The following is a 132,910-nucleotide window of genomic DNA, read 5'->3' as shown; positions in this document are numbered from 1 at the left end:
AGAAGTTACGTATTGCTGAGGGATCGTCAAGCCCTTGGAGTTATTAATGAGCACTTCGTATTTTTCACACTCACTATTGTTCGCCTAAATGAATTTTCTGTTAAACGATAATTCCGGCTAACCAAAATTTTCGTACTGATGATCTGAATGATTATATCGGCTGAGCGACTTGTCGAACAAATACCCATTTCTGCCAAATACCCTTCGGCCATGTGGCTTCGCTTACCAGTATATGGCACTTTCTCGAGATTTCGAAGAATTTCTTCTGGAGGATTCTTGGAGATCTCTAAGTATTTTCCATAAAGAAGAATTCCTTTTAATTTAAGAGAACTGTCTAATTTGAGGAAATTAAAAACCAATGAGATTTAGAAATATTCATAAAAATTCAAAAAAAAAACCTAATGAAATACAATTTCAAGAAGTGCATAAACCTGTTGAGTAATTCTTAAGAGTTTCCAGAGAAATCGTAAATTTCCGTATTAATTGAGAAAATTTCTCACTGAACTTCCATGAACTGTCCGTAGGCTTTCTGAAGTGGTTTACAAAAAATCAGTCGAAATTAGAAGATTTTCCATTGAAACATTCAAACGTTCCTTAGAAATCAGCTATACACATATAGTATCGATGGATGTTTTCATGCTATTCTCCATTTAATTTCCAGTTTTGATCTGAATGAAAAATTGACAATCGTTTGTCATTGGGGACGGGGCCCAGTGCACACCAATATCCTTCCCAAAAAATTTGTTTCTATTCAAGTTTTATTAAAGGATTGGAAAACATCAAGCACGAAAAAGTTGCATCAAGATGTCAAAGTTCGATTGTGATCAATGTTTCATAAATTGCAATGCAGTACGTTTTGAATTTGAAACAAACAAGAAACTACTTATGTTGCAAACACGAAACAAAATCATAAGTTGCTTATTTTCTACACTTTCTTAATTTGTTTGTTTAATTAAGTTGCAGATAGTTGATGTGTCTTCAGTTTTAATTCAGCATCGTTCAATCTTTGAAACTCACATTTTTTCCGTGATGGTGCAATCAAGAACAGGAAATCCGAGTACAAAACTTCATAATCGTATGGTTTTTATGGTGAGTCAACATGCAGTCCCTTCGAAGTGTGAATGGTGCTGTGGTAGAGAAGGACTTCAATCACAAGATCCATAATCAACCAGTTTTATATTTTCATTTTATTTTTTTCCGCTGTAGTATTTTGCACATATTGAATTTTATGCAATCGAAGGATGTTTCGTAGGCTCCACCTCTTGCGCTTTTTAGATTTCAAGAGAGTTATATTTGATGGCACATACGCAAAGATTGTTTTCCGAAAGTTGCAACACAGTGAAATTTCAAGTGAACAATGTTGTGCTGCTTTGGGGAACATAATACGGAGTTAATACCACGGACCCCTATGGTAAGACCGCCGAAACCGCGTGCTATGTAACTCATCATTTTATAGCCCCAATTACTGGCTGGTATAATTTATTGCGTCAAATTGCGTACTTTCTGTCAAGTTCAAATTTAATAAACAAATTGATAATTTACTTTCTGATCTCAAATATTGGAACAGTTCAACGGTAGGTCATTCGTACAGAACAAATAAATTGATATTTTGATTTTCGACGTTCAGACCTCGTGTTATTGGCTCAAAAAAAGTAAAAAGTACATAACCTGGAAAAAAGCCCTGTCTCACGGTTTACCCTCTCTTTCTGTCTCTGCCACAATTATAAGTTGTTATATCGGGCTGCTCGGCATGCCAACCAGCTCGATTATTATTACGTATCCACTATTTTTCCTGAAGAGATAATTCACTGCAGACAATGCGATAGTCAATGAATCTGAATGGAAAAGCGTTTCCGATGAGAGGCCTTTGACGAGTGCTCGACGAAAATGCTGACGAGCTGTTTGAATCTATCGACCACCGAGGGAAAAATATGTCGAAGCGCTTGCTCCAGCGATTTTACAGCCACACTCTCTTGAATAAGCTGTTAGGTATTTTCCTTCGGGCAATCGGTTTTCTTCCCTCCGATTTGGACCAATTATATGCGCACTGAAGCGAGTTCTTCCAATGGTTCCAATTCAACACGAGAGAGCTTTACGATGTTGGGCCTAGATTTACACCGCACTTACCTCACGCGAGATGCTGTGGTAAAACAAACAATGTTGCTGGTTTGAAGTGATAATCCCACTATGGGCAAACCTAAGTGGACAAAAAAATCAAATTAGTTTATTCTGCCTTCTTCAAGCATCTTGAGTGGTGTTGGAAAAAATCTCAAAATCTTCAAGCCCTCGTGGGCGATTAAAATCAAGTGCAAGTTGGTAAACTTTGAATTCATCTTCAAAACATCATGCATCATCAGTGATTGGTGATTTGAAAATGCTTTCTCTTTTCGTTGTTTATAGTATATACAAATTCTTACAAAGAAAGTCTCTAGGTAAATTTATAATATGTTGAAGTTCATTATGATTGAGTTATTTATTTGTTCTGTAAGTTTCTAACTTCTGGACAGCTTGAAATTACTTGTCTCTTTATCCACTCTTTGACTTAACTAGAAACAACAATTCGATATTACCACATTTGTTTTGACCTCCTGCAGTCGCCAAAAAGTGCAACAGGTGCAGGAAAACAGCCAGTTTTTCCAAACCATCGCCTTCATCGTGAGGCCATTCAGAAATGTAACTTCAAATCTCGAATATCGCCGATTAAGTCTGCTGCCCATGGTAACGTAGAGAGGAGGGTTGCGGTGATGACAAATACACGAAATAGCCTAAAAACCATACTTCTTTAGAAGGTGACAAAAAAAAAAAAAGAACTGCTCAAATTAAGTATCATACATTTTTTTTTTACGAATTTTCTTTATTAGTTACTACCTAGTGGTAAATTCTAATCCACTGACTTGGATTGCAGTAAGTTGAAATCTTTACTTTCATTTTCCCTATTGCAAATAGTGGTGTGAATTAATGTTCCATTCACGGAGAAAGAGATGTGTTTCTCATGACGCAAATCAAAGGTCTATTTGATAAGTTCTGAGAAAAATAAAATAAAATTCTTCTCTCAATATATTTCCATTAAACATTAAATATCGATTGTCGTTTAGTTTCTTTTGAATGATCATTGATAATTATGACCTTTACTCGCAAATAAGAATATATTTTAGGTACATAATGATATCGTTTATTGTATGTTTAAATTTTCTTTTTTCCATCATTGTAGAAATTATTACTAAGATTATATCACTTGACCTGATCACTCTAGCAAATTAAATGCCTCTTACCGTTACTTCGGCAATTATCAAAGTAAAATTTCGTGCACTACCATCAATCATTCCAGCTGGAGGTCCCAAACACTTACTCACATGATATTAAGTTCAAACTGGTTTTACAATTAACTTCATCTTATCAATTTAACCATAATCGCACATTAATCGCTTGCTGCTAAAGCTTCCTTCGTACTGTCTTAATTAATGGCAATGTAATGAGATTTGGAAGGTGTAGAGTTCCTGTTTATGCTCTTCAAAACCCACGGATGGAACATTACGATCATCCGCCCTGCAAGTGTGCAAAATAAGAGCTCAACCGCAGTTAACCTAATGATTGAAGTTGTAGTTCTTCATACGCGATGCTCGATCGATCGATCTTAACATGCTGGTAGTTAGTACTGTACACCAATGGATCGAGATGTCTGCACGATGAAAAATATACTTTTCTGAAATTGATTTGTTACCGCATAATTGTTTCAGATGCAAAGCGTCCATCTCATTGGGAAAAAAGCCGCCCTGCAGAGTTGATTGATATGATTTTTCGCCTTATGTAAACCTACGTCTAACAACTGATAAACTTATTATTTAAGAAGTGACTAATGACATTATTTTTCTTAGATTTGATTGGTATTTAGCTTTCAATCGATGAGGTTTTATATTTCATAATAGAAATCAAAATAAATATCACTTTTTATCAATAAAGTTCAAAATAAAGAAAAATATTCGAGTAGTTTGTTAAACGCGTTTTTTTATTCATATATAATTGACAGCTTCGATGGGCATTGAGGTCAGCAAGGCGAAATTCTATTTTTGAAAGCATTATCTCACATTTGTTTTATCGGTTTGATTTGAAATCGACTTTTCAAATCAGAAGAAGCTTGAACAATTGAATTGATTGGGGTGATTAAAAGGGGCCGCTCGTTGGTCCCTGAATTATGTTTGAAAAAAGAAGTCTATAAATTGAATTCGTGTCCATAAGTGGCGATGACCTCCAAACAGTGAAATGAGTATGAACTGTTCGGAAGACGCCCGATTGATAGAGACAGGCCCTCGAGTAATTCATGCTAGCAGTGTTAAACATGTGGTAGAAATGACACAGATTTCTTTTCATCGACAATTTTACGCTTATTTTATAGCTTTGAAGCTTATTTATATACTCAGGTTGGCTACATGCTGTTCCTTTACAACTAAGTCGGGTTGGCATTTGCAAATTAGTGCTGCATCAGTTTCCTGAACATTAAGCCATTAAGTCCGAACATATACAGTGTTTGCGGCCTTTTACAAAGTTGTGGTTGTCTGCGACTATTTTCCCCATTTCTTTTATTCCAATATTTGTACTAAGTGACAAACCTACTGAATTTCGTCACATTTTATCTTCTTCTTCTTCTTATTGGCATTATAACTTATTGACACTGGGACAGAGCAAGCTTCGCAATGGCCTTAGTGTTCATTAAGCGCTTTCCCACAGTTATTAACTGCGAGGTTTCGGCCAAGTTACTACATTTTTATACGCTTCATATATCATGAGGCTAACACGATGATACTGTCACAACTGGGAAGAGACGGTACCTAATCCAAAAGTACCCCTAGACCGACATCGGGAATCAAACCCAGTCACCCCTCAGCATGGTCTTGTTAGGTCACTTCCTTGATCACTTGAGTCGAAATGGTTTATTTTGGCAGAGAAATGGTCTTTTGGCCACAAAATGTCATGTGGCCAAAAAATATCAGTTTGACTGAACACGTTTTTGTGGTTTGATCTAATGGGTCGGGAAGGGTCGTCATTGGCCTGAAACCAATTGGGCCGGAAAAGTCATTTCACAGAATGGATCATTTTGGCCGAAATAAACTGATTCGGTCGAATATGTTATTTGGGCCAAATATGTTATTTGACGTCTTACTTCTCACTTCTTCAATCATCATTTCTCACTTCTCTAGTAAAGTGAGATTTTTTGTTTAATCCAGGACTTTTTTTAAATATATTTCCTAACAGCTCATTCGTCCCTTTGGGCATAACGGTCATGAGCGCGTCACGATGTGACAACTATTATATCCTTACAGAGTACATGAGTCGCACCTTTTTCTTATTAGATTTTTTTGTGTTCCTATTGGAATTCTGACTTGTTTTGCTGTCCGGCTTCTACTATTATCGATGTAGCAGCGATGAGCATATATGATGATGAGTTGTTTGCTGTTGTAGTGTGAATCCTTTGATAGTTCATCCAGATTCAGTCCGTGTTCATTGCCGTGGTCGATTGTCATTATACCGGGTGTCGGTTAGAGGTGTACCTCAGAGAAATACATCGTCATCCACCCGATGATCACGATGAACACGATCACGATCCCCAAAGCGACGCTCACCATGCAGCTTCCAGCGGCATGACAAAGGGTTGTGGGGGGGGGCGTCAATCGAACCCATGACCATCCGATTATTAAAAGTGAGAAATAAGAAGTTAGAAATGATGAGTGATAAGAAAGCCGTCTTCCTTTTTACTTCACTCTTCTCTATTTTGGACAGTAAGAAGTAGTGAAGTGATTAGTGGTAGAAAGTTGAAGTGAGACGTCTCTACTTCAATTAATAATTTCTAACTTCACTGTAGAAAGTGGTGGTAGTGCAAAGTGGTTCCGGGGTTCTACCAAATCGTGTCAAGCGCCAATAAAATTACCCATTTTCTTGCACAAGTTTTCGTGTGGCAGCAGGTCCAGTTGGATCACAAATCGTATCGGAATATCCTTCCACCCCTATAGCTGAGAATACCGCAACAACAAATGCACGAATGAATTTATATGCGACTATCCATTTCTGTTTTCATTCTACAAACAAAATATCACGAAGTCAGGACAAAGGCGCTTGGTGCGGTTTCGCTGAACCCTGACCAAATGAGAAGTGAGACGTCTCACTACTCATTTCACACACACATTTTTCACAGTGAGAAGTGAGAAGTAAGAAATGATTAGTGCGAAAGTGAGAGAAAAAGACGTCTCACTTGTCACTCCTCATTTCTCATTTCTCACTGTAAAAATGAGAAGTACGTTGTGTATCACTTATTATTTCGCACTACTCACTTTTAACAGTGATAAATGAGAAGTGAGATGTTTCACTTCTCACTCCTCATTTCTCAGTTATCACCTCTCACTGTGAAAAGTGGGAAGTGCGAAGTAAGAAGCGAGACGTCTCTCTTCGCAGTGAGAAGAGAGAAATGATGATTGAAAAGTGAGGCATCAAATGACCTATCTGGCCAAATGACATATTCGGCTGAATGACTTGTTATATTTGAGACCATGCAAACTAAGTATCGCAATTATAATATAGACAGGATCCAATCGTTTATCAGATATGACCAGTCCCTATGGTCCAGGATACAGATTTACGCGGAAAGATGCATATTACGCCAATTTATATATATATATATATATATATATATATATATATATATATATATATATATATATATATATATATATATATATATATTTTATATATATATATATATATATATATATATATATTTTTTATATATATATTTTCAGAAAAACTGTTGTTCTACAAAATTGTTCGAAATAGTGAGGCCATCATTATGGTTCTTCTACTAAAAAATAGGGTGGCCCATCATATAAAAAAAAAATTAGAAATATTAATATATAAAATAACTTACTTCACTCTATCCGATATGCCAAAAATCCGATTATCGCTGGTGTAGTATTTCGCTGCTTTCCATTATCGCTCAACATACGCACTAACAATTTATCGATCAACTAAAATGAATTGAGTTGTAATCGTTTATACGTGGGCAGAATTGTTTGGAAGGATGCGCGATTGTTATTATGTACAAACATTATCAGATAAATCATAATTTGTTTTCATATACGATTCAAGCCACTTTTGTAAGTACAACAACAAGGCATTCGAATCGTATCAATGTACTTCATATCGTACACTGAAGCTTTTGTCATTCATTAATCTCCATCTAGATTGTAATTGTCAAAAGTTTGTTTGCTTTTCAAGAGTTGCTGGAGTAGCGCGAGTGTAAAGCATCGGCCTTCTCAGTTCCACAGCAGGTCAAATGTTCGAGAAAGAGTTGTTACCATTTTTTGAAATATTCTCTGAATCATATAAATGTTTATGAAAACTCGTGATAGTTGTTATTTAGCACGTATATGGCATCCGCGTTAGCAGGTATAGAGCGAATCGGTGCATTATATTCATAATAATGCTTGATCCATTTAGTATTTGACCGTTTCTTTCCAATTACTGCGGCGCTTCTGGTGACCGTACCGAGAAGTAAAATACATCACATTGTAACGGAAGGTTTGTTTAATGTTATGGTGAAAGTTTCATCAGTATTGATGCTCACGTATTGACTGTAAAACTGTCAAACGTTATCGGGAAACACTATTGCTGGATCGCGTGGAACAAAACAACCGTAGACCGTTTCAAGTCGTATAATGTCAGTAAGCATCCAAACAAGACCCTGAAACAGAACCTGGTTGCCAAACATCGCGCAAAATGCTGGTCGAGCAAAGTTCTGACGAAATAAAATTGATGTATTTTGAAGTGGCGATGAAATTAATATTAAAATGGACTTTCAATTCCTGGAAGTTTTCCCCTGCCAAACGGAAGGGTAATGCCCCAAAAAAATTCAAATATGTATATGCAGGCAAGCTTCCCACGAATTGATGGTATGTCAAAGCATCTGCAGTTGTGGAAATAAAACTAAAGTTTTCATCACTGGAGCGATATACAAGGAGGAGTGTCTTCAGAAAATATACAAGGAGGAGTGTCTTCAGAAGCGATTTTGCCATCCATTCAATCACACGACTGTCCGGTGTTGCTTTGGCCTGACTTAACAAGCTGCCATTACAGATGGGATGTAAGGGAATGGTATGAACCGAATACTAATAACGTTATTGAAAAAACTAGCAACCCACCAAAAATGCTAAAATGTTCGTCTCAGCAAAAAATATTAGGCAATTATCAGAGGAAAATTAAGAAATGGTTGCAAAACAATCAGAAAATCATGTTATATGGAGAAGTGGAAAAGGTGAAAAATGGCAGATCAAGTTGACCGTTCTACTGGGCAGAAAATAATGAGTGGTATTGAGAGAAAAGTCCAAGAGTTCTTCTGAAATGCCAATCAATAATTTTCGATATTTTTCCTTCAAAGTTTACTAAATTCCTGTATAATAAAGCCTGAACCACCTTTTTATGTACTTCTTTTTCGGCAAAGAGGGTCTATTTCTGTGCGGCCAAATACTAAGTGGATCAAGGTTTATTTTATGTGTACATGATGTCCTATATCAATAGTAATACGTGTCTGGGTTACTGGGCGTATTATCTTTATATGAATAATCAGAATTGGTTGATGGTGCGAATGGAAGCGAACCCCGTGATAGTAGCAGTGCAGATGGATGTAATGGATGGAAATCTATCAAAAACTTCAGCTTAACTCGGATTCTGGCCTTCGGACTGTCTATTCGTCAGTGTTGAGCCTTGGAAGTCCTCCTATTTCGATGCGGAGCGTAATCTCTCACTGCTTGGCGTACTCGTAGTGATTTGACACCACTTCATGAATGTTCGTTGCGATCGGTGTATTCGATGTTGGTAACAAAAATTCTCGCTAAGAAAAGATCGATGTTACACTATTCTGTCCGATGTTACACCGTCCTTGCCTCAATTCCTACCATCTATGGACAGTCTGACTAATTTCGGCATTGATTCTTTCTTCGCTGTAATCGCAACCACAAAGTAAACTTTCGTGACAGACGGTTTCGTGGACGGTTTCAAATCCAAGACGTGTTTGTTTTTTAAGTGTTACAGCAAACCACTGATCGATGAACGCTTGCACGACAGAAGTTGGATACGTTTCTGGCAGTGTGCTTTTTCCTTGTCCTCAGTAATCTCATTAAAATATTTCCAGATATCAGCCATATTTTTGTAAGGAACCTTATCCTTGGAAAATTTGAAGTGCTTCCGAGCGTATGGAGCTTCACGCTAAACCCGCCCTTTAGACTAGCGGAGCTGTCTTTTGCCTTATCCAGGAGTAGTGGGAAGTCATCCGGATCTGATGCTTAAAAATATCCGACCTCCCGCCAAAGCACCATTTCTAGACCTGATCAACTGGCAGGCAGGACCGTTCCGGACGAGTAGCAATAGATTAATGTTATCCTGGTTTCAAAGATATTGAGGGATGGTCATCTTCTGGAGCAATATTCGTGAAAGGTTGAAACCAAACGTAAGACAATGCTTCCGACATAACGCCTTACACCCCGAATGAGGGAAAACTTCCTACATCTCCGGCCAAGGAGACGTCCTCCGGGTTTCCTAATCGGAAGTTACAGCATTTAGATTTTTCTCAGAAGACATGATGGGGCACCCCCATTGGTAGATCCTTCTCTCCTGGCAAAATTCGGTTACAATGGCGGAGGCTTCTTTTCCACAATTCCCTGTGCTGACTCAAAAAATTAAATCAGAACCATCAGGACTGGCAGAACAAGTGTCGGCCTGCCAATTTATGTCCATTCGTACTGGATCAGATAGAGCTACCAGATAACATGATCAAGCCAGAGTAGAAAATATTCTTCAGGCATACCCGCCTGTCTCACAACTTTGAGGGCCTTCCGATTTTTCTATTGAACCTGTGGAGTAGACTAGTGGAGAAACATAACCTGCCTATGTGCTAAATATCAGAATACCAGATACCAGGAAAAGCTATGGAACCCGGTCAGTACCATTAAATTTGGCGGAGCTCTGTCAGATGAACTTCCCGGCAGTCCCACATCCGGGATTAACGCGTATACCCTGACGGACTTGTCGAACATTATAACCCGAGCCAAACAACCTATTCAATTCCATCAACTCTGTATGGCTTAGACACGCCTGTAACATGAGCAAGCCTTAATATACCAAAATTGGATACCATGCAAAGTATGTATCGTGTTTTAATAGCTGCTGAGTAAAGCATGGGGATAGGAGATTCTTCCACTTCTGGGTGTTCCGGGTGTTCCTCCAAGAGTTTCCGTCCGTACAATCCTCCAGAAATACCTCCAGATAATAATCAAGGAAATCATCCGGATATTCTAACAAGAGTTCGTTCGGATATTCCTCTAGGATCTCATCCAAATTTTCCTCCAGGAATTTTTTCCAAATGTACCTCTCGGAATTCTGCCGGATTTTCCTCCAAGAGTTTCTGAAAATTTCTTTAGGAATTGCTCAGTTTATTACTCCATGAGTTCCTCCAGAAGGATGTTTGGGGGTATTCCATAACACACATTTCTTCTCCATTTTTGCCACACTTGCCAGTTCCTTTTGTTCTTAGTTTACTGCAAATTCTGAAGTAATTGTAAACTGAAAAATGATTAAATAATTTTGACGCTATTGACAATTTTATTCTGGCGGGCTAGATTGGGCGATTTTCTCTCAGAAGGTCATTGACAAACTACTAATCGGTCCAAATCAAATAAATAAATAATCGCAACTGTTCTTGGTCTGAAGCTGAAGCTAAAAAATGTCTTCCATAAATGGTTTTTATCGTTCAACCATGGTGGAGCCCTCTTCGTACTCACCTTCATCTCTATTCAGCCCATGCATCCCTTTCCCCTATATAAGAGTCCTACGTCCATAGTGTTTATAACCCATATCGTCCAGCGTTTCGATACTCCCCACAATTTATGGGCATCGATTCAGCCCAGTCATCGATGGATTTTAGTTTGGGAGAGGCAGAGAGTTTGTTTTCGTTTTGCACAGAACAAGAATTTTTCGGGAAGAGTCGTTTGGCGAAACACATTTTGCCGAAAGTTGTTTGGTCGAATATACCTTTTGGCTGAACATATCATTAAGTCGAAAGTCATTTGGCCGAATGGGTCGTTTGCCGAAAGGGTCATTTGTTTAGGATACTCGTTATCCTTTAAGAAATTCACATCACAAATAAGAAACACTGAGAAGTCTAGTTTTCACGATGGTTGTCGATAATCTGTTCTTTATTAAGTTGCTTTGCTTTACAGCTAACCTATCGGCTTAATCTTAGTACGTTGCTTAACTAGAAGATAGGAACAACCCATTTTCCAATTTGTCCATTCAGAAGAATACTATCCAATACTAATAAGCATGCACAAACGCATTGCTAGTTCAACCTATGCGCTGTTGATTAGGGTCAGCGAAAGAACGGAAAAAGGAATGTTCTTGCGCTTGCATGTTCTCATGAAATTGATGCCACTAGACCGATTGTCAAAGTGGTGCAATGTGTTGTCATTTGATGACTCAGTGTTACATGCATGGGCATGCAAGTGTTCTAGAATGTTGCCACCCATGATGGGTATTGAGCTATAAAATATAAACAATTAGCTGTTGAGCGACATGACCCAGATTTGTTCGGGGGAAAAGACTTTGTGAAGAAATATAGAAATGTACATCCAAGCGATGTAATGTTCGGACCAACATGTAAGCATGTCATAAATAACTTGAAAGCGTCAAAATACTTAATTTATGATATTCTGGAAATTATCATGTTACATTTGGCCGAAATGGTTATTTGGCTGAATAGGTCACTACTCACTTCACGCTTCTCAGTTTTGATAGCGAGTACTTATAAATGAGAAGTGAGTAGTGAAACGTCTCACTTCTCACTTCTCACTGTGAAAAGTGGATAGTGTGAAGGGGTAGTGAGACATCTCTACTACTCATCGCGCGTCTCACTTTTTACAGTGAGAAGAAAAAATGAAGAGAGAAGTGAAGAGACGTCTCTCTTCTCATTCCTTATTTCTCACTTTTCAAATGACCTATTCCGAAAAATGACCCTTTCGGGCAATGACCCTTTCGGCCAAACGACCTTTCTTGGGCCAAATGACCCTTTCGAACAAATGACCCTTTTGGCCTAATGGCCCTTTCGGCAAAATTACCCTTTTCGATCTAATGACCTTTTCAGCCGAATTACCTTTCGGCAGAATTACCTTACGGCCAAATGTCCCTTTCGACCAAAAGACCCTTTCGGCCAAACGACCCTTTTTCTACCAAACGACCCTTTCGGCCAAAATGACCTTTAGGCCAAACGACCTTTCGGCTTAATGACCCATTTGGCCAAACGACCCTTCCGACTAAACAACCCGTTCGGCCAAATGAGACCTAATGGTTTGTTCGGCCTAGTGTCATTCGGCCAATGGCTTTCGGCCGAATGGGCTTCGCCAAACGACCCTTCCCGAATTTTTCACCCCGTCTTCTTCTCTCCCATAAATTTGGCAGATTGGAACACCTAGTAGTGTATTCATATTCGACGTGTGTTCAGCTGCGTCGATCGTCTAAGTGCATTTGCATCCCGTGGAGTGCGAGTTCGATTGCCTCCCTAGTAAATAGAAAACATTTCGCAAAAACGCAAACTTATACACTGTTCCACTGGATGTTGTGTTTGTATCCCGTCCAGAGTGCTGTGCCCTGAAAACTCAGAATACTTTTTAAATTGGATTCCGTGAGGATTGTTCTTAAAAAGTAATAATAATAAATTCAATTTTCACTTCTTAATCCTCGACAGCTCGACAGCCTTCTAGGGAGTTTACATTTTTCCTTTTTCATTTGTTAGGACCTTAGAAATTAATACAAAATGTATTTGAGGGCCTCATAGTATAGTTTGGGCTTAAGGGCGATCCTCTTCGACCCTCCCTTCCACTAACATAGCCCTCCAGGCGCCAGACCTCGTGACGAGGGAAAAACTGGCAATTAACACAAAAAATCACGGTAATAAAAAGATATAACACCTTAATTCACAGACGAGAGAACTTTTTTCTCAGATCCATCGAATGTACTTTTGAGTGGATTCTTTCTCATTATTCTCATAATATTTTTTTTCCAGCAAAGTGATTTGTTACCTTATCTATTGACTAATTTAGTCACGTTAAAAAGTTTAGGAAACTGTTCCACCTTCCATATCCCTGAATCAAATTCATCTCATCTCTAAAGCAAGAAACAAAGTTTGGTATCTTTAAGTATTTCAGCACAAAAGATAAAATGGAAATCTCGCATAACTTTTCAAAAGGACCTAAGTAACATTTTTTCATGAATTAATTTGAAAAGCGCAATCAACAGAACAACATGAAAGCTTTTGATTACAGTACTCAAATTAATTCATGAATTTTTTTTACTTAGGTCCTTTTGAAAAGTTAGGCGAGAAATATTTAATACATGGGACAGTTATGCGTAGAAAGGCAACAGGCATGGTGCGAACTAGTCTGCGTTCTCGATGCAGCATTGTTCACTCGGAAGGTATGATGAGCTTCAAGATTTGAGGTTGGTGTGTTCATCGGATATTTATTCATTCGTTTTCGAACTACTGCCATCCGTATTCAGATCTTTTCATAACTGCGCATCGCATGCGAATCATATTTCCACTGATCTATTCACCTTGCATGCAGTGCCCCAACAACGAATTATGCCATTCTATATAATATTTGAATCTATGACAAAAGGTCGAAATGACAAAAGCTCGAAAGACAAAAGGTCTAAAGGACAAAAGGTCGAAAGGACAAAAGGTCGAAAAGACATAACGTCGAAAGGGACAGAAGGTTGAAAGGACAAAAGGTCGAATGGGTCAAAAGGTTGAAAAGGACAAAAGGACGAAATGGACAAAAGGTTGAAAAGGACAAAAGGCCTAAAGGGACAGAAAGTCGAATCAAGAACCAGAGTCTCTTAATTCTAGAGTATACATGAATGAGACAGTGTGCCATGAGCCATAAATGCTCCTGTAGCATTGATTCAGTGCGACGAGAGAAGCTAGCGTGCATAAAATAACTAAGTGAGCGTGTCTCATGTACGTCTCATGAGTCTCATCTCATGCGCTAGGAATGGATAGCGGGCGTTACTCAGGCGACGATATTATTGATTAAAAATTTCCCGCCCAAGCTGTTTTACGCACCTCCGCTTTTATTTGCAAAGGTTTGCAATGGCAAACAGCGCATGAGCTGATCGCATTGAAATGTCTGAGGTACACCAGCTTCGTGAGACTCGCATGCGCTAATTTTTTTGTGCGCGTAGCAGTCGTTGCTCAATCTCATCCTTTTTTGAACGCGTGCATGATGTCTGTCAAGAACAAGTTGATATTAGGTTGGGTGTTCGGAAGGAATTCGTGAAACGCATTTAACTTCAAGCAGAAGTAATACTTCACTCAACTCATTAATCGAAGTTGAATGAATGAGCAATTTTAAAAGAAGGAGTAATTGCCATGAAACATCATTAAAAATATCTAAGAAATGAATAAAACTAGTTTTGAGCTAGATTGATGCTCTTTGTTTTATTTTCTTGACCTTTTGTCCGGTTTGACGTTTTTGTCCTTTCGACCTTTTGTCCTGTTTTACATTTTGTCCATTTCGACCTTTTGTCTTTTCGATTATTTGTCCCTTCGACATTTTGTCTTCCGACCGTTTGTCTTTCGACCTTTATGTCCTTTCGATCTTTTATCCCTAACCCATAATATCTTAGTATCTGTTTTGGTAATGTTCTGTGAATGTAAAAATTGTAAGCTATTTGATACAGATACTGTATTGAAACAAAACAGAATTGCATACAATGATTGCATAGCTTCCAAAATTGTACACAAAATTTGCGAGGTTCTAATAAATAACTTTATTACAACTTGTAAGCACGCTGGTTGGTTGGATGTAGTGCGGTCATTGTTCACGTATTTCAAACATTACATCAATTTGGGATTAGCGGCTTCTCAGTCTCTCAAAAATCTATACGACACGTTGGTTTAGTTTCCTACGTTTCGACCCTTGATCTTGGCCTTCCTCGGGGACTTTAACATGCACCGTCTCTCGTGAAGTGATATCAGTATCCGTTGTAGCAGGTGGCAGACATAGCAAGTGTATCAAAATAACAAATATTTATCCACCAGCGCAAATGAGGCGATACACTGGAAGATACAACCAAAAACGCGACAATATTCGCAAAGCTTTATGCGCTTTACGAGAGACGGTGCATGTTTAAATCCCTGAAGAAGGCCAAGACCAAGAGCCGAAACGTAGGAAACTAAACCAACGTGTCGTTTCGATTTTTGTGAGGCTGAAAAGCCGCTAAACCCAAGTTTATTCAGATGATACAGTCGTTTTTCAAGTTAGAAATTATCAAACACTACATCTGAACGAAACTCCGATGAATAGATTACAGTCGCAAATTTACTGCTGGTTCTATGTGTCGCGAATTTTTTGTTGGTTTTGTGGCGCAAGAAGATTGCAAAATAAGCAAAGTCCGAGCTTGAAACAATACATAGTGCTTACTGCAAGTACACATTCAAGCTCGATGGATCTTACCCCCAATAGAACTGAATTTGCCAAAATTTGTCAAGCGGTTTATAATGCCTTACATCATCATACCCATCACATAATGAAAAGGAAGATGCAAACGCGAAAAGTCGACGAAATGGAACTAAGCACCCTAAAAGATTTGCCGGTTCTATCCACATAGAAATCACTCGAAATGAAAAAGAGCTTTGACGAAAGTAAAATGAATCACGATGCTCGACTGCTGCAGTACACCGGGTTGGTGTGCCTATTTAATTGGCCAATTAACACAAATTCGGAGAAAAACACGGCAGAGCTCTTCACATTCGCAAACGGAGGCACCGATGTAAACCGAAAAAAGAGGAAATTACTATTAGTTTTGTTTTATTGTTGTAAGATGCTCTTATTTGCGTAGTGGGTAGATTGCATCATTTTCGAACAGTTTACTAGCGGTAGGCTGGGTTCCGTACTATGATGCGTTCACATTTGATGATCAAATGATTTTGGATTGTGCGATGGCCATCAACGAATCGAAATACTAACCTGGTTGTTGTTTCCGGACATGATGCAATGTTTGTTATTGAGTCTTAAAATGGTTTTTGTAATTACAACCCGGACATTGCAACTTTGGCTTAATTTAATCTAAAAAAAATCCATGCGGTAGTTAGCTATTCTACATTGCAGTTATTCTAGTTACGGTGATAGAATATACAATATATGAACATGAGACTTTTCAGCTTATTCAGACGTTATCAGAATAAAATTTATCATAAAATTACCAATTTAAAAAGTGTACAGGAGCTGAAAAGATGTCAAAAGATGTACGGCTGCAATGGTCTTTGTGATGTGTACGTATTCAACTAAATCTTCAACGTATGTACCATGACTAGAGACCTAGACGTGCTTGCTTCATTCGCATGAAACGGGAATAAAAAAGTGATAACTATAGTTACTTTATTCAGTCATATATGTGAAAAATCATTTCCATATAGTGTATCTCGAATTGAATTTCCCAGTTGCCTGTTATCATCATCCGATTTCCTTCTGCGCTGGTACCAGCGCCCCGAATGACGTCAGTAATCAGAAATGTATTTGCTTTTCTACATTTTATGAATATTATTTTATCAGTTCTACACACTCAGTTTTTAATTCTGCAGCTCGGCAAAAATCCGCACAGCCGTCTACCCAGCAAAATAAAACTGATATCCCGGCAAAAATGACGTTTGTTAACTGATTTTCGGCAAATTATTTGCTGATTTTCAGCAACTTTGACAGAAATCTCGGCAAAAACATGTTTGTTGGGGCACGGCTGTGCGAAACTCGGTAAAAGTTCAACATTTTGCTGAGATCCCGGTAAAAAAATTAAGTGTGTAGATTATCATGCGTATCCCCGACATCAAATGCATCGGTTGATCTTTGCTTACATTTTATCTAATTAAATATTGTGAGAATCGTGCGGAAGAAAATGATAAAATATGTTACCTTATTATTATCTCTATTATGATCTGCAGTGCATCTAATGGAATGATTTTGAACATTTCTTCATCCCACTAAACCATGTTCAAACGTATTGGTAAGCACCGCTTAAGAGGAATTTTCACTGCATTATTAATGGTCAATCATGTTTTCAAACACATTGAATTTGATGTTTGACTAGAGATTAGGCTAGCACTCCACTATAAACCGATACAAGGTTTTATCTCGTGTTTTAAACCCAGCCATTCCAGCCTACAAATTCCATTCAGTTGTTGCATGTATTTCCGCAGTATATTAGGAAAACAAAAATGCACTCGAGTCGAGAAACTCATCCACTGTTCAAAGTGTTGCATGGTTCACGCCCGATTGCTCTCAAAAATCCTCGCCCATGGCGATTGCCATGCAACTTTACAGTTTTCGTCCGAACGGCACAGAGCAAATCCTCCGGCCGGGTTACTTCAAATAGTGTCGCAAAGAAACAGATTGGCAACAAATTGCAGAGGTAACAACAGATGGGTTACGTGTTGACCGCCGACTGACGCTGAATGTCGATATGGTTGTGATAAAACTCCAGTAGCGTTTTTTTTATGTTTTTAGTTAGGTTTGTTTTACTATCTTAGATGGTTGATGTTTGCTTCCAGGGGTTCGCTAATTGCGCTTCAGGGAACAATTTAATTAATATCTGCCTTTGTTTGATTTATATTCTATTGTTTGACCAACACTATTGTTCGATGAAAGCTTGAGCAATTTTAAGTTGAATTTTCCGATATTCGGTAAAAAAATGTTTTCCATTCAGGTATAAGATGAATCGGAGTTCTACCTAGAAGCTGACGGGTAATCAGATCTGAGAAGTTTAACATAAACAAAATAATATAAAACTTCTTTATTCAAATTTTATTGAACTTGTGTGCTTCAGCGGTAGCACAATGGTAGATTTTTATTTAGTCAGAGATTGAATTTGAAAAAAAAAATCATAATTGTTTTGCATAATCAATTTAGGTTAACTTGAAAAAACCTTTAGTTTGCAAATAAGCCAAATACCAAAATTTGGGTCTACGGGTATACAACTAATGAATTGTTGCTATAAAATGGTGGTCTTCTGGACAAATGGTTGGTTTTATAAGGCATGACATGGCTACTTTTACAAGGCATGATTTCACAAAAATATATTGAGTTTGAAGCCCGATTGCATTGCTTAAACGCAAGGGACTCATCGCATAAACAAGTGTAAGTCTGAAAAACATATACCTTGAAAACCTCCAATTGAGGGAGTTAGAAACATAGGGGTGTACATTTTGGTCAAAATGTATATGATAACAGCAAGTAATACTTTGGTTCTCGAGCTTTGCGGCTATTAGTAATTTTTAGAACTTCCATACAATTTGTATGAAGCGTAAAAATACTTAAAAACTTTGAACCCATTTTCTCAAAACCAACTTTTACGTTTGACCCCTTAATCCAATGATTGTTTGAAGCAATAGGCACGACACACTACGTGAGGGGTAGTTTTGGTACCAGGCGTAGTTGATCAATTGAGCTAAACTCCAGGACTAAATAGTTAAGCATACAAGGGTTCTTGGGACTTACATGGACATGTTAGATGACCATGGGTTTGGTTAGGAATCAAGTGCAGAAGATATATGCTGTCATAGTTATTGAGAGCATAAATTCTCGGCCATATTGGATGATCTTCCAGTAACAGCTCATTATCTGTCCATCTGACCACGTTCCGAGTTGTGGGTAGGACAAATAGGAAATTCTGATTTGCGCAACAATTCTGGTATTAGCATTTGTATTGAGCGCTTCGCATGAATTCGTAGGTGTAACAAGCCAAGAATATTGTACGAGGAAAGCATCACTGCCATTCGTTACCGATTTAACTACCTCTTACATGGAAACAAGGCAATCTCCAACAGTCGAGATCTGTCGTGGCTCCGCCTATGTAAATACTGGAGGAGGAAGGATGATTAGTTGGACACCTGTACTTGAAATGTGCAGAGAAGTCTACGACCTCTCACATGAGGTTTTGAAATTGTTAGTGCGAAAGCTATAACAGTAGGAATTGGTTTGGTGTAACGTGAAACACAGAAATAACTAAGACTTACAGAATAGGAAAGGGACGGGCCTGCTATCGAATCCACGACCTTCTGTTCAAAGGCAGAAACGATAGCCACTAGACCACCGAGCTTGTCTACGATTTGAACAACAGCTCTGATGTTGAGAAATAAATGCACACGATACCTAACTGTCGCTGAAAATATTACTGTCCTATGCTGATATGAAATTCATTTCAATATAGGGCAGTCATGCTTGCAATATAATCTAATCTAGAATAAAATCGGGACTTGAAAATTTCTTGCGAATGAAATACGCACGTAATTTGAATTTTTCCTGTATTTTTAAGTCAAATATTTTTTCTCAAGATTGTCTCCCGGAATCTAAATTTGAATCTACTCGCGTTTTCAGGGCACACCACACAATACGGAGGCAACACAGAACTGAATTGTTCGTTTTCTAAAAAATACATACACCCCTACACCTTCTCTTTTTTTCTGATGACCACACCCTCGGCCTATCATCGTCTTCCTCTAATAAAGAATGTGTGATCCAAATTAGGCTGAAATCGTGCCATGGGTTCAGAAATTATGCTATTACATACATCTGCTCCTTGTAGGCTGATCAGATCATTTGGGTGAAAAAACGGGACATGTCAAACTACCTTGTGACAAAATTTTAGATTTGTTGAAATATCAAAAGTATGGAGCTTAATGTGTATGGTCCATGTAAGAAGCTAGAGAAACATTTTAAAGTAAATCATTCATCACCATAACTCACCCGATTGAAGCGATTTGGATAGGAAGAGTGGAATCGCCAACTTCCTATTGTTAACATCTCGTGGATAAAGGGCGGGCTCTTCTCCCCATCTATTGGGTCAATCTGGGAAACGAGGGCTAGATTATAATATTGTATGTACGAATTTTCTTCTGGAAGGAGATTCTCTATAATCCTCCCGTGGATTCGCATAAGTGTCTCTGCTTATGGAACCACCCCACCCATTTTGGCCCTTCATACAGGAGTCTGATGAAATACAAACAGTAGTATAATCATGATCAAATCGTTTGTCAGATATGGCCAGTGCTATCGGCAGGTGCCTTTGCTACAATAGATGGTAGTATCACCATCATCATCATCATTCATCACCATAACCTTCTATTGTATAAAGTTAGTTGTGGAAAAATACTAAACTTCGAATATTTCACTCTTCGAAGGTTCACGGACAAAAGCACGAAGAACAAAAATTACGCATTTTTCAATTTAAAAAAAGTGGAATTTTAAAATATGTTTTAATCATGCATTAATGATTCGATTACTTACCAATATCAAAAACTTTTCCAATTCTGGACAATCTGTATATTTAAAAATTAAATGGTCTTTGCTCGAAAAAGGAAACTTTTGAAAATGTTTATTATTTTAATTTTAATTATTTTCATAAATAATTGTTGACATGATGACAAATATCAAATCTAATTAATCTACAGTCCTTTCTGATAGAAATTGATTTAAATTACGCTACTTTGTTAACAGTTGCCTCACACCTCGGGTATCTTGTTCACTGATTCTGTTCTCATGTTCTTCCAAAAAGGCGGGATTCATGAAATTTCGTAGCAGTGAGTGAAAACAATCTTTACCAATTTAAAGGTTGGGTTACAGCTTGGAGAATTCCGCCGGTATCTCGCCCATTTGAAAATACATGGGAGCAAAATTTGCAGACAAGCTCCTGATCTGTGAACTAGCTTTAACGTACATGACAAGCTAAATCCGACCACATATTCGCGAGATTCCAAACTGTCCTATTCTCGATTCTGTTTTGTGGATTTGTAATTTTTTATGTTATTTTTATAAATACTTTTTTCATGTTAGTTTTTTACAGTAAATGATTCCGAAATATTTAGAATTATTCAGAAAGGCATTGAATAATTACTAATAGTTCGTAAAGAATAATCGAAAATAAACCTAATTTGGAAAATAGAATGCCTGTCCCTGCAATTCATTTTATTGATGTTTAGGTATGACATGATCTGATTTTCAGGAAATACTTTCCTACCAAGTTACCGGTTCCGTTTAATCCACTGATGAAGTTGGCCAAGTTTAAAACCTTCGGAATAAGCAAAATTCATTGAAAAGAAACTTTATGAAAAAAACTCCCGAAGAAACACTTGTTCTCGTTAACTGTTAGAAACTTTAAGAATAGTCTTTCAATGAAAAATACATTACGGCATAGATAGCATTTTTTAAGGGCAAAACTAATAACATAACCCAGTTTTTAACGGGGAAGGGTCGTTTGGCCGAAACCCATTCGGCCGGAAGCCATTTGGCCGAAAGTGTCATTTTGGCTGAAATGGTCGTTTAACCGAAAAGATCATTTGGCCGAAAGGGTCGTTTGGCCGAAAGGGTCATTATGCCGGAAAGGTTATGTGGCCGAAAGGGTCATTTGGCCGAATAGGACTATTCGCTGTCAAAAGTCATTTTTTACGGTGGAAAGTGAAAAAATGAAGAGTGAGTAGTGAGACGTCTCACTTCGCGCTACTCTTTTTTTACATTGAGAAGTGAGAAATGAGGACTGAGAAGTGACACGTCTCACTTCTCACTCCTCATTTCTCACTTCTCGATGTTAGTGAGACGTCTCACTACTCACTTCGCGCTTCTCACTTTTGACAGTGAAATGTCCTATTCGGTCAAATGACCCTTTAGGCCAAATGACCCATTCGGCCTAATGACCCTTTCGGCCAACCGACCCTTTCGGCCAAACGACCCTTTCGGCCAAATTACCTTTTCGGTCAAATGACCCTTTCGGTCAGTGACCAAGTACGAATAAGTATTGAGAAGATGAGATCTTCATGGCAACCTGGGGCTGACGGAATCCCTTCGGTGAGTTTCAAAAAATGCATTGATACTCTTTGTGGACCTCTTGCTTCAATAGGCAATAAATCTATGATCCAGTCAAAGTTCTGGTAGAAAAGTATGATGTTTCCTGTGTTTAAAAAAGGGAATAAACAGGACATCGCAAATTACCGTGGAATAACATCGCTGTATGCTGGGTCCAAGCTGTTAGAAATATTAGTTGGGAATCTTCTTTTCAACGAAGCAAAGAACTACATTTCGGTTGACCAGCATGGGTTCTACTCGGGTCGTCCTACATCAACCAGTCTGACTGAATTCACATCGCTCTGCATCAAAAATATGGACCGAGGTTTCCACGGATCTGAAAACAGCCTTCGACCGTGTTGATCATCGCTTGCTGCTTGCGAAAATGAGACACATGGGTGCTGCTAACTCTTTCATTACTTGGTTGGAGTCATACCTGACAAACCGCAGATTGTCTGTTAAATTAGGCGGAGTTTAATCATGTACTTTCTGTAAAAACTCAGGTGTTTCTCAAGGGAGTAATCTAAGACCGCTTTTCTTTTCCCTGTTTTCTAATAATGTATGTCTTCCCAAGTAACACTTTGTAACATTTATGATTCACTACAAGATTATTTGAATCCTACAACAATAAAACCATAGTCAAGGCATTTTATTCTTTATCGCTAACACCAGAACCTATTGGAGAGTAGTATCTGCTTAGTTGGCCCACTCTTGAAATGGTTTTGAAGGATAAATGCAATGCGGGTTTCAAGATCAGAATATGACAAAGCATGAATACGAATTCGGCATCAAAAACCTTTCGTAATCTATTTGTAAACCATTATAAAAGACAGTTGGCCTCATTTGAAACCTTGTCTAAGCCACTTAATCTTGATGCCTGCGGAAAACTCTAGATCTAGCTTTATGCAAACATTCACATGAAATAATAAAATACGTTCAGTCTCCACAAAATAAATTAAAGTTTATTGTACATAAAACCATAAAACCGAGTTGGCATGTGTACAAAAATACATATAAGAGAGTTAGTTCTGAAAATGTATTGCGAGAGATCGGCTGGTACCTGTGCTGGGAATTTGGTTTCATCAGTACCCGCTAAGCTGCGGTGGACGACGAAGGTCCTTCGTAGCTTAGTAGGGAAAGCAGCTGTCTAGCGAACTGGGGTCATGGGATCAAAGCCCACCGAAGGGGCGGTTACCCTCCAATATCTTTTCCGAACTGAATCTATCACATGTTGTACATATGCATAATCAAGTTTCAGACATAGTAACTGCTTGATGATGGATTATAATTCAGGCGTGGTAAATGCTTTATCAAAACTGGAGAGCAAGCCTATTGCCATAATAAAACCATAATAAATAACATCGAATGCCAAAGAGCTGTATGAATGTTACTTGGGTTGTACTGCTTCAGGATGCAGAATTCTCTTTGCTGATGATCTTAAGATTTTCTTGGTAATCAAATGTATAGAAGATTGTCTGAAACTTCAAAAGCTAGCTGATATGTTTGTGAAATGATGATAAAAATAATCTCGTTGTGAGTGTCCAAAAATGCGCCGTGATATCATTCACACGTAGAAATTCCATCATCACTTGACGCTACTCCCTATGTAACGAAACATTGTAAATGGTTGAGTGTATAAAAGACCTCGGTATTTTATTAGATTCAGCTTTGACATTCAAACGTCACTATTCTAGCATTTTTGCGAAAGCAAACAGTAATCTAGGGTTTTTAATTAGATTTTCCAGTGAATTTCGTGATCCATATACCTTGCGAAGCTTTTTTTACACATTAGTGCGTACGGGATTCGAATATACATCTGTAGTCTGGAGGCCCTATATGGTTAATTGGAAATCTAGATTAGAGGCAGTGCAATCAAAATTTATCAAATATGCACTAAGACGTCTACCATGGAATAATCCTACTGAGCTTCCATCTTACGATGAACGTTGTCGACTATTAGGGATGGAGACGCTTTCTAAGAGACACGACTTGCACCGCGTTTTGTTTGTTAGAAACATACTATTAGGGACGATAGACTCACCTAGCATTTTGAGCCAAATGAATATAAACATTCCTCCCCGTATTTTACGTAGATCTGATCTAAGTTTAAGCATTAGACGCACTGAGTACAGACAGAATGACCCAATTCGTGCTATGTGTAGTTCGTTCAACGGCTTTTATTGTGTATTTGATTACTCAATTCCAAATGAAATGTTTAAAAATCGTGTTTTAAATTCGGATTTGTTGTAACTAGTTTAATGTTAGCTTAAGTATTCATGTACACAATTTGATCAGATGGATTAACAATACAATACAAACAAATGATTCTTTCGGCCAAACGACCCTTTCGGCCAAATGCCTTCCCCGTTTTTAACATCCCACCCTTTCTCTGATGGATTTTGTCCGCTTTCTGTGTATTTACTTTTGGATTTCTGCCTAAAACATTGAGTTCGTTTGAATAATATTCTGGAGCTCTTTAGAAAAATCAATGAAAAACGGGACAAATTGAGGATTACGATTACGACGGAATAGCACAATAAAATCTAAAAAACGGGACTGTCTCGTTAAATACGGTACATGTTGTCAGCCTAGCTCCGTGTGGCTACACATTCCAACTGGAACCTGGCCTTCTTTTCAGCTTAGTATTCTTTTAACAATGATATGGAAACTTCACGTAGAAGTAATACATTCAAATCATTAATTAGTATTCTATTAACATTCTCTCCGTTATTGATTGAAAGCTTATTTATTCCCGCCATTGCATGAATATGTATTGTGTGTGGCAAATACAATGAATACTCTATGCCCAGGTAAATGAGAATGTTTCTCACTCAAAACCATCCTTCTACGCAGGACCGATAGAGTAGAGTGGGGCAAGAGTACGCACTTAGTTTTCAATCGATCATGTAGCTCTTATGAAGCAAGCTTCTGCATATCATATCAATGTCGACAATTCGTATACTCTTCCTGTATGTTACCCAGTGGAAAAAATATTGAAATTATTTTAATTCGTTTTAGTAGAACCGTTATTGCAAGGCATGTGTAAAGCGCACTCTTGCTCCACCGGTGGGGTAAGAGTGCGCATTGGGTAGGGTAAGAGTACGCAATTTTCCAATCATATGTTTCAAGTATTTATTAACAAAAATAAGGGTAAATAACACTTAATTGATGTTTATTGAAAGTATTTTAAAGAATGTTCAAAGATTACGTAACTCTGAAAGGGGGAGGGTGTCCTAAAAATATGAACTTTCACACGAAAAAAACATTGTTTTTTATTATATACAAAAAAAACTACAAAGGTAAAATTATACCAGGCTTCACGAGGCTTGAATAAAGGAATTTTAAGGAAGAATCACTTATTACGTATCGGAGAATTTGACCATTTCATCACCCCTCCCCCCTATCCTACACTTTTTGTATAAATCCTCTAAAAATTCTATTAATCGTCATACATCTCGCAGCCCCTCCCAGCTCAGCGTTGCGTAATTTATGAATGTTACTTTTGATTAAAGGATTATCATTTAGATGAAATTGTGTTTTCAGACTATATTGAGGTGTATAACAATACCAAATACAATTTTATTATTTCGCTTTAGTGCTTTGCTCGCTAAATCCTTTCCTTTCAAAAAAAACTTATCTTTGAAAGGATAACTTGTGATAATTTTCGATTTCTGTTCCATTTTGCTTTGTAGTGGATCTTCACCCTTTGGAAATAGTCTTATATTGGCCGGAGATACGGGTTTGACAACAGAAAATAGTTGGCCAGAATACTTATCAAACTGATGCAGTGCTGCTAGTTTATCCTTTTTTATAACTTCAAAAATTGAAAACGTACTCTTACCGCACGCGCAATCTTGCCTCACTCTTACTCTAATCGAACTCGCCATCCCCGGATTGCCAACCCTACGCCTTTGCCCGCAAGGCTCTGTGCCCTCCATGGATTAATTCAGGAACGCTTTTTCACGCATTGATACAGAAAAGACATTCAGCTAAATGGATCATGCGCTAAGAGTTTTATATTGTATTCTAATTTGATTTTTCATTTTTGTCTGATTGAAGTGTATTGCGCAGAGAGTACAAAAAATTTTGAGTTAATAAATCGCAATACAGTGAGCCCAGGTTAAATAGTTCACCGACCTCCTCAAGTTCCTCCTTGCATCTCATTTTTTCTAAATCAAATTTCATTTCATCAATATTATTGACACACCAAAGTAGCTTAACACCCGTGCACGTGCGCTGATATATTTATACAACACCAACGAACTCTGCCAAATTCTGCTCTTTGTAATACTCACTCTTGAGCGACTGTGTAGTACTACAAAGAAGTTGGCCCGGTAATCGTTATTAGTACATCATCACCATTTTATACTACTTTTTCGGCTCAAGAATCCAACGCATTGTCTCGCATTGGCAATCATGAGATTTGCGCTATGCTACTAGAGACATTAACACATTATATTTACTATATCGATCCACGATCGTATACATTATATTCATTATCTTTACTATATTTATCATATCGATGGTTTTCTATTTCTATTCATTCGTAGCTTGCTTGGATCATGGAGGTTCGGCTTCATTTTTGGGCAGTTGATGCGAAGCACCGCGAAGGATATCAGATATCAGTCAAGATGACAATTCCAACCTGAACTTTCATAGCCTTTTTAAATACCAGCTGAATTTTCATACCTTTTTGGAATTTGACGCTAAAGGTCTCTATCGGCTAAAAACAAACCGTGTAAAAAACCTAAGTCTAAGCTATTATATTCCACATATTCGTTATATCCATTATATAATTGAAAATATCAAATAGATTGTATATATTTTGTCATTTTATTATTTTGCACAATTTAAATGCTTTTTAGAAATGTTTCTATTCTGCAGAGTTGTAATTAACTAATAGACATTTCCTAAATAAGTCGTGTGGGGATGGGAAGGAATTGATTATGCAATCACTCGCCCACTGCAAGCAGAGAACACCTCTGCACTCGCCACGAGTTCATGCGGAATTTTATTGGAATTTTGGGGTTAAGTTCTATGGCAGAGGTTCGTCTTGGTTAACGGATTGCCAATGTGACAGTAATGAAAGGGTGGTATATTCTAATTGAATAACGAAACGAGTGTTTTTTCGTTCATTTCGAATTCTAACAATTATCTGCTAGAACTAGTCAAGTTTTTAGGTATAGGATAGAAGATGGAAATTGTATGAAAGCCCATTTCCAGTTCTAGAGATTGCTACATGAGAACATGAGAAATATATGGAAAGATACAAAGTAGACGGAATGGAACGGGCCTGGGATTAAACCCACGACTTCCTGCGTATAAGGCCGTTATCCGCCTACTAAGAATGAGAAATTCTACTCTTGCAGATTGCCACTACTAACAGTAGTTTGGAAAATTATTTATGTTCTCGCAGTTGATTCAAAGGTATAAGATTGCTAATGTAAATAATTTTAATGACTACAGCGCCACTAGCGTTCTAGTACTTATGCTTCTACCGTCCTCGCTCATCCGGTATTTAAAAAAAATCCATTGTCTTTCCTAGGAGATCCTAAAACATTGTTCGACCCTTTCATCGGAAGTGTCTAAAACTTTTTAAAAAATTACCGTCCTCTAATGATGCTTCTTTCTTAGATATTTGTAATTATTTCATGTGAAATTGACAAATTATTCCTTTTTCACCTTCTTTTTTTCTGAAGGTATTTCTTCCCACCAAGCTACCCAGGGAAATTTTTCATCATTTAATAGACATTTCGCACATTTTATACATATTATCGTTTGCGATTTCTTATGATGGTGGTTTTTATAAAATTCATTATTTATGTTTTTACTCTCATGAAATGTATTTCCTGAACAATTTCTCGCCAATAAATTCAGTTCCAATTGTTGCGCTCAAAATAAGTAACAAAACTGTGTTATTTCCGATCACCAAAAATGATTCCTAGAGAAAAATCTACCTGGATTTTTTTCCGACAGTAAATAGTTTTCAATTGGTGGTGTCTCAGAATTCGTATGTTGCAATAATGCAAAAACATGCATTTGCATACTCTATAGGTAAGCTAAAGTTCTCAGGAAGAAAACTTGAGAATTCTGATGGAGTATATTCAGTGGTTCTGAATATGCAATCTTAAGTTAGCCTTTCGATTGCGAGCAAAGGCAATCCGCAGATGGCGAGTTCGATTCTCGGCCCGGTCCAGGATTTTTTCGGGTGGGCACTATATTACGTCAAATCGTTATTTAGGGCCGTTATTTTCGAACAAGGATTCAGAATACAGAAAATCTCATTTTGGCCAAAAATGCCACATATGCAGTATCTCAAACAAACGGTTCAGTTGGAATGTAGAGCCATCGAAGAAGAAAAAAAAGGGTTGAAGAAGAAGAATATGCGATACTGTAGAACTAGTCAATTTTTGACGTGTGACACCTAGACCTGTGCGCCGAAGTATTTGTGAACGGCGGCGGCGTAAGGCCATTTTTACACCGGCGGCGGCGGCGTCGGCGGCGGCGTGAATCGGCGTGAAGAATTTTGAGCTGAGAAAAAAAAATCACGCAGCACGGCATTTCATGCTTTTTATGAATTTTAGGGTTTTTTTTGTACAATTGCTAGCCTCAGTCAGACTGATGGGGGGAGCATTCTTATAGCTATAGCTTGTATCTCCACAGCAAAAGTTTACATTATATCCCCCACTAGGACATTTCCGTATCACAGCACATGAGTTCATTGGAAAGTACTTCGGATTTCGGATATAAATCCAGAAATTCGTGTGGAAATTCCTCAAGATATCCCTCAGAAAATTAGAGAAAGGAATTCTAAGAATTAATATAAAATTTCCCTAATGAATTCCTTCAGAACTTCCACCAAGAATTACCTTGAAAATTTATTAGGGTATTTCTTCGGAAATTCTTTCCGAAATTTCTTCAAAAGTTCCATCAGGAATTTCCTTCTACTTGAGGGATTTCTTCGGAAATTCCTTTACGGAGTCGTTCGGGAATTTCTTCAGTAATTCATTCGAAACTATTTTTAGGGATTCCTTTAAAAATTAGATACCCATGGAAAATCCTTCAAGAAGTTCTATATGAATACTTACGGACACTGTTTTAGGAATACATTCGAAAATCCATTTGGGAGAAAACCTTTAGAAATTTCTAATAGAAAATCTTCCAGTAATTCCTCAAAACATTTCATCGAAAGCTCTAGGAAGATATTTTTGGTATTCTTTAGAAATTTCCCTCTGGAATTTATTTGAAAAATTTCTTCGGGGCTTCTTTTCTAATTTCTTATAGGTATCCCTTCGGATATTCCTTTAGCAACTCTTCCAGAAATTACTGTAAATTTCCTTTAAAATTACTTTAAGAATTATTTCGGGAATCTCTTCAGAATTTCTATTGGGAAATCTTCGGAAATTTTGTTTGTAAATTCCTTCATTTTTTAAGACGTTTTAAGTGTTTTTTTTTATTTGAAAATAACTTTAACTCTCAAATACCTTTAGAAATTTCTGCAAATTCGAATTCTTTCCGGAACTATTCCTGCAGTAATTTTGTATGGTTTACTGAAGTAATTTTCTAAATACTTCCTGGAGGAAGTTCCAAAAGAATTTCTTAAAATATTACAAATGCCTTTCCGGAGGGGTTTCTGAAGGAATCCCTGGATAAATGTCCAAATTAGTTCTTGGTGGCTTTTCTACAGAAATTTTCGAAGAAATTCCTGAAGAAATTTCCGACTCAGTTGTTGAAGGAATAACCGAAAAAGAGTATGAAATGAGTTTCTGAAGGAATATTCGAAGGAATTCTAAAAGTAATTTACGAAGTAAATTTAAATGTATTTTCCAAACAGCTATTGGAATTTACATAAAATTCCTATAATTCTCCTGGAATTTCTTCAAAAACCCGGACAGTAGTGAAACAAATTCAGTTTTGACTCTAGAATCAAAACTACATCCTAAGAAAAACTCCCAAAATATCGAGATTGCAGGGCTGGTAGCGACCAATGTCGTTCAAAATAGTGACTTTAGTGACCATAATAGTCATTTTCGGTTGAAGTGACAAAAAATTGACTTTTATGTAGCAATGGTACTTATTTAATTATTTCTCAGACATTTTTTTTTTGTGTCTTTATTAAGGAGACTTTCAGTTCTCAGACATAGAATTATTTAGACTCATCAAGTTTATAAGTCTGTGGTCGGAATCTCTATTGTTATGGAAAATAAAGCAACGTTACAAAGAATTTTAGAAACTAACTTTCTTTATAAAACTTGTAAAAATGCATCCCACTTTAGAATATATTCATGAAGGGAACTGTTCCGTTTTCCATTTCACTAAACACATATTCATCTCATCGCAAAACAAACAAATACAGCACAACTTCATTGTAACTTTTCACAAACATGTATGCTCACTGTTTAAAGATCAAAGAATCATTTCAAAATCTATTTTTTTTGTTTATGACATGTCTGAACAAGCAGTTTGTTCGGAATATCATACGGTGTGTGTCAAATTCAAAATCATTAAACATTCTAAACCAAGGATGTTAACGATCATTCAGTAATTTGCGTTCGATCATTTAGTAGTTTGTCAACAACACAGTCCAGAAGCTAAATTTCAAAATATAACGTATGGTGGATTTCTAGTGCGAAGGTTTTTCTACAACTTTGCTATATGGTTTGTTATTAGAATTCAACTAATAACAGAGTTAGAGCGCTAGTTGCAGCAACTTAAACTAAATTATTGGAATTTTGTTATCATTTAGTCTAGGTTACTGAAACTATAGCTATAACTCCGTTACTAGTGGAATTCAAACCACGAACCATTAGGCAGAGTTGTAGAAAATCCTTTGCACTAGAGGTCCACCATACAACGCATTTTGAAATTCAGCATCTGGAATGTGTTATTGACAAACTACTAAATGATCGAACGCAAATAACTGAATGATCGTTAACATCCTTGTTCTAAACATTCACGATTTGAGTATCCAAAATTTATGCATTTTCAGTTTCAGATGTATATCATCTGAATATATTTTTAAAAATTCACAAGTATTGATACGTAATCAATAAACCGCCTTAAATCCCATTACCTTATCAAACACAGATGCAGATTTTAATATTTCGATTCATTTTATTTTATTTTTTGAAAAAACTTATAAAATCAACAAATCCCTGTGCGCATTCTGTTTGCATCACTTATAGTTTATTAACTATGACATGAAACTCTTTCAATAAATTATTGTCTAAAATCCCATAAGAGCACCAACGGTTGGCCAAGTTTCACAGCGAATATTAAGTCACGAAGAAGTTAAGAGCAACTTTCGGACCAAAAGCCACTTAGCGGTCATTTTTTTCCGATCCGTCATTCAAATTCCGCCATGAACTCTAGGAATTGGCCAAAATTAAAATTAGCCAAAAGTTTCAAAATAGTTGAAAATAGTGATTTTAGTGAGTCACTAAAAAGTGACCCGCTACCACGCCTGAGATTGCGGATATTCGAATATTCTCAAGAATTCCTTGGAAACTTATAGCAGGAGCTCCTTCGAAAATTTCTACATATTTTTTTCGTGAATACCTTTAATAGTTCTTTAGGAAATTTATTCAGTAAGTCACCAAGGAACTCATTTCAGTATACCTTCAAAAATTCCGTCAGGAATTCGATCGGGAATTTCTCCAGGAATTCCTTCAAAACATCTCCACAAATGAAACAAATTTTTCTGGAGATTCTTAAAAAAACTCTCCTACAATTATTTCTGACAATGAGCAATTTTCAAAGGAACCTCTAAAGGAATTACCGACATGCTTAAATATCTTAAAGAATTTCTTTGGACATTCCTCCAAGAAATCCTTCGGAATTTTCTCCAGGGATTCCTTCAGAAAATCTTCCGGACGGAGATAAATTAGAAAAAGGACTCTAAGAATTTTCTTGAAGTATTCCTTCAGAACTTCCTCCAGGACTAACTTCAGAAACTACTTCAGGAAAACCAAGCAATTTCTTTGGGAATTGTTTATCAGAATAAATCGAAACCGTTATTTTTAGAGCAATTCTGGCTATTTAAGTACAAGGATGGTGAAGGACATGTTCAATTTGGTGGGTCACGTGCCACATCGTGTTCCAGCTTCAGAAGTCAAGTTACCATTATTGCTTTCTGTAGCCAATAAGATCTTGGGTGATCTAACATTTAACACGCCAATGCGGGAAAAAGTGACAGAGATAGAAGCAAACAAATCTGCTAAAGGTATAACATCTATTTAATTAATGCCTGATAGGTTGCCTTGGTCCGGCAGATGCAAACGATCTGCATACTGTGATTTTTGTGTTGGCCAATCATCGGCGTGAAATACGAAATTCGGCGGCGTCGAGCCAACCGGCGTATGGCGCGCCGCCGACACCTTGATCGGACAGCGCACAGGTCTAGTGACACCTAAGAATTAAAATCATCTAATGAAGGCGTAAAATCACACTCAAACAAAAAATCGATTATCCGCAAAAACCGCGTAAAATCTTACTCCCAATAAGGAAATTCTACAAAATATAATTTAATTTATTGTTATTCATGTTTTGGCTATACATTCAGATTTGGCATAACTCAGTCGCATTCCAAACAATGGCTTGATCTTTGCACATCACTAAAAGTCAGCTGATTAATAAACATTATGGAAAAGAATAAAACATGCTGTATAAATAGATATTCTCCTGAAAAGCTAGAATGAAGGTTTACGTTGATATCAAGGCAAGACCTTTAACAGTTATATGGATTAAATGAACCGTCAACGCTACGTACTGCGAAACACCTGATTTTTATGCAATCTATTGCATTTTACCTACATCTTACTTGTCGTTCTTCATTGTCGGCTTTGTTTTGTTGTTTGCAACCAGACTAACTAAAATTTTCATCAATTTTCTTCTCTGTTTTCCCTTCTTACCAATCTATTCGCAACAGCGAACAAGAAAGCCAAACTCATCACTGGCGGCGGCGGCGGCGGCAACAGCAGCAGCAGCAACGGAAACGGTCTCGTGAGCCCCACGACCAGCAACGGCAGCGCTGCAACCAAGACGGGAGCGATAGTCGATGATCAGTACTACGGCCAGCAACAGCTCTACCAGTCGCGCTCGAACTCCGCTCTCTCGTCGTCCAGTCACGGTCCGAATCTGGTGAACAAACAGCTCGTACTGCCATTCGTCCCGCCGGCCTTCCCGAACGGATCCGCCGACGGTTCCAACCACCTGATCAAACCGTCCGAATATCTTAAGAGCATCAGCGACAAACGGTCCAACGCTGGCTCCCAGAGGTTAGTACGCGAATCGTTAGTCGTTCTAGTTCTTAGTCATTTCGAATCGGTTCGAAGGCGTGTGCGTGTTCAAACGGTTTGATATAGTTCGATAAGATCACATGTTTCCGAAATCAAGCCTTATTTTGTGCATATCGGTTCGAAGGTGAAGTGTTATAAGATACTGATTTGCTCCACTTGTAATTTGAACCACTCGAAGACAACAAGTTATTGACCGGTAATTGCACACGCAGAAGAAAAAAAAGTTACCAACTTTCATCGCAAATTCGGTCACAAATTTAAACTTTTCCCAACGCAGAGCGGCAAATAATAATCTACAGGAAAGAAGAGAAGACAAAACGCCATGAATTTCAGTGATTTCAATCGTGGAAATTGTGAGTGAGAGTGCCTTATCGTGGAGCATTAAACATCGGCGTTGAAATCTGCAAATGTGCGTGTTTGTTAGGGTGTCCCAAACAAAATTCATTGTTTAAGAACGGAGCATTTTTCGACCAAACTACAATTCCATAGGTAAAATGATGCCCCATGATACTTAGAGTTTGTATTATTATTGAGATCGTATGATAAATATGCAGAATCTTTATAAAATGTGACATATACAAATTTGCTTTTATAACAATCGAGTCAATTGTTTGCAAACTGCAGCATAAGCCTCTTCAACAAAGCAAAAAAAGTTCTTTTTTAGAGAAAAAGAAACACGATTTTTTCAATTGTTGTGTGAACATTTCTCAAAACAGTTTCTATTTGTTGTTCGATATTTCTAGCAAGTACACTGTAATTAACTTTTTCTCGCTTAAAAATCATTTTGGAATTGTAAATATTGCATGGTACTGACAAGCACATGTTTAAGAATGAAGCTTTTTCGACTCAAATAATGCCCAAACAGATTGACACATTCTTTGTAAAAAATATGTGAAGAGAAAATCTGAAACGAGATGAGAAATGCATCGAATTACGATTAAGCAAGTTTTGGACACCCTAACAATCCCAACATCTGTTTCTCTCCGTGTCATTTCGGGGAAATTTCCGCAGCCTGTGAAGTGAAATTAACTCCAACAAATTCGAGTTGAGACCCCCGTAGACGGTCTGCTGGATGGTCTGTGCTAGAAAAAAAGAGAAGGGTGAAAACGAGAAAAGTCCAGTGAATGGTACAGTGATGATGGTGTGAGTGTCTGCTTGGTTGGCATTGGATCGAATTATTAGCATCTATTGATAATTTTATTACAATTTCAACCATAATTCTCTACGCGCCATACTCTGTCTCTCTCCTTCCGTACCTCAATGTGTAACCGCTCGCTTACCGCAAGATAGACAGAAGTGAAGTAGTGGACGGAAACCACTGTGGTCGAGTGCGGGATTGGGTATTTCCGAGTGCTTCAACGGTCTATGTCGCATTGGAAGGAAATATACGAAGCATTCACTGGGTCCAGAGTGTATGTGATCAAATTATCCATGGAGCCGTAAGTCAAAGTTTGTCAATTGAGTTTTACGATTGGATCACGAACCATTCTGGAGGAACAATCCGAGGCCGATAACTCCAGTCATCTTTCATGCCATCATTCGTTTCTATCTGATCAACACGAGGTATTTTTATATAAATGAATAAAAAACATGATCCCGTTATCGTTTTAAAATTTGAATAAGTAAAATAGTGAGACAGTTACTTTTCATGATTATTTGATTTTTAATGTGTTTCTGTTTTTCTAAGATTTCCCCGAATGCAATTTTCTCGAATGTAACAATTCCCCAAATGAAACAATTCCCCGAAAAGAAAGTGTCTCCTGCAAATACATTTTTGCAATCGATTGAATGCATCCGAAGAGAGCAGAGTTTATTATTGGATATTATCAGCTCAATATCCTTTGATAGTATTTGATATTCTTGATCCTGCAATTACAATTGAAAGTATTATGGTAAATATTTTCCTTTCTTTGAATTAAACTCATTTCCATTATGTACCCTCTTAAGAAATATAAGACAATGGTGGATGTGAATCAGTTTTATCAAAAACTAGTCCACCCGGCAGACGTTGTCCTGCGTAGTAGGCGAAAATGCGCGTTGTGAACTACCCATGCAAAATTTCCATATAAATCTTAATATTTGTTTTTCACGATTTATTTAACCTAACTTGTGATTTTTGCATGAGGAATTATCATATAAACCCGTCGGAAACTATAACGAACGTAATTGCTGAAGAAATGAAGTAAATCCATCCAGCCGTTTTCGAGTTATGCGGATACGAACACAGACCATTTCATTTTTATATATAAGAAGACTAGTCGACCCGGCAGACGTTGTCCTGCATAGTAGGCGGAAATGCGCGCTGTGAACTACCCATGGGAAATTTCCAGACGAATCTTAATTTTAGTTTTTCACGATTTGAACAACTTTACTAATGATTTTCGCATGAGGAAATATTATATAAACCCATCGGAAACAATAACGAACATATCTGCTGAAGGAATGAAGACAATCCATCCAGCCGTTTTCGGGTTATGCGGATACGAACACAGACCATTCCATTTTTATTATATCTTAGGTTTTGAGCTCTAGTTTATGTAAACAATATAAAAAGAGTCAACATTTCACCAAGCAAAAAATACAAACGCTCAAAAAATAGCATTTTTGACATGCCCTCAAATAATCCGGATTATCTCCGGTATCCAGCGGTCTGAACATGGATTTGAACCAGTTTTCCAAAAGTTGAACATTGTAAGAACCAAAGAAATCGGTTGATTTTTCACAGAGTTATGGTCATTTGAATTTCGATAAAATTTTGCCTGTCCCGATCATTCTGTCCAACCCCTGTAGATGTGGTCCCTTCTTCAGAAATAGGCGTTAGCTCGAGATAAGGCAAAGGTGAATGAGCTTCCCTTTTTAGAAGTAGGCGTTTGCTCAGAATAAGGATGAAAGTAATCTCTTATTTTGATGCAGCCGAATTTGGCCTTAATTTGGCTTTATACCGGGAGATGCTATCATCTGAAGAAGACATTATCTCTTCCCTTCGTCTTCTTCAATGGCTCTTCATTTCATCTGAAAGTTAGGCTATGACTATTTTAATATTATTTCCACAGTTATTAATTGAAAGTTTCCCTATGCCTGCCAGTTGCATGAATATTAGGGCAGTTCAAGTTTCAAAAATGTTCGAAGATTCCAACTCCCATATGTCTTTTAGCATTATTTTGATAATATAGGAGTCCTGGTAAAATTTCAGGCAATTCGGTGGCCATTTAGGGGTGGCGAGAAGTCAATTTATGTTTATATGGAAATTTGTATGAGAAAAACTTAAAATTTATTCAAATCTCCCTACAACTCTTAAATCGTGATGAATTCAAATAAACATCCCCAACCTCCCTTTTTGGAATCTATATAAATGAGACCTCCGGATAACACATTAGTTATGAGTGTATTGAACGGTTCTATTGACATTCTGAATATGGGATAAATGGCTAAAATGGTGTAATTAGCCTCAACGTAGCAGTGGAAATATAAATCAAAATTAATGAGTTACCCACTGGTTGAGCTCAAATAGATTCCAAAAATGGAGGTTGGGGATGTTTATTTGAATTCATCACGATTTAAGAGTTGTAGGGAGATTTGAATAAATTTTAAGTTTTTCCCATACAAATTTCCATATAAACATAAATTGACTTTGCGCCACCCCTAAATGGCCACCGAATTGCCTGAAATTTTGCCAGGACTCCTATATTATCAAAATGATGCTAATAGACATATGGGAGTTGGAATTTTCGAACATTTTTGAAATTTGAACTGCCCTAATGAATATCTTGTGTGGCAGTACAATGGATACACTGTGCTCAAGGAGCCGAAAATTCTAAGGCCAAATTCTATCTAAGGCCCAACCGAGAATCAAACATGCATTCGGGAAATTGTTACATTCGGGGAATTGTCGTACAATCGTATCTACGTATATTGAACAAATTATTATTCAGTCTAGAACTGAAAGTCTCTTCAATTAGGATTTTAACAAAATAAGAGGGTGCAGGGATTGTAGAAATCGCTCTCAATAGATAACGAACAACGATAAATGAGAGGCAAAAAACTCTTCGAACCATAACAAGCAGAGTGTAAAATAATCGAAAAATTTTGGTGAAGTCCACTTTTCTTCATTTGTCAGCTCACTTCCAAACACATTCATAGTCGGCTTTAGACTATCAATATTCGGTTGAATATTAGTCATTGAATATTTCTGCACATTCTACAAATAAGTAAAGTAATTTATCACGTAGAACTGATTCCGATTTGCATCCGCGAGGCACTTTCAACGGTAAACGTCAATATGAACAATGCTAATTATGTTTTTCTGCACATAGTAAGCACACTCAGTGACAGTCGAATGAATTCACTCAGTGACACTCAGTGACAGGACAGTCGAATTTGGATTCAAACCCTGTGAGGGTGTGATGCTGTCGTTTTACGCGTTCTTCTAAAACACGACACCTGAGACCACCACGTTTGAATGAACCCTAATCTTAATTTTCATATCTAATCTCTATCAGAATGGAAATTTTATATCTTTGCATTACACAAAACACATTTCTACTGAAATCATTTGATTTTTTAGCTCTGTTATGCCGAGAAATTAAACATTTTTTTGTTGATTCATACATATCTGTCTTGAAATTCATGTGTTGAAGTAAATTGGTCAATCGCTTAGGGTGGCGATCCTTCGAGTTGCCACTCAGATTTGTGTCAATTACACGGCAGGCAAGGGCGTAGCCAGAGAGGGGCAGGGGGGGCGTCGACCCCCCTTCAATGGTGGAAAGATTGAACGGGTACTGAAATAAATTCCCTTAAACATGTTCCTGTTAAACATAGGTGGTTGAAATTCAAAAGATTCTCAAAAACTTATTAGGGTATCCAGGATCCATAATATATATATATGAAAGTTCAAAACAACTCGAAACATTTCGGGCTCAAGAATTCTCCTTGAAATGTTTGTATTCTGTTTGAAATCCCTTTATTTAATTGTGAAACTCAATAATAACATTAATACTATATTCGATATAGTGGATTCTTTTAATTGTTGCCAGATTATTTTGAGGGTCTTTATATTCTCCACTACTACTAGAATGTATAGTTTTGTATATCATAAACCACTCTTCGGAATATTTTTTGTGATGCTCGTTCTTTATGGCATTATAAATTTACTCTAGGCTGCCAAAATCTCGGAATAACTTTGAAAATGAAAGATTGAACCCAGTGTTCTCTACCAAGCAAAATATTTCAATACTTTTATAAAACCACGCTCAGCCACGCTTAGCCAAGATAACTAAGCCAGGGCCCATCAATTATTCCAAGAAGAAAGACGTTCGTACCGTACGGCCCAGAACCACCCACGACGACTGTCCGTGAAGTGATTGTGAGTTTTTTTTGTGTTGCTGAAAACTCAATAGCTAGCCGACCACCCGAGCAGCACAAGTCAGGCAAATCTGGTTGCAGCAACTTAATTGCGACTAAATCTGGTCACATATGAGTTGCAATAACCTATGTGGAATATGTGTGCTGCTAGGGCATAGTATTGTCGTACTCTCTTGTACTCTCTTCTGTCCTCAGTTGGTCAAGGCTGGATTACAATAGCGCGTTGCGCTGACATCGCGTTGACCCGTTGTTTTGAAAATGGCAATTTCCTTATCGACCAGCACAATAGTGCGTCGTGCGTCGCGCGTTACGCGTTGTTGTACTAAATGCTCTAACCGCGTCACAGCGTCGGTCGCATCGGTTTTGAAAATATTTCAATTTAGCGCGTTGACGCTGACGAAAATCAAGCAAATAACCAGGGTTCGTAATGCACACTCAATCTCAGGAGCACAGGATGCTCCCTCACGAATATTTTCGGGAATAAATCGCTTTTCGGGAAAGAAAAACAGCCTGGAAAGTGATAACAATTTTTCGCTCACTTCGATTGCCGCCAAACGTTGGTTTGCTCTTTTTCTTTCATATTCGAGTCTTGTCGTGGCATCTTCAATGCAAATGGTAGTAGCTTATGTAGAACAAATAACCTATTGCTTTCATACAGATAGCGTGGTGGTGTGGCTAGAGTATTCGCATCCCTGCGGCTATTATTGTTACTATTCTGGGTTCGAATCCTGGCGCGGCCATACAATTTTGTAATCGCTCTGCGATAAAACCAATAAATATCGAGATATCGACACCTAAATTTTCATTGCTAAGATTTTCAAAATTTATTAACAATAGGTCATAAAAAAATTTAAACGGGATTTGAAGTGAATCAAAACGTGGTATTTATCTGGACATCAGATCTAAAGATCCGTACATAATTTATAATTCAACCTAGTTTTAAATCTTATCTAGTGGTTTTCTCAAGACTTTCAGATATTCACTAAAAAAATTGTAAATCACATTTTTATTTTATTTTATCTACTTTGTCGTTTCTTAGTTTTTTCCTTGAGGATTTAATAAACTTGATGCGATATTTTCCTTTTCTCTATTTTCTACAAAAAAAATCCATCTCGATCTCGATCCATAATTTCACTTGTGAGGAATTTCTTATACCTTCAGATATTTAGGAATTTCTACAGGAAGTTTTCCGCGGAATTGTCCTGAATTCTTTCCGGACTTCACTCGGAATTTAATCCAGAATTTCATTCGGAAGGTAATTTAAGAGTTCCTCTAGGAATCTACCAAGAGTTCTTCCAGGAATTTCTTCAGAACAAAACCCAGGAATTTCTTCAGAACAAACCCCGGAAATTCATCCGGTAATTTCTTCAACAACTTATCTGGCAAAACTTTCAGGGTTTCATATGAGAGTTTCTCCTTAATTCCTTCTGGTATTTTTCCGGAAATTCTTTCAGAAATTTCTCCGGAAACTCCTTCAGTAACTTCTCCAAGAATTATTTTGGGACTTCCTTGTAGGAGTTCCTTCGAAAGTATCTTGTGGTAGTTCCTCCGGGAGCTCCTCCATGATTTTTTTTTTCCAAGAATTCCTTCGGGAATCCCTCCTGGAACTTGACTGGGAATTCCTGAAGGATATTTGGCAGGAATATCACGGGAAATGGGATTTCGGAAGTTCCTTTCGGAATTAAACTCCGGGTATTTCACCGGCTGTTCTTATGAAAATTCTTCCCTTAGTTCCACCAGTAGTCCTTTGGAATTAGTTCAGGCTTTCTTTCAGGACTTCATTTAGGCTTTCCTTAGGAATTTATCTACAAATTCATCCAGTTGTTCCTCCAAGAATTTATCTGGGAATTCCTCCAGGAGGTCCTCTGAGCATTCTTCCAGGAGTTCCTCCTGGAATTCTTACGGAAATTCCTTGCGGAGTTCATCCGTGAATTTTAACGAGAGTTCCTCCGGGAACTCCTCTAGGATTTCCTCGGGAAATCTTCCTGTAGTTCTTCAAGAAATTCCTCTAGAAGTTCCACCGGCAGTTTCCCGAGAATTTCTCTGAGAATTTGGAGGAACTGACGGTGAAACTCCCGGAGGAATACTCGTAGAAACTGCCGGTGGATCTCCCGGAGGAATTCCCAAAGGAACTGCCGGAAGAACTCCCCTAAGAACTCCCGGAGGAATTTCAGGAGGAACTTCTGGAAGAATTCCTAGAGGATCTTCCGGAGGAACACCCAGAGAAACTTTTGGAAGAACTTTGGGAGGAATTCCAGGAGGAATTCCCTGAGGAACTTCCAGAGAAAATCTCGGAGAAATATCCTTCTCACTGCACAGTAATTAGCCATTAATTAGGTAATAGTTGTCCGTTGTTTTTTGTTGAGGTTGTTGGTGCTCCCCTAAATGTGAGCTACAATGAGATTACTTATAGTTTATATTCTGGGCCATCCATCGTTCACACCGCGAAAATCGGACGACTGCGATGGGTCGGGCACGTAGCCAGAATGTCGGACAGTAACCCGGTGAAAATGGTTCTCGACAACGATCCGACGGGCACAAGAAGGCGAGGTGCGCAGCGGGCAAGGTGGATCGATCAGGTGGAAGATGACTTGCGGACCCTCCGTAGTCTGCGTGGTTGGCGACGTGTAGCCATGGACCGAGCCGAATGGAGAAGACTCTTATACCGCACAGGCCACTTCGGCCTTAGTCTGAATAAATAATTATATTCTGGGCAATTTCACTTTAACGAATTAGGGCTGATATAATATAGAGCCTAGGAGGAACGCGTATAGGGAATGTAACTCAGCCAACACTGCAGACAATATTCTTCATCAAAGAACAACACATGAAAAGGAAGAAATGGTTTATATTGACGAAATCTTACAAACCGCTATTTAATCTAACAATAGAATTCAACTAACAAAGCAATTTAATTTCACAATCTATCATTGATTTGCTTGTATTATTGCAAACAAATGTAGAATGTATTTAATTTGTTTTTCAACGAATGTCATTAAATCAAATTAAGCCACTTTCAGTATTTTAATCGTACGATTTGATTGGCGGCGATTATATTCCGGGCTAGGAGAATTAGTATGTGCATCCCCGTTTGTTCCATCCCAACCCCTAATATATTGCTTTGAATAATGCATGATCTGTGACAGCCTTGCAAACAGCAGATTTATTTCTAAAAAGTGTTGAACTAAACTGCACTTATTTTCGTATCAATGTTCATAACGATATCTTCAATAATAATCATAACGATATCTTCAAAACTACATATTCTAAATGTCAATCCTGATAGAGTCCAAGAATGGCTGCCGCAATGACCGTTCTGATGATAGACCTCGCGTTTTCTAAGGACAACTGTGAATTATCAGCATAGGGTCATGCGCTAATTCGTCCATGGCTCTAATTCCTTCATATCAAATTCTAATTCTTTTTTTTCTAACTTAATAAATTTTGATTTCTTCGTCGCGTTATCGCCTGTCGAAGAACGCATTGCCAAACTGACGATCTGAACTGTAATAATATTTCACATCAGATAAAACATCATGCAAATTCGAATATTCATTTATTTTCCTCTAGCATAATAAAATACCTTATAAATATATTTTTTCAAATGATCTGTGGCCCGCAGTGCGGCGTAGCTGAATCTTGCTGGTATCACATGACCAATGGACGGCTCTGCCCCATCGATTTTCCGGATGAAAAAAAAAAACAAAAAAGCCTATGATAGTTTTCGAATCATGTTCACGCTTAAAATGGTATGCCCTGTACTTTCCCAAGACCTTTGTTCGCTTGAAAGAATTCTAAAATGCGCGTCACAGTACTTCATTTTTGAACGGCATGTTGCTAACAATGTTTGAGTGAAAGTGTATGTGCGACATTTTCCTAATATTCTAAGATTTCTTTTACTTGAAGTAATATTTCTCTGAAAGCATTATTAATCTGATAGTAAAGTATTGAAGTCATTCCCGTTATTTAGTGGCCTCCCGTTATTTACAAGTGGATTCTAATATGTACACAGGATTTTGTTTTACACGATTTTTTTCGATCGTATTTTTGATCGTGTGACTTCAATTTGCCACCAAACTCTTCGCAACATGTTTCAAAAAATCCAGAATAAATCAAAGAAAAGCACATGGTAATTAATATACGTTAAACATTTAGGATGAGTGGAAAATTGAGAAAATGTAAATCGCGTAAAAACAAATATAGTGAGTAAAGAGCTGTCGAAGTGTCCTATGGGGCCAAATGTCCTATTCGGCCAAATGCCCTATTCGGCCAAATGACTTTAGAGTTCAGATTGTATTTAGTGATATAGCATTTTATACGCAGTATTAGAACTTTCCAAACTCATGCCGTTTATCCTTTTTGCCTTTCTCGTACAACAAAGTTTTGATAGAAGGTCCGGAGACCCATAGTGTTATATACCGATCGACTCAGTTTGACGAATCGAGGTGATGTCTGTACGTGCGTATTTTTTTTTTTCTCCCTAAGCAATGGAGGGGGAATCTGCTCAACAGACATCCTGGGTTGTCCACGAAGTACGGGATTGGGGACCACCTCCAACAGCAAACGAGGGAGGCAGGACTATGCATCCCCGACCCACTAAACCGTTTCCATTGCCGCCAAGCCCATAGTCCCTTCGATACAACCAGAAAGTAATGCTTCAAAAGGGGGCCAGTGCACAACGCAGCCTCGAGGTTGGCTGCGTGTCCTTGCAGCACCGAACATCGTGACTCGCTTTTTTAGAAGAACACCATGGTGCCAGCGCATTGCCGGCTTTCCAGGTGGTTTTACCACGCCCTACGTTTTCGGAATGTGGGAAGGGTCGACTTCGCGCCTGCTTCCCTCTGCACGACTGGTATCAAGAATGATGATGCCGCGTGCACCCCAAATTGACCTCTCTGTGATAGGGTCTATTCGCCAAAACACAGAGGGACTGTTCTTCGCGCGGACACTTGTTCGATAATAGGATCGAGTTCGACCACAGAGCATGACCACCGGTATGACCCATGAAGCCGACTCCGATCCCTTAGACCACCTCTTATGTGCGCCTGAACTAGCCATCCTTGAGTCCACGCGCCACCTTCTGTGTATCTCCGAGACGATTTGGACGACAGCCGATAAAACGGCGTTCCAACCAACTTCATTTTTATACATCCTCCGAACTAGGTTGTCCGGGGTAGTGTCCAGACCACATGTGGCAAGCATGTGGTCACGCATTGTGCGAAAACGTGGGCACACGCACAACACGTGTTCCGCCGTTTCCTCTAAACCTGCGCACACCGGCGAGACCGAGCAAGCCAGCTGCGTTATCTGCACTGTGATTTTGCAGCACGGTTAAACGCAGGGCCCTTCAAACCCACCATGGAGTGCTTGCTGTTCACAGCATTGCTGGAACAAATCAAACAAGTGTGAGGCTTCGTGCAGTATTGTTCCTTGTGTCCCTCCAATCCGCAGCTTCGTTAGAGCTTGCTGCTATCACTGCCTTTTCAGTCCCTTTGCTTTTGCCCCTGTTCCAGGCATTTGAAGCAAACTTATGGTTGCTCGTATATGCCCACAGGGCACACCGACCAATCCACCATGATGCTCTCTAACTTCACTACCTAGGAGGCGTCTGCTGCGAATAGCCGAGCCAATGCTACCTGCGTCCCTGCCGGACCTTTCCGTAGCCGAACGGCTGCGGTGGGCGTCTCCACTTCACACTGTCTATTTGTTTATTTGTTTATTTGTTTATTTGTTTGGAGCAGGGAAAAGCCCGTTTGAGTAGAGCACTTGAGCTCTTTCTCAAATGGGCGCAAAACCTCCTCTTCTTTTCATATCAACAGAAAATACAATGCTTCCAAATGATATACAAATTCAGCTTAATACTATTATTCTTAACTATTATTACTACTTTTATTTACAAACTACAATTATATAATCTGTAACTTTCAATGTGTTGTGTGTCGAGGTGGGGATAATATAAGAAGAAAACTTCTTCGAAGTGCAGAACGAGAAAGATGGAAATCAAAGGCAGTAGAACATCGATTAAAGATACGACACATGCTTACGAAGGGTTCATTATGGGCATAATTTGTTCGGGCACCCCTGATATAAATAAAGGACCTTGAACGAAGCTCTCGAGTAGGAATATGTATATTTAAATTTGATAACAAGGTTGGACAGTCAATTCTAGATTGCAAAAGGTCAGAAACAATAAGTGCTTTTGATACTTCACGGCGTGTACTTAAAAGCTCTAAACCTATCAGTCTGCATCGTTCTTCGTAATGCGGCAAATTAGTCGGGTCGTTCCAGGGAAGGCGACGCAGGGCGAAGCGTACGAATTTGCGCTGGATGGATTCAATACGCGCTATGCTATTTTGGTAGTAAGGGGCCCATACAACACACGAATATTCTAACGAAGACCTCACTAACGAGCAATACAACGATTTGAGACAATGAATACTATCAAAATTTTTTGCTATGCGAAAAATAAAACCTAGTGTTTTGAAGCCTTTGATGATATGAAAGCTATATGATCCTTAAAAGATAGTTTAGAGTCAAGTAACACACCCAGGTCCTTAACGACAGATTCTCTCTTTAGACTTGTAGGACCAATTTTATAATTAAAATCCATTAAGGTGCGCTTACGGGAAAATGAGATTATGGAGCATTTATCAGCATTAAGAACCATGCGGTTTAACTCGCACCACTCAGTGAAAACTTCAAGTTGAGATTGTAAAAATAATGCATCGTGGATGTTGTTGATGACCCAGTATAGCTTAAAATCGTCAGCAAAAGATAGCTTAAAAGATTTTAGTTGCATATTTACATCATTGAGATAAACCAGAAATATCAACGGACCCAAATGACTTCCTTGTGGTATGTACCCCTGAGGTGACTGGAAAATATAGTGATATGGAATCACCAATCTTAATGGCCATTTCTCGGCCGCATAGGTACGAATCGAGCCAACGAAGAAGCGATCCAGAAAATCTGTCGCCGCAGTGCCGTGACGAGGACCTTTCCAGGTCCTTCCACCCCGGTTTTGGAGGTACCTGGCCGGGGTTCAGCATCCCAGCCCAAGATGAATACACAGCTAGGTGTTCCAATCTGCCAAATTCACGATTCAGCCATCTTGGATTTTAGTATGGGAGAGCCAGCCAGTTTGTTTATGTTTTGCACCGAAAATGAATTTTTCACCCCCGCCTTCTTCTCATCCATTAACTTGACAGGTTGAAACACCTAGCTGTGTATTCATCTTGTCCCAGCCCCACTACCCTTGTTCGGGGTAGTAACCCTCCGCATTTTGAGAGCTCCCCAGGAGACCCCAGGGGCTCAACCCCTGGAGACTGTCTCCCTGTTTATGTGTCTGCTTCGTTGGAGCAGTCACCCCTGGCGTGCCCGCGAATACTTGGTTCATCGCCTTCACAAGCCATGGGCCGTCTATAACCTCTACCGGCGTAGCCTGGGAGATGGTTAAGTGACCCACGCTGGCGCTGCGCTCCGAGCTGCCGACTATTGCTTCTGGCCTCCTACGCGGAGATCTGAACAACCCACCTCTTGCGAAGGGGTTGTCGCCTACACTACTACCACTAATTGAAAAATTTACTTGGTTTTCCACTTTGGTCCCACGAAATGCTCGGGAAAAGAAGTCCACCACGCCATAGCACACTGGTTCAGGAGCCCCCAAAACGTGCGTTTTTTAGTTTTCGACCTGAAAACTACATTTTAGAGTCATGATGTCTTCAGAAGAGTTGAAGGATATTTCTTGGGCTTTCTTTTGATAAGAAAATATCAATGATCTATCCACCTTGAAGGGCGGTATGGAATAAAAAATTTACGCAGATGTACAAAAGCAGTGGTTGTTCTCTGCAATGTTATAAAGAATGTGAATTGGAACATCTTTTCTGAAGACACAATATTTAACAAACGGTTTTGTAAGGAATTAGTCGACCCGGCAGACGTTGTCCTGCATAGTAGGCGAGAATGTGCGTACCAAACTGCCCATGCAAAGTTCGCATAGGAATCACAATTTTAGTATTTCACGATTTGCACCACTTTACTCGTAATTTTCTAATGAGAAATATCATATAAACCCGTCGGAAACTATAACGAATGTTTCTGCTGAAGAAATGAAAAAATCCATCCAGTCGTTTTCGAGTTATGCGGATACGAACACAGACCATTTCATTTTTATATATAAGATTAGAACACGTTTTGTATGAATGACCCCCTAAAATCATATTTTGAGCATAACTTTTTTGGAAATGATTTTAGCAATATGGTTTATTCTAGAAAGTTGTGCATAATGACAAAAACATGTTTGTCTAGAAAACTACTTTAATCTATCTTGAAACCTGTCAAAGTTATTAAGGAATCTTTAGAAAAAATAGTCAATTTTCACATCAAAACACCATGAAAAGCGGCAAGAAGCGGCAAGCCAAACAGCCACCATCTGAAAGATTCGGTTTTAAGCTACCGAATGCACAATGTTTTGTTTTGTTCCATCGTGTTCCACTATTGTTTTGAATCAAATTAAAATAGTCCTTAATGTACGTTTTTCAGTACAACTGTTACGTAAACAATGAATTATTGGCAGTGGCTGATTTTCTACCCGCCGCTGCCACATCCAGGCGCTATCGTACATGCGCAAATAGCCAGTATGAGTTAACCACCAGAAATTTATATGGCGAAAGGCATCTAAGGCGTGATTTATCAAAAGTAGGAACTTTTCACGAAAAACTATTTGGTACCAGTTGTGTAGGAAGGTGTTCGCTACTACGCCTACCAAATATTTTTTGATGAAGGTGCTTAATTTTGAGAAATCGAATCTTAGATACCTTTCGCCATATTGATTTCGGAAAATTAACTCTTAGTGTGCCGCTGTAAGCACGCTCAAAGCAGACGATTCATTAAAAAGTGGCTAACATGATTAGTTATTTATTGCATGGTTACAATCTCGACAAATGGCAGCCATTTGTCTTAAATGTGGCTGTTTCGTCTTGATGGAGATTGTTACTATGCAATAAATAACCAATCATGTTAGCCACTTTTTAATTGTTTACATAACAGTTGTACTGAAAAACGTACATTAAGGACTATTTTAAGTTGATTCAAAACAATAGTGGAACACGATGGAACAAAACAAAACATTGTGCATTCGGTAGCTTAAAACCGAATCTTTCAGATGGTGGCTGTTTGGCTTGCCGCTTCTTGCCGCTTTTCATGGTGTTTTGATGTGAAAATTGACTATTTTTTCTAAAGATTCCTTAATAACTTTGACAGGTTTCAAGATAGATCAAAGTAGTCTTCTAGACAAACATGTTTTTTGTCATTATGCACAACTTTCTAGAATAAACCATAGTGCTAAAATCATTTTCAAAAATGTTATGCTTAAAGTATGATTTTTGGTGGTCATTCATACAAAATGGGTTCTAACTCGTTACCAAACTGTTATCCAAATATTGTGTCTTCAGAAAAGTTGCTCCAATTCACATTCTCTATAATATTGCAGAGGACAATCACTGGTTTTATACATATGCGTAAAATTGTTATTGCATACCGCCCTTCAAGGTGGATAGATCATTGATATTTTCTTATCGAAAGAAAGCCAAAGAAATATCCTTCAACTTTTCTGAAGACATCATGACTCTAAAATGTAGTTTTCAGGTCGAAAACTAAAAACGCACGTTTTGGGGGCTTCTGAACCAGTGTGCATAGCCCAGCATGACTTGGTAAAGGACTATTAATGTGGAGGGTGCCCAGGTACCCCACAGGCTCCGTTAAAGGCCTAGCTCATTATTTCACCCCCCTGGCCATGCATCCCCTCGGCATGGGTCGCTTAACGCCTTGGGTTAAGGGTCGGATGGTCCCGTTGGTCGCACCCACTCACTCTAGCTGATGTCAGAAGGACAACAGTGGAAGCGTGAGATTGGAACTTGTGAGGACCAGAGCCTGTGTAGGTCGCTCCTACCCAGATGTCAACTCACCATTTCCCAGCCCTGTGTATGTGTACGTGTGTGTGTGGGTACAAATTTTGTAGACACACTTTTTGGAACTTAGCTTTACCCGATTTACTCGCATCAAGTTGCATTCGACGGGGAATGCGGTCTCATTGTTTGCTATTGAAAATAGGCCCGACCGGAGATTGCATTTCGGAATTATTGGATGATTATTATTTCTTCACAAAGGTCCTCCCTTGGAAAAAGAAACTAAATCGATTTTTTTTTTCAAATTTGGTGGCAATGCATATTAATTGATGCAAAAACATGCGAAATGATAGAAAAATGCAATCTATTCTCCTAAAGGGCTTTTTTGACCTTTCTTATTTGATTTTTCAGTACATTTTACGATGAACGAGAAAAGCATCATCGCCGCTAGGTGGATATATCAGGTTTTTTTTAATTTATTGTTTATAGAATTTTTGAGAAAAGTTTCAAAAGTTTTTTTTTCAAATATCAGTTTTTGGATTTTTCTTCTTCATGGAACATTAGACTGTCAATTGGGTCAATCATTGGCGTAACTACCTCGGATGCCTAGGGGGGGCTATAGCCTTTTTTATATTTTTTCTCGAAATTGACCCTCTTTTTGAAAATTCTCGAACATTTTAACATCTCATCAAGTTATCAGCGGTAATGTGACAAATGCAGTCCAAACACCTAAGGCAATTGTGGATCCATCACACTCATTCATATTATTCTCTTTTCTCAAGCACGTGCACGTGTGCACGTGTGAGCAACAACTCACAGTCTATGTTTAATTGCGCTCGACTAGCGTCAGGCAGTGGATATATTTGCATACTTCATAAATATTCTATCTATCTCAAATGAAAAAAAAAATAGTGCAACTTTCCATGGATTCCGCCGAGAATCTTCCAAGAATTCTGATGAGAATCCTTTAGTGATGCTGACTGGAATGTTCCAGGGACTCCGACGGGAATCTCTAGATATTTCGACATGAATCCTTCAAGAATACCAATGGGAGCCTCCAGGGATCATGAAGGGAATCCACCAGAGATTTCGGAGGGAATGTTTCAGGAATTCCAACGGAAAAATTTCAAGGATTCCGACGAGAATGTACCAGGGATCCTTCACCCTCCAGGAATTTCGACGGGAATATTTCAGGAATTTGAAGGGGAATATTCCAGGGATTTCGTCGAAAACCCTCCAGGAATTCCAATATGATGGTCCCAGGTATTTCATGAGCAATGTTCCAGGGATGAAGACGCATATCGTCGAAGGACTTCGAAGCAAATCGTCGAGCGACTCCGAATTAATCTTTCAGTTATTTCGAAAAGAATCCTCCAGCGATCCTGAAGGGAATCCTCCAAGGATGTTGAAGCAAATCGTTGAGGGATTCCGATGCAAATCATCAAAGGATTTCGAAGCAAATCGTCGAATGGTTCCAAAAAAATCGTTAAGGGACTCTGAACAAAATCTATGAGAAATTCTGAAGCAAACCGTCGATGTATTCCGAAACGAAACGTCGAATGATTTTGAAGCAATTCTTCGCGGGATTCCGAAGCTAATCGTCAGCCGGATTCCTTATCGTCTAGAGATCCCAACGCAGATCATTTGCAAAACGTCGAGAGACTCCGAATTAAATCTTCAAAGGATTACGAAGCAAATCGCCGAAGGATTCTGATTTGTCAAGGAATTCCTAAACCAATCTTAAAACGAATCTGGAGATATTCCGGAGCAAATCAACGAGAGATTCTAAAGCAAATCCTCCATGGAAGGGCATTTTTCACAGATTCCTTAACAATACTGGAAAGAATCCAGTAGGAATTCTTCTGGATTACGATTGGAATACTTCGATGAATCCGAAAAGAATTCTTTTGAGATTGAAGTGAGAATTCTTCCCGCATTCTGATGAGAATCCTTCTCGGATGCTGATGAGAATCTTTCTCTGAATTCAGAAACAAGCTAATTTTTCTTTCACTCATTTCATTAAGTATGATAGAGTGAATATGAGAGCTAACTCTTTAGTCTTCAAACTTTTTCGGTAATTCATTATGCTATATGTTGAAAACTTATATCACTGCTAACTAACTTATCAAATCCTAGGGGGGGCTAATTTTTTTCTAGAGAGGGCTAAGCCCCCCCTAGCCCCCCCTTATTTACGCCAATGGGGTCAATTCAATCTCGTTTCTCTCTAGAAATGTTACAGCAATCACGATTCAACAAAAAGGCTCCATGAGGGGGCATCCATCAAACATGCTATTGTTGGTCGACAGTACATGCGCAGACAAACAGACATAACACTTGAGATTATTCTATCGTCCACTAGTTTTATGTCTGTTTATCTGTAGTACAGGAGCAGTGCCTTTACTCTGCTTTGTTCTTCTCCGAGATAGCTAAGTTGGTTATGACGAGAGGAACGCAAGAATAAAATAGAACTGTGTAATAAAAATCCTTTTCGGCTAGACGATGATGTCATATTAGAAACATAAAGCCATTACTCGTCGATAGAAGCCGCTTTCCGCACGCGGTATTATATGAGCAAATCAAACCACCCTTATTTTGTCCGTGATGGGATATTAGCTTCCACACTGATACTCTTCACTTCTTCTTCATACACAGGAAGGCAGAAGGAAGATCGTGAGACTTATATCGTCACAAATATTGGTCTCCGTTCGCGTTCAAATCAACTTCTATAAAACAAGTCTACATGCCTGCCGCCTCTTATTCTATCGTGGACATGTACATCTAAGTTTGGAAGATGATATTAGCAATTCCATAGAATTGTGAAAAGCGTTTAACTTAATGCACTTCCATCCCATTCATTGATTTTTAAATTTTATTTCGTTTACCTCTCTGCGTTGGATGTGTTTTTACTTTGTCTGTTTTGACAACACCAACAAAGTCCCGTGTAGTAGTTTCAGTCAGTTGAGAAAATATAAATTACATGGTTCAAGAGTTATACGTTTCATGGTGCTGACCGGGTATTCGTTTGCCAGTCTACATACTCTATACACGATACCTCACAACATCTCCCGATTCAAACTGCCCTTTCGGTTTATCGTGTTTAAGATAGATGTAACAACATGTTAAAATAATATACAGGAAAAATTGCCACTAACTTACTATCTACCAAGGGACTCCACGAGGTGTCTGTTGCAACGAAAGCGGTTGGGTGATGCGTTGTAACCACTTGTTATCAAGAAATGTTAGTCAAAAGGTGTTTTGCCTTCATGAGATTTATAGACCTCAAGGCATTGCCCTATTTTTGAAAATTGATCCTTCGAAACATGTATTGATAAACATGTGTTGTTGTTAAATTGGACAGTGTGCAAATGCAATCTTGGATCATGAATAGGCTTTGATATCCAATGGATAATTTAATGAGCCCCCTCTTCATCAAATTTGTTTAATTAACAAAATATTGAAGCGTATTTGAGATTTCGGAAAATTATTGTATAGGTGAAAGTGATCCTATAAGGAGTTAATAAATAAATGCTGACATCTAAATTAGTCCAGATTTTCTCAAATGTTTATGGATTTGTTCTGTGAAAATATGACTGTGTTTCGTCTATGTTATGAAAAATTATTCAAATTTTTCATGTCCACTAAAAAGATCTCCAGACCTTCCCGGATACATAAACTGCGCTGTAAAATTTGTGCGATTGTCAATATATGTTATAGGTAGCAAAAATATGCGAAAACAAAACTACTTAGGTTATTTAGTTGGAGATCAACTCTCCCAAGTGATCAAATCTTTCAATCTTCCCCTAATATATTCGAGACATTTCTGGCAGATGGATGGTTCATTATGGAGAATTCGCCTTGTTCGATTCTCGCCTTGTTTTTCCCAATGAACTATTTTTTAATTGATGTTATTCGATGGCAGTGTGTGTAAAAATACCTTAGAGGCAGCATTCAACAGTGTACAGAGAAGATCCCTGCTACTTGTTTGATCAACCCGATTTATTACGGACACACACTCAATAATATATTGTTTACTTGTCATCATTAAGTACCAACCATTACCGGCCAATAACCATGCAGATACATTCCAAAATTTCCAACTAACTGAAAAGTCTACTTTGATTTCTATGTGTGTCTCAATTAATTGTATCAGAAATTAAATTTGTTTGAATGTTTGTAGGTTTAAAGAGCCGGTTCCCCTCTTTGTAGATACGCATATAAATATCTTTGAACACGCACGCCCGAAAATACTAACTTCTATCAGGCAACCGATCACATGATACTATTTGGACCGTGAAAATTTATAAACATTTATACTGCGCTTTTATCCGATTCTACTCTTTCCTTCTTTCCCTCATTTTGCTTTCTGTGGCTGTAAATGCATTTCCACCGATTTTAATTACATCTCTCCACTTTTTTCTTTCTACCCCCTCAACTCGGTGATTTACGCGTGTGGCCGCGTTTGCGTCCGCTGTCCGATGATGCTGATTTCTCCAACATCGGGCCCGATCTAGATCTTCCGACACCGAAGACTATATGCCATTGAACGCAACCATCACGGTACAGTCGGGACCGGATCCGCCAAAGCCACCTCCGCCGCCACCCGCTCCCCCGATGCTGTTCCCACTCAACGGCGGCGGCACGATCAACAGCAACGGCAGCAAAGCGAACGCCAATAAAGACGGCAGTCAGACCGGAACGAACAAAAGCTCGAACGGCAACGTTCCACTGCCACCCCCGCCGCAGGATTCGACGATACGAAAGCAACAGCAGCCACTGTCGGCCATATCGATTCAAGATTTGAACAGCGTACAGGTATGTATTGATGAGCGATTCCAGATTGAGATGATGAGTTACTTTTTAGCTTATGAGGGGTCGTCTGTAAAAAACCATTGTTCGAATGATTTATGTGATTATTTGTGATTATGATTATCTTTAAACAGACCTATTTCCCAAGATTTGGTGCTTCTTCTTCTCCTTCTGATTGGCATTATATCCCCTACTGGGACATTATAGCCTTGCAGTTCAGTGTTCATTCAGCACTTCTTCAGTTATTAACTACGAGAATTCTAAGCCGAGCCGAGCATCCATTTTTGCATTCGTGTATCAAGAGGCTAACACGATGATACATTTTACTCAGAAAAGTCGAGAAAATTTTCCAATCCCAAAATTTCCTAGAACGGACTGGGAATCAAATCCAGCCAGCTTCAGCATAGAACTGCAAGGCTAAGGAAGAGTAGATGCTACCCTTTATTTATTTACAATTTATTCAACGTACTACAATAGAGATATAAAGTGTTCGAAGATCGTATTATTTCCATGACCGGATATCCAATCATGGTTTGATTGTCACAAAACCAAGCTGCAGGCGTTAGCGCGTCGTCAGTGCGACGATTCTTATATAATTTCTATTATGGCCGTAAAAATTGAATAATAACTAAACCCAAAAACCAAATAACCGTGCTCCAGTCATTATTGGCAAAAATCCACCTATTGTACTTGATTGTAATTCGCAATTCGCAATAGTTTTGTAAAACTGCTTTTTTCAAAATGTATTGAAAAGTAGAAAATATGTTTTTCCTGGAAGGGAAACCGTCGATTCACTTTCACAATCTTCATACTTGACTGATGCTCTAAAACCTCTAAAACTGAATCATGTGTTTCTTGTTGATTTGTTACTTATGACGTATTTCGAGCCAACTCGCATATGAAGCTGGCAGCACCTTCTCAAATTTCAATGAATCTTTGGGACCGGCCAGAAACCACGTGGTTATAAAGCGGGGAGGGATGGCTTGGAAAATAACCATGATAAGCCACATAGAGGGAGGGGGGTTTAGCTCCCAAGCCACGTGGTTTTTTACAATTTCATGTATTTACAACAATTCAAGAAAAAATATTAAGCAGAAATTTTGAAAAAACTTCTATATTCAGAAAAAATTCAGTTACGAAATTTTCTGTAATCATTTTGAAATTACTTCAAACAATCCTGATGAAGTATTGGCATTCCGAGGGATTTTCAAACAATTCTCGTGGAAATTAAGAAGAATCTCTAAAAACTTTTGCTTGGATTTTAATACGAATTTATAAAAATTAACAAAATAATCTCCAATTCAGATTTTGAAAAGAGTTTCTCAAAACACCGAAGATATTCTCACGGGAATTCTGTCTGAAAATTCAAAGCAATTCCGTGAATGATTTTCGGTGGAAAAAAGTGCACATTTTTTCTAATTTCTAATTCTTCCGAATATTCACGAGAATTTCTTTTTCATTTCAATGATGTCTTCAATTTGGTGTCTTCGTGTCGAAACGTTGGACAAATATTGCAAATTCTTTAGTAGTTTGCACTTAGAAAATCATTGGAATTTCCCCGGGAAATTCTTTTTTGGAAATTCAGATAGACTTTTCAAAATTCCTATTGAACAATTTTTAGGAATTTCCACTGGAATTATTTTGGCATACCCGTTGGCTACAATGTCGATATAGCTATGCCTGGCGTATTGTTGTGCTCCATATTCATCGGTCATGTCTTATGGGCGATTTCCTCCAATTATTTTCAACTCCATTTTCCTCCAATTATTTTGTCATAATCCAATAACTTTTTTCTAATTCTAAAAGAAACTCTAAGGAAAATTTTGAAGATTTTTTTTTGAAAATAGAGAAATTTCCAATGAAAATTAGGAAAAATCCTTGGAAATTCTAAAAAAAAAATCAGGTGGGCATTCTTTCTAATTATACTGGAAATTCTTCGGAATTAGATGTTTATTGGAAGATTCATCATAAATATGCATTTCGGAAAATCCATCCATCGCTAGTTCTTCGAAATGTCAACAGAATTGTTTTTGGAATTCTTCCATGAAATTGGAAATGGAAATACTAAAGTTTTTCGTGTAGACTCCGAAAAATTTCTTGTGAATATTCCGAAGGGTTGAAACTCCAGAATAATTATTCTTGAAAAATCAGAAAAAGTTCCATTGGACTAAAAAAAAATCTGTTGAAATTTAAAACAATTTCTGGTGCAAATCATGGAAATTTTAAAAAATCAGTTAAAATATAAAAATAATGTGGAAATAATGTCCGCAACCCTAGACTGAACAGAAAACAACGTCACGCTGCTGCCGGCTAAAGTGTTGTTTGCGTTATGGGTGGATTCTGAAGTGATGAAAATAAATTTCTTCTAAAATATTCTACGACTCTGAAGGTATTATTAAGTTTACACCAAATTAATCACGAGGAAAACATAGACAAAACATATATGTACTGCCGCTAACCGCAAGTCAGACTTATCTGGATATGGCGTCCATATACAGATAAGTCTGACTTGCGGTTAGCGGCAGTGTAGGTGTCGACAAACAATTCTGCGATACTGGGATTTCAAAATTAATCCATGCAACAAATGTAGCATTTCTTTAAGAGGCCTGTTTTTCATGATGATCTCAATGACCAATTTATAAGCAAACCCCATCATGCGGCACATCAAACTCCGAGATTTCAAAAGTTATGACAATCTTCGGTAGGTTTGTAATTCCTGGGCCATTATTATTATTATTTTTATTTATTCAGACTAAGGCCGAAGTGGCCTGTGCGGTATATAAGAGTCTTCTCCATTCGGCTCGGTCCATGGCTACACGTCGCCAACCACGCAGTCTACGGAGGGTCCGCAAGTCATCTTCCACCTGATCGATCCACCTTGCCCGCTGCGCACCTCGCCTTCTTGTGCCCGTCGGATCGTTGTTGAGAACCATTTTCACCGGGTTACTGTCCGACATTCTGGCTACGTGCCCGGCCCACCGCAGTCGTCCGATTTTCGCGGTGTGAACGATGGATGGTTCTCCCAACAGCTGATGCAACTCGTGGTTCATTCGCCTCCTCCACGTACCGTCCGCCATCTGCACCCCACCATAGATGGTACGCAGCACTTCCTGGGCCATACTTGAACCGATTAGAACCGATAAACGGATTTATCGAGTACCGGTTCAAAATTCAATCTTGAGAAATAAGTAAAACACATCATGCGGCACTTCAAGCTTAATGATTTCAAAAGTTATGGCATTCTATGATAGTTTTGTATTTTCTGGACGGCTTTTGAACCGGTTGAAAGTTCAATCTTGAGAAATAAGTAAAACATATCATGCGGCACTTCAAACTTAATGATTTCAAAAGTTATGGCATTCTATGATATTTTTGTTTTTCCTGGACCGTATTTGAACCTATTGGAACCGGTGAATGCATTAACCGAGTAACGGTTTTTTTAAAATTATTATTATTATTATTGTTTAATGGTGAAAAGCCCGTTGAAGTGAACTCTTTTCGAATTACTTCTTCAATAGGCATAAAACCCTTTTTTTCTTTTCTTTTTTCCTCTTTCAGTTTACAAAAGTATTCAGCACTTTCCAGTGAGTTAAACTCTTTTAAGGAAGAGTACTAATTTTGCAGATACATACAAACAAATTCATTCAAGAGTTCAGTGCGTGATCTGTCTTGTTTCGGACAGCAGAACGATCGCGCGGTCGGCCGAATTATTGTGTTCTGCATTGCGCGGCCGGTAATAAAATTAATCAGTTCAGTGCGTGATCTCTCTTGTTTCGAAGCGGGCTTGGTAGTCATATGGCTACTGCTTCTGCCTCATACGCAGGAGGTCGTGGGTTCAATTCCAGGTCCGTTCCATTCTCCTACTTTGTATCTTTCTCTTTATTTCTCATGTTCTAGCAATCGCTAGAACTGGAAATGGACTTCCATACCGTTTCCATTACTATTCCTATACCTTCAACTTGAGTATTCTAACAGTAATCTGCTAGAATTGGAAATGAACTATAGAGCTCGTTTCCTACATCCAATTAGAAATTCAATCAGTTACCTTCTCCTTTCTATCACATTGGTAGCTCGTTAACCAAGATGGACCTCTGCCTTTCCAACCTAACACAGAAATTCCAACAAATTCCGCATGAACTCGTAGCAAGTGCAGAGGTATATTCGGCTTGTAGTGGGCGAGTGATTGCATCATCATTTCCTCCCCCTTCCCTACATTGACTTGCATTCTGACGTGGCAGACGCCAGTATGACCTAACAAATGAGATCACCAGTACTTGTACATTGAAGATGTGTGCTAGTCCCAAGCAAACATCTGTTGGTTCCCTGTGCAAGAACAGCTGATCTGGTCATAATGGAGTAGCAACTACGAACAGTCAATCAAGCTCAAGCTCATACAAACAAATTCATTCAAGTTATCAATCTTATTATCAGTTTTTTTTTTTTTTTTTTTTTTAACTAATTTTATTTGCTAATTATCTAATACATGCATTCATCTCTTAGACTAGGTGTTCCGTGTTTTCTTAACACTATCATCCTTATTTGCTATGTTACTTTTTAGTTATTATTAATACATTTCAATTGCCTCTGGCAGTTAGAATTTTTCCTCTGGTTGAGTTGAACCATGTAGGAATTACAATGTTTTCAACTTAAACTAAACTTAACCTATTTTATACTAAGGGTACAAGGAGTTAATCGTTGCAATAGAAGATTGCAACGATTTTTGTCTAAAATTGGAAATTATTTTGTTGGACATTTGTTGCAATGTCTCAATATTAGAAATTCTATGAAGTTCATTGGTACTATACCACGGAGGCAACTTCAGAATCATTTTCAAAATTTTATTTTGAATCCTCTGGAGTGCCTTCTTTCTGGTATTGCAGCAACTAGTCCATATTGGCACAGCATACAACATGGCAGGTCTAAAATTTGTTTGTAAATCAAAAGTTTGTTCTTAAGACAAAGTTTTGATTTTCTGTTTATAAGTGGATATAGACACTTAATATATTTGTTACATTTGGCTTGAAGGCCTTCAATGTGATTTTTAAAGTTAATTTTTGATCTAGCAGAAGTCCTAAATATTTAGCTTCGCTAGACCAATTAATTGGAACCCCATTCATAGTGACAATATGTCTGCTAGAAGGTTTCAAATAAGAAGCTCTCGGCTTATGTGGGAAAATTATAAGCTGAGTTTTGGAAGCATTCGGGAAATTTTCCATTTTTGCAAGTAAGTGGAGAAAATATCCAAACTTTTTGCAATCTACTACAATGACACGAAGGCTTCGCCCTTTGGCTGAAAGGCCCGTGTCATCTGCAAACAAAGATTTTGACACCCTGGTGGTAAATCAGGTAAGTCAGAAGTAAAAATGTTATACAATATGGGCCCCAGTATGCTGCCTTGGGGACACCAGCCCTTACAGGTAATCTATCAGATTTAGTATTCTGATAGTTTACCTGCAGTGAGCGATCTGATAAATAATTTTGGATCAGTTTAATGATGTACAGAGGAAAATTAAAATTCATCAATTTTACAATCAAACCTTCATGCCAAACACTGTCAAATGCTTTCTCTATATCAAGAAGAGCAACTCCAGTCGAATATCCTTCAGATTTGTTGAGCCGAATTAAATTCGTTACTCTTAATAACTGATGGGTGGTTGAATGCCCATGGCGAAAACCAAATTGTTCATCAGCAAAAATAGAATTGTCATTAATATGAACCATCATTCTATTTAAAATAATCTTTTCAAACAATTTGCTTATTGAAGAAAGCAAACTGATTGGGCGATAACTAGAAGCCTCAGCTGGATTTTTGTCCGGCTTCAAAATTGGAACAACTTTGGCGTTTTTCCATTTATCTGGAAAGTATGCCAATTGAAAACATTTGTTAAATAAATTAACTAAAAAGGATAAAGAGCTATCAGGAAGTTTTTTGATAAGTATGTAGAAAATACCATCATCACCCGGGGCTTTCATATTTTTAAATTTTCTAGTAATAGATCTCACTTCATCCAAATTAGTTCCCAACGAAGGGTCAAAAACATTCTCTTGATTGAGAATGTCTTCGAAGCTCCGTGTAACCTGATCCTCAATTGGACTAGTGAGACCTAGACTAAAATTATGGGCACTCTCGAACTGCTGAGCAAGTTTTTGAGCCTTTTCGCCATTTGTTAATAAAATTTTATTTCCCTCTTTAAGCGCTGGAATTGGCTTTTGAGGTTTTTTTTAAAGAATTTTCGTTAATTTCCAAAAGGGTTTCGAACTGGGATCCAACTTCGAGACATTATTCTCAAAGTTGGTATTTCTCAGAATAGCGAAACGATTTTTAATTTCATTTTGCAAATCTCGCCAAATAACTTTCAACGTGGGATCGCGAGTTCTTTGGTATTGCCTTCGCCTCACATTTTTAAGACGGATCAGTAGCTGAAGATCGTCGTCAATAATAATGGAGTTGAATTTAATTTCACATTTAGGAATTGCAATGCCTCTGGCTTCGACAATTAAATTTGTCAAAGATACGAGAGCATTATCAATATCACTTTTGGTATCGAGAGGAATATCAACATCAAAATTCCTATCGATATACGTTTTATATAAATCCCAATCAGCTCTATGATAATTAAAAGTAGAGCTGATTGGATTATAAATGGCTTCTTGTGAGATTTCAAATGTCACAGGAAGATGATCAGAGTCAAAGTCAGCATGAGTTACCAATTGGCCACACAGCTGACTTGAATCCGTTAAAACTAAATCAATTGTAGAAGGATTTCGACTGGAAGAAAAACAAGTTGGTCCATTGGGATATTGAATAGTATAATATCCCGCAGAACAATCTTCAAATAAAATTTTACCATTGGAATTGCTTTGAGCATTATTCCATGAACGGTGTTTGGCATTGAAGTCACCAATTACGAAGAATTTTGATTTGTTGCGAGTCAGAATTTGAAGATCAGCTTTCCAAAAATTCTTTTGCTGCCCATTGCATTGAAAAGGTAAGTAGGCTGCAATGAAGGAAAATTGCCCAAAATTTGTTTCAACAGAAACTCCCAAGGTTTCAAAAGAAGAAAATAATTTATGTTTGATACGTCTATTAATGACAATGGCGACCCCACCACAGGCGCTGTCAAGACGATCATTTCTGTAAATAAAATAGTTTGGATCTCTTTTAATGTAGAGTCCTGGTTTTAAATACGTTTCAGTTATAATGGCAATATGCACATTATGAACTGAAAGGAAGTTGAATAATTCATCTTCCTTACCCTTTAGAGAGCGGGCATTCCAATTTAGAACTTTCACACAATTATTTGGATCCATTGAAACGGAGTCCGATAACAATTTTTGTGTGTACTTTATACCAACCTGAACAGCTTCAGGAATGGTATTTGCTTTGAACATTGCATCAATCATGTGATGCAATTGTTCAGTTAAAAATCAAAACCGGAAGCAGTCATGCTACCTGAATCGGCAACATGACCGTTATTTTCCGTTGGGACATGGGTATAAACCTCATTTTGAGAAGAGAAATTTTGTCTACCAGCAGCGATGTTTGCATACGTGGGTACATTGGAAAAATTGGAATTTACTGAAGTGCTTGCTACCCGTTGACGAGCGGCAAAATTTGTTTGTGAATTGTGGTGGGTATGAATTGCTCGACCGGTAACCGGTTTCGAAATTTGAGCGTTTGAAAAATTCTACCCATCGAATCTGGGATCCGATTGGAATTTCCCGTCATCAATTTTGCACGGAATTCAAAACTTTTGCGTGAAGGGCATTCCCAGAAATTGGATTTATGATTGCCCCACAATTAGCACATTTAAATTTATTGGAATCTTCTCTCACAGGACATGCGTCCTTGGCGTGAGAGGTTCCACCACAAATCATGCATTTAGCATCCATGTGACAATGTTTGGTTCCATGACCCCACTTTTGGCACTTACGGCACTGGGTGGGGTTTTGGAAATTTCCCCCAGGCCTGCGGAAATGTTCCCATGTAACACGGACATGAGACATAATACAGGCCTTTTCCAAACTTTTCATATTATTTAGTTCACTTTTGTTAAAATGAACTAAATAAAATTCTTGAGAAATGCCCTCTGGGAAGTACCAGAATGGGATTTCTTTTCATCTTAATTACTTGGACTGGTGAAAATCCAAGTAACTGAGAAATTTCAATTTAATCTCATCCAGTGATTTGTCATCACTGGGGAGACCTTTCAAGACGACTTTGAACAATCGCTCAGTTTTGTCATCGTATGTGAAGAATTTATGGCGCTTCTCAGTTAAATACTGAAGAAGACGTTTGCGATCGTCAAAGGATCCCGGCAAAACGCGGCAGTCACCCTTCCTAGCAATCTGAAATGAAACCTTGATCCCCTGAAGGTTACTCAAAATCTCATTCCTAAAGCCAGAAAACTCGGTAACAGATACCACAATCGGCGGAATCCTTTGCTTTTTCGCATGAATCGAATCACCTGGGCTAGATTCGATTTGCTCAATATCATCATTAATCAAATCGAACTGATTGCTCAGTTCGATTGGAGAAGAATTATTTCCGATATTAGAGTTATAAGGAATATCTGAATTCTCCAGCTTCCTTCTATTTTTCCGCGCTTTGGCAGGACGGTCTTGAAACCTTGTTTCTTTGAAGGAAGTGGAGAATTCAGAGACTCCCCCTTCCTCTTGTTTTTATTAATGCTCATTGCTGAGCGTGGAGACGTGACCTTCTAAGAGGTTTTTTCCCAGAACGGTGTCCCTGCAGGATTACCACCGCTTGTCGGAATTTTACTTCCGCAAACGGGTCCAACGTAGAACGAAGGCACGGGTCCTTGCAAAGATCGTAACGGGATCAGTGGGTACAAATAGCGCTGAGAAGCACTGTTGAAATTAAAATAGCTTCGGGTAGTATTAAAAACTTCCTTCCGCAAAGAGAGAAAGAACCGCACAGCACGAAAGCACGATGCGGTCTGATCTTATTATCAGTTATGTTGTGTTGTTGGTGGTGCTAAGCGGCAGGCGATTGGCGGTTGGTGGCGCAGATTGGGGTTGGGGCGACGATTGGTGGTGGGCGGGGCGTGGTGGGTGGTTGTGGGCGGCGGGTGGCTAGTAACGATAGAGTGGAGGAAACAGAAAATAAAATTGTGTCAGCGGTGGAGTCAATTTAAATAACGAGGAATGTTTTGTTTACAGGATGTGTTCAACAGTTTCTTGAAGATCTAGGAATTACCGGATGCTTTATACGGCGTAGGCAGGGCGTTGTATAGTTTACATGGGATTTTTTCTTTCCCATCTCTGTCCTTGGCCTGGTTAGGTAGAGGTAACCAGTTTGTCTAGAAGCGCGATGGTTATTGACAGTTCTTAATGTCAAATTATGGTGTAATGTGTCTGATGTTGACAACATTCGCTTCATAAGAGCCATAAGCCGTATTTCATAAAACGCTCTTACTGGCATAACAGAATTATTTGGGTCATCGTAGAGTGAAGCAGATGGGAAAAGATAAGGCTTCTTCAGAACCGTTTTGAAACATCGATTTTGTAGCACTTGTAGCTCCTTTAGGCGAAATTTGCTGGTGGTACCCCATATCACAGAGAACAGACGTTGAAGCTGCACTCGCTATGTTGTGATAACTTTTCCTGTTCATTTTGAAATAACTTTGGAATGTCGCCGTTATCCCGTGCAAAATCAGCGCTAGCATCAGCAAAAAATGCCGCTGTGCGCTAGTGTCGTTTTGCATACAAGAGTACACCAGCGCCATCGTGATGTGAAACAGAGTTTGTGAGTTGCAATGTCGATGAGCGCAAAGTATAACTTCATTAACCAGTTCTTCGGAACAAACGGTGAGATTTTCCCTCATAATCCACACAAGGAACTTAGTTTTGCTATGAGGTTGTTGATGTGGGAATACCAGCTCATGCTGGAGTCAAGAGTAAGTCCTAGGAAGGAATACGCTTTCACTTCTTCTATTACACGTCAATGTACTTCTAAAGGATCATTGGGAGGCAATCGTCATCGAGATGAATGCAGCGGCATATATTTTAGTTTTACTTAGGTTTAACGACAGTAAATTCCTATTGAAATAATTCTCCAGCACAAGGATGTCATAGGTGGTTTGTACTTGAACTGCTTCACTAGTTGAACCTTGGTAAAAAACGGATGTATCATCGGCGAAGAGACGTAATTTCCTTTTTAGTGGCAACTGAGATATGTCGTTGATGAAAAGTAGAAATAAGACTGGTCCTAGGTTGCTGTCTTGTGATACCCCCGTAGATACATAATTAAGATCGACGTATTGTTGCCGATTGCTGAGGTAACTATGTATAAGGTCTTTTGAAATCCTTCTAATGTCAGGAAGTTCCAGTTTTTGTAATAAAATTCGATAGTCGATTATATCGAAGGCTTTCTTCAAATCGATAAGTTCCAGCAATTTTCCCGTTATCCAAAGAATCATAGATGTCCTCCACAAGGTCACAGGTGGCAGTTAGAGTACTAGATCTTTCCCGGAATCCATATTGATGAGTGTACAATAAGTTGAAGTGGCTTAAATAGTTGTTAATCCTTTTCACACGCAATTTTTCTATTATATTGTTAACAACAGAAATGCAAGAGATCGGTCGATAGTTGTTTAGGTTTTTCGGATCACCGGCTTTGAAAATTGATACTACGCGGGCAGTTTTGAGGCGATCTGGATAATGACCTGTTTGTATGATTTCATTAAATACATCAGTCAAAAGCATGGGGAAGAAAAGGTAATGATCCTTCAAGAACAATGGATTTTTCAAATCTGGCCCACAAGATTTGTTGGAGTCAAGATTGTTTATCAAAGTGATGGTTTCATTCACTGTCGCGGGGCGCATGTACATTGATGTGGGTTGGGGAATTCGCGTGTCCAAACAAAGACTGTTCGAAACGCTAGGGATTGACGCTGCTAGATTACTTCCCCCTGGCAAAAGAAGTCGTTAAATGCCGAACAAATCTCGTTCATGTCACATAACATTCGGTCTCCATCATTGATAGCTATTGTCCTGGTTCGGTGTTGATCTTTCCCCAGTATATTGTTAACGATTTCCCATGCATCTCTGTGACCGCTTCTTGATAGTAAATTTTGGTAATAATCACGTCTTGTTTGCACTTTTTTACTGCACAGCAAACTAGACACGTGTGGTAATAATTCTCTGGTGTCGGTGTCGCCAGGAGTCCGCCTGTTCTTTTTCAAAAGATTCTCTTTTATGCGTATCAGCTTCCAAATATCTAAAGTCATCCAAGGGCAATTTCCTTTGTCTCTATCCTTCATGCGTACAGTTCTAGTGTATTGCGCTAAAAGCGTACTATATAAGTCTACAACGTGGGAAAGTTTGTCACTAGCTGTCATGTTACCTGGTATGTAACTCATTGATTGCAGCTGAAAAGCATTCGCTAAGACGTCTGTTATCGACAATTTTCTTCTGCAGCACTCTGGTTTCAATAGTGCTACTCAGTTTTAATGTAGAGACGATTAGACAATGGTCGCTGATTCTGTTACATTCGTCTTATTTACTACGGACTTTGCTAAACGTTCGGTGCACACAACGTGATCCAATATGTTGTTGCTAGCAGGTCTCGTCACATTTGTATTTGTATTATACGCTGTGAGCAGTTGGATATACTCACAAACAGTTGCACTTGAAAGCGAGTTAGTGGGAATGTTCAAGTCTCCAAAAATCACACATTTATTTCCATTTGGAGTATTTGAAAGCATTTCGTCAAGCTCAGCCTTAAATTTTCTACTATCGAAAGCCGGCGGTCTATAAATAGCATGGAGATCAATCAGATTCACACCAGAAAGAAGTCGCCTCAATACTTGTAACCAAATCACTACGAACAAAAACTGCTAATCCACCGTGTGAATGATTCCTACATGAGAACACGCCTCTATATCCATTGAGCTTGAGTAGCCCTTTACGTTCTTCTTTGATCCACGTTTCGCACATCACGATTACATCAATCCGCATCCCATAACGAACCAACATCTCCCCAACAAAATCGAATTTGGAAATTTAATTCATCCCTCTGAAATTCAATTGAACAATTTCCAGCGTTTTATTGTTCCCAATGCATTTATTTCTCAACCAATCTTCTTCTGAATCATACATAACATTAGTATACAGTGACTTTATTACAAAATATTATACCTCGAGGATTCGCTTATTCCCAACGTTTCAAGGAAGGCTAACCGGTTGGTGATGAAGTGTTCGAACTGCTTCTACCCGAGTCGTTCAATAATCTTCTAGTGCTGATCTGTCCAAGCCGTTTCACATCCTTGCGGCTCCGAATTATGTCCACCTTTGAGCCTTCGGTTTTCTTCTTTAGTATTGCTCCATTCCGACCTGGCCAAACGAATTTGATGTCAGATAGATCCTGAAATTCTCGCACTTCTTTCAGCAGCTCCATACCATATGGTGTGAGCTCGTCACGCAAAACTACTTTCGTTGTGGATGGGTTGAAAGCTAGATCGACAGCAGAAGCTAACAAAGGTCCATGATTTTTTTTCGACTGAACAATTCCTCTTTGACACGTTCGTCTGCAAAACACACTTTAATGGGTGGCACGCTAGTTCCATACTGTTTGGCGTCTTTGTTGACGAGTCGTTTCGATTCCTCGATAGCACCGTCGGGCAGTTGATAGCCAACAGCAGCTGCAATTTTGCGTACCGTCATTTGAACTTCTTCGTTTCTCTTCATAGGGACTCCAAGTATAACGGCATTCCTTGATATCGCGGCTCTTTTGAGACGATCCACTTCTAATTCAAGCTGATTCACAGTATCCGATGTTGCCTGTTGTTTCCCTCGCAGATGTAGGATATCTTTCTTCGTCGAAGACTGTTCATCCTTTAGTAATTTCAGTTCTCCCAGTAGAGAGTCCAGTTTTTCCGAAAGAAAATTCTGATTTTTTTTATGTCTCCAACAGTAGTCTTCACAGCTTGAAACGCAGTTCTAGTAACTCGCACCTCCGTTAGAACGTTACGTAATTCCTTCAGAACCTGAGACTTCATTGCCATGGTATGGGATGATTGCTGGAAGATAATGATGCATTCCGGAGAGCAAAAGTAGGTTTGTTCTCGCAACTTTCTGACGGCATTGCCTATCACATTTTTACACTTGAAGTGTTCACACTTGTGACAATAGACACATTCTATTACTTTTCGCGGATCTTTTTTTATGACCACAAATAACACAGACGATAGGTTCCTCTGACATATCCCAATCGCACACGATGTGGGTAGGCTCACTGAATAACAACGTTCGGTCGTAGAGAATGATAGTGCGGTGCAAAGAACAGGAGATGAATTGAAACAGAATCTGCTGTTATCTTTCAGCTCTATTGTTGTCTTTAATAGCAAGATGTAGGTACGGATATACATAGTTACCAGGTTGAGAGTGACAAACTTTAGTTAGAAATTTCCAGTTTTGTAGACTTCATTTGTTCGAGACAATATCGTCGTTGTTCACGTTGGACTAGATGAAGCCATAGGTTTAAGGGTCAATTTTTGGAAACAGTTGAACCGGTACTCGGTTAATCCTTTTACAGGTTCTAATCGGTTCAAATATGACTCACGAAGTGCAAAAATACCATACAATGCCATAACATTTGAAAACATGAAGTTTGATGTGCCGCATTATAAAGATTTGCCTTTGAAACGAACCCACACTCCATAGCCCATGCGTTTAGACGATTAACGTCGCTAAACGCACGGCCACGAAGCCCATAAAATACCTTGTTACCTCCAAAACCAAATACCAATTACCTCCTATGCAAGGCTAGTTCATACCAATTTCTGTTATCGAGGTCGTCGCTCCTGCTCGGGTACAAACCAACCAGATCGGTTTGTGCGTTTGGAACCTTCTAAAAATCTAAAGACAACGCAAAATTTGAATAACTACTCCCAACATTGACCAAATGCTCACAGCACTTAGTAAAAAATATACAAAATGATCCGTACTGATAAAAATATAAACAATCCATCATCATTTTAGGATATTTGGATTTTAAGTTATTGCCTCAATATGGGGACATTTGATCCCTCATTAGTGAAAATTAAAATTGAATTCAAAATTTACTTCCGCTGCATACAGTTTAGCCTAACGGAGAGAATTTGAGTCAATCAATCATCTGCAGAGAAAAGTTTATTTAGTTATACTTTAGATACTGCTATTGGTAGCGTAATCCTTAACTACCACAATTTATTGTCCTAGCTCGAAACATGGGTTAAGTTAGGGCGGGATATATTACTCCGAAGTACACCACGTAAAAGTGATCTCAAACTTCTCATAATTTAAAGAGTAATCTAGAAAACATCGCAAATTTTTTGTAGGGTAGAAATGGCCACGGAAAAGGTTCCATTAACCTGGTATTTCCAGTGATAAAAACCTACATAAAACATAAATATAAATCAGTCTTCCAACACCTTGAACTTCTGAAAATTTCTTGAGTAACCCAGAAAATGCCAGAAGGACTGATAATCTTATTGCCACGGAACAAGTTACGGAGTCCATTCCGATAGCCTAACGTGGTCTTTTGTACCGGAAACTCCGGGTTCTCGGAACCTTCCAAGAAACTATTGGCCTATGGCGCTTTCTACCTCAGCAACAATTTGGTTTAATGCTGGTTCTATAGAAGTCATGTAGAGCAAACATTAATTTTTATGGCCGTTATAAAACTAAAAATGTTACTTGGGTAGATTACTTATGAGATTCTGAGAAGTTTGATGTGTCGGACGACTAGCTTGTTTTATAGTTTTATGTTGGCCTTTTGTTCTGGAAATTCCGGATTTCCGGAACCTGCTCCGTGAACATCGAATGGCCAGTTTCACCTTATCAAGAAACTATGGCGTTTTATATATTACTCATGAGATTCTGAGAGGAATGAAGAGTCGGAGGCCTTGTTTGTTTAATAGTTTTATGTTGGTCTTTTGTGCCTGAAATTCCGGGTTTCCAGAACCTGTGAATATAAAATGTTTATTTGTTCGTTTTCCTGGTTGATTTTTACATGTCATTGAATTTCCAATTATATTTGGGAGATTAAAAATTGGGAGAGTACCTTGTAGGCGGTGTTCAGCAATGTGATGGCGCGGTAGTTGCTACAATCCAGCTTATCGCCCTTTTTGTAGATGGGACACTCGAAAGCTTTCATCCACTCCTGCGGCAGAAGTTCCGGGGATGTAATTCATCGTGGATTATCCTGTCGCAACCTGCTTGGCATTTTTATTTGTTTTGTCAAGATCTTGTTCCCGTCGCATCGTTGTCAAGAACCAATTTCACCGGATTACTGTCCGACATTCTGGCTACGTGCCCGGCTCACTCCAGTCTTCAGATTTTAGCAATGTAAACGATGGATGGTTCTCCCAACAGCTGATGCAAGTCGTGGTTCATTCATCTCCTCCACGAACCGTCAGTCATTTGCATCCCACCATAGATGGTATGCGCCACCTTCCTTTTGAATACTCCAAGTGCACGACCAACCACGAGCATCGTCTAGGTCTCGTGTCCGTAGAGAACTACCAGTCTAATAAGCGTTTTGTAGATAATCAGTTTGGTACGGCGGCGAACTCTATTCGATCGGAGCGTTTTGCGAAGTCCAAAGTACATACGATCTCCAGCCACGATGCGTCTCCGAATTTCTCTGCTGGTATCGCTATCGGAGGTCGCCAGTGAGCCCAAGTACACGAATTTTTCAACCACCTCGATTTCGTCATCCCCGATGCAAACTCGTGGCCTACATTGTCCTCTCTTGAGCCTCTTCCTATAACGGACTTCGTATTCGACGTCCAGTCCGTTTAGCTCGCCTTTTCAGTCTGATTCAAGCTTCCTTCATCTTCTCAATGTTACGTGTCATAATATCTATGCCGTCGACGAAATCAAACAACTGGAAGGACTTCGTGAAAATCGTACCACTCGTGTTAATCTCTGACCTTCGTAATTACCGCCTCCAAAGCGATGTTGAATAGCAAACACGAAAGGCTATCACCTTGCCGTTACCCTCTGCGCGTTTCGAAGGGACTTGAGTATGCTCCTGAAATTTGAACTACACACATCACTCACTCCATCGTCGTCGTGATCAATCGTCTTAGTTTATCCGGAATTCGTTTTCGTGCATTAGCTCCGATAGCTGGTCCCGATCGATTGTATCATATGTGGCTTTGAAGTCGATGAATAAATGATGTATGGGTACGTTGTATTCGCTGCAATACCTGATGTAAGGCGAACATCTGGTCCGTGGTAGAACGTTCGCCCATGAGTCCCGCCTGGTACTGCCCCACGAACTCTCTTGCAATTGGTGTTAGTCGACGGCATGAAATTTGGGAGAGTACCTTGTAGGCGGCGTTCAGCAATGTGATGGCGTGATAGTTGCTACAATCCAGCTTATCGCCCTTTTTGCGCTTTGAGCAGCACTTTGGTCGCTTTGGCAGAGCTTGCTTTCGGATACATGTAGCTTTATATCCAGAGACCACTGTCAAACCCCACGACATCCTAGGCAGGCACCACAACTCGCAGATAGCCTCCTAATAGGACACCTAATTCATACGCAGATAGGACACCTAATTCATACCAAATTCCATAAATCCATATGGGTCATTCCATACCAAGTGACCGAACCACTTGTAATCGACTTACACCGATTTTTATCAAATTTCGTGGATTTGTTTATCTATCGGTTATATGTAAAAATCCAAATTTATTTGATGATTGGACAACCACACGGCAAATGCGAGCACCCCCCGTTTTGGTTTAGGGTCATTTGGCCGAATGCCGTTTAGCCGAATGCCATTTGGCCGAAAGGGTCATTTGGCCGAACGCCATCTGGCCGAATGCCGTTTGGCCGAATAGTTGAAATTCTCTGAATGAAGAATAAAAACAGAAGAAGGAAAGAGAGAAGAAAGAGTCAAGGAAGAAAAACGAAAAACAAGTGAAGCAGGAAGAATAAAGAAGGAAGAAGAAGAAAGAAGGAAGAAGAAGAAAGAAGGAAGAAGGAGAAGGAAGAATGTAGAAAGAAGAATGTAGAAAGAAGATGAAAGAAGGAAGAAAGAAGAAAGATGAAAGAAGTAGAAAGAAGGGAGAAGAAAGAAGAAAGAAGGAAGAAAGAAGGAAGAAGAAAGAAGAAAGAAGAAAGAAGTAGAAAGAAGGAAGAAGGAAGAAGAAAGAAGGAATAAATATGAGGAAAAAAGAAGGAAGAAGAAAGAAGGAAGAAGAAAGAAGGAAGAAGGAATAAATATGAAGAAATAAAAATAAAGAAGAAGAAAGAAGAGAAAGGAAGAAGAATGAAGAAGGAATAAGGAAGAAGGAAGAAGGAAGAAGGAAGAAGGAAGAAGGAAGAAGGAAGAAGGAAGAAGGAAGAAGGAAGAAGGAAGAAGGAAGTATGAAGAAGGAAAAAGGAAGTAGGAAGAAGGAAAAAGAAAAAAAGGAAGAAGGAAGAAGAAAGGAGGAAGAACGAAGAAGGAAGAAGGAAGAAAAAAGAAGAAAATGGAAGAAGGAAGAAAGAAGAAGGAAGAAGGAAGAAAGAAGAAGGATGAAAGAATAAGGGAGAAGGAAGAAGGAAGAAGAAAGAAGGAAGAAGAAATAATGAAGAAGGAAGAAGGAATAAGAAAACAGGAAGAAGAAAGAAAGGAAGAAGGAAGAAAGAAGAAGGAAGAAGAAAGAAGGAAGAAGGAAGAAGGAAGAAGGAAGAAGGAAGAAGGAAGAAGGAAGAAGGAAGAAGGAAGAAGGATGAAGGATGAAGGATGGAGGAAGAATGAAGAATGAAGAAGGAAGAAGCAAGAAGAAAGAAGGAAGAAGGATGAAGGATGAAGGAAGAATGATGAATGAAGAAGGAAGAAGGAAGAGAAAGAAGGAAGAAGGAAGAAGGAAGAAGGAAGAAGGAAGAAGGAAGAAGGAAGAAGGAAGAAGGAAGAAGGAAGAAGGAAGAAGGAAGAAGGAAGAAGGAAGAAGGAAGAAGGAAGAAGGAAGAAGGAAGCAGGAAGAAGGAATAAGGAAGAAGGAAGAAGAAAGAAGGAAGAAGAAATAATGAAGAAGGAAGAAGCAAGAAGAAATAATGAAGAAGGAAGAAGGAATAAGAAAAAAAGGAAGAAGGAAGAAGAAATAATGAATAAGGAAGAAAAAAAAAAGAAGAAGAAAAAAGGAAGAAGGAAAAAGGAAGAAGAAAAAAAGAAGAAGAAAAAAAGGAAGAAGGAATTAGAGAGAAGGAAGAAGAAAAAAGAAAGAGAAGGGAACGAAGAAGGAAGTAACAAAAAGGAAGGAAAAAAGAAGAAGGAAAAAGAAAGACGTAATAAAGAAGAAGGAAGAAGGAAGAGGGAGAAGGAAGAAGGAGAAAAAAGAAGAAGGAAGAAGTTCTCTGTTCTCAGTTCTCTGTTCACTTTATCTTCCCACTTTTCACGTCTCACTTCTTACTTCACATTACTCACGTTTTATTTCTCACTATTCGCAACTCGTAATTTGAGGTCAATTTTTTTTAACTATTCGGCCAAACGGCATTCGGCCAAATGGCGTTCGGCCAAATGGCCTGACACCCCCGTTTTTGACAATTTGTAAAAACCATATGTTTGAACGACTCATATCTCGGACAGTTTTAAAGCTACAAATAACTTCTTTTTATGTTTTTTGAAGAGAATTCTTCAAACTTTTTGAGAAAAAGATCGATTTTCAGTAGAAGTGTTGCCATCTGTATTATTTTTGCGTTTTAAGTATAAATTGTATTTTTCTGCCAATGAATATATTTTTATTTGGAAAATAACACCAGCATCGTGTTCTCCAGAGAATTTAGCATAAGATACACCCGAAACCCCAAGGTACTATGAGCCATTCTTGAGTTGTGGAGTTCTGAATGTTATATGATTCATATGAAACTTATCAATTACATAAGATTTTGTTATACATGAATAACCTTTACCGTTTTTGCTAGAAGGATCGAAGTATGTCGTGATGTTGGGTGGACGTATTTTTGTCTCCGCCAAAAGTTTCTTCTGTTCAAAAAAATTTTAAATTAGCAAAAAAAGTGTTATAAAGTGATAGAATATGGAAGTTTATAGTTATTTATAAAAGTACCCGAAAAATGGATGATTCCATTTCATTGGATCTGGATCTTACCCATTCAACTACGGATAAACTACGACGTTAGATTCCGCATCTACCTCCGGAAAATGGTTCTAAATCTCAGGGTTCATTTTTTGGTAAGATTTTAGTCAGATACAGGTACGTAATGATTATTTCCAATTCAGTAGAACCAATTATATTATATTAATTAATTAATATTAGGGGGAATGACGGCTTTGGCGGGTTTTGTTCTGTTGTTGGCAGGGGGTTTTTTAGGACTGACTAGGCTCAAGTTTGGTCTAAACATTCTTTGCATATCAAAGAATATTGTGGACAAGTTTAATAAAATTTGGTCAACAAAAACCCCCTGCCAATAGTGGAGCAGAACCTGCCAAGGCCGTCTTTCCCCCTAATTAATTATATCTATGGTAGAACCTAGTGATTTTGATAAAAAAAATACAAAAACTAGTCACCATTCAGTTTTCTGCGTTAAACGTGAATTCGGAAGTATTTCGCCAAACTTCTGTAATATAATATGACGTGAAATGGTTCCAGCACTTGTTCCAGCATCACTAGTAGACTCTCAAGCAAATATTGAAATTATACATATTTTGATCAGGTAATTTGACACAAATATCAAAAAAGCGAAGGAAATTGCGGGTTTTCCGGAAGTCATTTGCCTGCCACGAAATTCAATCTATTCCATCTAGCAATAGCAGCGTTGCCCTTGTATCTTAAAATATAGAAGGTACACCCAACCAGCAGGTGTAAGATTTTCTATTTGATTCAGTATGAAAGCCTGTTGGAATCTGTTTGAAATTGTGGCTTGTGCAAGATTGCTAGTTTTTTGCACTAGGAATGTACGTTTAGTTAGGTATTTATTGCAAGAAATACTTGTGAGGTATTATACAATTTTTGTATAAGTCTTTGTACAGACTTCAGTGTGTTCCTGTAGAGTTATAGGAAGGTCTGACATATGCTGGTTGAGTGTAATAGGAAAGGACATCGAAAAGGACTAAATTGGTTCTTCACCTAGAAAGATTTTATCATTGCCTTTGCCTCACATTATCATATGTATTATTCTTTTTGTCAGAAATGTTTATTCTCTTCGAGAATTTTTCCAATTTATTTTTTATTTGAGTGATTTTTTGAATTTGAATTAAGTTCATCACTAATTTTTCACAAGGCACATTCAGGTTACACAATCAGATTATTCGACAATTAATTATTCAATACAATTTGATTTTGTTCCTATCAACGGACTTGATAAACGATCCTTCATAGAGAAAACAATTAGACATGGATTTTATTATTTAACGCGTGCCTAAATTTGATAACTTTGAATTCCCTTGACAATCTGTTAGTTCTAAAACTTTTTTGGTAGTTTTTCACGTACCCCGGTAGAAACCGTGATATTGATAACAAAATATGATGTTAACTTGTTTAAAATAACAAGCAAAAATAACAAAAAAATGCACCGAAATATCATAAAAATATCGGGTTTTGCTATTAAGAAGAACAAACTAATAGCTCAAGATATTGATAAGTTCTTGTGATGGAAAAACCTGATATTTTTATGATGTTTCGGTGCATTTTTTTGTTATTTTCGCTTGTTATTTTCACTCTTATTTCAAACAAGTTAATATCATGCTTTGTTATCAATATCACGTTTTACTGTTAATGAGCCATTATCTTCTGCCCGGGACTGTACACTTTAAAGAATTTTTTAGCGCATTTGAAACCTCGAATTTCATATTACCCCATCTTCTGAAGTTTCACTTTTTTTTTGTCGCTCAACATTTCTTTCTATATGACTTCTCTGTAGCGTAGTGTACACTATATTCAAAATGTGTAATTTAATATATGTTCTAGGAATGCTAGAGCTGGAAATGAGTCTAATACTTGTTCCTATTCAACATAAAATTGTGACCTAATATTGTGCCGATTGAATCGTATTTTCGGAGTTCGCGTCCGATCGTGTTTCTATCAGCCCGCAAGACGATCGCGGGATGATCGAAAGATTTATTCTGCGTTACGTGAATAAATTATAGAGCGCAGGTGAATCAATTTTTAAACGAGAAAACTTAGCTCGTGTTTCCTTCAGCACGCAGAATGCTCGCGCGGTCATCGAAACATTTGTTCTGCGTTGTGCGGGTGAGTAAAATAAAATACAAGTCTTGTCCACGTCCGATCGTATTTCTTTTAGCAGAATGATTGCGCGGTCTTCAAATTATTTTCTGCGTTTTGCCAATGAATAAATTAATTAACGAGAAAAAATAGTTTGCGTCCGATCGTGTTTTATTTTGTAAGCAGAACGAACGCGCGTTCATAGAAATTATCGAATTTTTTTCGCTTGCGATCGGAAAGTCGTAAAATTAATGCGCGTTTGAATGTATTTTGTTTAACCTCGATCAAACTACACGCTACACCCGGCATGCCGTTTACCAAAACGAACCCAGCTACACTCCCTACCCCATATATCCAACATCCCAGTGATTTCTCGTGGAAGTGCAGATGACTCGTCGGCTTCCATCAAAGCGAGTATCACGTCAACAATTTCCTACCTATTCCCTAATTGACCTGCATTCGGACACGGCCGGCGCTGGTATTGCTTAAATTTGTGGTCACCAGTACTTACACATTGAGGATGATGTTAGTCCCAAACATCATCTGTTGGTTCTCTGTGTAATTACAGCTGACCTGGCAATAACGGAGTAGCAACCGTGGGCGGTCAATCATGCTCATGCTCATGCTCATGCTCATGCTCATGCTCATGCTCATGCTCAATAACCTTTACCGTTTTTTGCTAGTTTTTATGGAATTGCCAAGAATTCAGAGAGATTGTTTTCTTAAAATAAATTGCAAAACATGTAACTTTGAATAGAAAATAATGTACTTGGCAACGTAGTCACTTTGGAAGGAATAGCTTTTATGTATTGTTGTAAAGCGTACTATTAAACTATTACTCACATAGGTACTATATTATTGCACCTGCTATGGAAAGATTTTTTTTTTAAATTATAAATCATTAATTAATTTCTAAAGCTGTCGGCTCATATGCTGTTAAGCGCTACGAAGCCGAAATGTTTTTTATACTATTATATTTTTAAAAAATAACGTTAGATTAAGTGAACCGAAAGACTCGTGTTTTAATCTGGATTGAGGAATACAGTATCACAGTAGGAAAGGAAGGGAACGAAGAATACTAAATTTATGATGATGATGAAAACATTGATGAAGTTCTTGTTTCATTTGTGTAACGGGACATAGAAATGAAACAAGAACTGCACCATCGTTAAACAAGCATTTTCTTAAAAACAACAAAAGAAAGATAAAGACTGATTATTTTCCCATTGCGGGAATGGGACATTAACCAAGGAATCGAAAATTGTCAACTGTGCATGTATAATTACCAAAATATGAAAATAGTAGACCAAAAACAAACATCATAAGAATAGTCTTCTTTGAGATGATTTTATTTTCTGTATTTTGAAAATAATTGGATATTATTTGCCATCCAATTTTTTGCATTTTAAACTCCTAGAGAATTCAGATTTTCTTAAGCCATGTGACATATTACGTTAAAGGTTGACCCCAAGGATACCGAAAAACTTTGCAGAAGAAGGAGCCTTACTGAAACGACGACCAAAATTATTTATTCTGCCAGCACTGCCAAACTACGTGTACCAATAATTCAACTGAGTGTTATTTCAAAAATTTTAATCTTTAAGGGTGAGAAACAAATTGTAGTTATTCGGATTAATTTTTAAAGGAAAATTCCGGAAAAAAAAAAATGGTTTTGTCATCTAACAACCACAGGTCGCCAGGTAGTCCTGGCAGGAACAAATTCATTGAAAAATCTTCTTTTGAATGGTTACCTTAGATTTATTACCTTACAGTTCCAGAGATATTAACAAATCAATATGATAGGTTTCACACATTTGTCCGAAAAGGGGATGGTCGTATTGATCGTGGGAAGGTCCAACGTTTGGATTTGCACGTTTGGATTTTTTCTTGGTCACTTCATATGGAATGACCCATATGGATTTATTATCCATTGGCTTGGGCGAAGAAAGTTAATTCAATGCATTCGACAAACATGAACACTCAAAAAGCAGGCAGTGACGCAAAATGCGAGTTGAATCATGAACGATTCTCTGGGCCACGAGTCTGGTGGATTTTGACTCGCGCTTGATTTGTTTCGCTCATGAGATTTAAGAACTTGAGTTGTTCCCAACAACTTTTTTCCACCTTTAAAATCGGCTTTCCTTAAAGTGCATTGATTTGAATTCCAAGATTATTGTCATTGTCATTTAATTTTTGTGTGTCCTGATCTCTTGTCAATGCCACTAATGTAACTAGCTGAAAATGAAGTACCTTTAGGAAGATGTTCATGTGCTATTTGGTTTAGAGATGATCTTGTACTCACCAACTCTAATCGATGCCTCTTGTATGGGTTTCTGGCTAATGGCTCAATTGCAGGCCAAACTTCAATAGAAATTTCAAGCCATTGAAGAAAATAAAGATATGCCTAACGTCGCGCACCCGTAGACAGATTAAAAGGTCAGTTGAAAAGATTGTGAAATATTTTAACTCATCTGTGTTCAAAACATTTACTGTAAATCTTTCAGTTACAGCTTGCTACTGGATCTAGTCCTTTAACGTATGCGTAATTATTACAGTTTTGTACTTTTCATAAGATACATGTGTTATTCCGTTTATTTCCACCCCTTGTTGTAGAACTAAATTTAATAATTCTCGTACGATATGCAAAGACATTCCACTAGAAAAAAATAAAAAACTCTTTACGTTCCACAAATTCTTTCGTTTCAGCTACGGCGCACCGACAAAATGCTTTCGAAGACATTTTCAGCGCCCACACGCAGCATGAGCATGCAGTGCCTTTCTTCCACCAACGAACAGTTCCTCTCGCAAAAGACCGACCTGATTGCGGAACTTAAAATGTCCAAGGACATCGCCGGGGTAAAAAAGATGAAAGTCGAACGAGCTAAACTGGAGGACAAGCAAGCCACCGAGGTGTATTCGGAAGTCACCCGGCAATTCACGGCGGCAAACTATGTGGATCAGGTACCTTTCTAAAGTATTCTCATCATGCACGTCGAACACAGATCGAACTCACCATCAACACCATTTGCCACATTTCATGCACCGTAACCGCTTTCATTCACCATTTGCAACCATTTTTCTCTTTCTCCCACGGAACCCCTTGTCTTCCGTCCCCCGTGTTGCGCTTATCAATTCAACTGATAAGTTATTACAGGTACCGGACCGAGACCACCAGGGAAATCTCATTCCCGACTGGAAGCGCCAGATGCTCGCCAAGAAGGCGGCCGAGAAGGCGAAGAAAGAATTCGAAGATCGGTTGGCCCGGGAGGCCGAGGACCGCCGGCTGTCGGCGATACCCAAATGGAAGCGGGACCTGATGGCTCGGAAGGAGGAGGCCGAAAATAAGCTCAAGTAAGTGGGATAAAAATACGTTCATTGAAAAAAACAGCAATATGAAATATAAAATGCTCTTGTTTACAAATATTACAAGTCTATCGAACAATCCAGTCCAGTTCAATTTGAAATTAGTTGATTGTTCCAAATAAAGTGATAAGAAATGTCAATACATCGTCATGTACGAAATTTGAGTCAAAACGGTACATAGTTTCTGTGATCAATTCCATTACACGTCCAACTTATTTTGCAGATCCTCGATCTACACGCCTCGAGTGGAAGAAACTCAACGTCGCACGGACACATGGCGTTCCCGTATGTCCCAGCGGGCGATGTCGATCGACAACATCAGTTTCACTTCGCAGCACGAAGATTCCGTAGGGTCACGATTCAATAAGGAAAACAACCTCAACAATCAACACAACGGAAATGGTAGCCATCAGAATGGTACCAGCAACGGTCATCACGCCAATGGAGGCAGTAATCACAGCAATAGCAGTAGCAACACCAACATCAACGGCAGTGGTAGCCACCAACATAGCACACGTAGCTCAATGGAGAACATCAATAATAAGAACGATTACCATCATCATAGCACGAACCAGAATGGTAACGACGATGACGATGACAGTGAACAAATAATCCCTTGGCGGGCTCATCTGCGGAAAACCAACAGTCGTCTAAGCTTGATCGGTTGAAGCAAAGTACTGTACTCCTTGGCTGATGCCTAGAACTAGCTTGTTGTATAAAGATTTAACAAGAATACTATGAACGCATAATATATTTTAGCTTAGTTCCGTATAGCAGAAAACTGCAAACATCACTAATTTTATCTTTCGATTACATTATTTAATTTCGAGAATACTGCTTATGAACAAAAATGACCAACCTGAAACCACGGGCTTAACATGTAAACATAAATCAAAGATTTCGTTGCAATATTACACTAAGGTTACTGTTAATTCAAGTAGCGACGAATAAAATGGAGATGTGGTACGGATGATACTTAACCTATGTTAAATATGTAATTCGGACATGACGTGAAACTGCATTGTGATCATTGTTATAAATTCCTACAACAAAAATATGTAGATCCACTACCTAATCTATCGAACAAATAAAGAACAGAAGTATTGTCAATGCGAACTATCCCGTTATGAGGATTCTCTGAGTTTCAATATTGCTCACATGATCACCCTGGAAGTAACCTTTTCTGGAAAAAAAATAAACATAGTAAATCTGTTACGGATATTAAATAAAAAGCAGTTTAAGAACCCCATAGGCTTATTTCGAAGCAAACATACATACCATTAACCGTGGAAACGAATTATCATTTAGCAAACAAATTGTATATCTCAAACACACATACGCGCAACCTACGCAATATTCAACGTATTAAAATTGTAACGGGATTGACACGATATTCCATTTTAGAGCTACATAGGCATAAATTTCATTTTCGTTGAATAGTTATAATAAACGTTTATCAAATAGATGTTTTATTTGATTTAGTTTGTCCGAAATCAAGGATACTGTATTACATTCAAGTTTTACAAACATACTATTAAATTATAATAGTCTAAGTCATAACGATCAACAAATTAAAATAACTGACGATATCTCTGTGCCCCGAGGGAAATATATTTTTATTGCGTATTGTGCTCTTTGTCTACAGCAATTAAGTTGCTGCATTCATAGCATAGGTTTTGTTTAGGATCCCGATCCTATTTGGGCACGCTGAATTAATTTGTGCCACGTGGCACCAGTAATGCAGCGTCTGTGAATGGAAATCTCTCTGCATAATTTATATTGTCTATCTTCAGGGCCAAACTCAGAACAATCAGGAATGGAACATACACAAATCCACTTAAATATTGTCACTTACAAGTAAGATAAAATAAACCATAACAACTGATGTCATATAAATGGAATTTCAACGGCTAACTCTTACTGAACGTGAAACACGAGTAAATTTTTCTGTGTTCAAAACTGTTAACCAAGATGTACATCACAGAAGTTGTGGTCATTTGCGATGTGTTCTGGTATTGGTGGGTCGCCAGCAATTTTGGCGTAATCAATTCATAGATAAATTGCCGTTAGTTGTGTTAGAATTATAATTGGAGAGAATAATCAGTTAAATAGTAGTGGTGAAAGTCCTCGTATTTAAATTGAATTCGAGAGAAAACTACAAACTTTGTTCCGAGCTCAACAGCCTATTTGAAATTTATTTCAGGGAACGTAATAGATTTATTGCACGGACGACCAAACTATACTGACTACATAAAGATTAACCTATGCTCCCGAACCGCGCGTGCGACGCTACTATGCCGAGGAAAGCCCTGCCAAGAAATGGCAGACGCCCGGTATACTGGTGGAGTGCCGAAATTGCAGCCCTACGATCAGCCTGCCTCAAGGCTAGACGTAGGACGCAACGAGCCCGCACCGAGGAGGAAAGAGCGGTCCGCCGGGAAGTGTTTCAAGCTGCGAGACTGGCCCTTAACAAGGCCATCAAGAGCAGCAAGAGAGCGTGCTTCGACAACCTGTGCGAGGGTGCCAATGCGAATCCGTGGGGTGACGCCTATAGGATCGTGATGGCCAAGACCAAAGGGGCTCTTCACCCCCCGAACGGTCACCGGACCGGTTGGCGAGGATTATCGAAGTACTCTTCCCGTCCCGAGCCACAAGTCCCTGGCCTCCTCCTGCGCTGCAAGGCGCTGGGAGTGTGGCCGAAATGGTGGCTCCGGTGACGAACGAAGAGTTACTCGCAGTGGCTAACACCCTTGCGATGAACAAAGCTCCAGGCCCCGATGGAGTTCCAAACAGTGCACTTAAGGCAGCGATCATAGCGAACCCGAACATGTTCAGGCTAGCTATGCAGAGATGCCTGGATGAGTGTTGTTTCCTAAGAGATGGAAAAGGCAGAAGTTGGTACTGCTGCCGAAGGCCGGAAGCCTCCGGGTGACCCATCGGCGTACAGACCAATTTGCCTGATCGACACGACGGGTAAACTGCTCGAGAGGATCATCCTCAACAGGCTCACCCCGTATGCAGAGGGTACGGATGGCCTGTCGAGTAACCAGTTTGGTTTTCGGAAGGGTAAGTCCACGGTGGACGCTATCAATTCAGTCCTCAAGACTGCAGAGGTAGCGATCCAACGGAAAAGGCGAGGAATTCGATACTGTGCGTTGGTGACACTGGACGTGAAGAACGCATTCAACAGCGCAAGCTGGGATGCCATCGCGCTCTCGTTACACCGGCTTAGCCTGCCGGTGGGACTGTACCGGATCTTGGAATGCTACTTCCAGAACCGTGTGCTGCTATACGAGACCGATGCCGGTCAGAAAAGTGTTCCTATTACCGCAGGAGTCCCGCAAGGGTCAATCCTGGGTCCGGTACTATGGAACCTGATGTATGACGGGGTTCTGAAGCTAAAGTTCCCTCCTGGTGTGAAGATCGTCGGCTTTGCTGACGATGTAACCCTAGAGGTCTACGGGGAGTCAATCCCGAAGTAGAGCTAACCGCAGAACACGCGATCAGCACTGTGGCGGACTGGATGAGTGCGAGAGGCCTTGAGCTCGCTCAACATAAGACGGAGGTGGTTATCGTCAGCAACCGTAAGTCGGCACAACATGCAGTTGTACACGTGGGAGACGTCGCGATCACTTCAAAGCGGAGTCTGAAGATTCTTGGGGTCATCATAGACGACAAGCTTACCTTCGGTAGCCATGTCGAATATGCGTGCAAGAAGGCTTCGACTGCTGTGGCGGCATTATCGAGGATGATGTCCAACAGCTCCAAGGTGTGCGCCAGTAGACGTAGGCTACTGGCAGGCGTTGCCGCATCTATTCTTAGGTACGGCGGCCCGTCCTGGGCAAAAGCAGTTACCTGCAGAAACTGGAGAGCACCTACCGCTTGATGTGTCTCAGGGTGATATCGGCCTACCGCACGGTATCGCGCGACGCATCCTGCGTGATAGCGAGTATGATGCCAGTCGGGCTGGTCATCCGGGAGGACGAGGAGTGTTTTGACCTACGTGGCACCAGAGGAGCCCGCGAGCGTACCAGGGTGACTTCGGTTGCCAGATGGCAGCGCGAGTGGGATAACTCCTCGAAAGGTAGGTGGACCCACCGGCTGATTCCTAACATATCAAGCTGGGTGGGGAGACCCCATGGGGAGGTTCACTTCCATCTGACACAATTCCTGTCAGGCCATGGCTGTTTCCGACAGTACCACCACAGGTTTGGACACGCGGAGGTCCCCGCCTGCCCTGACTGCCCAGGCGTTGACGAAACTGCAGAGCACATACTGTTCGTATGTCCTCGTTTCGACGTCGAAAGAAGAGCAATGCTAGACGTTTGCGGCCGGGACACAACTCCGGATAATCTTATCCAAAGGATGTGTCAAGCGGTGGAGAAGTGGAACGCAGTCTCGACTGCAACCACTCAGATTGCCTGCAGCTTGCAGAGAATCTGGCGCGCCGAGCAACAATCGACAAGCATGACTAACTTGTGATTGGTTAGTTAGAGCGAAAGTGCCGAACGCGAAGAAGTGTGTGAATGGTCTGCCCATGCAGAGGTAATGGCGCAGCGGGTGGCAACCGAGATCGTCACCTCGAAGCATGGCAGAAGGGTGAATGAATAGGTGTATGTATGGACTGCACACGCCGCGCTGGGAGTAGCGCAGGAATGTTGGTTCCTACGACTACTGATACCCCGTGGCGTGGCAGAGGAGTGTGGGGGAGCATCCAAGTCAGTCTCACATGGTACGAAAGGAATGAGTTGAGTCGTGTTGAGCTAGTCTCATATGGCATGAATGAGGTGAGTCAGACTCACATGGTATGTCAGAAGTGGGAACCTAATGAAGAGTCCCACAAGGGATGCCAGAGGGAGTGTTAGGTCGAATGACTTGAGTAGTATGTGTCAGCGCGAACTGAATGAAAGAGGTGAGCAGTCTCACATGGTACGATAAAGGTGGGCATAGAATTAGTCCTGCACGGCATGAGAAGGGTGGGCACAAAAGTTAGTCCTGCACGGCATGAGAAGGGTGGGCACAAGTCAGACCCATAGGAGCGTTAACGTGTGTGCAAGCATGGAGTGTATGAGCATGAATCAAGGGTTTGGGTGGGCATACAAGTTAGACCCACATGGCATGAGAAGGGTGGGCACACAAGTTAGACCTGCACGGCATGACAGAGGTGCAACAGAGTATGTAGGGTGTGTTTGAGGGTGCGATAGAGCGAGCACCCAAGTCAGTCTCTGCACGGGACGGGTGCCTGTGTGAGCGATAACGAGCGAGTACGTTTAGTACTGCCATCCCCAGAAGTAGTACTGAGAGGTAGTTCCTGGGGAAACGATGGTGGAGCCCAAGGAGTTTAGTCGGTATTACCGGTATGGTCGAGTCCGACACTCCAGTACACTTCCGTGTGGTAGTTTGGCAACTACAATGCACGTGTACTGGGTTAGTGTGTAAATGCATTCTCCCTTGTAAAAAAAAAAAAAAAAAATGCTCCCGAACCCCTATGCTGGTTGGTGCTGGCTGTACTGGAGAGCACGCTTGTATTGGTGCAAACACTCAATTCAAAATGTCAGTGAGGGGGTTCGGTTCACTATTTCTAGCAAAATTTACACCGCATTCTATATAAACGCATCGGGTGCAACAATATATATAACGTCTTCAAGATAGCAATATTGAAAAAAAAAAACTTCATCAAACTGCTTTTCCGACATTTTTTTAATACTCGCTTTCAACCTCACTGTTCAGACCAAGACTCAAACACGAAATTCCGCACGGCATCAATTCAAATCGATTTGTTCCTGTTGAAAAAATGTGTTCATTGTTTTATCTCATTTTCCAAAAGTGGATGTCATCATCATATCAAACAAACAAAAATTAATACTTACATTATCTATATACGTATTCTTTACAATTTGTTCTTTTATACACGTTTAAAATGTGGGCTACAGTTAATTCAATAATTATCGTGTACAATAATGATAAAATATGAAGATTTGATTTATAGACGAAATCATGCAATTTTCTGGTCGATGGACAATGTTTCGTAGTATGTGGTGAAAAACATCTTTGACACACTTCTCTTTTCTCTAGAATAAGCCTGGGAGATAAGCGAAAATTGGGTTAATTGATGATTTTTTTTTCGTTTCTTCATTTTTTCTCCTCACTCACTTTTCGCGAAACTTTGTTGTAAGCAATTTGAATAAATTGTGTTTGTTTGTTTACCCATCGGTGTATAAGCCAGGACACTAGACTAAAAACTGTGTCCCATCCCCAGACGTCGATAACTCAAGGAGTGTACATTAATCTTCTTAGCAAAGTCACTCCCAACGATTCGTCAATCATCCCCCTGAATGTGAAACGGTTGGTACGGCTGTCCCTGTTTCTTCCTTTCGTAGATTCAAAACTCTTCGTTGATCATGTTATTTATTACTAAATAATCTGTTTGCCGGGGAGTTATGGATTGTCTCCCAAATTCAAGCCTGCACGGTGGGCCTGGCCATTTTAATACTTGTTTTATATTTATGATATGCTGCAAATATTAATGTAGACAAGAAAATGCTCGGGAAGACAACCGACATTTCCAGGATGCTTTTCAATACCGGCTGTGCATGTGCTAAGACAAGACAAGACTAGACAAGATTTTCAAAAAGTGGGTGTCATCCATATTTCGTACAATCCCTATCAGAAGATAGTAACAGATTTATATCAGAACTTGCTATTCTGTTACATCAGTTTTTCATAACAGCGTACCATTAGTATTTAAAATAAAAAAAATGTAACAAAATCTCTTCTAGTTTTAACAAAAATATTACTAAATATGTTTTAATTGAACAAAAATATAACTCGATGTGTTCCATAAAAAGTGGGAAAATAGCTTATACTTATAACAAATTATGTTATTGAAAAGATTATGATTATCGATAATGTGGGCAATTAACTTTGCCCAGATGGTTAAACTTTGAATGTAGGTACCAGCTATACTGCCTCTGCCACTGTACCTTCGTTTTGTTTCCAATTTCTATCTACCAAAAATGTAGGCAATTTTTCTTTTGGTAAAAATAAACAAAACACATTATGTTATAATCTTTTTATGACGATCATGCAATTTTCTTTCCTACATCTTGACACAGAATTTATAACAAAATTATTACAAGTATTGTTATTTGTAACACATATTTATATAGTTGTGGTACAATTTTGTTGTTACTAACTGGTCTGGGCTGCAAAATGGTGGGTTGACATCAAGGAAGGAGCGCCCAACAGAGCTCTGGTCCCCACAAGTCCCTATCTCACGCTTCCACGGGTCGTCCGATGACAAAAGACCGCCAGCTAAGGGTTGTGTACTTAGCTGGTAGTGCAGCCTGGGCACTGTTGTCCTTCTGACATCAGCTAGAGTGAGAAGGTACGCCTCGAGCGTCTGTTCACCAGGAGGTGCGGCTCAAACAGCGTCTGCCTGGTACCCAGCGGCTGATTAACGAAATGCTGTATCGCGTCAGCTATACCTAAGGTGGCAGCCCCATCAGCGCGATGTAGGTAACGCGACCCCGGTAAGGTAGCTTACTGAAGCCTCTCAAATACCACGAAAATGGAGATAGAAGAAAAAGAGAACGTTATTTTTGGCAACCGACCCTAAATGAACCTGGACGAGTGAGCCTTCTGGCTCGTGAACTGCAGAAGGTTGGAGTGAACGTGGCTGCTATTCAAGAAGTCCGATGGCCTAGATCCGGAGAACGTGAATTCCGAGCCGTGGACCCCACGACCGATACTGCATTCAAGTATAACATCTATCACAGCGGCAGTGAAAAAGCAGAGCATGGAGTTGGTTTCGTAGTGATGGGCAAGCAGATTAAGCGAGTGATGCGGTGGAAACCCATTTGCGAACGAATCTGTGTGTTGAGGATACGGGGCAAATTCCTCAATTACTGCCTAATCAACATTTACGCACCGACAAACGATAAATCCAACGACGTGAAGGACACGTTTTATGAATGTCTTGATAAAACCTATGGAGAGTGCCCAAAGCATGACGTTAAAATTGTTATCGGAGACGCTAACACTCAGGTCGGTAGAAAGGACTTTTTCCGTCCCATAATCGGTAGGGAGAGCCTTCACTCCGCTACCAATGACAACGGCCTAAGGCTAGTATATTTTGCTGCTGCCAGAGGGATGGCCATCAGTAGCACCTACTTTGCACGAAAGAACATCCGAAAGCACACCTGGAGACACCCAAATGACGAAACTTGCAACCAGATAGGCCATGTTTTGGTGGATGGGCGCCATTTCTCGGATGTTATCGATGTGCGGTCATTCAGAGGTCCGAACATTGACTCTGATCACTACCTCGTTGTCAGTAAAATTCAATCACGGTTGTCAACTGTATCGAACGACGAAAGATCACAGCGAACGATGCGTTACACTATCCAGCGATTGTCGGCGGAAGGATTATCGACTGAGTACCGCCAGAAGCTCGACGAACGGATAAGTGCAATCAACGTTAGAAATAACATCAACAATCTATAGGAGTCGATCCATGGAGCGGTGAGCACAACAGTACGAGAAGTGGTAGGCACTGCACAGAGGCGACCCAGGACGGGTTGGTTTGATGTGGAGTTTCAGAGAGTGACAGACGAGAAGAACGTTGCCAGAAGCCGGATGTTGGTGTCGGGTACCCGATCGAATAGAGATCGGTACAAGGAAGTAAGAGCAGCCGAAAAACGAACCCACCGCAGGAAGAAAAAAGAGTACGAAGAACAAGTTATTAGTGAGGCGCAGGAAAAAATGGAGCAGAACGATATGCGGAGGTTTTATGAGTCTGTCAATTGCGTGCGGAGAAAAACAGCGCCATCTCCCGTCATGTGCAACGACCAACAAGGTAATTTGTTGACAGATAAAACTGAAGTGGCTGCCAGGTGGAAGCAACACTTCGAGACTTTGTTGAATGGAGGAAAGAGCTGAAAAACAATAAGGCTGCGGGGAAGGACCAGCTCCCGGCTGAACTTCTCAAACATGGCAGTGAGCAGCTTTATGAAGTTCTGCACCATATTATATCGAAAATATGGGAAGACGAGGAAATGCCTGCTAGCTGGTTGGACGGCCTCATTTCCCCCTCTTTAAGAAAGGGCACAGACTGCGCCAATTAACGAGGAATAACCTCCTTAATTCGGCGTACAAAATTATGTCCCTTATTCTGTTCAACAGATTGAGACCGCTTGAAGAGTCTTTCGTCGGCGAATACCAAGCAGGTTTTCGTGAGGGCCGATCAACGACTGATCAAATGTTTATCCTGAGACAAATCCTTGATAAATTCCGGGAGTTTAGAGTCTGTTTATTGATTTCAAGGCGGCGTACGATTCAGTGAAACGGAATAAATTATGGCAAATTATGCTTCAACATGGTTTTCCGGCGAAACTGATACGGCTGATTCGTATAACGTTGGATGGATAGAAATCAAGTGTAAGGGTTGCGGATGAAATATCGACGTCATTTGTTACCTTAGATGGATTAAAGCAGGGTGATGCACTCTCGAATCTACTGTTCAATATAGCGCTCGAGGGAGCGATTAGGAGAGCTGGTGTGCAAAGAAGCGGTACCATTATTACAAAATCGCATATGCTCCTGGGATTTGCGGACGATATCGATATTATCGGAATTGATCGCCGTGCCGTGGAAGAGGCTTTTGTGCCTTTTAAGAGGGAGACAGCGAGGATTGGACTCACGATCAATACCAGCAAAACGAAGTACATGGTCGCTGGCAATCAACGTGGGTTTATTAGTGGTGGTGGTGGCGAAATGGTGCTGGATGGTGAAAAATTTGAAGTGGTAGAGGAATTTGTGTATCTTGGAACGTTAGTGACGTGCGATAATGACGTTTCCTGCGAGGTGAAAAGGCGTATTGCTGCTGCAAATAGGGCTTATTACGGACTTCGTAACCAGCTTAAGTCCCGTAGTCTGCAAACGAAAACAAAACTCGCGCTGTATACTACTCTGATTCTTCCGGTGGCTTTATACGGCCATGAGACATGGACGTTAAAGGAGGCTGATCGGAGAGCTCTCGGAGTGTTTGAGCGTAAGGTGCTGCGGACAATACTCGGCGGTAAACAGGAGAACGGTATCTGGCGGCGTCGCATGAATCACGAATTGTACCAGGTGTATAAAGGGCTGGATATTATTAAGTTGTTCGTATGCCGGAAGAATGTCAAGCGAAGATTATATTTAGTAGGGAACCCAGAAGAGGCCGCAGGCTTCGTGGAAGGCCGCGTACACGATGGCTATTTGCAGTTGAAGATGACCTGAGGGTGTTCAATGTTCAGGGCGACTGGAAGCGATTGGCCCAGGATCGAATTCAGTGGAGAAGGATACTCCATTCAGCGTAGGTTCATCGAAGAACTGTAGCCCATCAAGTATCAAGTAAGTATTTTCCATGTATCATATTTTCCATCATATTATTATATTTATCTATCATATTTTCATATTGTTATAATTTCTAATATTTAATTTTTATATTTTAATTTTTTGTCTTTCTTATATCTTTATACTTTCATGTTGTTATAATTAAATTTGCATATTTACATATTTTTATATGTTCATGTTTCCGTTTTCATATTTTTGTATTTTTATATTTTTTAAATATGTTTAATTTTTTTATATATTTTCATATTACTATGTTATATATTTTTGTGTTTTCATATTTTTATATTATCTTATTTTCAGATCTTCATATTGTCATACTTTCAAAAATTTATACTTTAATATCACTTTGTATATTTCCAAATTTTTAATATTTCCATATTCTCATTATTTTATGTACTAATATTTTTGTATTTTAATTTTTTTTAATTTCATGTTTTTATATTTTTTTTTATTTTTTTTATTTTTTCAATTTTTTTCTATTTTTTTATTTTCATAGGGTTACTGCTCCTGGACTTCATCTCATAGCTCCGATATTGGTCTCACGAAAAACAAAGCAATGGAAAGGTATTTGGTTTGTTTATTATTTTTGTGATTTTTTTTCAGCAGTAAGCACGCATGTTAGCAAAAAGAAGCGACGAAATTGGTGCCGTATTTCTTTGTTTCGCGATGAGATGAATATATGTTCAGTGAGATGGAAAATGGAACAGTTCCCCTATAGCAATTTTTATACTTTTATTACATTATATTTATGTTATCCTATTTTCACATTATAAAATTTTCATATTTATTATATATTTATTTTATAATATATATTATTGTATATATTTTTGTATATTTATATTATTGTATTATGTACCTTCATATTTTCATGATTTATCATTTTCATAGCACACTACAAAACATCCCAGGAAGGAAAGCTTCACAACCTGCCATGTAACCTTTATGCAGACGACGTCCTGGCACATAACCTGCTATCTGATACTGAACTGATATAACATTCTAAATAATAATAAAATTCTTTACAATTTCCAGCTTCTTCTACAAGAGAATGTACATCCTGAGGGAACTTTGGTTTCTAGTTGATGTTATTGTTGCGAACGCCCATTATGCGCCGCCGCACCTACGGATGAAAATGCTAGCTTGAAGACTATCTTGCCATCGCGATGTGAGCGACGACGTTTGTAGAGAGAACTATTTCTGACGGCTGGCGAAGAACGATGACGACAATGGATGGAAAAAAACAACGTGCGTTTAGCTTAGCTTACATCTAAAGTTGATTATTTCTAAAACTATTAATTTGTTGTACTATTGAATTTCTTAAACTATCCTTAAACTACTTAATACTAGAAGATTGAAAACGGTAGGTAGTTTTTTAATAGCGGAAAACTCAAATCGATATTATAATGAATACATTGTAAAATAGGTCTACGAAGATCATACATGCAACCGTACATGAAGTGCATTCTATATAGCATCGAGTAGCCGAGGTATTATAATTGAATTTGCATAACTTGAACCTTAATCTAATTGGCAATTTATATCTAGAAGTAACACATGCATATTTTGTTCCGACAATCGGATTGAGAAGGAAACTCACAAAACGTAAGACAAATTATACAACTACTAGCTTTATGTACCCGGCCTTGCTCGGAGTTGCCAGTTTAATTCGCAGTTTTTTTCACCATCGGAATTGGAATAGGTCAAAAGGATAATTGTGTTTTCTTATTGATATTTCATCATTTGATTAAAAGAAGGTAGATTACATTTGAAAACATTGACTGATTTTGAAAATGGGATCAAACCCAAAATCGCTTTATTCCGGGCAAACGTCTATTTCTAAAGAAGGAAAACATACACCGATGCCTTATTCCGGAAAAACGTCTATTTTTAAAGAAATGATCACATTTACTGTCCAGAAGGAAACACTTTAATCATTGCTTTTCTCTGGGCAAACCATGATTTCGATGAAGTGTTGAGTTGATCGATCCCCTGTCATCTTCGCCTTCTTAAGAAAAAAAAGAATGTTTGTTCCAAATTTGGTTGAAATCGGCAAGGGGTACAGAAGTTATGCTGGAACATTGGATCATTGCATACCTTGCTTTTATTTATTAATCTTGAATCATTATCATATAATTATCATACCTTTTAAAATTTGGAATAAAGGTTACTCGATTATGGATCACTATGCAATTTGATCATTCATAATCATCAATCATTAATCATATCGATCGTTAATCATTAACCATACACATAGTGTGTCAACATTTAATCACGATCGGTAATCGTTAATCATAATCCAACGGTTTTTTCATCTATTATTCATAATCGTTAATTATTGTCAAAATGAATTTAATCATTAATCATTATCAGTCATCATTTTCAAAAATTATAATTCATTAATCATAATCTTTAATCATAGAGTTGAATGATTTAATCATTTAATCTGCTTAGAATTGGTCCTGGGGGTCAGGAGTTACACTGAGTTGCCCGTTTTCTAAAGACAACCGCTTTCCTTTACTCCTTCCTCTTTTCTCAACGGCCATTTCACCCCTTTGTTATCTTCTCCTAGGGATAGAAAATGTGTGTACCAAATTTGGTTGAAATCGGTACAGGGGTTCAGAAGTTACACTAAATTGCCCGTTTTCTGAACAATACCCTCCCTTCAGACCCCTACCCCTTATCCAAATTTCCTCCTGTACGATCGGCTCCTCATAGTGAATATGTGTACAAAATTTGATTGAAATCGGTCCTGGGGGTTGGGAGTTACACTGAGTTGCTCGTTTTCCAAAGACAACACCTCCCTATACCTCCCCTTTTTTCCAATGACCATCCCATCCCCTTTGTTATCTTTTCCTTATGATGTAGAATGTGTGTACCAAATTTGGTTGAAATCGGTACAGGGGTTCATGATTTACTTTGAATTGCCCGTTTTCTAAACAAAACCCTCCCTCCAGACCCCTCCCCTTTCCCAAATCCCTCCCATATGATTACCTCCTCGTAGTGAATATGTGTACAAAATTTGGTTGAAATCGGTCCTGGAGTTGAAAGTTACACAGAATTGTTCGTTTTCTGAACAAAACCCTCCCACCACCCCTCCCCTTTTCTACATGACCATCCCACCCCTTTGTTAACTTCCTCTGAGGATAGAGAATGTCTGTACCAAATTTGGTTGAAATCGGTCCTGGAGTTGAAAGTTACACAGAATTGTTCGTTTTCTGAACAAAACCCTCCCACCACCCTCCCCTTTTCTACATGACCATCCCACCCTTTGTTAACTTCCTCTGAGGATAGAGAATGTCTGTACCAAATTTGGTTGAAATCGGCCAAGTGGTTCAGAAGTAGTTAGCGAACATACATACATAGATTGGTTTTATATATATAGATATTACCGCTACTAATTAATTGCTCTTTCAAGGGAAATTTTAACCGTTAAATCTACCTTTATGGTTAAATCTACAATATACGCGTTAAAACTACGGACTACTGTTTCCTTTTCGTTGTGAAAGCAACAGTTATATTCTACAATTATGTATATACAAAATTTCATATAATTTCTTATCATAATGTTATTCAATTTACTACATATTTATATACAACTACCAAAATAAGAACTTAAAAAGAACGCGGTGGGTATGGTACGGTATGTCCACGCATCCATCAACCGCTGCAGATTCGTGATATGTATCATGTTGAAGTGACTACTTGAACCCGATACATCTCAAAGAATCATCTCTGCGGTAAACACAACGCAGTGGGCCTGGCCGTTTATGTCATACCACTGGTATGCTGTGAGCCTCAATATTGGCAAGAAAAATTATTGGGCGTCATCTAACTCAATGATTTTCCAGGATGCTTTCTTTGTACTGGCTGCGTTTGTGTTCGATTAGATTAGATTAGATTAGATTAGGGAGAGCCAGGCAGTTTGTTCATGTTTTGCACCGCAAATGAATTTTTCACCCCCGTCGTCCTCTCGTCCATAAATTGGGCAGATTGAAACACCTAGCTGTATATTCATCTTGGTTTTGACTGTTATATAGCCTTCCAAAAATGTGGCAAAATTGGATCGTGGAGAAACCATATCAAAACCGTCATAAAATCGGGTGTAGACCAAATCAGGGACAGATAAAATCTTAACATGCTAAAAATCGAGTACAGTATATTGTACGTACATATTCGTTCATGGAATGATGCTATGGCAGTTTCATTGCAAAGAATTGAAAATAATTTTATTTGAAGTTAAATTGTAAACAAATAATCAATCAAAAGCCTGAATGCGTCCATTTTTGAAAGAATAAAAACCAAAAATAGTGAACTATTTAAATTACACATGTTCCAAAATCTGAAAAAATCACGGTATCTTCGAAATATTGAGAATGTAGTTAAAACTGTTTTGAGAGCCTATTCCAACTACAAGCTTTATCAGGATAAAGCTATAATAAGAAGGCTTTTGATGTTAAAGTAGTTGTGTAACATCTCGTAATCTAAACAAACTATAAGCGTCACCTTTTAGAAAACCAAGAATGTTCAAACGTATGTAGCAAGCATTTTTGACAAACTACATCCTATTTAAATTATTATTAGGACGTACTTCATCATTATCGGATAATAGTAAAAGAGTAAAAAATGGATTACCTGATAACTTTCCTCAAAACCACAAACGCTCAATAATAATGAAATGTTTTTGTTTAACGATAATTCAAGCTACGGACAAAATTAGCTCAAATCCTATTCTCGGTTGCGTATGAAAAGCTTGTGGTAGATAGAAGCACATAGAAGTGGGTTACGCCGGAAACTAACTAGAATACTTGATACTTTGAATTTCCCTGATTAAAGCAGAACTCGATATATGTGTAATTAGTCCTACAAAGGGTTTCAAAATTCCGTCAACCGAGCTAGCGATTTTTGGATTTCAAGGTTTAAATTATTTCCACGGAAATCAAATTGAACATGAGTTATGAATAGTATTAATCGAATGATTTAAGATAAACGTAATTGAAAAACGCTCATTTCTATGAACATTGAAGTTACTCCCCCTCTCCTTTATGGAATATTTCTGTTCCAAAAAAGCGCGACTTGAGACAATTTTCAATCTGTATTTGTCGTTAACATTTGACTTCAATAGCTACGAATTCACATACATTTTTTAATATACATGTAAAAAAAAATCTGACAGCAGAATAGAACTGCTATCGACTACGCGGCTTTTTCTACTCAGATCTCTTTTTGAACGTGCTCGAAAAGTAAGTTAGATCTTAATACCTAATATTCTGGCTGAAATTTGTATGGTCAATTTAATACAGAACATTGGGCAGAAACTTTAACGACTAATTGATTTCGCCGCCTCCAAGAATATCATGGCCATTCGCAGCACCAACTTCCAACACAGCCTCCCGTATCGGTACACCTGGAGATCATCACTGCAGACAGAATCACAAATCGACCACGTTCTGATTGATGGACGGCACTTCTCCGACATTATCGACGTCAGGACATATCGTGGCGCTAACATCGACTCTGACCACTATCTGGTGATGGTTAAACTGCGCCCAAAACTATCCGTCATCAACAATGTTCGGATCGACGACCGCCGCGGTACGTCCTAGAGCGACTGAAGCAACCTGATGTCGCCACTGCATACGCGCAGCAACTCAAGGCAGCGTTGCCGGAAGAGGGTGAGCCCGATGGGGCCCCTCTTGAGGACTGCTGGAATACAGTCAAAGCAGCCATTAACGACGCAGCGGAGAACAACGTCGGGTATATGGGTCGAAGTCGACGGAACGATTGGTTCGACGAAGAGTGCAGACAGATTCTGGAGGAGAAGGACGCAGCGCGGGCGGTCGCGCTGCAGCAAGGTACCCGGCAGAACGTGGAACGTTATAGAAGGAAGCGGAGACAGCAGACCCGCCTTTTTCAGGAGAAGAAACGCCGCCTGGAAGAAGCGAAGTGATGGAACAGCTGTGTCGTTCTCAAGAAACACGCAAGTTCTACCAGAAGCTCAACGCATCTCTCAAAGGCTTCGTGCCGCGAGCCGAAATGTGCCGGGATAAGGATGGGAGCATCTTGACGGACGAACGTGTGGTGATCGAAAGGTGGAAGCAGCACTACGAGAAACATTTGAATGGCGCTGAGAGTACAGGCTGTGAAAATCAAGGCAGCGTAGGAATTGACTACGTCAGTTCAGCGGACGATGGAAGCCAACCAACCCCACCCTTGAGGGAAGGTAAAGATGCCATCCAACAGCTAAAGACCAATAAAGCAGCTGGTAGGGATGGTATCGGAGCTGAGCTCACCAAGATGAGCCCGGAAAAGCTAGCCACTTGCCTGCACAAACTGATAGTCAGAATCTGGGAAACCGAACAGCTACCGGAGGAGTGGAAGGAAGGGGTTATATGCCCCATCTACAAGAAAGGCGACAAACTGGAGTGGGAGAACTTTCGAGCGATCACCATCCTTAATGCCGCCTACAAAGTGATATCCCAGATCATCTTCCGTCGTCTGTCACCATTAGTGAATGAGTTCGTGGGAAGTTATCAAGCCGGCTTCGTTGACGGCCGCTCGACAACGGACCAGATCTTTACTGTACGGCAAATCCTTCAAAAATGCCGTGAATACCAGGTCCCAACGCACCATCTGTTCGTTGATTTCAAGGCGGCATACGACAGTATAGACCGCGTAGAGCTATGGAAAATTATGGACGAGAACAGCTTCCCTGGGAAGCTTACCACACTGATCAAAGCAACGGTGGATGGTGTGCAAAACTGTGTGAAGATTTCGGGCGAACACTCCAGTTCGTTCGAATCGCGCCGGGGACTAAGACAAGGTGATGGACTTTCGTGCCTGTTGTTCAACATTGCGCTAGAAGGTGTCATGCGGAGAGCCGGGTGTAACAGCCGGGGTACGATTTTCAACAGATCCAGTCACAATTAATTGCATATTATTCGGCAACTCGGCCGTACAAAAACCGTTTTTTTGTTAAATATCTTGACTGTGCATATGCACAGCATATGTTTCGAAATGGACAAATTGATATGAAATTTGCGAAAAAGAATCCACGTGTCTTGGAGGGACTCGAACCCTCAACCTCCTACTCTCTAGATAGGCGTGATAACCCCTACACAACAAGACCACTTAAAGGTCACGTTTGCGGAAAAGCCATCAGAATCTGAGTACCAACCTCCACCGCGGTTAGCTCTCTTTTTTGCAAATTGAATATCTTTCGGATGCTTGATTTGCCCAATCTCCACATTTGCTTTACTATTGTATATCCACAGCCAAGCGAGTGCACATTGTTTATTAAACGAGAGGATCGCACTCCATGCCCCCCAGCAACGGACTGGGCGGGACGGTATAGAATGCGAATTCAATCGCACTCTGCTGTGCCAAAGGCTTGCTTGGCTAAAGCATTTGATGAGTTTGATTGCCTTTACGTAAACGGTCGCGTGTACTCAGACGACTAATGACGGTGAAAGACCGACACTTGATTACAATTAATTGCATATTATTCGGCAACTCGGCCGTACGAAAACCATTTTTTTGTTTGTCCATTTCGAAACATATGCTGTGCATATGCACAGCCAAGATATTTAAGATCCAGTCAATTTATTTGCTTCGCGGATGACATGGACATTGTCGGCCGAACATTTGCAAAGGTGGCAGAACTGTACACCCGCCTGAAACGTGAAGCAACAAAAGTTGGACTGGTGGTGAATGCGTCAAAGACAAAGTACATGCTTGTGGGCGGAACCGAGCGCGACAGGGCCCGCCTGAGAAGTAGTGTTACGATAGGCGGGACACCTTCGAGGTGGTCGAGGAATTCGTCTTCCTCGGATCCTTGCTAACGGCTGACAACAACGTTATTCGTGAAATACGAAGGCGCATCATCTGTGGAAGTCGGGCCTACTACGGGCTCCAGAAGAAACTGCGGTCGAAAAGATTCACCACCGCACCAAATGTGTCATGTACAAGACGCTTATAAGACCGGTTGTCCTTACGGACATGAAACATGGACAATGCTCGAGGAGGACTTGCAAGCACTCGGAGTATTCGAGAGACGGGTGCTTAGGACCATCTTTGGCGGTGTGCAAGAAGACGGTGTGTGGCGACGAGCTCGCCCAACTCTACGGCGAACCCAGTATCTCGGAGGTCGTTAACGCCGGAAGGATAAGATGGGCAGGACATGTTGCAAGAATGCCGGACAGCAACCCTGCAAAGATGGTGTTTGCTTCCGATCCGGTAGGTACGAGACGGCGTGGAGCGCAGCGAGCGAGATGGGCAGACCAGGTGCAAAATGACTTGGCGAGCGTGGGGCGTATCCGAGGATGAAGAGATATGCGGCCTCGAACCGTGCATTGTGGCGTCAAATTGTTGATTCAGTGTTATCTGTTTAGATGTTAACTAAATAAATGAATGGGCAGAAACTTAATGAATAATGAAACAGGATTCGCCGTCCTATACAACTTGTTGTGAGTAAACAAGTTAAGACCAAAAATGTTTCAAAACTAAGTAGTTTTTTTAAATGCATTTTACGAATAAAAAATTAGTTCTTGGGCTTCTTATAAAAAAGATATTTTTTTTTGTAAAAAAATATATTGGCTAAAACTTTCGAGCCCAGAGTCCGATCAACCCAATTTTCAATGGGAAACAATCGGACAGGATTCCCCGCCGAACACAATTTGTTGCGAGCAAATCGGTTGATGAAAACTGATTGAAAAGTTGGCCTGACTTTCCACGCCTTTTTTGCTTAAAAATGTATTTTGACCATAGTTTCTGATCCCGTCTGCCCAGTTCTCAATAGAAAGCAATGGGACGGGATTCCCTGTCGAACGCTACTTTTGCAAAACAATCGGTAAAGGATAAATGCCAAAAAAGTGAGCTAGAATTTTTCACTCGTCTTCGTCAAGAGAAAAAGAATTTTTACCATAACTTCTGAGCCCATAGACCGATCCGGCCAATTTTCAATGGGAAACAATGGAACAGGATTCTGCGTCGGATTCCGGATTCTGCGTCGAATGCAATTCCGGTTAAGGCTAAGTGCCTGAAAAGTGGGCTAGACTTCCACTTCCACTCGTTGTTGTCTAAAAACCCAGATTAATCCACCTAGCGGTAATGGAGCCTTTCTTGTGAGTTATAAAAATAGTATTTTGGCTTTAACTTTTGAGCCCATAGTCGAATGCAACTTGTTCCGAGCAAATCGGTTAAGGATGTGCCTTAAAAAATGAGTGAGAAATTCTCACGCGCCCGTTTTTGGTATAAAAAAATGTATTTTGGCCATAACTTCTGAGCCCATAGTCCGATCCGGCCAATTTTCAATAGGAAACAATAGGGCAGAATACTGCGTCGATCAAGGGTAAGTACAAAAAAAGTGAGCTAGACTTTTTGCTCTTTGCTAGCGTTTAACTCCAAAACTAACTCCATTACCTGATAGAGGAAAGCTTATTCTGTTGGACACAAGAAATGTTTTTCTCGGAAAATGCTTGCTTTAGCAAAAAATCGTCTTCTGATGTTTGTTTACAAAACCTTGTGCATCCAAATCGCTTTTAATAGGGTTACGGATGGTATTCCCGGCATAATCCTATTCTCAAACACCGAAAATCGCAAAGGTCCTTTTTAATCATGTGTGCTTACTCGAGAATTTACGATGCAGCTATTTCAAATAATACTTAAGAGTGAAAATGTGGCTTCAGAGGAGTGTGCCGAGGCGCAATAGCCTTGGATACCAGCTTCTTAAAAAATTGAGCCGTATTTTTTATCCATCCCCATCTACCAACTGGCATGCCTCTGAGAATCCGAGTGTCTGTTACGTTTATTCAGTATCTCCATCTATATGTCAAAATGTTTTGTTCATTCCAATACAAACGCAAAAATTCAAAAGATTCTGACCGGCATATTTATATCAGAAAAATGTTTGATTGTATTAACTGTCACTCACGAAAATTTACCCGACTCATCATAACTGTAGCTGTTTGGCTGATTGAGGAACATTCTTAAGCTGTTGTTCACAGCGAGTAGATCGTCTCCCTTTTATCGTCCTTCTCTAAGAATCCAGAATCCTTCCAGGAGCAGGTAAGCAATGCAGATGGTCTCCGGATCGATACCCACACATACATTTTGCCAAAGCTCCCTTATTTTTTGCAGCTGAAGCAAAATATCTGAAAACATTATAATATATACGCTTTGATTTTTTTTTCTTGGAATATTGTTATCTTTGTTTTCTTCATTTTGTTTAGAGTTCACGGTAGCCACTCGGAATCAACGCTCTCTGACCGACGAGATGCTAATTAAATCAGTAATTTCCATTATTTTTCTGGCCGTCCTAGCCGAGGCGGACATAGTTAGGTAAGTTTGTCATATTTTAATCTGATTACCAGGCATAACAATGCAAAAGTATGACATTACAATCAAAGCTTGTCGAATGGGGTTGTTGATGAATCATACTTTCGCCATTATTTCCTTTGCAGTTATTTTCAATTGGAAAATTATCATTTCAATGTCTTTGTTGTGCGCTCGTGATCATTTTCAGGGTTCAGCTGCATAAAACAGAAAGTGCGCGTCAGCATTTTCGGGATGTAGGCACCGAGATCAAACAATTGCGCCTCAAGTACAATGCCGTCTCCGGGCCGGTCCCCGAGCCACTGTCGAACTATTTGGATGTGAGTTTCAGCACGATTGAGATAATTATTTCTTTACTGATATCAAATTATTTATACTGAATTGACAGGCCCAGTACTACGGAGCTATCACCATTGGAACGCCACCGCAAAGCTTCAAAGTAGTATTCGATACGGGCTCTTCTAACCTATGGGTGCCCTCAAAGGAGTGCTCATTCACCAATATTGCATGCTGTGAGTCAACTGTTATCTCGTGTTTATTTCAATTTGAAACTATAATGAACTTAATGTTTATTTCAGTGATGCATAATAAATACAATGCCAAGAAGTCTTCGACATTCGAGAAGAACGGCACGGCTTTCCACATTCAATATGGCACAGGAAGCTTAACTGGTTACCTATCGACTGATACGGTTGGATTGGGCGGGGTTTCCATCGTCAAGCAAACCTTTGCTGAAGCTATCAACGAGCCGGGATTGGTTTTTGTTGCTGCTAAGTTCGACGGAATTCTGGGATTGGCCTACAGCTCGATTTCCGTAGATGGCGTCGTTCCAGTATTCTACAATATGTTTAACCAGGGACTTGTCGATGCTCCAGTGTTCTCCTTCTACCTGAATCGGGATCCGAGCGCTGCTGAAGGTGGTGAAATCATTTTCGGTGGATCGGACTCAAATAAGTACACCGGAGACTTCACATATCTGCCTGTGGACCGAAAAGCCTATTGGCAGTTCAAGATGGATTCCGTTAAGGTTGGCGATAATGAGTACTGCAACAATGGATGCGAAGCTATCGCCGATACCGGCACTAGCTTGATTGCTGGTCCGGTGTCAGAGGTTACCGCTATCAACAAGGCTATCGGCGGCACTCCTATTTTGAACGGGGAATACATGGTCGATTGCTCGCTGATTCCAAAGCTGCCAAAGATTACGTTCGTGTTGGGAGGAAAGTCATTCGAGCTGGAAGGGGCTGATTACATTTTGCGTGTAGCTCAGATGGGTAAGACCATTTGCCTGTCCGGATTTATGGGTATCGACATTCCGCCGCCGAATGGACCGTTGTGGATTTTGGGAGACGTTTTCATCGGAAAGTACTACACCGAGTTCGACATGGGCAATGATCGTGTTGGATTTGCCACAGCCATCTAAATTAGAAAGCAGAAATAATGTTGGTAGAATGCCAAAATAGATGCTAAATATGGTTAGTTTCCATTACAAAGATTCAACTTGTGAAAGTGTGTGTTGATTGAATAAAAAATGAATTTCGAAATATTTTATGCTTTTGAATTTAATGTTATGCTTCAGTTCTTCTTCTTCTTCTTCTTCTTCTTATTGGCATTACATCCCCACACTGGGACAGAGCCGCCTCGCAGCTTAATGTTCATTAAGCACTTCCACAGTTTTATAACTGCGAGGTTTCTAAGCCAGGTTACCATTTTTGCATTCGTATATCATGAGGCTAGCACGATGATACTTTTATGCCCAGGGAAATCGAGACAATTTCCAATCCGAAAATTGCCTAGACCAGCACCGGGAATCGAACCCAGCCACCCTCAGCATGGTCTTGCTTTGTAGCCGCGCGTCTTACCGCACGGCTAAGGAGGGCCCCATGCCTCAGTATTAGAAAATAAAATTAATCGGATTTTGCATGTCCCTTCCGCCCATTTTATAATATTTTTTTAACAAAGCTTTCTTTCTGCCAACCTCCACGCAGAAAAAAAACAATAATAATAAGATTTAATGTAAATTTAAAAATAATTTCACATTGTTCTGGCGGTAGCAAGAAATATTATTATTTTATCAATCCAGTATTATTGATTGAACAAAAGCGTCATAAGCTCTAATTTTACGAAACTTTGATTGGTTCACGAACAGAAAAAGCTTAAAATTGTACCAAAAAGTCTGATTGATGTTTGTAAATCGTTAACTACAGACAATAAAATATCAATAACTTAGCTTTAGCTTAGCTTAGACTGACTGTACATATCAATGGTTGCTACTCCGTGATTGATCAGAACTGGTGCAAATTGCACTACGATCCAAGTGAATAGTGGTTGGGATTTACAAACTATTCTCGAAGTGCACGTTTCAGCAGCTCGCAAATGTTGATCAATAACGGCGCCGGCCAAGTCCTTACAGTCAGTTGGGAAAGGGAGGGAATGTGAGTGTGTGGTAATTGTTGCTACTAGAGACCGAGAATACCTCTGCATCTCCACATTTACCACGGGAAGGAAGTAGTGTTAGTTGGGTGGGGTTATCAGTAACATAGATCGGGATTCACCATGGAAAGTGATGTGACCTATGAAACTTCTACACAGCAGTATTAGCATTTTCTTAATTTGTTCAATTGTTCATTCTTCGCGAGAATAAACAATCAATCGCTCAAAGTGAGCGATTGTTCATTTGAATTTCGGATTAGGCGCCCGCGTTATCATTTCATTAACGTAAGAAAAGTAAAAAAGAAACGGGATTAAAATTGAAAATAATTGATAGTAATCGGAAAGCTAATGTTATTCAGCAACCCTTATTTTATCTCTATTTGACGTTAAGTAAGAATGTAAATTTACGTTCATTTTACATGTCGTTTATTTTGCATTACTTTCGCGCGCGTGTGTGTGTCACTTGCCATGACCAGTATACCGTAATCAGGATCTCACTGGTATTAATCCTGATGTGCCGGTTGGCACTCGTGTTGGGCTTGTGCGCTTTGAGCGGCACACGGTCGCTTTTCAGTCAATATAAAGTCGTACATAGTGCAATACAAGATGCTGAATTGGAGACGATATTGATGCACGATATACATACATGTTGTATGGAGAAGCACCTATATCGCCTCCACTTCAACAGCCTACACGACACCATATACTTTCATGTGTTGACTGGGTTTGATAGGGCCTGCTTATGGACATATGCAGCTTTTTGTAGAGGTTTAACAGAGCCCACTGTCAAACCCCACCACATCCTAGGCAGGCCCCCTAACTCGCAGTGGCCATGGGGAGGGGTCGTCAAGCCCTTGGACATAGTCCCTGCTGCCCCTTACAGACAATATAATATCAATAACAAACATAAATACCATTATGTCAACAATATTAATTGGAAATTAAATTAACTTGTTTCATATACCGCTCAGCTTTTGAGACGAGCAGACGTGTTCTCGATTGCGCTCTGAAAGTTAAGCGAATTAAATCCGGTGGTATATTATTTCATCCGTCCGTGCCGCGTCGTGCTCTTTTAGTGTACCGCGATGAGGCGAGAAAACACTTTTCGTATAGATAACTCGCGCTTCCCGGTGAAGCCGCCCGGTGAAAGTGCATGACTTTTGCCGCACAGTTCTGGGGCTGAAAAACGAAGATGTTGTGAGACTCCAGTGCCACCGCGGTGCACAATGTGCGTTCGTCAAGGTCAATGATCTGATGCTCGCACAAAAAATTGTGGACGCTCACGATGAAAAACATGAAGTGGATATTGCGGGGAAGAATCACAAGTTGTGAATAACGATGAAAGATGGAAGTGTTGAAGTGAAGGTGCACGATTTGCCGGAAAAAGTTTTCGAAGAGAAGATCATCGAGTTCCTCAGTGCGTTCGGGGAAGTGATCTCGCTGCGAGAATTGACGTGAGGTGATGGGTTCGAGTTCGGTGGGATTCCGCTCGGTATCTGGTCGGCTCGTATGCTGATCAAACGAAATATCGATTTGTGGGTTACAATTGATGGCCAGCAAGCGTATATCCACTACAAGGGTCAGATTGCCTCTTGCAAACACTGCAAAGAGCAGACCCACACTGGCATTTCTTGTGTACAAAACAAGAAATTGCTGGTCCTAAAAAGCTACGCCAACGTGACGAAGCAAGCTGAGCCACGACAGGCGCCGAAGAAGACAGGCGGAGCGAAACCCCCGATAGCCAAACCAGTTGATCAGGGCTTCATCGCTCCAGCACCAGCATCGTTGGAGGCCTTTCCCGAGCTACCGAAGCCGGTGAGCCTAAACGAACCTTCTGGGTCGAAAACCTATTCAGCAAGTCAGCCTGCTATAAGCATCGCACGAACGGTGTCTCCCATCCCACTGCAAAAGCAAAACACGCGCAGCTCATCGACGGCATCGTAACGCACACAACCACAACACGCCGAGGTGGCTTTGGTCGACCTTTTTAAAAAGCCTGCAAATGCGACTCGTTCCCAGAGCCGAACCGTCGGCTTCGAGACAGACGACTCAACAACGTCCACAAGAAGCGGACGAAGCCGAGGGCGCCCGCCCGGCAAAAAGCAGCGATGCGATGATGGTGACGACGAGCAGGACGTGGATACTCTCCCATAAATGGCTCTCACGTCGTACAACCTTGCTTCGATAAACATCGCTACGATCACGAACCCCACGAAACTCAACGCGCTCCGAACCTTCATCAGCAGTCAAAGCCTCGATATCGTGTGCCTGCAGGAAGTCGAGAACGAACAGCTTTCCTTGCCAGGCTATGCCGTTTTCGCAAATGTGGACCACACTAGGAGAGGCACCGGTGTTGCAGTGAAGTCACTCCAGGTCACTCATGTCGAGAAAAGCCTGGATAGCCGGCTGATCGCGCTAAGAGTGCACGACACGACAATTTGCAATATTTACGCTCCCTCCAGCACTGAGCACAACGCGCTGCTAGAGAAGAGTTTTACAACGGCACCCTGGCCTACTACCTACTACTCCACTGCCAACGTCATCCTCGCTGGTGATTTCAACTGTATGCTGCTAGCTTGCGACTCGTCCAGCCCGAACACAAGCCCGTCTCTTAAAACAGCCGTCCAACAACTGCAGCTGCATAACGCGTGGGAAAAGCTATGTTCGCGTGATACCGGGTTCACGTACGTCAATCGAAATGCGCAATCTCGACTTGACCGCATGTACGTAAGTGCCGCCTTACGGAACAAGCTGCAGTCTGCCTACACGCGCGTCTGTTGCTTCACAGACCACAAAGCGCTGACGGTACGACTCTGTCAACCCCCACTGAGACACGAACCCGGGTGCGGTTTCTGGGCTATTCGCCCGCATGTTCTAACCGAAGAAAACGTAGCCGAGTTACATTATAAGTGGCAATATTAATTAGACTCGGCATCGTAGGAACTACGGATCGTGGATGAAATGGTGGCTTTCGTACGTTAAGCCAAAAATCAAAACGTTTTTCAAGTGGAAATCTCGAGCCGTTTTCGAGGAACTTCACGATGCGCACCAGCGTCTCTATGCGCAACTACGTCTAGCGTACGACGGATATTACCAACATCTTGAAATGCTGACTACCATAAACCGTCTTAAAGGTGAAATGTTGGAGCTTCAAAGGAACTTTACCCACGCGTTTATACGCATCAACGAAACGCGCCTGGCGGGAGAGCCTATTGTAGCTGGCACTGGAGATCTTATTAAAATATGCGACTTAAGCGCCACTCCAATAAAGGAATAAGGAGACCAAGGCGAGTCCAAGTATAATCTTCAAAGAAGAATGAGATCGATTCAGTACGACTACTTTCCCAAAATGGAACAAGTAGAAACCTCTATTGACGCATCAGCATAACTCTACGCAACATCAATCAAATCAGGTACTTATTCAAAAGGACGTATGTGATTTTGTAAACAAAGATTCAAACGTCGATTTGTTCAATCTGATGTCACTCCCATGCAAAGCAACACCGCCAAGAGCTAGCCGAAGGCCTCCCTACTTGTCTGTGGTGATGCTTTGCGTGAGAGTGCTATCAGATGGACAAATCGACGTTTGAATCTTTGTTTACAAAATCACATACGTCCTTTGAATAAGTCCCGAGAAATATCAAAATCAACGGTTAGAGGTCACGCATACATATGACGACGCAACAAAACGTCATTTCATCATCATCGGGAGTTTACACTATTCTCCACCAGAGTCGCGATGGTAGCTAAAGGGTCGCGCAACATGAATTCAAACTCAAGACAAAATAAATTAAAATACAAACGAATCCAAAGCAACGTAGAAACATTCAAAACCTGTATTTAATCAATAGGATAGTATAATCACATCATTGGGGGTTTAACAATAAAGGTTAATAAGTTTTATTTATTCAAGCATGCTTGTACCTTTGTCGATTTGCTTTCTCTCCTCTTTACCTATCCTATCCTATCTGTGTGCGTATTCAAATTCTACTATCTGTGCTATTGTGTTTGTTTCTTCATCACTAACGATGCGACGACGATGCAGCAACGAAACGGCTAATGCTGTTGCACCCGGGTGTCTACATGGAATGGGTTGGGTGGGCGGCCATAAATTACGGTACGTGCGCACGTTTTGTATCTCGCCGACACCCAACCTCAATTCATCACAATGTTTGAATGTTCAGCGATTCACGCTCTTCAACCTACGGTTGGCACAAAAAACTTCTCCGTGGCGTCCTCAGCGGACGCCACACCTTCACTCAGAAAACAATTGGGCCGGACTCACCAGATGGTTACTGCTTCTGCTTTACCGCTGATGTCGGTTGGCGATTGATGATCGCCACGTGGGCCAATGAATGGCGGTTGGTGACTTCCACGTTTCTACGAATGGCGGCTTGGTCGATGGCGGCAATTGCCGACCACAACTCCCCGCTGAAGCGATTTGCTGACGGATCGCTTCCCACCGGACAATATGAAGGCTGCCGGGGTCTTTCGTCCCGGGGTTTCCGCTGACCTGGCGCTTGGAAGAGATTAGCTGTCGTCTACTCAAGACAATTACCATACTGCACAGATTTCACAATAGCACAATTAACATTACCTGGCCTAGATTGATTTTAGACGCACAAATCTAGCCTACGACGCACAATTATATTTACTTGCACTACTTGAACTAAACGAGGAGAATTAAATTAAATAAAAATATCAAGTTCAACCACGTTGCTTTTAACTTACAAATTAAATTACGAAACACGAACAAAACAAGACACTTCCACTGTTATCTGCGGTTCGGACGAAAGTGAGCGAAACCGTGATCCTCAGATTAAGGAACGTGACCTCGCCGAATTCAATTCGGATTTCCTGCGAATCTTTTCGACCGATTGGACAATTGCGAGATATTAATTTGACCGCTGGCTCTTCGTGTAAATTCGGGTGCAGCCACGCCTCTCTCTTTCCCAATCTTCCCGAAAACATCCTTGGACCCGACCTTGATCTCGCGAAATCGAACGCGGCGGAAATAGCGACCTATCGTTTTATGGTATTCGATCAGTGTCGTTTCACTTTTGCTGGCCTACCATTTGGCGTACGTGAAACAAATTAGCGTATGGAGAAAGCTATGTGTTATAATTATGTTCTATCCTAATCCTCTATCCTATTTTCGCAGGTTGTAGCAAACGCTACACTATGTCGATCTTCCATTTGGGGGGAAGACGACGTAAAAAAACAACCATCATGCTGTTGCAAACAGCTGAAAACGCAATTCTATATGAGCCGCAAGCAATCGAAGCAAATCTATTTGCTTTTTTCTCCAACCTCTACTCGGAAGAAGCAGCAGATAACAACGAGGACGGGTTTGTTTGCGAACGAGTTATCCCACCGGACGACCCACTAAACGAGCGATGCACCGAAGAGATCACGACGGCAGAAATACTGTCTGCTATCAAATCCAGCGCAGCGAAGCGATCCCCCGGTGCCGACGGGATCCCACGAGAATTTTACCTACGCGTGTTCAACGTCATCCACCGTGAGTTGAACCTGCTTCTCAATGAAGCACTCGCCGGCAATCTTCCCCACACCTTTTTGGCGGGCATCGTCGTGTTGGTGAAGAAGAGAGGTGGAGAACACCAGTGATGTAGTTGCGGGGGGTCGGGGTTAGTCGGCGACTAACAAGCTTTATATTTTGCTTCGAGGTAATTTTTATTTTCAAAATTATAATTTAAATTTTCTTAAAATGCTAGAGCAGTGTAACATGTATATTGTAACATTAGCTTACTTAATTTATGCAAGACGATGTGAAGCACTTTCCGTTGCCGGATATGATGTGATCCACAAAGAGGAATATTAAAATTATAGATGATTCCAAATGAACAAATTGGTAACATACAGAATTTGATGAAAAAATCATATTTGAATACCAATCTGCACATCAAAAAAGCCTTCATAGTGCACATTTGAGCTCCATCATAACCTGTTGTGGCGTTTATACAAGTATTTATCAATCAGCACGAAGGCGCCTGCAGTGAAAATTTGAGTCCAAACGTGACCAGCATGGAAGCGCTTGCAGTAAAAATTTGAGTTCAAACATGACCTGACGCGATGAGAAAAATTCTTTGAATCTCCGACGCAGCGTCTGATAAGGCAAGTTGAAGTCGAAGATTGTTGATACCGTAATAAATAACCGCTGTAATCCTTCAATACTACCGTTCTTACTGTAGTTAGTCCGACGAAATGGCCTTCTTAGCATAGCGTTTTTTGAAAGTGCCCTCGGCTGTACGTTGATATATTTTGCTCCAAAATATCGCTACAACTATTCGGTCTTGCGAAACAACTGTAACCAGTACGGCCCAAGCAATGTTACGGCGATTCCTCAACAGCTCCAGATCGATAAGCCGACAGCAGATATTATAACTTGACTGGCGTAATGGACCTCTCCACGGTAGTCTACGCAGAGCAAATCGTAGGAAACGTCGTTGCACGGACTCAATTTGTTCTGCACCGTTCATTGGGATTCCGAACGGGGCGCAGCAATAGTACAGTATAGACCGCACAGTAAATGTCAGAAAATTCATTGGCCAAAGAAAGATAAAGCCCAGGGATTTGGAAGCCTTGCTCACAACGAACGAGATGTGCAACTTGTACGTTAGTTGGAAATCCAAAATTACGCCCAAGTCTTCGACATGAGTTAGTCGTTCTATTCTAGTATTCGGGTGCGTATAGGCCAAAATGGTGGCTCCAGGGCCTTATGGAAGTCCGAACACCCTTCTCAAGGCAGGAATCATTGCGAACATCTATGCAGAGATGTCTCCATGACTGTAGTGATTTTTCCGATAGTTGGAAAAGGCAGAAGTTGGTTCTGTTACCGAAAGCCGGAAACCATCTAATTAACATGACGGGCAAGTTGCTGGAGAGGATCATCCTCAAAAGGCTGACCCCGTACTCAGAGGGTATAGAGATACCGTCCCGTTGTGCAAATAGCCGCCATCCTAGATCCGTTCATCACCTAATTGACGACAGGAACGTTGTACGGGTCGAACAGGAGGACGACTGCCACAGCAGCTGCTAAACAGATGTACAGTGGTTAAAATTCAATTGTGTTACTAGCACGGCTTCCTCTTGTTTGTCTCTCCGATAGGACACGAAGGTCCACCCAAAACGTGGTTACATGCTTGCTTTTTGTTGGCGCAGATGAGGCACTTTGATGCCTTATCGCATTGTGCTCTTCCTCACCACAACGCACGATGACACAGCTTACATACTACGGAATGGGTCCATACAGTCGTAGGACTTGTGCCCCGACTCTAAGTACGAATAGCACTTGTTCACTGATGGAGGCTGGAGTTTGCTTACTGGGCATACTGACCAGCTGATCTTCAACTTCCATTCTCTATTACTTTTTTTGGCTTCCGTGAGTGATCTAAGGTAGGCTACTTGCGTGTCAAAGGTACCGCCTCTTAGGCGTATAGAGGTCTTCTCAACATCTGTGCCGCACTGCTCTCTGATGGCAGAGATGACGTCATCCGCGTTCGTAACCTTGTCCAGTTACTTGAACTGGAGGGTCACTTCCGCCCCAACGACCTCACATTGACGTCGTCACCCAAGATCTTTGGGTCAACTTCCTATAGTCCGTCCCACTAGCTTGCGCTCCGCGTTTCAGAATCAAGATCATTTCACCGATCTTGGTGCGTCTGACGCTTCGCACGTCCTGACCTAGCACCGAAAGCTTTTCTGCCGCCCGCATCGATTTAAGGACTTCGGTGTACTTTTCCTTATCTGTTTTCACCAACAAAGCCTCGTCTTTATCCTTTGCTTTCTTGCAGGTCGAGATACGCTCGACTTTCGCTTTGCCCTACTGACCAGCTGCCATGGATTTTCGGCAAGTCACCGGGCGGCTGGTACCCTCTTCTGGCCCGGTGACTTGCGTCTGGTAGGCGCCTTTCGCCTTTTTGGGCCGAGAAGTCGCCTTCTTGGGTCGATGGCTTATGTATCCCAATCTATTCCGTTCAGACAACGTTTCGCCTTTATGGTCGCACGTTGTTTGGCTTTTCTCTGAGCGTCTTCGCCGGATTGCTGCCCTTGCTGTTCGGGGCGGCCAATGAGGCCGTCAGGGCAAAATCAATCGCCTTTTGGGCCATAGTCGCTCTTCCTAGGAAGCAGAAAGCATCAGTTTGGTCACCTTTGTCGGCCTTCTATCTTCCCACCACCCTGATAAACGCGTCCTGTTCTTGTCTTGCAACTCGGGCGAAGCATCCGAAGGTTCTGTTGCAGTTCTTTACTGATGTTCTGCCTTGCACTCGCGAACTCGATGATATTATCGAGATGCTCGGCGACCACCCGCATCCCGTAGTCACTTGCGGAGCGTGCCGGGAAACTCTGGGACTATTAATTAATTATTAATTTTTGAATAACTCATTATCGTTAGGTAGAATTAATTTTTGAATCACCCATTATTATTAGGCCTCCCATGTGGCTGTCGTCGAATCCTACTGGAGTAGTCGCCCTCAAAGATCCCATGGTTATCTTTTGCATTCCTATCGGTATGCAAGGTATTCATGCATTGGTTTACACTTACATGTTCAGATCCAGATCAGCGTTTGGATCAGTTTGGAAACGGCATCTGAGCCTACTCCCACTCCGCAGGAATAGCTTGGTGCCAGGATTAGAGAGCGTGCTACAAGGCTCGCCACGGACGGGTGGAAGACAGGCTTGTCATTAACCCACTCGTCGATTCAAGTCAGGGTCACCCGGCTCTACTAAAAGAGTAGAATGTCCGACTGCCAGCCTTCGCTTTCACAATATTACAAAATCCAATTACTATTACTGCGATATCTTGTCGTTAACTCGCGGCCAGCATGCCATAATCAGGACTTCACTGGTATTGATACTGATGTGCCAATTGACACTCAATGGGCCCCTGCACCTAGGAGTATGGCAACTACAAAACATCCCCAACCCACCCTCTGATGTATTGCTCAATCTTTCAGTACCTGGGTCTTTATTTATGATTTGTGGTTGTAGATTTCATTTTGGTCATGGAAGGCGCTTTATGACGTTATGACTTTCTGCGGAGTCCGAAAACCATCTTCAATTTTTCCTGTATTGGAGTTATCTTTTAGTGTGCGCGCCCCCTTTATTGCCTATGTGTGGTAACGCCCCTAATTTTTGCCGACTAACTGGCTTTTAGTTCACAACTACAGCACTGGAGAACACATGACCCGAGCGTACCGGCCCATTTCGCTGCTCAACAGTGACTTCAAACTTCTCCCCCGCATTCTGAAAAATCGACTGGAGCGCGTCATGCAAGCCCACCGTGTCTTGAGCGACGGACAGAAATTTTCGAACTCGGAGCGCAACATCTTCCAAGCCACTCTCGCTTTGAAAGATCGGATCGCCAGTCTCCGTCACCACCGTCGTGCTGGTAAACTCATCAGCTTTGATCTCGAGAACGCCTTCGTCTGGGAGCTGCGGACTCGATCGAATCCAATTATCAAGATATTTTGCTTGAAACTTAATGTACACGTTACGATTTTCTCACATCGAATTATCATTGTGTTCATCTTTTTAAAATTAATTACAAAGCTTTCGTCAGTTTACTCCATCGCATAAATTACCGTGTCGAATGTTAAATTAATTCATACCCTCCACTTATTTTGATTCCGTCGATATATCTAAAATGACGCCAGAAAATTGAAATTTGTTCAAAATGAGCTTCCTCGACGAGATTGGTAGGGAAGAATTCTTTTTGGATTATACCGTTCAACATACGGTAATCAACACACATACGATGCCCACCGGTACGTTTTGGAACTATTACAACAGGGCTGGCGAATTCTGATGTTGACTCTTCAATTATGTCGTTCGCCAGTAGTTCCTTTATCTCATCTTGCAAATACTTTCGCTGGCCGTATGCTACCCTGTATGGAACGTGCCTCACGACCTTATCTTCCTTGAGCGTAATGTGCATAGTTTCAATATCCGTGTAACCGATTTCACCAATGTTCGTTGCGAAGCAGTTGCGATAGCGGCTCACTAAATTAAACAGTTTTGATTTTACATTTTCTGAGACTGACAATCCAATATTTAAATCGCCCATTGTCAAAGGTGTCCGTACCACAGTATTGTCCTCCTTTTCCGTTTCAACGTTCATAACCGCAGCTTCCTCATATTGAATAACGATCGAATCCGCTGTCCTTAGCACCGTTACGCCCTTCTTATTAAAGAAGTCGTCACCAACGATCAAGTCATACTGCATCGCGTCATCGGGTACCACCAGAATCCTCAAACTGTTGGTGACGCCGTCTATTTCGATATCTTCTGTTACCGCTCCTAATGTCGTACATACGCCTCCAGCGAATCCTTTCAGCATAGAGCTCTCGCTTTCAATACGCAGCATCAATCTGTTCGCTACATGTTCCTTTAGTAGCGTCCTTTCACTCCCCAAATCTATGAAGGCAGTGACGCGCACACCTCTAATGAAAGCGATTTTCGTATAAACCACATTGTTTACATGGTGGCGCGGTTGGGTACCACCTCGGAACGAAAATCCTTACGTTGTGGACATTTCCGTGCCAGATGATCTTCAGATCGACAAATGAAACACTGTTTCTTTTGAGTTGATACGATACTTTTAGATGGGCCTGGTGCTTCTGCTTTGACCGGAGTGCTGTGTGGTTGCGGTCCAGCTCTGAGCGGAGTCGAACGGCTTCCGGCTGTCTATTGATTTGCGTCCAGGTGTTTTATTGGCTCCAAATCGTCCGCTGCTATCCGTGTCACGTTTTTCACCATCTTTTGTCGCTCGTTCTACTCGGATTAACGCGTTCAGAAATTGTGGTAGAGTAACAGCAGTCTTGTGCCGTGACTGCTCGAGTGGATGCGTACGGGAGCCTTTTATCAAGTAGTGCTAAAAGAGGTCACCTGAAAGCCTTATTTTCCTGCCCAAGGCAACGGTTTCGTGAAAATAGGATTCCATTGATTGATCTGCTTTTCGTTTCAAATTTATTAGCTTTCTGTGGATTGAGGCTACTTCCAGCACAGCCTCCCGTACCGGTACACCTGGAGATCACCACTGCAGACAGAATCACAAATCGACCACGTTCTAATTGATGGACGGCACTTCTCCGACATTATCGACGTCAGGACATATCCTGGCGCTAACATCGACTCTGACCACTATCTGGTGATGGTTAAACTGCGCCCAAAACTAAAAACGGTACGACCTAGAGCGACTGAAGCAACCTGATGTCGCCACTGCATACGCGCAGCATCTCGAGGCAGCGTTGCCGGAAGAAGGTGAGCACTCTTGAGGAGTGCTGGAATACAGTCAAAGCAGCCATTAACGACGCAGCGGAGAACAACGTCGGGTATATGCGACGAAGTCGACTAAACGATTGGACAGATTCTGGATAGGAAGGAAGCAGCGCGGGCGGTCGCGCTGCAGCAAGGTACCCGGCCGAACGTGAATTGTTATAGACGGAAGCGGAAGAAGCGGAGTGCGAGGAGATGGAACAGCTGTGCCGTGGCTTCGTGCCGCGAGCCAGAATGTGCCGGGATAAGGATGGGAGCATCTTGACGGACGAACGTGTGGTGATCAAAAGGTGGAAGCAGCACTACGAGCAACATTTGGATGGCGCTGAGAGTACAGGCAGTGAAAGTCAAAGCAGCGAAGGAGATGACTACGCCAGTTCAGCGGACGATGGAAGCCTCTTAGCCCCCACATTGAGGGAAGTTAAGGATGCCATTCAACAGCTAAAGACCAATAAAGCAGCTGGTAAGGATGGTATCGGAGCTGAGCTCATCAAGATGGGCCCGGAAAAGCTAGCCACTTGCCTGCACAAATTGATAGTCAGAATCTGGGAAACCGAACAGCTACCGGAGGAGTGGAAGGAAGGCTATGCCCCATCTACAAGAAAGGCGACAAGCTGGAGTGTGGGAACTTTCGAGCGATCACCATCCTTAATGCCGCCTACAAAGTGATATCCCAGATCATCTTCCGTCGTCTGTCACCATTAGTGAATGAGTTCGTGGAATGTTATCAAGCCGGCTTCGTTGACGGCCGCTCGACAATGGACCAGATCTTTACTGTACGGCAAATTCTTCAAAAAATGCCGTGAATACCAGGTCTCAACGCACCATCTGTTCGTTGATTTCAAGGCGGCATACGACAGTATAGACCGCGTAGAGCTATGGAAAATTATGGACGAGAACAGCTTCCCTGGGAAGCTTACCAGACTGATCAAAGCAACGGTGGATGGTGTGCAAAACTGTGTGAAGATTTCGGGCGAACTCTCCAGTTCGTTCGAATCGCGCCGGGGACTAAGACAAGGTGATGGACTTTCGTGGCTCTTGTTCAACATTGCGCTAGAAGGTATATATGCATATGCGGAGAGCCGGGTGTAACAGCCGTGGTACGATTTTCAACAGATCCTGTCAATTTATTCGTTTCGCGGACGACATGGACATTGTCGGTCGAACATTTGCAAAGGTGGCAGAACTGTACACCCGCCTGAAACGTGAAGCAACAAAAGTTGAACTGGTGGTGAATGCGTCAAAGACAAAGTACATGCTTGTGGGCGGAACCGAGCGCGACAGGGCCCGCCCAGGAAGCAGTGTTACGATAGACGGGGATACCTCCAAGAGGGTCGAGAAATTCGTCTACCTCGGATCCTTGCTAACGGCTGATATCAATGTTAGTCGTGAAATACTAAGGCGCATCATCTGTGGAAGTCGGGCCTACTACGGGCTCCAGAAGAAACTGCGGTCAAAAAAGATTCGCCACCGCACCGAATGTGTCATGTACAAGACACTTATAAGACCCGTTGTCCTCTACGGACATGAAACATTGAAAATTCTCGAGGAGAACTTGCAAGTACTCGGAGTATTCGAAAGACGGGTGCTTAGGACCATCTTTGGCGCTGTTTAAGAAGACGGTGTGTGGCGGCGAAGATGAACAACGAGCTCGCCCAACTCTACGGCGAACCCAGTATCCAGAAGGTAGCTAACGCCGAAAGGGTACGATGGGTAGGACATGTTGCAAGAATGCCGCACAGGACAGCAACCCTGCAAAGATGGTGTTCGCTTCCGAACCGGCAGGTACGAGACGGCGTGGAGCGCAGCGAACGAGATGGGCAGACCAGGTGCAAAACGACTTGGCGAGCGTGGGGCGTATTAGAGGATGGAGAAATGCGGCCTCGAACCGTGTATTGTGGCGTCAAATTTGTTGATTTAGTGTTATCTGTTTAGATGTAGACTAAATAAATGAAAAATAAATAAATGGATCGCGGCTGTATCAATGACGGTAGGGAAATTTTCCAAGAAACGTTCTTTGAAAAGGTTCCATGTACGAAGCTCTTGTTTGCAACCATCATACCAAAACTTTGCAGGACCTTTGAGACGCATACAAGCATACAGCAACGTCCGCCTCTGATCCCAACCGAAAATTTCAGCCATGGAATCTATCTCGTTTAGCCATTCGTCTGCCGATTGACCGCGATTGGTATCGGGATCGAATACCGATATTATTGCTTCCACCTCATTAGAGCGCATCACGATGCCCATTTCCTGGCCGTCGCGATGATCGCCAGGCTGATGTTGGCCTTGGTAGTCAACGCGTATGCGATTAATTCTTCTTCTTCTTATTGGCATTACTGGAGCTGCCTCGCCGCTTAGTGTTCATTAAAACACTTCCACAGTTATTAACTTCGAGGTTTCTAAGCCAAGTTACCATTTTTGCAATCGTATATCATGAGGCTAACACGATGATACTTTCATGCCTAGCGAAGTCGAGACAATTTCCAATCCGGAAATTGTCTAGACCGGCACCGGGAATCGAACCCAGCTACCCTCAGCTTTGTAGTCACGCGTCTTACCGCACGGCTAAGGAGGGCCCCCATGCGATTCATGATAACTGTTAATACACTTAAGCTCATTAATGAGCATTATTTAATAATTGAGTTTGATCACTTACCAATAGCCACAACTTTCAAAAAAAAGATCAATAATCTCAGGAAATTCACAACGGAATTGAAAAAGACCAGCAGAAAAAAGTATTTTTCGAAGAATTTCAACGAGGCGTCCTCTCAGCTCTAAACACAAATTCAAAATGGCTTCATTTCTGCTTGCAGCAGCGTGATCGCTCACTGCAGGTAAACTATCAGAATTCTAAATCTGATAGATTACCTGTTAGAGCTGGTGTCCCCCAAGGCACCATACTGGGGCCTTTTGGTTGCAGATGACACGGGCCTTTCAGCAAAAGGGTGAAGTCTTCGTGTCATTTGTAGTAGATTGCAAAAAAGTTTGGATATTTTCTCCACTTACTTGCGAAAATGGAAAAATTTCCCGAATGCTTCCAAAACTCAGCTTATAATTTTCCCACATAAGCCGAGAGCTTCTTGTTTGAAACCTTCTAGCAAACATATTGTCACTATGAATGGGGTTCCAATTAATTGGTCTGGCAAAGGTAAATATTTAGGACTTCTGCTGGATAAAATAACTTTTAAAAGTCCCATTGAAGGCATTCAAGCCAAATGTAACAAATATATTAAGTGTCTATATCCACTTATGAATAGAAAATCAAACTTTGTTTTAAGAACAAAATTTTGATTTACAAACTAATTTTAAGACCAGCCATGTTGTATGCTGTGCCAATATGTACTAGTTGCTGCAATACCAGAAAGAAGGTACTCCAGAGGATTCAAAATAAAATTTTGAAAATGATGCTGAAGTTGCCTCCGTGGTACATATAGTACTAATGAACCTAATATAATTTCTAATATTGAGACATTGCAACAAATGTCCAACAAAATAATTTCCAATTTTTGACAAAAATCATTGCACATTTGTTGAGATTGCTACATCAACCAAAGTTTGTTCTGCAAGAAACTTGGCCAAAAAAATAATCTGGCACCACTAAACAGTAAACAGTGAAGCCTGAATAAAACACATTTTGTGACAGTTCTCAAATGTTGTTTTTTTTTTCAAAGCGCTTCACATGCCTTGCTTCACACCATCTGTTTACTAACATTTCCCGGTATCCCACTGTTTCTATATTCTGACTGCATTTGCTGGCTGCTGCATATCAGATTGAAATGACTTTCGACGGCATCGAATATCGAGTGCTGGAACTGTTCAGTGGAATAGGAGGCATGCACTATGCCATCAAACGTGAGTATGGCTGAATAAACATGTGTGGTTAATTTACAAGCACAAATTTGTAGGATCCGGAAAATGCTACAAGGTGATGGCCGCAATAGATATCAACCCAGTGGCCAATACTATCTACAATCACAACTTTGGTGCAGATCAAGCGATGAGCAGAAACATTCTCAGTTTAACCCCGGAACGTATACGAAAGCTTGACGTGAATGTAATTCTCATGTCGCCTCCGTGTCAGCCTTTCACCCGAAATGGCAATTTCAAAGACGTTGATGATAGACGAGCTGATCCATTCGTGCATTTGTGTGATTTGCTTGGCAATATCCCGACTGTGCAATTCATACTTCTTGAAAATGTGAAAGGTTTCGAACGATCTCAGGCATGTGAACTTTACAAGACAAAACTTTCTGATGCTGGGTTTCACTTCAAAGAATATATACTTTCACCTCATAACTTTAACGTTCCCAATACTCGCCATCGCTATTACTGTGTAGCCAAACGAACCGCATTTAGCAGCCCTGCCACGCCAATAGTGACTGAACCATCGCCGCGGCACATCCAGTCGCCGATATCTATCGGCGATATTGTGGAACCGGAGTCCGAAAATCTAAATCGATATCTGTTGAAAGACGATTTGCTTCGCAAAAGACTAGCAATTATGGACATTTGCACACCAGACTCCACCAACTCGATGTGCTTTACCAAAGCGTACACTCACTACGCTGAAGGGACAGGTTCAGTGTACAGCCCACTGGGCAAAACGGATTTCGATGCTATCTACAAACAGGCTGAGCTTGCACTCGATGAAAATGACCGGTTGGGCCTACTGAGGAGGCTGAAAGTGCGGTACTTCACACCAACAGAGGTCGCCAGGCTGATGTCATTTCCTGATGATTTTCAATTTCCGACTGAAAGCACAGACAAACAGCGTTACCGAGTGCTTGGGAATAGTATTAATGTGTTGGTTGTAAGTTCGCTGTTTGATGAGATGGATTAAGTACTGAAACTGTTGTTGAAATATATTTAGTCTATTGGATATCTTTGTGTGTTTTATTAGTGCAAGTTGTTCTACCTTTTAAATGAATAATACCTAGAAAAATATCAATATGGGTCAGACAAAAAGATTGAGATAGACAAACTTCTATCCAGCGTTTCCGAGGTAGGCAAATCTTCTATTCAAAATCAACATTTAACGCGCTACCAATTTTGGTCACCTGTCAGCTGCGCTACTGTTTTAGCAGCGTGTTTAGCGACGACCGGTGTCAAGTAATGATAATGCGCTGCCAAGCGTAAGTCCGGTAATATAGCATTCCACGTCGAGCACCCATGCGAGACAGTTGTAAGTCCGCGTACGGTCTGTTTCTTTTCGTTTTTTACCGAATATGTATTTCGCGAATCGAAGTGCTTGAGTGGAAGTGGTGCCTAATTAATTAAGTAGCCATTCGAGTTTTCGTCGATTTATGCAAAACCACACTTAAGAGCCCCGCACATAGCATACGTTTGACACATTTCCCGTGGGAACACTGTCACGACGCAACACAAACGTATCCTATGTGCGGGGCTCTTTAGTTTTGCAACTTCATCGGCGTCCATCGTCATCAGGCGCAGGCTTCATCGTCCACGCCAAAAGTTCCAGCGCCTCCACCAATACAGATGCTGCCGTCCCGCCACCCTCTGCCCAGTTTCAGGGTTGAGTGCGGCACGAACACCAACAACAACGTGCTTGGCTTCGATCTCGCCATCGATGCATCGGCGAGTGATCATCCGTCCAGTGTGTGTTGCCGCATAGGCTGACCAGATCATTTCGGTTAAAAAACGGGACATATCAAAAAACCTTTTGACAAAATTCGAGTGCTGCGGAAATTTCAAAATTTATGGGCTTAATTTTTATTTTCAATGTATGAAACTAAACAAAAATTTAAGAGTGAATCATTCACCACCATAACCTTCTATTGTATTAAGTTAGTAGTGGAAAAATACTGAACTATAAATATTTCACTCTTCAAAGGGGCGCGGAAGAACACGAAGGAACAAAAAATACGCATTTTTCAACATAATAAAAAGTGGAATTTTGAAATTTTATTTTAATCTACTCTTAAACATGGATTTTATTACTTACCAATATGAAAAACTTTTCCAATTCTTAACGTTTGAAAACTACAAAAAAAAGAATCCTGCCTTAAGCTGGTCTGGGCATTAGTTAGAGAGATAAGAAACAATAATTTTAAGGAAAAAAAGTCAAAAGACAAATGCGAAAGGAGCAATTGGGTGGAATTATTGATTTCCCGTGCTGAAACCCTTTTCATGAATATAAGAGCGTGAAAATCTACGGATAAGAATAATAAGAATCTCAACAAGGAAATAACATTAATAAAATGAAATTTTAATTATTTCCATGAATATGGTTGTCACATGTGAATAAATGTCAAATCTAATCAATTCACAGTCCTTTTGATCGAAATCTCGGGAATCTTGTCATGGATTTGGTTTCCATGTGCTTCCAAAAAGTCGGGACTCATGCAATTTCGTCAAATCCTAGCTAATTTATAGACTGGTTTACAGCTCGGACTCTCGGAGATTTCCGCCGGATTGTATTTTGAATCGGCCCGAAATTCTAATTCCCTACAACAGAATCCTCCTGATGTGTAAACTAGCCTTAAAGTACGTGAGGACCGAAATCCAAACAAATTTTCCCTTGGTTTGAAACTGCCTCAAACTGGATTTTGTTCAGCTGATTAATACATTATTTTTTAATGTCGTCGTGTTTTTACGGTGGATGATTTCGAATTATTCAGAATTATTCAGAAAGACTTTGAACGATTCTTAAAATATGTGGCGAAGCAGATTTACTGGTACTTCACAAGAAAAAAAATTGAAATTGAACTTAATCAGTCCCTGCGCTTCATTTTATTGACGTTGAGTCGTGACCCAATTTTCAGGATATAACTACTTGCCTACCAAATTACCGGTTTCATTCAATTCACTGATGAAGTTGGTCAAATTTTCATGCCTTATCAGAAAAAAGAATGAGTACTGTATGGAAAAATCTACCGTTGTCACCTGTTGTCATTAACTTTTAAAAACTTTAAGAAAAGTCGAGCCATGCAAAATGCATAACGGCGTTATTTTAAAAGCAACACTAATAACAAAACATCGCACACTTTTTTTTTTATGGGTTTCGTCCACTTTCTTTGTATTTGCTTTTGAAATTCCTGCCTAAAATATTGAATTTGTTTGAATAATATTTTGGAGCTTTTTGGAAGAATCCGTGATGAACTTATACCCTTACAAAACCACGAAAATAAAGTTTTAAAAAAATGTTTGGAAGAATCAATGAAAAACGGGACAAATCGAGTACTTTTTAGATTACGACGGGACAGCACAATAAGGTCTAAAAAACGGGACTGTCCCGTTAAATACGGTACGTATGGTCAGCCTAGTGTTGTCAGAACCGTTAGCCGGCGACACATCAGCGTGAATGCAAGTATCCTATGTTTCCCATCTTTGCATCATCTTATTTGATTAGCTAAATACCTATATTGCGTTTGTGTTTTTTTTTAATTTTATTTTACTCGTCTTTCCCTGTGTTCCCAATCATTATTTTGTGATTTTCTTCTCCACGTGATAAGAGTCTAGTTTTAGAATTGAATGAGCCTGGCTGCAGCGGCGCATTTCGTGTCCGTAATGCACGAAGACAAAGATGGCGGGGAACTTCGAATCCCCTGTTAGATATTTCGTTGCAATCTGGTGTACCGAGTAAGAACATAATGGACACTAGCAACACAGTTTTTTCCCTTACAAACCCGCGCCACAAGGCCTACCCTCTCGACTCTAGTGGGCCGTTCGTTGTTTTTTTTTTCAACCCAAAGGCAAACGCTTGAATATCAGCCAAATCAGCAAAGATCTGGAAAGCCGATATTCGTCTGCTACGATCATTGACATGGTTGGGTAGTCTACCTGTTCAGCTGTATGTACCGAAGGTGATGAATTGCGATTATTTCAAACAGCTGGGTACCGCTCAGTACTGCTGCAATAAACCTCGCTGTGCATCATGCGGAGAGTAGCATGTGGAAGGCGCATGCAAGACGGCACCGCAATGTGTCTATTGCAACGATAGCCCTCCACAAGCTGTTGAAACTTGTTCAACGTACATAAAGCAGCGTATCCACCAGAAGCGGTCTTTTCAGCAGCGTTCTCGGCGAAGTTACGAAGTTACGCCGCTTCTCTAGTCGTTTCTGACACCATATACTCGTCTCTTCCTTTGGACGATCCAGGTAGTTTTGACTCCGAAGTTGGGAACGAGGCTCCATTTGTTTTCAATAGCTCAACGAGGAAAAGAGTAAAACAGAGCCAGCTACCCTCGAAAAAGCCAAGAAAATAGCCGCAAAGTGAGCCCCAATCCAACATGGTCACACACTCAGTTTTTATTTCTGCAGCTCGGCAAAAATCCGCACAGCCGTGCGTCACTAAAATAAATAGGCTAGGTGTACCAGTTGTGGCTATAGCATCAGTTGTCGCACTAGTGCTTTATATGCCAAGTGGCCAATCAAATCACCGTAAACCAAGTTCATATCGATGAAACATATTTATATGATACGATAACACCACAGATAAACAGACATAACACATTGAACATTTACTCATCAAATTCATCGTCGTTAAGACACTAACGACATCTGTTGATTTCAGTTACGATCAAATCACGAACCAGATGGAGGTAGTGAGCAAACGTTAAACTCAAAAAGCAAAAACGATGCGCGCGCCTTGAGTGATCGATTGGCCAACTAATGATTATTTGAATCGACCAGTAAATCATTGAACGATGGAAATTTGACGAGTGTTATGTCTGTTTGTCTGTGATAACACCTTTGATATCCTCCAAAACAAGCAAAGCATAATTGTAAAAATTGATTTTGCTTAATTTTTGACGTCCTTTGCACCAGTTGTCGCACTAGTGGTCCCTATTTGACCAATCCCATAAGAAAACAATGGGATTTGCCAAATAAGGAACCAAAATTAAGAATAGTGCCACAACTGGTGCATGCGTTCCTATTATGGATTAATAAATTTTGAGGATAATAACAAATTTTATTGTGGTTTTCACAGCTGTTCTAAGGAGCAGGAAATAAAACCTTTTTTTTGATATATTGTCGCGCTCTTCTAAAACGCTCAGCTCTTCGCGGTGGTAACGCGCAAGCAAAGATTGCGCAGCAGCGCGCCCATAAGCTTTTACACAGGGTGCGTGTCTGTGCTGTTAAATTTAATAAGCCGCCGAATGGGGCTGCCATAGCTGAATAGCCGCCGTGTGTAAAGTGAATGGGCGCGCTCCAGCGCGATTCGACGGAGGCTTATTGAGATAATCATGATCTGAGTGTTTATCTTGGGATGCATAATATAAAGTCCACCCACATGCCTTTTACTTATTTTTTTTAAAAATAGTTGTTCTTATGTATGGCGACAATTGGTACACCCACCCTAACTGATATTCCGGCAAAAATAGCGTTTGTTATTGTTTGTGATTTTCGGCAAATTAATTGCTGATTATCAGCAATTTTGACAGACATCTCGGCAAAAAACATGTTTACTGGGGCACGGCCGTGCGATTCTCGGTAAAAGTTCAATATTTTGCTGAGATCCCGGTAAAAAAATTAAGTGTGCAAATTCAAAGCGGGTGGAAATACTCAAAAACGTTCAACTTTTGTGGTTTCACATCAGGATGATCGAGAGTTCAAGCGCCCCCGGAAACATCTAAAATCCCAGATGCCCCTATTTTTGCGATTTCTCAGCCGGAAAGAGAGCATCAAGAGCGAGCAGAAGAAACCCTGAGCGCTCCAATGTTTACACTTTCTGGCATCGTGGATCTCATCCTCAACTTCTTTGATGCTTCCGACCCCGTGAAGAACATGGTCAAAACTGTTCTTCCTATTCTGACTCCTCTCCTAAAGCACCTGGCTTCAAAAATGTAATCATTGAGTCATTTACATCCTTCGACGGCTAACTTCGTCAATAAGGCTAACATGATTTCGATTCTACAGTGGAACTGTCGAAGTATTCTTCCAAAATAAGATAAGATAAAATTTTTAGTTAACAAATTACAATGCGTTGCTTTTGCTTTACGTGAAACATGGCTTACACCTGATATGAACCATCAGTTTCCTGATTTAAACATAATCGGCCGCGATCGGGCAAATCGATATGGAGGGGTGCTTTTAAGGATCAAAAAACAGCACTCCTTCTATAGAGTCGATCTAGCGTCGTGCCGATGTCTGGCACTGAATCTGTCGCATGTCAGGTGACTATATGGGGAAAAGACCTCAGTATTGCCTCGATATATCTTCGTCCAAACACCGCGATGTCTCGTAGGGTTCTTTCGCATCGATAGTGAGTCAATTGCATGTGTCTTATGTGGCAATTACAAATGGTAAGCTATGCCCAGTAAATCGAGAAGTGCCCGAAAACCCGAAAAATACTTTTAAACCGGAACGACAATTGAGAATACTTCGCCTTTGCTATAGCAAGGCTAACTAGAAACCATTGTATTTACCGTCAACTGGGAGGAAGATGATCATTTTTAAGACAAAACATGCCATAACAATGTGTGTTTACATTTTAAATCGAAACAAATATTTTCAAAACATGTACTGCTATACGTTGCAATAATCAACAACTTTAGTTTTCTGAAATGCGTTCGCATTTATTTAAATAAATTAAATTATCACACATTTTTTGAGTAATCTGGTTTGGGGTGAAGTTGATCAAGACAGCTCTACTAAAATCATTATGACCTAGTAGCACATAACATATAGGCATCTTCGCCGTGAAATGTGGTCCTTCCATGATTTTGAAACGCTAGCGAACCTAGCGGTGGAAGTCAAGCTTTACTGAACAACGAGCATAATGCAACGTACACACCAGTCAAGCAGTTTGACGAACATTGACTCCGCCCCCAAGAAAACGCTTCGGTTGCTGCTTTGTTTGAACGTGTGTGAAGTTGTTCGACCAACCATTTGACAGTTGGACCAACCAACCATTTGGCTCGGTTGGAAAAATTAAAACGGTTTGATTTTGGTTTGAGTTGTCGGGGGTGGAGTCAAGGTTTGCCGAACATGTTTGAGCATTTTAGTGAAGTTGCACAAACCCCATATATTTTTTGATGGTTGGTGCTCAAGTTGGCGCTTCGGTCGTTCGTTTGTGATGTTGTTGGTCGAATTAATTATTTGTTCGTGCCGGTGTTGGTAAAACTTTATGGTTGTTTTAATAATCGAGAGGTGGTGTCAATGTTGGTCCAACTGCTTAACCGTGTGTACGTTCCATAAGGCAGAGCAGCAGCCTATGCTTTTCTGTTGCTTTCTATCGCCTTGGATACACGGGAGAGCCGTTCGTCGATTATTGATAAACAAAAAGTTCACTTTGAATTTTGCTGTTTGTTCTATGATGTCTATCTGTTTTGTGCTAGTAGTCAAAATACACTAGGTTATTTGTATGAATGTTGAATTTACTACGTAAAGAAGTCTTCGAAGTCAATATTTGAAACGAAAATAGCGTCATTTATGACTCTCTCTCTCTTTCTTCCACAAAATACATTTTCATGATTATAATCGAAAAACTCGGATTTCTACCTAGCGGTAACATTACTTGAACAGAGAATATTGTTGACTACCGTTTCAAAAAAAAAATTGGCACTTTTGACTGACACATCAAGTGATCATCTTCACCTCAATGATCATCTTCCCCCCAGTTGACGGTACTCATAATTTTATTTATTTATTTTTTATTTCATTATTCATATTTGATATGGCCATCACAAATATTTAATTTAAATTATGTCCTACTGGTTTCCGGAAGGTCGAGGGGGAGGAAATGAATAAAAATAAAAAATCATAAGGGTTGTGAACATGACACGACCGCCCGACGTAAACTACGTAAAACCGTTTGGTGAAATGAAGAACCTAGCAAGACCCATAATTCATAAATATTACAAAATTGTTCTTTTGATTACTTTTGAGACAACACTGGTGTCGAGCAATATTCAAAACATAAAATTTGTTGGATACGACAATTAAAAATTTACATTTTGAAAGTAGCTGATATATTCATGTAATTAAGTCAAATTTTTTTAATTCTCTAGTTTTATATAATATGAGAAGTTTAGTTTTGTTTGTTTAATTTGTTAGGGGTTTCACTTGAAAAAAAAATCAATTTCATTGTTGTTTTTTCTTATTTTTCGAAAAATATTCTGAATGAGCTTAACTTTATTAGGGTATTTCTATTGCAAATAATAATTTGCACTTTTAATAAAATTAGTTTCGGTTAATATTCTTTTGTATAAAATTTTGGTTCTAAAAAGAACCGATTAACCTTCGATAATGTGCAATTCCAATCCCTAACAGCAAAAATGAAAATTTTAGTTGACAGCTACTGATATCATCCTTGCATTTAAATTTCCTAACTAACCGAAGTTCTGCGTAACTAACCGAAGTTTGTCTGCAATTGACCAATTTTATATTTTTATTTTTCTCAATGGTACGCATTGGAAATCACTGACAGCACATAACCAAATTCAGAATCTTTCTAGAAGATTTTACTGAACGCCAAGAGTGTGCTGGTCACAAGTTGTTGCACTTTCGAAAATCCTCTCAACTTAACACCATTTTTCAACGGTAATGATGGTAATCCAAAGAATTGATTTACTTTAAATGACACTATCAGCAATTACCGCAGCTCCACCATTGACGACGCGACCAACATCAACACGGCAGCCGTTGTCGCTTGGACTTTTATGCATAGAGAAATGGAGCGATGGGCGAAAAGGACCGTAACTTATAACAACCTGATGTCCGTGTTGGGGTTACAGGATTATTGATTGGGTCTGAATTTTTACTGGGTTTGGAAGGAATTGAAATTTCCACTAGTTTAACGTTGATAATCAAAAATTTCAATAACATTTGCAAATTGGTGGAGAGTTTCCGATTCATTTGATATATAAATCTCAAAAATCCATCAAAAGATAAAGATTATCTTTTAAAATCTTACATGACTACGTGACGGTCCCCAATTTTGAAATTTTCATCTTATACCCTGTATCAGAGTCTCCCCCTTAGACGTAGTTCACGTCAAAATGCGATCACATTACCAATTTACCATTCATATGAATATATTTACTCCAGCAACTCCCTCCGACGCACGCTTGTGATTCACTTCCGACATTTTTCACTTGGCTGCCACTGATGCCATTCATACGAATTCATATTATATAGAATCTCCCCCCGGGGCGCACTCGTGATTCTGCTACGGACGGCAACATTATGGCGTCGCCAAGTAGCTAATTTGCTCTTTGAATAATATTCGCCTCGCCTCTTCCTTTGTATAGAATGGTGGCCCTGAGAAGAACCGATTGATTCTCTCAGCAACTCCGCCGATGCTGGAACCGCTCTCCACGACATTTGAAATGAAATGCCTCGCGCGCGCGGAGAGCAGCTTTCTTATAGTCAATAAAGAAGGCTCATTAGTCCCGCCTCTTTGTTGTTCAGTATGAATGCAAATATTGTGCAACCGTCACACACTCACCGAAGGGCGTGGCTACAGTTTCAACTTTATTGATTACGAGAAAGCAGCTCTTTCGCGCGCGCGAGCCATTTCGTTCGAGATGTCGCGGAGAGCAGACCGTGGTACCACCTTCGGCATCGGCGGAGCTCCTACCGGAAATGCTCCTACCGGTCGTCGTCATCAACATTAGCAGCGCTCAGATTAAATTTTCTTGTCTAAAAAAGGGGAATGACGGCTTTGGCAGGTTTTGTTCTATTATTGTCAGGGGGGTTTTTGTTGACCAAATTTTATGAAATTTGGCCACAATATTTTTTGATATGCTATGATATGATATGATATTTGATATGAAGTACTAACGATCGGCTACCATCAATGAAAGTGGCTCTTGGGAGCGTCCACAAATTACGTAACGCTTAGAGGGGGAAGGGGGCTTGGGCGAAGTGTGACGACCCATACATAATTTTTATATGCTTCCTACAAAAAGTGTGACATAGGGGGGGGAGGGTTGAAAATGCCTAATTTTTGCGTTCCGTAATTAAAGGATCTTCCTTTAAGGTAACTCGGGGAGGCACTACACACCGTGTTATTTTTCCTATCTTTTGTCTTTTTCTAACATTGTCACCTCGTAATTTTGGAGTGGCGTATTTCGGTTTTCAGTTGTTTGATGTAACTGTAAATGTATCAGCATGTAGATTTCGAGTAAGCACGCGCCGGTGATACTTCTTCAAAATTATATTTGTTGAAAGAAAAAAAATTAAGCATTAATAATAATCTATAGTATCAATAGAATTGGCAAATTGCAGTCTCGAATTTGGAAATTTCCGTTTTAAACCCTGTATCTGAGTCTTCCTCTTAGACGAAGTTTACGTCAAAAAATCTGTAGCAAACATCAATACTGACGCCATACAATTTTCTTCAGTCATAATGCGAATCAATTGTTTGCATGGTCTCCTTCCGATACTTACTTGGGATTCAACTACCGACGTTAGCGTTGCGCTTTGAATAAAGTTCATCTCGGAACCGATTTCTGTTTCAATCATCAACAGAAAAAATAAAAAATTAGAGTCTCGCGGGAAAATTTCATGTTGTGCCGACAACATCCAAATTGTTGCAAACGCCACATTAGTGAATAAATTACTGTAGGAATCTTCCGATGACAGCCTATGCTCGGACCGGCACTAATGCTATGATTCCGTTACCGATGCCAAACAATTATGCTTTGTTCTATGAAGAAAGTTCGTCTAATATCAACATTCTCAATCACTAAAATCATATAACTCCGAATTACGCTAGAAAATTTCACCGAAGAATTTTCCAGTTCCTAACGGTTGCACTTTAGGAAAATTATTTCAACTTAACCTTCCTCCCAAATATAATAATGGCCCTGAAAAGAACCGATTAATTGCCACTTATGTGCCTTATCAGCAGCCACTGGGCTGCGCGACCGCCATCCGATGATTCGGCTCAACGAACGCCGTCGATTGCCAGATCCGCCGAAGATGGGACACGGATGAAAATGATGTGCTGCTGCTTCCACGACCGACCGGAAAAATTTCATCCGCTGAGACGGCCGTTGTCACTGGGACCGCTTCTGGACGCCCTGGTCCGCTCGCCGTGACATCCAGAATGAAAATGACGCGCGCACGCGAAACACGGGGCTTTTTATACACAGGGAAAACGAAGCAGTGGATCAAAAGCCCGTACCTTACTGCAAACTGATGTCCGTGTTGGGGATTTATGAACGGAATTGAATTTTTCACCCGTTTTGGAAAGAAACAACATTTTCAATAGTTTAACGTTCATAATCAATAGTATCAATAGAATTGGCAAATTGCTGGAGAGTTTCTGAATCAATTGATTAGCAAATGTCGAAAATCCATCGAAAGATAAAGACGCTATTAGCGTTTGAAATCTATCCTAATCTCGTGACGGTCTCGAATTTGAAAATTTCGGTTTTACACCCTGTATCTGAGTCTTCCCCTTAGACGTAGTTTACGTCAAAAAACTCCTCGGATGTGTTAAAAAATGTTTTAAAAATCCTCAAAATTGGTCGCTTTTTTTGTTGCCCCCTGAAAATATTATTTTTGGGCGAAAAAAGGGGGGGAGACATAATTGTTTTTAAATATTTGTAACGGCCTAAGTTAATTTATATTTTATTAACTTATATTAATTTATACGGGTTTCCAGTTAGCCTTGCAAGCAAAGGCGTAGGATTCCCAACCCAAATGGTGAGTTCGATTCTCGGTCCGGCCTAGAATGTTTGCGGATTGGAAACATTATCGGCTCCTTTCCAGTGTATAGTGTATCAATTTTACTTGTCACACAATATACATATTTATGCGATTGGCAGCTTTCAAATTATTACTAAAGAAATGCCAATAGAACACAAAGTTAAAGGTAAGCCAAGTTTCAGTGGAATGTAGAGCCAATGCACACTGGATAAATCCAATTTCGAAGGAGAAAAAATACTTTCTTTACGATCAATTTACAGAAGAACTCAAGGGCTTATTCGAAAGGGAATTTTCAAGAAAATTCGGTGAGTGCTGTTTCATTGGACGTGGACGTGTATGCAGATATTGAGCATGTTTTGCTCCAATGCTACATATATCACGAGTTTTCATATTTTTGTCATTTTATCTTTAAGAAATTGCTCTAAAATTGTGTTCATCTCTTCACTGTGCATCCATAGAGATGCACTAAATATGGTAAAAGTTAGAATTTTAAAGGATTTTGGAGTCAAATAATTTGATGCTTTTACTATCTTACATTTCATGCATTTTACTATCTTACTATCAATTATACTATGGAAAAAACAAATATTCGTATATTGCATTGAAAAAAAAATGATTCCAGGGGGTTTTTAAGGTCAAACAAGCTCAGAGGCTTGTTTTATATTAAAAATTTTATATTTAAAATACACTCACATAAATGCACTTTGATGATTATTTTACCTCAAAATCACTTAAATTTCCAACTTTTACCAACAAAATATGTATAGTGCTTTTTGAGGGTCCACAATGAAGAGGAAACACAATTTTAGCACAATATTTGAAAGATAAAAGGACGAAAAATATTAAAAATTTTGATTTATGGGACATTGGAGTAAAACAAGCTCAATAGCTACATACAGTAGTATCCTGCGTCTATAAAACATCACTCACTAAATTTATTTGAAAATTCCTCTTTTGAATAAGCCCTTATTCTCCTCTATGAGTCGTCCGTGAAAAAAGTTATCCTATTTTGTATAGAAAATTATATTTAATCAGCTTTTAGACTTGTATGACCACAAAGTCCCCTATAATTCGATATTTTCAATGAAATATATGATTATTCGTTATTTTCATTATATCTGTTGAATCCAAAATCTAAAAGTAGTATCGTAGTCCGTGGAAGCACGAACTGATAGAAAACGATAGTGTGTTGATTCTCTCAATCTCAACTCTTCTTTCTTATCAGCTCTTAGCATTAGCAGCATTCGATCGGAAAGCCGATCGATATCAATCTTCGTCCTACCATTTGATTATATAAATTACCTGATGTAGAATTAGAGAGTCAGTCGCAAATAAAATTCGAACGCATCGTACTGTAATATCGTCGCGTATATTCAGTAGAGCAATAAATCTCGTCGTCTATCTTATATGCGTTAATGCAAAGCCAAATCATGAAAACATGCAAGAAAAATAGTAAAAATTTCTGGAAATAATCTGATTATTGAAAGCAAACAATTTTGTTCACAGTTGATCCGACAGATCTTATGGCTACACAGAAAAAAATGCATGGTAACAATTACTATTTTGTAGACTACGATTCAGATTTTGTAACAACGTTCCACCAGGACCACAGTTGATTTTTACTGCGCGCATGGTAAAATCAAACGGGTTTTTTGTCTGCTGAAAATCGTCGGTGCGTATTCTTAAATTAACCCTCGGAATGGTAGTTTCGACCGCAACATTTTTTGCGTGTATGTTTGCTGGCGACGATTTCGGCGACAATTTGCTTTGCGACGATTTCAAATCGTTGCGGCCGATAAGGTGTGAAATTGATAATACTACATCATTTCCTTGCTCAGAATCCTTGAGCTACATTATTTCATTGGGAAAATGGGCAAACATTCGGCATCGGTGCTATTCAAAAATTTTGAAAATCGTTTTTACTCAATAAATAACAAATAAAATTTTGCGAAACGATTTACTTCATAAGTTTTTGTTTGACAAACATTTATCAGTATGTGCTTCGGGACAATAATATCAACAATTATCTGTATATATTATTAATTTTTACAAAGTACATGAAAAATTCAAATAGAATGCATTTTGATGCTTATTTAACACCAACATCCTTTAAATTTTCAACTTTTACCAGCAAAATATATTTAGTGCCCTTCTGTCGATCCACAGTGAAGAGATAAACACAATTTTTGAACAATGTCCTAAAGATAAAATGACAAAACGTATGAAAACTCGTGATATATGGGAGATTGGGGCAAAACTAGTCTCATAACTACATACAGAAGTGTTCCACGTCCTTGATTCTTAAATTCTTTGGAAAATTACCTTTAGAATAAGCCCTTGATCTCTTCTGAAAGCTGTCCGTAAAGAAAGATATCAATTTTTTCTACTTTTAAAAGCGGATTACCCAGTGTGCAATGAAGGAAAAAGTATCATTTTTTTGTATGTTTTACACCACCATTATTATTGTTCATTAATTATAATTTGTTCATTTGCTTATTTATTAAGTAACTGATTTACTAAGTTTTTAAATTAATTTATTGATTTATTATTTTTGTTGTTGATATATAAGATTTTTTAATTTATTAATTTACTGCCCATAAAAACATAACTTTTCCATTTACATATACATTCACATATACATTATGTAATTACTGGACAGTTATGCTTGCTACGGCAGTTTAGTAATTTATTAATTATTAATTAATTAATTCAATTAATTATTTTGACGTAGGACTACGTTTGTGTTTTCTATATTGGGGTACACTTTACGATTGCGAAAATCGGGGACCGTCACGAAAATATGATAGACATTAAACTTTAATATCTTAAAGTTTAGAAATAGGTAAACTAACCAATCACGTACATGCATCACTAGCACAGACATCAAAAATCAATCACTTGCGGGTTTGGATCTAATCCTCAGTTTGAACAAGATTTTACGCAGAGCGGACGCATCAAAGCAATCGCAGCGGAGCGGACACAGCATCACGGAGGGAATAATAACATTTTCAAAAAAAAATCCATCGCATTGGTGGTGGTGCTCGATGTGTTGCTCGATCATTCAACCTAAACGAACCAGCATTTCATATGAAGAAGGGTTGACCATAAAAATAGCACTGTGGCGATCTCGGACCGCCAGTGCCGATGCTGAAAATTTATTACATATTGAGGTGTCAGTCAGTTGGAAAGGAGCATTGGGAAAAAAAATGGTTCTTCTCAGGACCAAAATTTTATGAAAAGAAAGAGTTAATTGCAAAAATGGACTGTTTCGGTGGCATCGGTTTTGGCGTGGTAGCTTGGTTGCTGTTAGTGATTCCATCCATTAAAATTCATTACGTCATCTCCCTCCGACGCTATTTACGATTGAGTTTTGCGCTTTGAAGAAAGTTTATTTCGGATAGTCGGATCAACCTTCTTTTGTATAAATTCAATGAAGACGCACCTCAGTGAAAACTTTCTACAGCAACCACAATGAACGTCGCTCGGACAGACAGATGCCAAGAGATAATGTTTAGTAATATGGAGAAATTTCGTCTTGAGTCAAGTTTCTGCTGTTATTCCTCGCAACAATACGCATCTAAGATAAACAACATCTTATAACCAAATTCAGAATCGAGAAAATTGCATAGGATTCTTATAATTTGTCATTCTGCGAACGCTCCGTTGTCTGCGGAATCCCGATCGAAATGGTTCGCGTGCGCCGAAAAGCAGTTTTCTTATGTCTAATGAAGTAATTCCATTAGCCCCGCCCTTTCATTAATCGTTATGAGTGCACATTTTATTTACACCCATATCAGATAACACAGGGGCGGAGCTAACGGGCTCAATTTATTACATACAAGAAAGCTGCTGTTGGGCGCGCGCGAGCCATTTTGATCGGGATTCCGCGGAAAGAGGGAATAAGCAGTTTGACAAAATTTGGTGCAGCAGAAAGGACACAGCAGCACGAAGGCGTGGGTAGCATTGGCAATGCAGAAAATTTATTCCAAATGGTGGAGGCTTAGCGAAAAATCATCAAGTAGCGGTCGGACAATTTCAACGCAAGGTGCTGACAAGCGTTTGGATGCAGTTAGTTATTGGAAAGACGCATTGGGAAAAGAAAATTGGTTCTTCTCAGGACCAGCATTTTATGGAAAGAAAGAGTTAATTGCAAAAATGGATTGTTTCGACGGCATCGGGTTTAGCGTGGTAGCTTGGTTGCTGTTAGTGATTCCATCCGTTCAAATTAATTGCATCATCTCCCTGCGCTGCGCTATCAAATTTGCTAGTTACGATTGAGTTTTGCATTTTGAAGAAAGTTCAAATCAGATAGTCGGATCAACCTTCTTTTGTATAAATACCTTTTGAAGGACACCATCCTCAAAAATGGCCGAAATAAAGCAGAAATAAGCAGAATCAGAAGTGGCGTGAAACCAAACGCAAATATATTTATTTGCAATGTTTGGTTTTCGCCCGCGATGTAAGCGTACGTGGCAATGTAAGGATCGTGATGCTCCCGACTGGAAGCCAGTCGAGTGGCTTCAGCGGCCGATGAGTCATGTTAATTCCATGGTTAGAGAATCAAAGTCCATCCATCTGGGAACAACTATTCGACTTGGCTCCGATTGATTCAGTTGGCCTCCGAGCAGTTTGCTCAATGTAATTAAAACGACATAAATTATTATGGCAAATACCATCAATTTCAAATAGCCAGTTAGTCCTACGTCACCTTTGCGTACAACCCGATTGGGCTGCACCTTTGAGTTTTTTCAACCATCTTTCTCATCTTTTCTTCGCACTGTTTAATATATTAATAACAAACAATCCATTCCATATTCGAGGAAAAGACCTCAGTATTGCCTCGATATAGGGTAAATCACTACTTGGGCCTATGGACCCGGTTCCCGGCTCACTACACAGAAAACTAATGATTTATACTGTTTGGAAGCCGTAGGTTTATGATTGATAATTTTAAAAGTCTCCCATTTATTTTCACAATATTCAATATCTTTCAATCACTT

The 132,910-nt window shown here is 40.0% G+C and overlaps 3 protein-coding genes across 3 annotated transcripts; all 3 read left to right on the top strand.

The window, feature by feature from the left end:
- The first annotated feature begins 33,442 nt into the window (after positions 1–33,442).
- On the top strand, positions 33,443–79,297 carry LOC134205560 (espin-like). Its single transcript, XM_062680891.1, has 6 exons — positions 33,443–33,706; positions 34,229–34,360; positions 52,995–53,295; positions 77,176–77,430; positions 77,564–77,820; positions 78,056–79,297. The coding sequence occupies exons 2-6, from the start codon at positions 34,290–34,292 to the stop codon at positions 78,498–78,500; spliced, it is 1,329 nt and encodes a 442-aa protein (XP_062536875.1). The 5' UTR covers positions 33,443–33,706; positions 34,229–34,289; the 3' UTR covers positions 78,501–79,297.
- Positions 79,298–98,137: 18,840 nt separating this feature from the next.
- On the top strand, positions 98,138–100,102 carry LOC134205557 (lysosomal aspartic protease-like). The gene is made up of 5 exons (XM_062680887.1): positions 98,138–98,289; positions 98,454–98,562; positions 98,747–98,876; positions 98,945–99,068; positions 99,135–100,102. Exons 2-5 carry the CDS (start codon positions 98,498–98,500, stop codon positions 99,977–99,979), a joined length of 1,164 nt encoding a protein of 387 aa, XP_062536871.1. The 5' UTR covers positions 98,138–98,289; positions 98,454–98,497; the 3' UTR covers positions 99,980–100,102.
- A 15,876-nt stretch (positions 100,103–115,978) lies between these two features.
- Positions 115,979–117,169, top strand: LOC134208712 (tRNA (cytosine(38)-C(5))-methyltransferase-like). The gene is made up of 2 exons (XM_062684539.1): positions 115,979–116,142; positions 116,196–117,169. The coding sequence occupies exons 1-2, from the start codon at positions 116,067–116,069 to the stop codon at positions 117,128–117,130; spliced, it is 1,011 nt and encodes a 336-aa protein (XP_062540523.1). The 5' UTR covers positions 115,979–116,066; the 3' UTR covers positions 117,131–117,169.
- Positions 117,170–132,910: the final 15,741 nt, after the last annotated feature.

Source organism: Armigeres subalbatus, chromosome 1 (genome assembly GCF_024139115.2).
Source record: "Armigeres subalbatus isolate Guangzhou_Male chromosome 1, GZ_Asu_2, whole genome shotgun sequence".
Taxonomy (NCBI): domain Eukaryota; kingdom Metazoa; phylum Arthropoda; class Insecta; order Diptera; family Culicidae; genus Armigeres; species Armigeres subalbatus.
This window is presented reverse-complemented; position numbering and strand designations above follow the sequence as displayed.

Coding starts and splice junctions, on each gene's coding strand:
- LOC134208712 (XM_062684539.1), top strand. CDS start 116,067: ATGACTTTCGACGGCATCGAATATCGAGTGCTGGAACTGTTCAGTGGA. Junction 116,143..116,195: donor CATGCACTATGCCATCAAAC/GTGAGTATGGCT, acceptor ACAAATTTGTAG/GATCCGGAAAATGCTACAAG.
- LOC134205560 (XM_062680891.1), top strand. CDS start 34,290: ATGGTCTGTGCTAGAAAAAAAGAGAAGGGTGAAAACGAGAAAAGTCCA. Junction 77,431..77,563: donor CGGCAAACTATGTGGATCAG/GTACCTTTCTAA, acceptor TTTCTCCCACGG/AACCCCTTGTCTTCCGTCCC. Junction 77,821..78,055: donor GAGGCCGAAAATAAGCTCAA/GTAAGTGGGATA, acceptor CTTATTTTGCAG/ATCCTCGATCTACACGCCTC.
- LOC134205557 (XM_062680887.1), top strand. CDS start 98,498: ATGCTAATTAAATCAGTAATTTCCATTATTTTTCTGGCCGTCCTAGCC. Junction 98,563..98,746: donor GCCGAGGCGGACATAGTTAG/GTAAGTTTGTCA, acceptor GATCATTTTCAG/GGTTCAGCTGCATAAAACAG. Junction 99,069..99,134: donor ATTCACCAATATTGCATGCT/GTGAGTCAACTG, acceptor TGTTTATTTCAG/TGATGCATAATAAATACAAT.